Here is a 141050-nt window from a genome sequence, read left to right as displayed (position 1 = left end):
AACTGCTTTCCTCTTAGAGCATTGGCAACATTACAATAACAGGACCTATTAAAAAGTGAAGCAACCCCTTGAAGCTTTTCTGACTCGCACAAAAGTGGACATGCACATATCTTACAATCATTGGAGAGCACTGAGAGGCTCTCAACTTACAAAAGAGATCACATTTTTTGCTGAATTTGCCCATTCAGCACGTTTTTGCCTGAAGCATTAAGAGTAAGTAAGAAAGAAGCCTTTCATGCTCAACAAACCTACAATGGGGGAGAGAAATAAATGTGTGTATGTGTATTATACCTTTGGAGAGCATTTGAAGTGCATCCCCGGAACAGGAAGAGTGGTGATGTACATTGTAATACACCGGTACAGATAGAGTGTGCCCACAATGAAAAAGAATCGCCTGCCTACAATTGACCTGGAAAAAAAAACAAAAAAAAACAGATAACAAATTATTAATAGGACAATTTCACTTTGCTGCATTTTAAATGATAAACCAAAAATATATACACATAGATTCTACCTGTGCTTGAGTAGCATCCACTGTATCAGCCAGAGTCCCACCAGCAGCATGCCATTAATCTCACAAATGGAGAAGGCCCACTCCACCCTGTTAAACAGGTCGAAGAACTTATCAGGTAGCGGTGGGGTGTGCTCCTTTGGTGGTACTCTCTCATGAACCACTGAAATGACAACGGTGGTGGTAACAAAGCACACCACCGCATAAGCGAACGCTATGCCCGTCTTGCCCCACTCGACAGGGAACGAGGTGCGCATAGTTTCTACTGTAGGGATGGGGATGTGGACCATCTCCATCATGGTCTTCATCCCCAACGTGCCATTCCTTTGAGGCTTGCATGTCCCGTTAGGTAGCCCACCGGCATGCCCGTTTGCATGGCCATTTTTGTGAGCCTCGATGTGAGTCTCTATCCGCAGCGTCTCCAGTCGCTCCAACAGCTGCTGCCCGCCATCAGACGACACAAGCGAGATGGGAGGCATCTGGAAATCTGCCTCGTTGAGCCTGAGCAAAGCTGGGCCGTCGGTCTGACGGAGGGCGTCTATGTACTCCGGCATCCCCTCTTTGCTCAGCCAGTCAGAGACGTCCTCCGACGACCATGCTGCCACCTTCTTCATCTTGGCCAGTGGGCAAAGTGTAGAATTAGGGTCCACAGACTCGGTAAAGTTTACAAGAAGTTTGGCAGTCTATGGGGCAGTGGCAAGTCCTCTCCAGTTTTGGCACATGGTGTGTCTTGCACCCAGAGGGAGCCCAGTCTCCTCTTGAAGTGATGGTGGGGGGGGGGGGAGAAAGTAGGCAGCAGGGTCTCGGGTGTCGTCACAATGGCCTCCTTTGGCCCTCTTCACCTCATCAGCTCTTTTCCACTTGCACTGCACCCCTGTTTAAAGAAAAAAATGTGACTCAGAATACAGTGAAGACTGCCATATCCACTCACACAACTGGACTGGGTGTAGTCATGGAACAAATGCCTGGAAACTAGGAAGTAGTCTTCGAATGACAAAGCAGCATGATGCACAGGTTGTTTGGTCAACTTTGAGGAACTGACAATAACAGATGAAAATATCTTATGATCCATTTCACAGAAACGAAACATTACATTTCTTTTTAACATCATTCACAACAGCCAAAGCATGAGGCCTCTTATCTGTCAGTAGGTTTCCTCTCTCTGACTCTCACAAAGGGGACATTTTGTCATATCCTGAGTGGGTCAGCTTTTATTTAGACATGACCCCTTTTCTGTTGTGAACACAAGAACTGTATGCAGTAGTACTGGTGAGCTACCCACGTGAATGGGTTCTGGTTTAAAGACGATAATATCAGGAATCTGTGCTGTTTGAAAGGAATACACAAGAAATAAATAGATGGGAAGATAATGGAAAACACAGAGGCATTGATTAATCATTTACTTGATAAGCAGAACGGAGACACAGCTAATCACTAGTTTGAATGTGTATCAAAGTCAAATGACCATGTAACTTGGGTTACTTAATCTGTTTAATTGACTAAACTGTCGATAGAAAATACTATCTAACCAGTTCTTTCACAGATTAATTCTTAACTTGATTTAGTTTTCCATCCAGGCTTCAGGCAACAGTCAAGGTTTAACATTAACAAGGGGATGAACTCACATCTGCTGCATATCATGTGTTTGTTTATAGACCGTGATGTCAGTGGCGGACACAGGGTGGCCCAGCTTGTGTTCGGGAGAGTGGGAGGTACAACTGGAGGCTAGTCCTGATCAACTGCATGGATACAAGGGAAGGAGGGAGGATGGGAGGGGAAACAGAACGCAAGAAGGAACTCATAAATCAGAATGAAGGTCAGCGCCAAGCCCTGAGACAACCCCACCCCTGTTAAGAGGGCAATCAGCCAGCAGTCAAGCCACGGCACAGCCAGCTCAGGCCAAAGGCAGCTAAATACACTGGCAGGCTGGCTGGTTGGCTGGACAACAAACTGCACATCAGTACCTCATCTCACCTCAGAGGCCCGTTCATTTGGGTCAGCAAGACAGCGCCAAATAAAAGGGCTATAAAATGGATCTTTTACAACTCTGACAACACCTAGAATCAGATTTATTCTTGCTGACGACAATTTGACCAATCACCATAATTCTAACTTCACGTACAAAGACAAGAAAGCAAGTGTAAAAATAAACATATGGATCGCTTTCAAACAGCACAGCAGGAGAGTCCTTATGCAACAGCTTAGCTACGTGACTTCCCAGCTGTGTACCTTAACATCGGGTGGGAAGTGCAAAGGAGAGCAGCAGTGGAAAAAAAAGGAGAAACATAGACAAAGCACTAGCATCAGTTCGCTAACAGTATAGGATTGAGACAGATCAGAGATTAGCTGTCACTGAGTCAGCTGTGTGAGGAGGACCTTTGGTCAATGAATCAGCTTATAGCGTGCTCAGTGAGGAAATAATCTCTCTAAACTGTACTGGGAACAGAAAACACAAACTAATCCTAAAACTAATAAAATGACCCGTATTTACCCATGTGTTTTAATGCTGTGTTCTCCAAGAAATCTTGGATATGAGAGTTAAAATATATATGATACGTTTTGTAATAGCTATGCTAAAATAGCATGAGAATATGCATTTCCATTTTGGTAGTGGACATTCATATTCAAGTACCAAGTTATTCAAGTAGTATTCAAGACTTTGAGACAATTCAAGTATCTGGAAAACATAAGTATGCACTGAATTTAATTTCAATGACCGTAAACTGACACTGCAGGAACCCAGATAACCTGTAGTAACACAAGGTCGTGGAACAAACAGACTTCTCACAAGCAAATTTTTGTGTGTTAAGGTTAACCAACACCTGAAGAGCACAAAGCAGGCTTTGATAAAACACGTTTGTACTGGGAGCAAAACAGATGGAAATCTTCAGAACACTATTGTTTGAGGGCAGAGGACTGCAGAAACAAAGGAAATTCTGCTCATGCTTCAGCCTTAAGATGTTGTGAATTTTGATACAAGATAAGAGAAAACATTGAAGGTACTCCCTAAATATTTTGACTATGAAAGCCTTTCATTTCCCTTCAAAACTTTTGTAACTATAACCACACCAGAGAAGAAGTGCCATGTTCAGACGCCTCTGTAAATATGAAATGATGGTGGTGATGAAATAATTTGTTCACTTAAACAAATCTTCTACTTTGTCACAATTCTCAGTTTTGTTTGAAGATCACGACAGGGCTTGCTCAAGGACACCGGTCGTGGAAATAGTGGTGGAGCAAACCTCTTTTAAAAAGAGGCCCTGTAGAGTTTTCTTGGAAACAAACTCATAACATATTAGCAGATTTGTTTATTAGCTTACTGTACTCCTTTGCCATGTCCATGCTAACCCAAAGTAGCACGTTGGCATGTTACCACCACCTGTAATCAGTGGAATAGTGGGAACCGGCGTGCATGTGCGTCCATGTGTGCGTGCATGAGATAGACAAACTGGGAATAGGTCAAAAACTACATAGGGAAACCTTCAATAGCTTCAGAAACCCCACTCCTCACACATCACCGGCATTTGACTGTGTGTGAGTGCGTCTGTGTGAAAGTAAAACATTAGAGAATTTGAAAAAGAGCTTCAGTGGGTGTCATGTCACCACTTCCTCCTACTTTCACATCTCTTTGTGTACACACCTTCGTCAAGCGAAATTGCCCCCGATTTAAAAGCAGAGCAAGACGGCTAGATTAACTGTGCTGACAAAAAAAAAAGAAGTCATAAACCTGGTTTATACTCTAAACACAAACTTCGTTTTTCCTTCATGTGGCAATTCTTCCATCACAGACTGTTTGGTGGAACGAAGCGGGAGGGGGGTTGGGTGGTTTCACACAAGGCAGTACATGTGACATCGGCAGAAAGGATCCGACCCAGCTAGGAACGACAATATGTCAAGCAGACAAACATAAACACATCATCGGTAGCCCATCTTTAGGACACCAAGAGTGGTATGACTAAATCACAATGGCTGTGAACGACCTTACAGAGAAGAGAAGAGTTGAGTGCGATTGGCTCCAACAACTAGCAAGACCAAAGACAAACATTAAAACTTCCTTTGCTGCAACAAGCTTTCTAAAGACATGCAATAAGTAAAGGTTGACTTGTGTCAATAGCAGCCTGGATGTAGTCTGCAGAGTGTGTTTGTCTAAAGAAACCTGTTGGTCTACAACTGAAGTTTTTTAATATGCCTGATCTGAAGTACCCGGTACTACCCGTGATGTGCAACTTAGTGATTTCTGTTTTGGACCCTACAACACACTACAAATTGTGACAATGGAAATCTCCCTGTGAAATAAATGGCCTTTGCCAAAATTGGCAGAAGTACAGACATATGAATGAGATGCAAGAACAGGTATACAGTACACACAACGAACACAAACCTGAGGCTATAATGAAGTTGGCTTTACCAGTTTTACGTCAACTGTATAATGTGGTTTATTTCTGACGATACAGTATGCTTCTTAGGTAAGAATAAGACAGTCATAATAACGGCTTTTCACAAGAACAGCATGTCTTTGCTTGAGCTGGATGTCCACCAAGGAACCCTCAAGAGAGCGCTGGGGTATGACTAGATGAGAAATACAGCCATCTTAAAAACAAACATATGTACTTCTGCATGACCAGCAGTGCATACGTCTGATCCTCAAAAGAATTCAATGCAGAAATTTGGAAGAACAAAAAAAAATTAAAAAGAAAAAAAAAGGAGTAAAAAAATGAAATTAAAACAAAACAAAAAATATGCTGAAAGCATGAAGATAAGAATAGTATTCATTTTGTCACGCTGGCGACAATCTAACAAATACATTGACCGGGTCAATCACTCTGTTTGTTTTTAGCAAGATATGTTTGACATGATATGAGAGTTGGGGGTCAACCATAGTATCAGATGACAGTGAATTGAAAACTCACTGTGCGGTTGAACATTTATTTACAATTGTTTAATGGACACAATTAATTGAGAAAATAATCTGAAGAATTATTAATTGTATCCCAGAAACAGTCCTGTATGAAATTTAACTGAATATTCACAAATTTGACAACTCATGTTGTGTTTCACTAGAGATGCACAATTGATCGGCTGTCAATCGAAACGGTTTTCAGCTGAGTGCCATGAGCAGTTTAATATTTACAAGTTTTGGGCACGATCGCTTTAGCAATAGTTTCACAGCCTCGGTTATACTCCCAAAATCGGTGCACATGGACACGGAGTAGTTCTGCAAGTCCAAAATAAAACGTAGAGGAAAAACCTCAAAATCATTAGCATTCTGCTCGAAGTAATCGCATCTTGTAAAATGTAGTTTTGGCAGGAAACATAAATGGATAAAGTCATTTGAAGATGATGTTCACACAACATTATAAAATAGATCTAAGAGAAGAAATAATAACCACTTTAACATCTTAACAGTAGCTCTAAGTAGCTTAGTACACCCAAGTAATGCCAATAATTTTGTCTTCTTAGATAGAACATTGGAATTGGTCAAACTCAGGCAGGTCAGGCTTTAAAATGTTTTATTTTAAGTTAAAATCCAGAAAGAAAATAGCAATCTGTCCATTCAAACGTGATAGATGCATGTGATTCTCTAACACAAAAGAAATAAATGTTTAAACAGAGCCGATATGACATTGCACAAAAGTCAGTCACAAAAGACAAACAAAGATGATATTTTTAAATAAATGGAATATGTTTGCTCTCTCCCTGCCTTGTCCCAAAGGGTGTTGTCCTTTAGTTTTGTATGCAGCTTTTGAAAGTATCTCTTTACTGGGTTTACGTGTAAAGAAAACTGACGCGGGTTGAACAATACACCCTCACCTGTATCTATTTACACCTACAGTGTACAAAGGGCCTCCAGGTAGAGAATGCAAGGCCAATATTTACACAACTGGACATACCCCATTACAGTGATTATGGTTAAAAATTAACTATGCATGGTTTGTACAGTAGTAGTAGTTTTATTTTTTAAAAACAAATAATTGACTTCAGCCAATTTTTATACAGAATGGTGCTGTGGATCCTGCTAAACTACTTTCTAGACTATACTTTACAACTGCGGTGAAAATCACTCACTGTAAATTTGGTAATGCACTTCTACGATGCTCAGCAACTAGCAGTACGTATCACTTATCTTCTTTGTTTCATTTAGTATGTCTTTCCCAAATATTTCAGTGTTTGGCTTCAGTGAACACCAGAGGAGATAAATAACACGCTTGGAATGTGCAGTATTTGAGAGAGTAAACGGTCAACTCTTCTAAAATCACACACAAAAATCATATCCACTTAACCACTATGTAGATAGTTTCAGTTTTTTGTGCCACGGTTTTGACCAAAAAAATAAATGTTATCAGTTGACCAGATTTCTATCAGGACCTCGAGCAATGACAGAATAAAAGAAAAAGAAGAAACAAAAACATGTTTTCCATTTACAAAGTCTTACTTACTAAAAACAAAACCTATGGTTCTGTTACCAACTCCTATGTGTGTCTAGTTTCCAGCGGGCACTAAATATAATCAAATCCCATCACATGATTGCATCAACTGTATGATTATGATGTTGTGTTTATATAAGAAAACTGCAGATTGAAAAAAATCATCATTAGAGAAGTCTTGCAGTGCAAAATGGCCTTACAAGTAGATTAGATTTAGCACAGACATCAATGTTACATTTTTAAACTACACCTACACTGTTTTTAGTCTTAGTTTTCCAGTTAAGAAATAGTGTGTATATACACTCTACACAGCTTCCTTGAGCTACAGATAAATCAACTCAAACAGTGACCTTCAGCAATTAATCAATATGGCAGGTCGCCAGGTACACAACAAGCATTAAAGTGTTTCTGGAGACAACACCAAGCTTCTCCTGATTGCACATACGTAGCCCAATGTTAAATAAAAAACATTCCATTTCCAAGAAGATTAGGAAGGGAAAACACCAAGGTCTGATGACAGCCTCGACTTAATATAGTTATTGAGAAGTAGGACATGAGCAACAAGTTCTAATATTAATTTGTGTTCGGGAATCATCAATCTACTAGCCATAACAGCTGACACCAAAAGCAGCTGACAACCGAAACCTGCATCACATAACATCTTCCCACGACTGTTTAGGAATATTAATTTATAACTTAGTCAGAAAACTAGACTACAGCTGTAGTGGGAGGTGGAAAACTGAAGGTATTAAGTATTATTATTTAAATGTTGACTGGGTTAATTTATAGCATTTATATTTTTATACAAAAATTAAACGACATGTCCACAGTGTGGCAGTTTTTTGTTTGTTTACTGAATGGAATAATATTTGTAGTAATATTTGCCATTTTGAATCCAGTCGGCTTTTACATTTCAAACAAGTAAATAAATACCTGGATTCCCTCATCATTCAACTCTAAAGAAATTAAGTTAAAGTAGATCAAATATTGCAACATGTTCCTGTACTATCATGTTAGGAAACCACTATGCTGATCTGTCCATACATATTACTATGAGGAAAAGGCAGATAAGAAAAGTCTACCATGCCAAATAAGTCTTTGTAATGTGGTTTATCATGAAGACGATAGAAACTCTGCTATTACAGAACATTATGTCCTATCAGTTGGTTAATTATCAGAGCTAAGGATGAGACAGGCCATAAAGTATCTTGGATAAGTCTTGGGGGAACTAAGCTCAATGGGTACAACAACCAATGTACTAGTAGGTGACATCTGCTAATGAGAAAACCACCTGTGGCTTTAGGAGTCACTGATTAGGACGCCGGGCCTCGACAAGCCCAGAGGACTAACGCAACTTGTGTTCAACTCCATGTGGTGCAGACACATCAGAAATGATATATAGAAGAGCACTAAAGGGATGTATTGTCAACAGGGAGTAATTAGTGTTCAGCGCAGCATTTAGCCCATCTTTTCATAGATCAACGTAAAGGGTCTGTCAACAACACTAACAGCTTCAAACTTGGAATGACTTTGCATGTTTGAGCAGAAAGATGCAATTTACTAACCATATTTCTGTATGGCTGACAAAAGAAATTGTGCTCCTTCATTAAACAGTTGAAAAATCTTTTAAAACAGCAACAAGGGCTCGATTATTAAGGTGCTAAACTCAGCAGATTGAGGGATTGCCTCCACATGGTGAGACTGACTGGACGGCTAGAAGCTAACAGCATGAACAGTGCAAACAACAACAGTGACCACAGAATAAACAGCGCAAACAAAAACGACAATAACAGTGCTAAGAGCTAACAGTGTTTATCTAAGAGGGTCAAATAGAGTATGGGCTTTATAAGGGTGGCACTATCATAGGTAACCGCCGTATGACCCCAGTGCAGAGCACCTATTAGCATGCCAATAGGTGAACTCTCATGCACTAACATGCAGCCTGGCACTACATAAACAAAGCCCAGAAATGAGGGCTCCCTATACGAGCCTGTGTGTTGGGATTTTTCATATAACTGATGTGGCAAGCCAAGAGCAATACCTCACACAACAAACTAGATGTCTGCGTTTCCTGTGCCATTTCCCATGAAGATGTCATTCATCATACCTCTTTAAAGAAAAAAAATCCATGGCACTAAGAAAAATCAACAGTCTCAAACAACAAAAGAAAATGCCAAACTCATTCACATCCACACTTTGAATATACAGTTCTGTGCAAAAAATGACACTGGCTAAATTCACACCAGCTATCCTCATTATAGCATCATGTTGCTTTTGAAATGGGCCAAAACATGCACAAATTAGGGCAGGAAGAGGTCTAAAGCTTCCTGGGTATTTACTGGTGAGATATAGTCACACTGGTGTACCGTTATTGATACCAAACACCCTGAGAAACTTGATTAACATAAGAGGAATGCAGGGGGACATATGAAACAAGTCAAGGCAGGGAGATACCCAGCTCAGGTGTAAGCAAGCTAGACAATGGCACAAAACAGAAAGGGGCAGCTTGCACTACTTAACATTCCTTACTAATACTCCTACTCGACACCCATGCCTTATCCGCATGCATCGGTCATGTATACCTAGATTATATAGTGTAATATTAAATACACATCGTTTCAAATTGTCAAATGGTTCAAAGTCTGTTTGACTTCATTTATTCAAACAAAGCCCAGCAAAGCTAGAGGGTATTCTACCACTAAAACACTGCCTTTCTGTCCTGCAACTACAATTAAAATTGCATATGATATTGCAAGATGATTTATTTTCTGAAATACACAAAATAGGTTACATCGAAGTCCTACTAGCCTAGATTTCCAAAACGCAGTTGTAGGCCAAAGGAAACTGGGACATCATGTGAGGAGAAGTGAAACTTCATGCTTTTCTAATTATGGCAGAAACCAGATTAAACCCAGAACAGTTTCTCTGGAGGCAAAACTACGATGGAAATCTAATGATCAATGAATGCCTATTGTCCAGCACTCACGTTGTAGTATCTTTCACTAGAACAACAATCAGGCCAAGGCCATCAGCTAATACCATTACACCCAAGCTGCGGTCTGAGTAGACTCTACTTAGTAGAGGCACACGTATGCTGGAGTAAAAAAAGACCTTCTCCAATATGTACTTGATGCCAAACTCATAGATGATGCCACAAAATACTTGTTGGGATAATTTTACCAAGGATCTACACACTTTATCATTACCAACCAACAGCTTAAATTGATGGGGAAAAGTTTTGAAACTAAAGATTTGTTCAGGCTTTGCCAGCTAAACAGAGATAGTAACACTGCCAGGGAAATGCAAACGCTGTATTGTATATTTTGCCTCTACTTAAAATGTACCCAGAAACTGAATAGAGGTGGTTATATTACAGTTTGGAGAGAATATTATGTTCACTTGGCACTGCCATAGAGGTGTTAATTATATTACATGTTGAAGTGTTAAGGTCATAGTTATAATGGAGGTGTCTCCGATACCCCATCTCTTTATTTAATGTTGTCCAGTAAAACAACATATTCAATTGTGACCTTGTAATGAACATATAATTTAAAACAAAGTCAACAGAAATTGAATATTATAAACTTTATAAAGATAGCCGTTTTGGCACTGATGTTGTGGTAGATAGCATAAGCTTTAAACTGTTGAGAATAAAACATTAAAATATCCTCTTCTCCATTAGAATGCAAGATTTGTAATTGAGAATCTTATATTGATACATTGTTGACAGTTTGTCTCCATAATATTAATTTAATAAGTTGATGGTGAGTTATTATAATCAGACAGAAGCTGACACTAAGATGGGTAACTGATAAATGCAAAAATCCCTAAGAAGGATGATAATACTAGTTAGTTATGGAATGTAATATCTGAAGCTCTGACTAACACATCCATCAGTTCCAGATTAAAACTGAAAACGTTATGAAAAAGACAAAATAGTATGCCTATTTACTAAAGAAAGAAGTAATTTAAAAACCCTTTTTTCCCAGAGGAAGTTGGTGATCTAAGCTAATGTTGCCCAATACGTTCGACATGAGTGTAGACAGTTTTCCAAGGATGATTCATCGCTTTGCCTACAGAAAACTCATTGTTTCCACTTGTTGATAGTCTGACATGCTTTGGCAATGAGGCTTCCTCGGCAACTAGGCTGGATGCATTGGGTAACAATAACCCCATTGACTCACTTTTACATTTTGCCCCCTTGACACTCACTGCAGTCATACTGTTTACGTCTGTGAAACGTTGCTTTCTCACCAAATCCGCTACACAGACATCCCTCTGTGTAGTTCAGTCAATGTCTCTGTTGGCTTATCCATCTGTCCGGGCAGTTTTCCTGTGGGCTGAGTGAATCTTAGCAGTCATACCTCGCCATTTGTCGTCCGTTTTTTCCCCCAACGACGCAACTGTTCAAACATATGTGATCACGTTTCCTCCATAACGAGTCAAGGGGGAGGTGTGAATGAGACTTTGTGGGGGGAAAGCAAGACACACGTTCCGCCCTTTTCTAAGGCAACTAATGTCACACGAGTCAAAACCCACCTCGAGCGGTGACCATGTCGAGAGGGGCACAAACAAACACATGTTTGATTCCCATCAATACTCGAGGTTAACACGTACAGAGACCGCAGCTGAGAAAATACATCAGCCGATTCGTTGCCACTGTAACGTTAGTAGGCACAGCTGCGAGATAGTGTCACGTCAAAATCATGGATGACACAGGTGGCTTTTTAAACGTGCTGAAAACACTGATTCACTTCATTCACACTGGTAGTGTACCACTGTACCGTGTGGCTTAAGAGAGCTTAGTCTGACCACCTAAAAATAGATGGGCAAGCTGGCGTCTTCAGTGTTTCAGGGAGCTAGCTCGTCAGCTAAAACACAGCCGGGCTCCTCGATTCCTAGCGCGATATTTGGGGGGGTAACGGTGAGCTAACGTACGCGATGGTGGATTACAAGCCTGGTATTGTAACCTGAATATTAACCAACACAACAATTAGATCCGGTTTGGAAAAGGGGAGAGAAGAAGGAAAAAAAAAAGAAAAAGAAAAAAATCAACGTACCGCGAGCTGAGCTCCTCTGCCAATCACGTTGGATTACCGATAACGGGAGACGGTGTCTCGCCAACTAATACAATGTTTCAACACAAGGCCAATGAGCAGCGTTAGTTAACATTACATTTGGTCACTTACACCTCGTTGAGAACCGGTTTATCGAACAACGCATTTTGGTAAAAAAAAATACACAATATACCCGGCGTTGAACTCGGTTGGTGATGCAGCATACTAACATGAACTGTCGCGGTTTCCCTTACCGCGATAGTGTTGACTCACCTAACTGGCTCACACAGGTCGGAGAGAGCTCAGCGGATAGATAGGTCCGCTTTCAACTAAAGAGTCGCATCCATTTGTTTAGTGTTATTACCTGGCCGTCGAAATGTTTCAGGACTTTCTCTTCATATGGTGGTGGTTATCGCAGCACTCTGGTGTAAAATCCCTCTGTGGTTTTATCCTGTGTTTTCATGGGTAGGCGGTTTGGGACTCGAGAAGCTGGGAGTTCCCTTCCTACCGTCACCCGTGCTGCCTTCAAGACCATCAGAAATGTGGCGTGATGCTTAGTGTCCAAAAGTTGGCGTAATGTGTGATGGGTCGCAACAACACACTAAATAACACCATTATCAACAATACATCTCATAGGATATTTCTTTGTCTTTATTTTGGCAAAGAAAGAGCCAAAGAACATATTTAGACATGCAGGCTTTGAAGTCGTCGCAGACGAGGAGCATTTGAATGCAGCAACAGTAACAACTAGGAAGAAAATGCAGCGTTGGAAGAGCGCGAGCCCTCCCCACTCACTCATGTGAAGCCATCTATTGGTGAAGGTCTGAGCACACACACTATTTTAATATAATGTATACTCTGAAAATAAAGCTATAATCGGACAATAAAACATGGAGAGATTACTATTCTGAAACCAGAAGCATATTCCAATCATACCCATTAGTTATTTATATATCAGAATAATACACTGTCTATTTTTCTTGTAAGGGCTTTACCAAAGTTCAGGAGAAATAAGAGAAAAATGTGTCATGCAATGGGTCGAGCAGCAATATTACAAAAAAAGCTCCCCTCCTTCAAAAACAGTGTTAAAGAGCCAACTGGTGCACACCTGAATGTCGACAAGCAGGATTTCACTATAAGGTCAAGAATATAGTACAACAACATAGAAACTAACCACTGATCGGCCTATAACGTATGATAGGACAGAAGAATTGAGTTGGCCTATCTCTTTTCTTTTGTTTGGTCTGGCATTTACTGTTGAGGTAACTTGACATCATCTTCAGCCTTAACTGATAAGTGATTTCTTCATGGATCAACAATGGATCTCTTTTACATGTTTAATTTAGCAATTCTTTCTGTGGAAAGCATAACTGCTTGACTGCCATTAGACTGGAATACACAATAAAAGACACTTGAGTAGTAATGAATGAGTCATAATAACTACAATTGGATGGAATAATTGTTAAACCACAGAAGTGATTAACAAAATGTTGACAGTTATACATAATACATTGAGAGATATTTAAAATTTCCAGTTTGCATTTAAGATTAGTTCATTATCATTTATAATCTACAGATGAGGTTGTTTGTACTTTAGAGCTCCTTCTGTATACATTTCTTAATGTCAGTTTGACATTTTGTAACATGCATATGACAAAATATATACAACTGAAGTGCCATAGGGTCTAAGTATTGAAATTATAAACGTCTAAACATTAAATGAGTCTAAGGCTGGAATAGCAAAAATGAAATGCAGACTAAAGTGAAATGCACCTGTAAGACTGAATTTCTGCTAAATAGCCTGGTTGAACTCCAACCATCAGTAAAGTGAGATAATAAATAAGCTTCCTAGTGGAGTCATCCCATCAATAATTTAATGAGGACAACAAAACAAAAGCCCATGAACCTTCACAACACTGCACTATGTTGTGCATTAGGACACTTCGCTCAGATGTCCATGCGGCATCTTGATTGGTTCTCAGACTGCAATCTCTGTGGTTAATGTGCTACTTTCCTCTGAAAGTGGAGTGACACGATAGCAACTGTGATCAAGTGTTGCATACGAGACGGTTGTGAAACCCGGAAGTTGTGCGAAGAAAGTACAACCAAAGTTGCAACAACACCTATTCCCTATAACTTAACAGTGACCCTTTAAGATATTAAGCATTATAAACAACAGGACATATGTGAAAGTAGAGACAATATTATGATGCACACAAGGAAACATTTAGGAACTGGAAACTCAAGATACCTTGATAAACTGAGTTCTGATGTATTTTTCTTTTTACTGTTTAACTATTTTTTTGAGGTTATCAATCAATGGCTCTTGTGTAATAATGTGTTTTCATTTTAGCACATGATTGGAGGGAATAGGGTAAACAACCTGGACTGGACTCTGCTCAGTCACATTTTTGATACCGTTACACGGAGGTTTCGGGTTTGGAAAAGTTTTGGATACAGCTGCTTTTAGAACCACTTTTTGTGTGCAGCATGTTTCTTTGGAAATGCGCAGTCTTTTCTTTCCTCATCTCCTGCTGTTTACTTAAAGATGTGAATCCTGAGGAAAATCCGGATATACCAGTAATCTCTAAATATTTCAACACAAAAGGTAAGTATGAGGAAGTGAACCCATACCTCATACAGGACATACTCGCTGTAAACAGATCCGTCCTGCAGCCTCCATCTGCACAATGTCGCCAAATCCATCTGACCGCCATGATAAGACACGGCACGAGGTACCCGACGAGCAAAAACGTCAAGAAGATGCAGAAGCTCTACGAGTTGGTCAAGAGCAGCGCCTCTGGCAAAGAGAGCTGGCTGCGTGAAATCCAGACCCAGTGGACGATGTGGCACACTGAGGACATGGACGGCCGACTCGCCCAGAAAGGTGTGAACGACCACAAACATCTGGCCGTCAGGCTGTCAAAGCTGTTCCCCTCACTGGTTTCAGAGGAGAAGCTCAGAGGGGGATTCATCAAATTCATAACCAGCTCCAAGCACAGGTGTGTCAACAGCACACTGTCCTTCAAGGCAGGACTGACAGAGCTGTGGTCTATTACAGGTATCACCACGATCAGCTGCAATATATGTGATGATCTACAACTTGTATGCATTGTTAATGTGACCTGTCGCCTTTTCTCGACCCAGATCAGGAGTTTGACCACGCGGTGAATGATGCTCTCATGAGGTTTTTTGACCAGTGCACCAGGTTTGTGCAGGAAGTGGACAACAACCCTGCAGCTCTGTCAGAAGTGGACAAGTTCAGGCAGGGACTAGAGATGAGGAGAGTCACAGAGAAGATCGCAGACCGACTCGGTGTCCCCTACAGTGACATCACACAAGGTGATATCAAGAGAAGCACGTCCTTTTTCCGCTGTTCAGTGTGTGTTGTGTCTTGATGTATTCAAGCCTTTATCATAACTCCGAAGGATTCCAGCTCCGAGTGGTCCAATACACTGGGTTTCTTAAATGACTGATTAAGACTGTATATGTTCTTTAAATGGGTCCCAGGTCTATTACAGGTGTATGAAATCAGTAATTTTTTCAGCATTTTGCCTTTAATCCAAGTAAATGTACGAAATGTAATCTGTGATTCAAGCAGTGACAGATAATTGTAAAGTATGTTCAGCGTTAGGGAGGAAAATATGCAGAACATCTCAGCGATCATGGTTCACACTATAGGAGCTAAGTGTTGAGACCTCTGCCCCAGGTTGTAGCGAGTCTTGTCGTTCATAAAAGTAAAGATGCAATATTTAAGAGTCTATATCTAGGTGCTTCATTTTTTAAGATGAAGACCAGCTACTTTCTGATCAACTACTGTTCTTGTCGCGTACTTCTTTGGTCTCGTATCACAGATCTTTAAATGACTGCATTCCGTGCCTTTTTTAACGACTAAACATTTGATACCGATGTCTCTCCTGCAGATATGACCGAGGCAGCATTCTATCTATGTGCTTATGAATTTGCAATTAAGGCAGTGAACTCCCCCTGGTGTCAACTCTTCGATGAGGATGATGCAAAGGTAGGAGTAAATAATGTTCAACTATATGTTGATTTAATGGAGCACCAGCAACTGGTTTGTTTCAAGTTAATTTATGATTGAGTCATTTTAACAGAGGGAATAATTGTGATGTTCTCCTGCACAATAGGCCTTTTTTCACAGGCTTTTTTTTCATAGTCACAAAAGCACAGGTGTTACTAATGACATTAATGATGGCTCTGATCTATTGAAGTGTTCCAATAAGACATGACAGGGTGCAGGATTCTGAGATTGAAGCAGTTAAAATCAACTCAGCCGTACAGAAATTTTCTGTACTCGTACATTTTGGCAGCAAATGTATGTAGTCTGCTGATTCACTACCACAAATCTATTTACTCACAGAGCTCTTCATCACATAGAACAAAATGTTTCCCCAGCAAATACAGATTTAATGTATCACGATCAAGTCCCCTGACCTTATGAAAGAAAAAGAAACACAAAGGCTAGAAGAAGGGAAGGGTTACCTAGGTTCAAAAGAAAATGGCAGAGATGCACTCCAGCTGATCAGGTGGGCACTTTAAGCCGATCAGGAGAGCACTTACAAGTCAACCCGGGGCACAAACGATTCAGTGACTATTGAAGCCAACATGAAAGCAAACAAACAGCCATGTCTAATCTATGGACCTACACAGCACCCTCAACAGGATTACATACAATCTGGCACGGTTAATTAAAATGGTAACGATAATGTTTTTAACTGCACGTAGTCCTTTTTGGAATGAAATATGAATAAAAGAAAAACATTAGACAAACAACGTAGATGTCCTATTGCTTCTTTCTAAGGAGTATACAATCAAAAAGAAAAGTGACAATGCATTAGCCACACCACTGATTCAGTGAGAACCCTTATACATATTAGAAATTGTGTTTTGTGTCTTGTGTTACCAGCTGACTTAACACTCACGCAGCTGGAAATGTTATTTCACAGAACGCAAAAATTGCTATTTTGTGAAATTCTTTAGACAAACTCTTTGCATAAAGGCCACCCACACACAGGCTACATGTGAACTATCTGCACCAACAGGTCATGGATTATGCAAGTGACCTCAGGGAATTCTGGACAAGGGCCTACGGTTATGATATTAACAGAAAGTCGAGCTGCATTCTCTTCCATGATGTGTTTAATCGACTGAACGAGGCAGCCAACCAGAGCAAGTAAGTGAGCTTGAAATTGTTTCCACCGTCCGTAGAACTGTGGGTTATACTTGTCAAAGACTTTTGTGAAAGCCTTCAGTGGAATAGATGAAATAGCGCCGTTTTTTTTTTTTTTATACTTGTCTCCTAATTTTGATTGTTTGGCTTTTGTCAAATTTTAGGTACTAGTCTAAACTATACTAGTCTGTGTTCTTTCATTCAGTTACAATTATGGAGGTTTAAAATGTGTATTTACGCAGCTACAGACTGGAAAATAACTGTGATATAAACACTTTTCCAAAAACACGGACATTTCTTAGTACAAATTGCATATTATCTGCTTTGTAGCAAGTGTTTTTGTCTTCTCCTGTAATTTTTATATGTACACATAAATGAAACAAGCTATGTTAAATTATGAACCCCATCTGGTGTATGCCAGGGCTGGGCAGCAGGTGACCGAGGCTGTGACAGTGCAGGTCGGCCATGCAGACACCCTCCTGCCACTGCTCACCCTCCTGGGCTTCTTCAAGGACAGCGAGGCCCTGACCTCCACCAACTACGCCACACAGGCCCAGCGCTCCTTCCGCACCAGCCACATGTTACCCTATGCAGCTAACTTACTCCTGGTGCTGTACGACTGTGGGGGAGGCGACCTGAGACTGCAACCGCTGCTCAACGAGAAGCCGGTGACCTTCCCCGGTTTGACGAGCCAGCAGGCCTCCATGTCGAGCTATCAAGACGTCAAAGATCACTACAGCGAGCTGCTCCAAGGCTGTGACTTTGAGACTGAGTGTCAGCTGTTCAAGAGTCCTGCTTAAGTCTCAGCAGCTCGATCCTGGAAAAGAGGCATTGCAGTGGCTTTAGTCGCTCTCTTTTTTTGCTAAACAGAACAAATATAATGCTCCGATCATAAAGATGATACTGGTAGAATTTGCTTTTTTCTAAATTTCCTGCTTTTGAAAATGTAAATATGAATGTCGTAACCAAACATTTTTAGGAGGCCCTTTTTGTGTTTTTTGAAACACTGAATTAAAAATGAAGAAATGATTAATTTTTTTCTGACATATGTCATTCTTTCCTTCAATAAAAATAAATGCAATAAAGGAAATGAATCACCAGCTTACAATAACACCTTTCTTATAAAGAAAACATTTGTCATTGGCTTTTCAACAATATCTTCTTTTTCAGTTTTGATATGGAATATGTTTGAGTTTTTACCAGCGGGTCTACTTGTAATATTTAAATTGATTGAATCACTGGAGGACAGAAAGGTTGGGCATGAACTGTTTTGTATTTAAAACATACAGTACTAGGCAGCTAGGGTAATCTTTATACCAACAGAGTAGTTCAGACTAGCTCAACCTCTTCCAACTATAATAGTAAAAATGCTGCTTACATTTGGATAAGTATTTCTGGCACACTGCTGTACAATAGTTCCTAATTATATAATGTATAGATACATATAGTAATTAATGGCTACAGTGTTAATCACAGATCTGTTAGTTGTTGTTTTTTTACGTCGTAAAAACCCATTTAAAACTAAGCACAGCACCAGTTGTTGTCACATCTATTCAAGTATTGTATGTAAGTACACTTTTGAGGTATTTACAGACATAATTTCCATGTCCTTCTCGCTAATATTTCTACTCCACTAAAAAAAGATACACTGTACTTTTTACCACTGTTTGACCCCTTATATTGCATATTACGTTTAGTAAAACTAAATATAATAAAACATTTTAAAAAGTTTAATTATGAATGGAGACTTTATTGATCGCTTGGTGAACTTCACAAACAAAGAAACTATGTTACCAGCTGCAACCTCAAAGTAGTGTACATAATAATGCATCAATATTTCAAATTCATAACTTCATAATATAATATGTATTATTCTTATATGGGCCATGCTGCATAATGAGCAGGCTCCTTTGTATTTTTGTAGAAATAAAGAGGAACTTTTACTAATGTACGGTATAATGACACACTGTGTTGTTGCTATGTGTCCACCACTGGGTAAAGTACAGTGCTGTCATGTGATTAAATGGAGCAATGTCCATTATGACAAAGGTTGCAGTTTATTATGTAAAGTCTGTTTTTGTTTGAGGACAGGCTCCGTGTTGTGGATTGGTTGGCCCGGCCCACGTGGACGACGTCACTCGGTTTTGTTTCTGGTATGTGGGGGTGCAGCCGGCCATACTAACAAGCGACGTGTTTACACCATGCCGATCGCATTTGGGAAAATCCTTTTTGTTAATTTCACCATCTTAACTTGCCTTAGCTGCTGTCTTCGTAACCCCGAGGAGGACCCAAACATACCAGCGATCGCCAAATACTTCACCACGAAAGGTAGGTATGAGGAAGTGAACCCGTACCTCATCCAGGACATACTCGCTGTAAACAGATCCGTCCTGCAGCCTCCATCTGCACAATGTCGCCAAATCCATCTGACCGCCATGATAAGACACGGCACGAGGTACCCGACGAGCAAAAACGTCAAGAAGATGCAGAAGCTCTACGAGTTGGTCAAGAGCAGCGCCTCTGGCAAAGAGAGCTGGCTGCGTGAAATCCAGACCCAGTGGACGATGTGGTACACTGAGGACATGGACGGCCGACTCGTCCAGAAAGGTGTGAACGACCACAAGCATCTGGCCGTCAGGCTGTCAAAGCTGTTCCCCTCACTGGTTTCGGAGGAGAAGCTCAGAGGGGGATTCATCAAATTCATAACCAGCTCCAAGCACAGGTGTGTCAACAGCACACTGTCCTTCAAGGCAGGACTGTCAGAGCTGTGGTCTATTACAGGTATCACCACGATCAGCTGCAATATATGTGATGATCTACAACTTGTATGCATTGTTAATGTGACCTGTCGCCTTTTCTCGACCCAGATCAGGAGTTTGACCACGCGGTGAATGATGCTCTCATGAGGTTTTTTGACCAGTGCACCAAGTTTGTGCAGGAAGTGGACAACAACCCTGCAGCTCTGTCAGAGGTGGACAAGTTCAGGCAGGGACTAGAGATGAGGAGAGTCACAGAGAAGATCGCAGACCGACTCGGTGTCCCCTACAGGGACATCAATGATGGTCAGTGGCTGAGAAAGTATTCACATCCTTTATTTCATAATAAATGGTTTATAACTACAAGATTATAAAACAAATATTCCTTTACATGTAAAAGCCCTAAAATTCAGAAAACTAAAGTACATATGTTTGTTCCACCAAGTGTATGCACTTAAAGTATCTAGAGTAAACGGTTGTATGTCAACTAGTATTTGGTGATTTCATGAGACACATCTTTATTTAAGAAAATGCACCACGTGAGCACAAGACAAAGTAAAATAATAATGATGTAACAACTTGATTTAGACACTGGGAAACAATATTAAATTAAATGCATTTTCTTAAATTTGTCAAGTAATGAAATCAACAAATATACAACAAAAAAATGGCACTCAATGAAGCTTGGACTTTTGGGGGCCTCAGAGTAGTTGCCTGCTTTGCTCAGTTGGTAATCCAGCCATGATGCCATGTAATTCTAATTAATTTTATAGGACTTGTGATTGTGTAAAATAGCATTTACTCTTTCCAATTTACTGTAATTGCCTGATGTTCAAAGTAACTACAGCTGTCAAATATATGTACTAGTCCAATGGTTCTCAACTGGTGGGTCGCGACCCACTAGTGGGTCCAGCCCGACTATGTTCTGTGCTTCACAGAACACGTTAAATTGACTCTAAACCCTAAAGTTTAGGAATCATTGACTGACTTTTATACTACTCATCGCAATCTGTATTCACACTCATGCTTTAGATGTTTCTTGCAGGTTTTGAGAGCTTTTTTGGCGATTTTAGGACATTCTGCCTTGATTTAGTCGAGAACACCGGCGCTCCGGCAGACTTGAAATGTCACCGGCGCTCCGGCAGACTTGAAATGTACATTTAAGTTTCATTTTTTGGGCAATGTTCTCACATAGCCTCTTAACATGTGTCAAGAGTAAGAGGCTCAGACACACAGACGGATGTATTCGGTCATTTTTCAAAATAAAACCGGCCTTCTTTTTTTTTTCATTCTTTCTGTGCGACCCGACACCGAGGGAATGTTGCGTCACTCGCTTACAGACGAAGAAGTTTTTGAGAGTGATTCAACAGGGTGGCACCAAAATGTAAATCCTTTAATGGAGTATACTGATATTGTTTTTTATTCCCACGTGACTATTATGCACCTGGGCTGCAGAGTTAGTTTAGGTTCTGTTGCTTATCTTATTGTTTTGTTATGCATCTTCAACACCCCTACACACACAATCACACACCCAGTTTGTAACCCTGCTGTCTCCATACTATCTCAGGTTTAACCTGCACCATCTTTCCATTAAATACATTGGAGATGTTGAGAATGTTCCTCAATTTGGGTCGCGGCTTGTCATTAAGGATGATGGTGGGTCCTGGAGCCAGACCAGTTGAGAACCACTGTACTAGTGGACTAGAAGTGGGGAGTAGCAATGGAAATCCCGATGTAAAGTATCCATATATCAAGCCTTTACATGAGAATATAGCATCAAGTAAATGCGCTACTTAATTATATTCCACCACTGGGAATGGTCAGATTTGTGATGATCTTTTCTTATACTTTGCTGTTGAGTGTGTGATTTTCTGGTGAAATACTGTAATTTAGTACGAATTATAGGGGAAATAGAGATTACCATTTTGACTATTTAAGATTACACACAGTTGCTCAGTATTGTCCCATTTCAAAGAATTCATTATTCATTTATTATTGAAACCATATCACCAATAATCACCTTCTATGCATCTAATGCCATTGAATAGCACAACTAGCAGTCCCTAAAGTAGTAGTAGAGGTAAAGTCATCAGATATGAGATTGTGTTCTGAACATCCCGTACATATTTAACAGAGGGTGTGTGTACAGTAGATTGAGCTGTTTTCTAATTTGAAAGTATTTAAGCTCCACTAGACTGAGCTGGAGCCAATATTGACTTCATTAGTGGCATTGAAGAAGTACCACAGGCCTCAAAGCAATACACACGGATAAATCAGGTCACGCGCTAGTGCTTTTGATTGTGTGTGTTTTCTTACTGCCCAGCTTGTTTAATTTTGCTACATATTTACATTTTATTATTGCAACCCTTCTCTTGCAGATATGGCCGAAGCTGCATTTTATTTGTGTGCCTATGAGTTTGCCATCAAGACTGTGAACTCCCCCTGGTGTCGAGTTTTTGATAAAGTTGACGCACAGGTACGGCTCTCCTCTACTTTAAGTTTGTCGATCATTAAATGTGCCAACCATGCAGGCCAGGTTCCTTCATGAAGGCCGGAGGAGGTGTTCTGGGTCATGAACCTGATGTGCTTGCTTAACTGTTACTCTTTGTGCTTTATCTCTATGGGTAAGACTAGGGGGGGTCAAACTCTTTTTCACCCTGGGCCACATCAGTATTATGGTTGCTTTCAAAGAGCTAGTTGCAACTGCAACACTGTATAAACTACTCCCTAACATATTGTTAAATAACATTTGATTATTGTTTATTCAAGTGTACAAACATTGTACATGCATTTATATAGATATAAAAATATAAGTAAGCAAATGTCTCTGTTATTACAACATTTAGGTTTAAGATCGCGGGCTTTGAGTTTGATACCAGTGGATGAGACATCTGAAGTTCATTCATTCACAGGCCCTCTAATCATGTTAGACGTACCTCGCACCATCAGTCTTAGACTGGTCATGCGGGGATCAGAGTTATCAAATATTTGCAATGCTCTATCTATTTGTTTGAACCCACATTTAAAAGTCCTCGAAAAATGAACTTTAGCAAGACACCATATGTACCTTCTGTTGCATTACTTCCTTTCTATTTCATCTGTATTTGTTTGTCTGTAAAAGAAGGACACATTTGGAAGGTCAAGTTACATTAAGATTTGCCTTAACTACTTTTTTTTTCTTCAACAAAGTTTGTAAAAAAAACAGTAGGTAATGGTTTTTCTGCTTTCTTTCTTCTGCTTCACCACAATATTCCTTCAATGAGAAACCTTGGCAGTATTCATGTCACAAAGAGTACTTCATGTCTTGTGTTACAAGACATAACAAAAGACTAACAGATTGGAGTTTTTCTTGTCTTCCCTAAAATCCCACAACTTTCTTTGATCTGGCAACAGGTTATGGAGTATGCAAATGACCTCAAACAATTCTGGAAAAGAGCTTATGGTCACGATATCAACAGCAAGTCGAGCTGCATTCTCTTCCATGATGCATTTAGTCGACTGGACAAAGCAGCCAGCGAGAGCAAGTGAGTAAACCACGTCATTTAATAAGTAAAAATGTTTATAGTTTACAAATCCAATAATAAAGAAACAACAGTCCATCCCTCAATTCTCACTCTGCCTTCAGCTCTTGGCCCCAATACCATTCATGACCACTAGAGACGCTATGTAGTCTATGGTCACTGTACACTGTAAAGCACCATAGACTTTAATTTTAAGATGATCATATGCCTCTCCAAGCTGTCATGGGTCACATAAAATGACGCGGCGGGCAAGATTTGACCCGCAGGCCTTGAGTTTGACACCAAGTGCTTTACACTTTTGACAGAGCTCATTGTGTTGGACCTGAAACTGATGTTGTATAATCTTTATGCCAGGGCTGGGCAGCAGGTGACCGAGGCTGTGACAGTCCAGGTCGGCCATGCAGAGACCCTCCTGCCACTGCTCACCCTCCTGGGTTTCTTCAAGGACAGCGAGGCCCTGACCTCCACCAACTACGCCACACAGGCTCAGCGCTCCTTCCGCACCAGCTACATGTTACCCTATGCAGCTAACTTACTCCTGGTGCTGTACGACTGTGGGGGAGGCGACTTGAGACTGCAACCGCTGCTCAATGAGAAGCCGGTGACCTTCCCCGGTTTGACGAGCCAGCAGGCCTCCATGCCGCGCTATCAAGACGTCAAAGATCACTACAGCGAGCTGCTCCAAGGCTGTGACTTCGAGACAGAGTGTCAGCTGTTCAAAAGTCCCGCTTAAGTCTCAGCAGACAGGCTTGATCTTGGAAAAGAGGCATAGCAGTGGCTTTTTTGGAGTGTATTATTTGTCTTCCGACTAAGAAAAGTCACATTTGGTGTCTGTGAAATTAATCACTGCTTAGCAGTTGTATTTCAATTTCACCTGTATTATTGCAGTACTACTTCAACTATATTGCTTATTTTTTGCAAGGTTTCATTCCAGAAATTAAAGAATTTATTTTTGCAGTGTATACATATTGTATTGCTTTGAGGAAAGTCACCTACTCTAGGTTTGAAGTAGCACAAGATTGTGTGGTCAGTATGGATGAGATAAGAGATAATCGGTGCTGTTCACTATACATTACACATACGTTAAAAGTAATTTGAACTTTCTTGTAAAATATGGTTAGCAGGGTGGTTTCTGACCATTTAGGTGGAAATTAGTTATATTTTAACTCAATTTAAGTGTATTTCCCTTCACTCTACATCTGGTTATGTAATAAAAGGCACAAAGTAACTTTTACCAGACTTAGTCCTTATGTATTAATCATAAGGACTCTGAAAATGGTAATAATTTCCATAGAGATAATGTTAATTTGTTCTATCTGGGTTCTCTGGCTTCATCCCACTGTCCAAAGACATGCAGCTAATTGGAGACTCTAAAATTGCCTCTATGTGTGAATGTGAGTGTGAATGGTTGTCTGTCTCTATGTGCCCTGCAATCAACTGGCGATCCCTGTTGAATCCTGTCCATGCCAAATGTCAGCTGGGATCGGGTCCAGCACCAGGAATGGGAAAAATGATTTAAGGTTAATGTAGCTGTAGACAAAGCGCTTCAAGTGTGCAGTATATAAGTGAATGAGAAAAAAAATACTGCTCAGATCTTTATTGAAGTAAAAGTAGCAACACCAAAGAGCAGAACCGTCATGTAAAAGTCGTACAATCAAAACTTTACTTAAAAGTAAAAAAGTAATAGCATTCAAATACTCGTAAAGATAAAAAAAAAAAAAAAAAAAAAGTAAGAGTAGCTACAGTTTTGAATCATATACAGTTAGGCAGCCGGTCAAACTGGGACCAGTTTGAACTTTCTTTGTATCCTATTAGGTGGAAGTCAATTCATAAAGATTCATCCTCCTGTATTAGTAGCTCATACTTTATATTTTAATATTGAGAATATGACAGCAAAATAGCTATACGTAAATAAAACAAAAAATCTATGGAGCGGAGTGAAAAGTCCGTTAGTCTCCAAACTGTAGTGGTGTAGAAGTATCCGAGATACGTTAGCGAGCAATACTCAAGCAAAGTCCATGTACCACAAAGAAAAACACAGTAACATGTCCTATTACATTGGTTAACTTTTATTATCAGGTAGTTATATTTTAATGTGAACTTTGTAACGTTTGCGGACGAACTAACGTCACAGGACCTAAACGTGACGTCACCGTGCTCCCGGTAAAGGGAGTCTACCGCGAGCGTGTTTCACGTTAGTTCATTCGCCAGTTAGTTAATTTAACGGCAGAGAGTACGGTACAGTATGTGTGCTTTCTCAACAGGTCTGCTTCAACAATGTAGTTGTGTAAACCTGAGACATTCTCCCTCTCTCAGAAATAATACGAGCAGCACCAAAGTGTCTCGCCGCTCGGAGATAGTTAGTGTTCGTGTCGTTGAATGAAGCGTCCTCACAGTAATGCGAGGAACTGGTGTCCAACCTAAAAAGTCCAACCTCTGTCCCACTTCTGCCGGTAGATGCTCGGCCCCGTCGTGTCGTTTTGCTTGAGTATTGGCTGAAGGACAGAACATTATGCAGATTATTCTCGTCGTCGGCGGAGGAGGGCCCGAGGCTGGGCCAGCGGACTGCTACGTGTCTTGGAAGAGACCCCTTTAAAAACCCTCCTCGTCTTCTTCGATACCCAACATTTTGTTGGAAGGTTAAAAACTCGTCTCCCTCATCATCCAGACCCGTGCATGCGTGTGTGAAGAGTCTCCGGGTCCCGGTATTAGCGACAGTCGCGCAAAATGTCCGTGGTGAAAAAGCTTCGTACGGTGAGTGGACGTGGAGATACCGATAAGAAAGAAACTATTGAAATGCAAGCTGTCATCAGGGCAGCCCTGAAATGTTTGTCAAAAGTTCTACATGTGTGTGTGTTTGTGTGTGTCTGTGTGTGTGTGTGTGTGTGCGAGCCGCCAGCGCCCGACTCGGGTAAGTATTTACCGCTACGTCCTATTCATTGGCGAATAACATGCACTCTCCTCGGTGACCGTACTCAGAAACAACTGTGAAAAGTAGTGCCATTAGTTGAGGACTTTTCCCTTCAAGTCAACCCCGGCACTGGAGCTCATTTTCGGCGACGACTTCACTTTGTGTCTGCGTGCGTGCGTACGCGCACGTGTGTGTGTGTGTGTGTGTGTGTGTGTGTGTGTGTGTGTGTGTGTGTGTGTGTGTGTGTGTGTGTGTGTGTGTGTCTGCCTCTTAACTGTAACTGAGGCTGCTGCCAGGTGTGATGGTCACCGTGACTCTGAATAGGCCGGTTGTTGGAGTAATGGATCCGTGTCAATGTTGGCCCATTCATAGTGCAGCGAGGCGGAGAAAGAGGCCACTGTGAGACGGCGGTCTGCTGCTGCTGCATCGGAATGCTGCTAACTCGGAAAACGTATGCGGAGAGATGTCCTGAGAATGAGAGCGGCGAGAGTTACCGGCACAAAAACTCAAAAATATCCATTTCGTGTCTTTGTGCACACTTGCAGACGAGACGACTCTGATATTGAACGATCTGAGTCACTTTTGAACAACTGATGAGATACAGTACATTATCTCATTACACATTACATTAGTGTGTAAATTATTATTAATTAGGTTTTAGACATAACGATCCATTCAGATATATAAACATGGGCATTTTATTTATTTATTTATTACCATTTTTTATTTCTAAACAATTAATTGAGACGATGACAGATGATGATATCAATAACCATTAAAGCTTTAATGCACCCATAGTACTGCTATTACTTGAGAAAAGGCCCTTACTAATTCCTCATATGCCTCCAGACTGCTTTATTATCAAAGTCTATCGTTTGTAATTTCCTGAGAAAGAGCATGCAAGCTGCACTGGGAACCAGAGGAAAATATTTGCATAAGGTGTTCCAAATTGATAATAACAAGAGTTATAGCACATTTCTTACAAACAAATGCAGTACAAAGTGTTTGATGAAAGGACTGTTAAATTCAAATGCATATATCTTGAAAATTAAATCTTAGCAAACAACAAAACATGTAATGTTTAAAGACTCATCCAGAATAAACACACAGCATCTGCTGATAAGGATCAAGCTGCAGATGAGTGAAGAAGAGTGATTCCTCAACTGCTGCAGCAAACTGAACAATGTAAATATACTTTCATGAAGTGGATCAAGTCTCCAAACTCAACTACTGCTGTTAGTTCGGTGGCAGCTTGTGAGATAGTGAGGTTTCCGCTAGTAAAAACGTATCCGTCTTCCGTTTATGGTGCTCTAAAAGTCTGGCACAGTAAGGACGCTCAGTGTAAACGTAGCAAAAAGATATGCATTTTAAAATGTAAGGCCCGTGTGGGGATCAAACCTGCTATCTTGCAGATCAAGTACTACTACTCAAACACTCTACCACATTAGCCATAAATATTGATAGGAATTAATATCCACATAGTTGTGTCTACTTTCATAGTTGACACAGGACACTATTGATAGTGTGATAGTTAACAAAACAGGTAAAATAGCAATACAATGTAAATAATTGTCTTTATTCTTGTTCTATGATTTCATAAATACAACAAACTATAGTTTTTGTATCTATGATATGTCTATGTATATACAACTTTGGGTGGAAAAAAGAGCAAACATGTCTCTTTGGGTAGGAAAGGTTGCTGACCCCTGAGCGGGACCATCAGTGCTTCAGGTGATTGATTCTATGTTGAGGTGTATTATCATGGCTGACAGTGTAAACACCGTCTGCCTGTTTTAAGAGAATAATTGTTCAAACATAATAATAGTAATAATGTTCAAACATGAATTTATCATAATACCTGCAGACTAGGCTAAGTTTTGTTTGCTTTTAGGAAACAGTCAAATTAAGCCACAGTAACTGTCAAGGAAGTTAGTGTAGCAGTGTCCTGACAAGGGGAGTGAACCATACTAACCTTTTCCCAAATTCATCCAAGTACAGCAACTATATATAGTTATATATATATATATATATATATATATATATATATATATATATATATATATATATATATATATATATATATATATATATATATTTATACTGTTATGTTTAATTCAGTTCTAAGTTACACAACCGTTAAAGTTTGTCTGTTTACCATACTATCAACAAAGTTTTTTTAATATCTAGGGGAGTCCCTACCAATGCTGAGACCAAACCTACGCCCTTGTGATGAAATCATCCTTTGAATGGAGGGAAGATATTGAAGAATAATTATGTTGGTCTAAGGCGGTGTACCCAAACTGTTGGCTTATCCGTGTCCTTTGTTCATGAGATAATGCTCATAATTAGAGAATGTTAAGTAAGCATGCGAAACGAAAAGCCATAGGATGAATGTAGGTTTGATGGGAACGTGAGTGCAGAAGGCGAACGTGTGGGCACGAGCACTGCCACATCATCGCTGGGCTGCATGCAGCACACTGCACACATTGTCCAGTCAGCCCTCTCCCCCTCCTTCCATGCTTCAATGCTTCCCTCATCCTCCCCTCCCTTCTTGAAGTCAATACAGCCCCATTTATCCACAGTCCACTCCCCTACGCATGTTCAGCAGCACAAGTAAAACCAGTCATGTTATGCTAAACTGAGTAAAAACCACTGTTGTTAAGTGCCAAGTCGCGCTAGTATGACAAGTTGTTTGGTGTCAAATAGTGTCAGGCAAGGTGGTTGCCTTATTGCAACCAGTCCTGTCCTGGTTCTTTATTTTCTGCATTCTGTAACTCTCTCAGAACCGCTACAGCTCGCCTCTGTTTAATCATGCGTTCTTCTATTTCAGGATCTCAACAGGTCGACCAATGTGGTGTATCAGGCCCACCACGTCAGCCGCAGCAAGAGGGGGCAGGTCGTGGGGACCAGGGGAGGCTTCAGGGGCTGCACCATATGGCTGACAGGTAAATGTCTACAGTCGTATAATGATGTTCATCTAAAAGTCATCCCTCTGCCACATAGCAGTCAAACTAATCTGGTCTAAGAATACTGTCGTCATGCTGTTATCTCTTGTCACATTTTCTATCTAGGTTTGTCAGGTGCCGGAAAGACTACCATCGGTTTTGCCCTGGAAGAGTTTCTCGTGTCCCAAGCTATTCCCTGCTACTCACTGGATGGAGACAACATTCGCCAGGGCCTGAACAAGAATCTGGGCTTCTCCCCCGTAGACCGCGAGGAGAACATCCGCCGTATTGCAGAGGTGGCCAGACTGTTTGCAGACGCTGGGCTGGTGTGCGTCACCAGTTTCATTTCACCTTTCAGCAAGGTCAGAAAACACCAGCAGTTAAAGTCATGTGCGACTGATGCTTATCTTGTCTAGACAAATATCTGAAGACATCTATTCAAGGCTTTGATGAAAAATACACTGCAACATATACATTAGATGTTTTGTGCTGTATTTTTCCACAGGATCGTGATAAGGCGAGGAAGATCCATGCAACTGCCGGGCTACCATTTTTTGAGGTGTTTATCCACGCCCCTCTTGAGGTGTGCGAGAGCAGGGACGTAAAAGGACTTTACAAGAAAGCTCGCGCTGGAGAGATCAAAGGTCTGTGTGTGTGACAGTGATCACCTTAGCAAAACGTCTCCCGATGTTGTATGTGCTAGTTTATCTGAGACAAGTAAAGCCAAGCTCACTCTTGTCCTTATTTAAATAAAAATGGAATATGAATGTTGCTGCGGTCTGGATTACATTTTTCTTTCAATGGTTTTTACATTTGTTGCCAGGTTTCACTGGGATCGACTCCGATTACGAGCGTCCAGAGGCACCAGATCTGGTGCTCAAAACTGGAGAGCTCTCAGTGAACGAGTGCCTGAACCAGGTGTTGGAGCTGCTCAGGGAGCAGGTGGGTGTAACATAACATATAGTGCTACACATGCCTGTCAGTCACTTTACATCTCTGTATATCTTACATCTTTTTTCTTTGTACAAAAAAAACGTTAAACCCCACCGGGCACTGGGTAACGAAATGTTGGAAAATATGTATATCACTGATGCTATATCCCTATTTAAACAATTAGTTGGCAGGGTCAATATTAGCAGGGCTGAACTATACTAGCTTTCTTCTCTTAAACAAACATTAGATTGAAAAGGCAATTGATAATAGAGTGGTGACGGGATGACGCATAACGTTGGCCAACTGGGAAATTAGCATGACACTGGTTCATAAACAGTTTTGGCATCTAACCAAACACTTGTTGATTTTGAGATGAGGGAACCTGAAATGCAAAAACTCTAACATCTCCAAATGAAGACAAAACACACTCAAGCAAAAACACAAAATAAATAGAAAAAACGTGTTTCATATTCTTGAATTTAATGCTTTTCTTTTTCCATATATGACAGTAAATGACCTATTTTGTAATATTTATTATCTTTTTATTATGAGAAGGTTGTGACAGCCAATTTGATCATTTCACACACCAACAATTAATTGATAGGTCTGGGAAATAATCGTTAGTTGCTGACCTACATTAGCAACCAGATCCAACTACATGATAATAATATTCTCCTTTTCTCCTTGTTTATAGAACATAGTACCAAGTGAGATCATGGAGGAGGTGAATGAACTCTTTGTTACGGAGAACAAGCTGAATCTTGCTGTTGTTGATGCAAACACGCTTCCTACAATCAGCATCACAGAGGTAACTATCGTTCGATCATTCAGGCTTTTTTTTTTATTTACCACAAAGCAAATGGACAGGGTCAATATTGGGACCTGGCAGAGAGCAGCTCATGATGAGCCTATAAATGTTCCCCACTGTAAGGAGCCTGTGTACTGATGATCTGCTCTAACGTCCCTAGGTCCTAATAAAGACCCAAAAAAAAGCTTACCAGGCACACAGCAGTGTGGATATTTAGATAAATATATAAGGACAGCACTTCAAGCTTATCAACATACAAGTAAATTGAAGTGAACTGTCTTTCTAATTGCATCTTCTTCTGGATGGGCTTTGTCAGCTATTTCCCTCTTTATTTGTGTAATTGAAAGAAGGAGGAAATAAAACATAATACTTCTATCTGTAGTCAAGTTTCAGCCAAGAATGTATGCAGCATAATATCTTAAACCATCTTGTTACAACGTAGTGCAAAGAAGTGATGCTATGATAATAAATGCATTAGCAGCATTCAATGATGCTTTAGAATGGAGAGTAACTCTTAACCATAAACTATTCTTACTTCCATACAAAATTGTTGGTTTGGACTAGAATAATCAACATTTACAGGTGCAGTTAAGTCCACAGGTTAAATGTCTTTCGTGCTGTTTAAAATTCGAAGTTATTCCTTGTCCACAGTTGGATCTACAGTGGGTGCAGGTCTTGTCAGAAGGCTGGGCGAGCCCTCTGAAGGGCTTCATGAGGGAGAGAGAGTTCCTGCAGGTCTTACACTTTGGCAACCTGCTGGATGGTAAGCGACATATAAACTGTTCTTATAAACATGTTAGGACATTTTATTGGGCGTGCAAATTAGTCACTTTTCTATGATTTTTTGTTCTTACTTGGAAATATAACATCAGTACTGTACAACAGAAAAGGTTGCAGCCTATTTCCAAACAACAAGACAACTCAGTCTCACCTATTCAACAGTGCAGTGCAGTGATTTGTATTTGTTTTGTAGTACTTATTGTGTATTACAACATTTTTTGGAATAATATTTTCTTTGGTTCACTGGTTGAGATCACTGCATCCTCTTCCATCACAGGCGGGGCCATCAACTTGTCTGTTCCCATTGTCCTGCCTGTTAGCGCCGAGGTCAAGCAAGAGCTGGATGGCTGTGCGGCTGTAGCTCTGGAGTACCAGGGTTCACGTGTGGCTATTCTCAGGAACCCAGAGTTCTACCAACATCGCAAGGAGGAACGCTGTGCCAGACAGTGGGGCACCACTTGTCCACAGCACCCTTATATTAAGGTGATAAGACATTCATCAAACATCTTCGACACGAACAGTTGTAATTTTAATGGCTGCTTTTCCCAGATTCGATCGTTCTTAAGGACTTAAGAAGGCTCGAAAGAAGGGTTCGCTAAGAAGGAGCGCTAAGATACGAGTGTTTCCCAGATGCGTTCTTAACTGCCTTCTTAAGATCTCGCCAAAGAAGCTTCCTAAGACGCTCTTAGTGGGAGCTGTTCACCGCCGTGGTGATGAAACTAAATCAATCGATGCCAGGTTAATTGATCACCCACCACTTTATCAGCGCATAAATCACGCACAACACCCTGTGGTCCCCACACACAGGTGCAATCACGGTAAGCGCGCGTGTGTGAGCGGGTTGGGCTCTGGATGTGTGGTGACACTAGTGTGACGAGGCGTTGGATCCCCACACGTGGAAGCCAGTACTTCGACTGGACAGCCCGGTCCGACAGCACAGGGCCACGCTGTTGGTTCGCAGCGAGATTCTGCTGTATTGCAGCCGTGGTGTCTCTCACGCGTGGACTTCAGCAACGCGTTTATACGTGGAGCCTCTCTTGATGAGGTTCAGCAGAGTTCAGTTACACCTTTCAGTTTCCCTGATATCCACGGTATACCACAGGGTTGTTGATGTTTTTATAACTAACGTAAACTCACATGCAGATGCCGAATGTGTGTGAAAACGCAATGAGTGATAGTAATGCTGATTCATTTTATTTATGTAGCTACAGGAACACAGGGGAAATTCTGGGATTTTTTGAAAAACAAAACACCAATCAAGCCCCAGAAAATAAATAAATAATTAACCCTTAATGCTAATATGTTTGCTTGAATATCAGTACTACAGTTAAATGTTTGCGTCCTCAAATATAATTATGTTTATCTCCTTCTACAGATGGTTATGGAGGGAGGTGATTGGCTGGTAGGTGGTGACCTAGAGGTGATGGATCGAGTCAAATGGAATGATGGACTTGACCAGTACCGCCTTACTCCTCAGGAGCTCAAGCAGAAGTTCAAAGACATGAAAGCAGGTTTGAAAATCTAAATAAAACTACCATAACGATCAGGGAACACACAATGGCATACAATATGTTGAACTACTGATGTGACCCTTTTTTATACTATTACGGAAATAAAATATCCATCGCAGCTGGTAAAAAAAAAATAGACATAAACATGGAACCAATGTATTTAGCAGTGCACCATTTGTCTTTCAGAAGAAGTTGACAAAGGACCAGATGAAAAATAAAATGGTAAATGTAAAGCTGCATGGGGATGTTTGTGCTATGTGTTCAATGATCAATGGAGACATGCAGTGTCTTTCTAACAAAGTAAAGAACAAAGGAATGCGATCACCGGTTTTTACTCTCCCTAGCTTACTTGATGTGAATGCTGTGTTCAGGATTGAGTTCATTTATCTGCAACACACTGCAGTATGTATTTTGTTATGTCTTGTTTTCAGTATTCTTTGCTGCTCTCTTGAGTTGTGTCTCTGGTCCGAGCATGTTGTGATGTGCACTCAACAGATTAGGTTTACAATATTTGATTTCCTTTTTGTTAACAAACCCCATGAAAAGACCAAAACTAAAAAATCCTTTAGTCCATCTCTCAATACTTTATTTATGGCTCTCAAGCTTAAATCTGTTTCTTCCTGCTAAAGAAGCAAACCTTTTGAAAAAGTTCCGAAATATATACTCAATTACAAAAAAGCTAAATCCTTTCCTAAAATAGACAATCCTTACTCAAACAGAAGGCTGTAGTGCATTTGTTTTGGATTATTTTCTGCTGCAGATTCGTTATGCTAGTGAGTATTTAGGATGGTACATTTGGAATCGACACAAAACAAACAACCCTGCTCCTGTTCATGGCAATAATGCCAGCCAACGCAAAAGAATAAGCTATATTAGGTTTAGCAACGTTACACAGCAAATACTTTTCAATTCATTGTTGATTTTGCTCTTTTCGTGAAGTTTGTTGACAATAAGAAAAATATAGATAAATATATATATATATTTTTTCTATGAAAATGTATGAAACAAAGATATATGTGAATGGTATTTGAGCATGTTTACTGTGACTACTAAAATGCACAATATTCTTTACATATTTTTGGACTGCACAGACATGAAGCTCAACACCTCCATTGTGCCGTACTGCTGCTGTTATGTTATTACACTGTAATAACGGCTACTATTGTTGTGACGTGAACTCTATTTTGTGCCCCTCCATGTTGTCCTCTTTAGATGCGGTGTTTGCTTTCCAGCTGCGTAACCCGGTCCATAACGGTCACGCCCTACTGATGCAGGACACCAAGCGCCGTCTGCTGGAGCGAGGCTACAGGAATCCAGTCCTCCTGCTGCACCCCCTCGGTGGATGGACCAAAGACGACGATGTGCCTCTGGACTGGCGGATGAAGCAGCATGCTGCTGTCCTGGAAGAGGGCGTCCTGGACCCAGCAAGCACCATCGTTGCCATCTTCCCCTCTCCTATGATGTACGCTGGACCCACAGAGGTGAGAAGTAGTGGTGGCTTCTCGTTTAGTCAGTCTGGCTTCCTACTGTTGAACCATTTACCTTAAATATGTATGTGTGACTGAATATCAATGTGCATGTCTTCCAATGACTCATCAGGTTCAGTGGCACTGTAGAGCCAGAATGATCGCCGGAGCAAACTTCTACATTGTCGGCAGGGACCCTGCAGGCATGCCTCACCCGGAGACGAAGCAGGACCTGTATGAGCCCACCCATGGAAGCAAAGTCCTGACCATGGCCCCGGGCCTCACCTCTGTGGAGATCATCCCCTTCAGGGTCGCTGCCTACAACAAGACAAAGAAGACCATGGACTTTTATGACAAAGAGCGGTAAGTGAAGAAAAGAAGGACATTCACAGATTTGTCTTATATGTCTTGTTTTCTACTACATATAGATTTGTTGTAATTGTTATATTAAATAACAATTTAATTAGTTTAATTACATGGTTGTCCTTGTGTCTAAGTGCAATACGACTGGAGTAAAGTTTTTTTTTCAGACTTGCTGTGAAATCTGATTTGTAGGCCCAAATCTTTCAAGCCAAAACATTTTATGGAAATGTGAACCATCTGTGACCCAGAAACTTATCTTGTAGTACACATCTTTAGACAACTACCTAAATTCTGACGATGTAAATTATGAGGCTCACTCTTCTAGATTCATTTTAACCTTTCTTTGCAGGTGTAATTATGGCCTCATTATTTGATCTGTAAATATTATAACAACATTTCTAATAACCTGTCCTGCCCACTCTCTCCACAATGCCCTTCCTCACTCTCTCAGACATGCTGAGTTTGAGTTTATCTCTGGAACCAAGATGAGGAACATGGCTCGGAGTGGAGAAAACCCTCCAGAGGGTTTCATGGCCCCCAAGGCCTGGAAGGTTTTGGTCGAGTACTACACCTCTCTGCAGAAGGACAAGTAATCAACACAGCGCTTAGATCACCAGGGAAAACCATCGGGTCTTAAAGGAGGGTAAAAATATAACCATCCCTAGAGGACTATTTAGATATATTCTTGTTTTATCTTATCCAAAAATACTTATTTAGATTGTAATAAATAATCAGTCTTTGCTATAAATAATTAGTGACAGGGTGACTGTTTCTTCATCATATAGAAATCACTTGTCTTTAACTGTTAAAGCGTTAAATGTTTACATTCCTGTAAAACATATAGATTCATTGTAAATGCATATTAATTTAAACTGTGTATCTGAATAAATTAAAGGTAGTTTGAGATTATTATTATTTAAACATTTTTATTTAGGAGCGCATCTAATGAACGGGAAATCATTTGTGATATGTTCATGAAATAGCGGAAATAGCAGATGCATTGCATTTTATGGCAATTGTATCACTGTCTGTTGAGTTATGTATGAGCTGGATGAAAGTTACTTGCAGTTGTATCACTATCGAGCTATCTATCTTGCCTTTTTTGTTTTATACCTGGCCTATAGTTGTTCATTAACTCATCTTGTTAATGTTTCACAGCATTGCGAAATGCAAGTTTTTTTTAATAAGGGGAAAGTGCCTTGCTCTCAAATTGTTAAAATAATTCTTGCGGGCACTTGTCCTAAAATGCCTTGTGTGATTTTTATGAAGTGCAATTATGTAATAAAGACATGCAGTTTTAGTGTGACAAATGCAGAAATGAAGACACTCTTTTCGTAGTATGAATTGCTGGTGACTGTTTGATCATGGGATATTGTGTACTATCATCGAAACAAGATGCATTTTAATGTCATAGATTCCATTTAGTCTCTATTCGCTTACCCCTCTGTTCTGATTTATCTTAGTGACACATTGGTTTTTTTGTTACGACGTGCCCTATTTAAAGTATGTCTGTACAAGGTGCATGCAATTAAAGGTTGAAGTCTTGTCCAGTGTGGCATTCTGGGGTTGCAAAGCCAAAAGTGCAGTGCTGCCACCTGCTGGCACAAAATGGTACTGGAAAACACTGAAATAACTAAAGTGTTTAAAATGCATGCAAAAGGGACAGTCACTGGGCTTTATGACTGAACTCATCATGATCACTTCTCTCACTGACACCAAACCCAAAGATAGTCCTGTGTTTAAAAAACAGTCTAGCTGGTTAAATAGAGTCTGTTAGCAGTTTGAATCAGCGACAGCGACGGGCGGCAGCAGTCTCAAAGGAGATGTTCTCATCTTCAAGCACATATTGTAAATCACTGGTGAATGGTTCTAGATTGGCATTGACAGACAGATCTTTTATAACAGATTAAAAAGATCCTGAGACGCTTTCACATTATACTTAAGAGATAGAGTGAACTTGAAGTACTGATTAATTTTGCCATTCTGTCATTAAGCTGTAAGGGCTTACATTACGAGATGAGTGTTCTTCTTTGACGAGAACCAGTATCCCCCGTAAGAAGCAGATTCCCAATTAGCCTCACATTGGATCAGATCATTTAATCTGGGATGTTCCAGGTAACCCCATTTAAATCTGCTGAATTGCACCCTCAAGTACTTTATAAAATCTCTAACTACTGTACATGCAACATGTCATGTCCCCGTCAAATGACCAGGATGGCCACTTGGGTGAATATCTTGTGTCCTATAGACTCAATATTTCTATATGTAGGATAACCTTTTTTTTTACACCCCAAACTGTATTAATGGCATGATGGTTGATGTATGAGGCATGCAACCTTATTTATATCTGAAAATGTCAGTTAGTGATCAAATATTTGATCTGGAATAGTTTGATTTAGTAGGGCCTCCTCAGATGTAGAATTAGGTTCACACAAAGTTCATTACATGGAGATTATGAAAGGGACCTCATATTGTCACTGGTGATGTTTAGTTTTTTTTAACAGGCCTTTTGTATTCGTGTCAAAGTCAAAGTCAGCTTTAATGTCAATTTCAATTCGTGCAAACATACAGAAGATTGACATAATATATAAATTCAGCCTATGGCTGTATTTGTCATTAAAATAACAGACTAGTCAATGCAATTAATAACATTAGTACAATGTAGGATTATTTTGAGGAGATTGTATGAAGAAGACCATGTAGAACCTGCAAATTATACTAATTTTCAACTATAAAAATAAAACATGTATACTGGATTAATAGGTTACGTGGATATATTTTCTACGGCCTGAAATTACAGTTCAAACCGCGAAAAGTGATATTATGTTGGAAACTTCCCTAATTACAGTCACACGTGATCACTTTGACAGAAGGGAGCGTCGCATGCCGACTCACTTTATCCTTCCGCCTGAAGCACGAAATTACTCGATTGTCGCGTGATTCGAGGTTGAAAACAATTACTTTTGAGAGCAGTTTTTCACCGGCATCAAAAAGCCACTGTCTACACACAAAGAGTCAACGCTGCATTTGCCGGTTTCATTTAAACCGTGGGACTATAAAGAGTAGGCGGAGGGATATTTGTTCTAAAATCCTAGCCTGCTCTACCTTCTTTTTTTCCTTCGGTGGAGGCCATGATGGGAGCCTGAGAGTTCAGCAGGAGCGAGAGGAGCAAGAAAAGAAGATGATTCCCCGGGACGGAACTGTCATACCAATCTCTGCAAATCTATGAGCTTTGTATAGTTTATATACATTTAAGGTGGAGCCTGTCACTTTTCTTCAGATGTGTTCTTGGCAATCAGTCGATGACGATGTTGAATCGTTAGGACGCTATCGGATCGAAGCAAGAGGCAGCGTTAGCTATTGTTGCTAGCTGCTAGCTAGCTAGCTCGTTAGCTAGCGGGCTGACTGGATCCGGGTTTCGGTGAGAACCGGTGAGTCCTCTTGTGCTCGCGCTGTCGACCGCGGGGGGCTGCGATTGAAACCCTCCGCTCGGACCTGCGTCTGGCATCCGAAGGACAACTGCATATGTATTTTATTCGGGAGTGTTTTGCGAGACGAGTTGCAGGGTTTGGCAAAGTCGGGCCTGCGCGGAGAAGCGGAGCGAGGAGGCCCGACTTTATGATCCAGGGGAAGAGCCTTTCTAATCCCACCGACATACACCGACAGCTCGACTGTTTCACACGGACCCGTGAGGACCCGCGAAACGCAGAGAGCTGCCAGCGACCGAGAGAAGACCTGCGGACTGCGACACGAACAACTATAGCCCCGATCGCAGACCTGTTTCCATCCTTTAGCCCGTAAAGACTCCTGTCACCTGCTACAATGGCTGCGATTATAAAAGAAATGGTCAGCCGGAACAAAAGGAGATATCAAGAGGACGGCTTTGACCTGGACTTAACATGTATCCTTCCCTATGTGTTTGTTTAATCTCCACAGCTCTCAGATCAATTCACAGTAATGTGTAACGTTCTCAATGAAGCGGCAGAAGTGGGACCAGAAACGTGAAGTAACGTGAGGCGGTTAGCTTCACTGCTAGCCAGCTAGCTGGCTGGCTGGTCAGACAGCGCAGCTTCGCTGTCAGCCAGCGTGTTTGAAAGATGGTGGATCTGTCAAACCAGCACGCAGACATGTCACAGTCGTGTTAACGCAATGTTCAACTGGATGTTGGCGTGTGTTTGTTTTAATAAAGCGGTATTTTAGTGACCGTGACAGCAGTAGACCAGCGGTGGAGCGAGCTCGAGGATGTAAAATTGTTAGTGGCATTAGGTCAGGTTTTACATTTTTTTTTTATCAGATTGTTGGAAGACAGGTAGGTTAGCTGGGGTCTAGTATTTTTTCTCTATATGTATATTTACATTTATTTATTTTTTACATCGAGATAGATGCATGCCATTTAATTGTATGGTAAGGTTTTGTTTTATGATGCAAATGGATGAAAGGACTAACATTCCTGCTGTAAGATCACTCTTACATTTCCTTTATCTCGGCCGTGTCCTCTATGGGTGAGTATTCATTGATGGATTTTGACAAATCTTTGAAAAATCTAATTAACATTTCTCTTTTTTTATGGATAGTCATTTCCAGCTTTAAGAATTTCTATTTCAGGCCCATCCGCAGGACTCATTTCTCATCTATTACCACTGATAATAGTTGACCTGGTTCCCCGGTGCAGTATCTGGAGTTGGTACTTTTTGTGTTTTGGCTGGTCATGAACTAGATTAGCCACTGATTTAGTTGTTCATGGGCAACTAAATGCTAAAGCTAATGTCTGACGGTACTGAGATTGTGCCAAGTTGGATGTGCACTTTGTTTCCAAATGTATGCCTTTTTGGCATTTTGAGGCCTTAGTTTGATATTTTTGAATGTAGAGTTATAACCAGTGGAGAAATCAAAGATGAGTTCATTTTGAGACGTTTTTAACGCAAGAATTGTCTCTGTCTGGCATCTCAAATGTGAACATTTGCTGGTGTTCTTAGACATATATAAGAATAAATTGAATATCTTCTTTTTGGACTACTGGTCGGTCAATACAAGACATTTGCAGGTGTCCGTTTTGGGTTCTAGAAATTTGTGCTATTTTCTTTACACTTCATGGACCAAATAATTAATTGACTGACTGAGATTACAGTAAGGCACAAAAGTATTTTGCAGATTATTTGATAATCAAAATGATTATAAGATGTAGCCCCGAGTCTGTATGGCATGTCAATTTAAACATGCCTTAGTATTTGTGCATTTTACTTTCTCTGGTTATCATTAGTATTATTGTATTAACTTGAAAGCATTTTTTCTCTTTTATAGACAAATGTAAAGTATAGTTTAGTTCCCTCGACTCACTGCTATAGATACCATTAAACTCAATTGTCTACTGGGATGTTTGTGTGACAGCAGATGATGTAATGTGTGCATCTCAACATTTGAGCAGATGTTTCTCACCTGTTTTTTAATGTGGTAAAACTTGTGGCAACACTCGAGCTTCATTTGGAGATTTGTGCAGGTGTGACAGGGGCATGCCACTCAAAAGTGGCATCTTTCTTTTGGCTTGAAGTCTCTTGTTCAGATGTGGGCCTTTTCTAACCATGCCTTTTATGATTTTTGGCATGGCATCTAAAAACAATATGGGCTCTCTGCAGTTATGTAATGCAGTATCACAGTTCTGGGAATTGCCCTTAAAATAGAGTTGCCAGTGATCTTGTATCAGCGTTGCTGTCTGAGTGCTCTCTCCCTCTCTTACCCTCTCAACCCACCACCTCTCCTTTGCTCCTTTTCCTTACTACTCCCACTCTAATTCTCCCTCCCTCTGCTTTGCCCCCTTTCCTCTGCTCTCCTCCTTTCCTGTCCTCCCCACCCCCTCCTCACTCGGCGCTAGCCGGTTCCCACTCTCCCTTTTCCCCCCTTTCTCTTGCTCTCAGTTGTGGATTTGGCGTATGCGTAGAGCCGAGGCTGGGCTGGCTTTAAAGAAAAGGCGTGCCTGAAACGGCAGATTTTCTTTTTTTTTTTCCCCTCCTACTTGAAGCTTCCGTCGGGGGTCCCGTATGTGCGTTTCCTTCCAGCTGCAGAGACCAAGCCCCCCATGCCTTGGGCTGAGGCTCTCCTGGGAGCTTTGGTGCTTTTTAAAAACACTTAGAATAGACTGACTGGGATCTTTTTGCCAGTAGGTCCAAGGGTTAGATAGCCCATCAAATAGCACAGAAAAGCTGTGTTTGGCCCCTAATTAGGTCTGTGAGGCCTTAATGGACTGGATTATGGCACAGAATGTACACAGTACATTGTGTATTCCTGTAGCTCTTATTGTGAGCCGCAGGTCAGTAGCTTGGCAGTATGCAAGTACAAACATACATTTGCTATTGGGCTTGTTGAATTCGTGCATGAAGGCCTGTGTTGAGCATACCTCATTTGCACTACCTTGGGGCACTAAATGTGTTCCTCTCCCATTTTTTTTTCTTCCTGCAAAAATTGTTGCAATTGCATTAATCTTTGGATGTGTGTGTATTTGTTCTGGGTTCCAATATTTTTAGAAGGTCTTCTATGTGTGCACACCAGCTAAGCCGGAGTTAGTCAGATGCCTGTGTAAAATCTTTCTGACCAGTTAAAAAGTGATTTGGCTCTGAGAAAATAAGGTCTGCTTCAAATGAAACACACATCCAATAAGAAATATTTAGCGTTTCTATTGTTTGACACCGTGACACAGGAAGTGTAAGTAAAGGTTGCCCTTTAGTCTGTGGTCTAGTGTGAAATCCTACAGCTTATGGTGACATGCAGACTTCAGTTACAGGTAGGCGTTGTAGGCCTCAAAGGCACGCGTGCCAACTCAATTATTCTTTTATCTACAACATGACACTGATGGGTGCCTTTTACATTTTTTTTATGTATGTCACTGTATAATTGTCCACAACATTTTCCATCCCTATTTCATGCTGAAATACGGAGCCTTTTTTGATGGTATAAGGCAACTTTAAAAAACACATGTAGCACAAGTTGGTGCAAAGGGCTGCTTCCCACTTGGGTCTTGCTCACAGCTGCCTTCCGCTGCAAGTCAAAACGGCAATGGGTTTTTTGTTAGACGAAATGTTAGCTTCTTTTTTTTTTAGCCGTGTGTCTTCACGCCGTTGCCTGCGTTCGATCTCAATGGATATTCAAATTGCAAATTGTTCCGTTTCAGCTCGAAAGAGAGATAAGCCGAACATTTGCGATGATCCCAATATAACTTTGGGCTCTAAAAATAAATGCAGGTCAGAGAGCGGAGACTCCTCGTGCAGCTACATGTGGGCCTGGCTCGTACAGGAGCGCTGTTACTCCCGTCCTCTCGGCCTGCGTCTCACTGTCAAAGCCATCTGTCACAACACACACACATAAACACACACAGATCTGTGCCCCTCCTCTGTGCTCCCATCTATCCATACCTACAGTGACACCCTTGTATTGTTGCTGGCTGTTACTTTCTAATTCTCTGCTGCCCCTCTCTGCATTGTTGTCATTGTGCTCTAATGGGAAATTCTTAGCTCATAATAGAAATGGATTGGAACTTCTGTTAAACATAAAATATGTATTTCTTTTTTTACTCTTATTACATGGTTGTTAAAGGCAGTTGAACGATGTCTCGGTAATGCTGCCTTCATGCCTTATTTTTTGAAAGGGCTTGAATTTCACAGTCATGCACAATGTACATTTCCTTGACTCCAAGCCTGAACAGATATCTACCCAAACATCATTGCTATGGGCTTTCCAGCGGAGAGACTCGAAGGCGTGTACAGAAACAATATAGACGATGTAGTTCGGTGAGTTGTGTTGCTTCTGTTTTGTCATCCTAGAAAAGTGGAGTATTGGGGCAATTTATCACAGAATATTTCTGTCCATTTTGATCCGGCCGTTGATCTAATAAATGTATAATATTCTTTCTTGAAAACAGGTTTTTGGATTCAAAGCATAAAAACCACTACAAAATCTACAACCTGTAAGTGTTTCACATTGTTTGTACCTGAACTTTGCTTTGTTCACTTAAGAACTTCCTCTCTAACTGGATTTTGTACTTCCCATTTTAGCTGCGCAGAAAGACACTACGATACTGCCAAATTTAACTGCAGAGGTAGGCTGTTTTATATGTTTTATAGATGCTTTCCCTCTTAAAAAACAGACCTAAATGCTGGATGACACATGGTTGATAAAATCCCATAAGATGTCTACTGTGACTTGTCTCCTTTGACCTGTCTGCTCTGTGTCCACATTTCTTTTCCTCTCTGGTTCCAATATTCCGTGGGCCTGCATCTCGCCACGCATCAGTTGCACAGTACCCCTTCGAAGACCACAACCCTCCTCAGCTGGAGCTCATTAAGCCGTTTTGTGAAGACCTGGACCAGTGGCTCAGCGAAGATGACAATCACGTGGCTGCCATCCACTGTAAGGCGGGGAAGGGCCGCACTGGAGTCATGATCTGCGCCTATCTCCTCCATCGAGGCAAATTCCAGAAGGCCCAAGAAGCGCTCGACTTTTACGGAGAAGTCAGGACAAGGGACAAGAAGGTGGGATATTATTCTGAGGCCAACATGTCTTCAAACAGCTGTTTTTATGCTTCAGATAAATTGTTGCAAATGGGACTGAAGCTTATATATATATATATATATATATATATATATATATATATATATATATATATATATATATATATTCAGTTAGTCTGCTACAGCCACCTACTGAATGTCTGTTAACATTAAAACTGAAGCAATTTTAATGTCAATAGACATTTTTTTACAAAATCAACATTTAATTTACCGTGATATAGGGCAGAAAATACTATTTGCTTTTTTTTGCTATAAAACGGACTCTAATGATAATCCAAATAGTTGTCTAGTTGTCCTTTTTTAGTTTCAGCTCTAGTTGCAAACATTTGAACCCACGCAGCAAATAGAGCATCATTTTCTACGTTCTGGAAACATTGTCACTGTTGTTGCAGGGAGTAACGATCCCGAGCCAGCGCCGCTACGTCTACTACTACAGCCACCTACTGAAGCACCAGCTCGACTACAAGCCGGTGGCGCTCCTCTTCCACAAAATGGTGTTCGAGACTCTCCCTATGTTCAGCGGGGGCACCTGCAGTGAGTCACGTTTATGTTCAACTTTAACTCCAAACTAGGGCGTAGGCATGCACACCGCTGTTCAAACGGAACGACAGCCTTGGATGTGTTTTGCGCTGTAGGGCTCACCCACACTGCAGCTTTGCACTGTGGAACAGAACGGGTCATCTCCGGTGGAGTTTAGTCGTCCTGCGCCGTAGTATGGCTGAATTAGCTGGAGTATATTTCTTAGGAAGTCCTCTTACAACAAGGCCAGCTCATTCTTTGCCCTCTTAAATCACGTTTTCGATCAGATCGCCTCTGTTTGTCATCATGAGCAATGTACAATTCTTAACACTGAAACTCGTGCAAAGTTGAGCATTTTAGCCATCTTAAAAAATATATTTTTAGCTTCCTCATGAGAATTGGCTTTAAAGAAGCCAAGTTCTGCTTTCATTTGTCAATTTTTTGCTGTGCAATAGTTTTCTTGTGCACTATATTCAAAGGAATTGCATTATTCACTGTTTAAACAGTCGTGCAGTTGGAGCCCAACATGATGGTAGTAAACGGTGCACGCACACCCAACATTACAGATACAGATTTTATGTGCTTTACTCGCACAAAACCAGGAAGTTACTAAAAGTCAGCAAAAGAATTAAATATTTTGGTCAGTGTTCATAAGTCACCGTTGGTTTTTAGTCTCTCTTGTGAGTATTTGCATATCACTGCATGTTTGCTCTGAGCTTAAGTGCTATGATTTTGTTGTAAAATGGTGTGTATGCAAACACTGACTCTTGTTGTCCGATGTGTTCAATGGCAGATTGACACAGACCAAAACAATAAAGTTGGGCTAGGAATTTGCTTTATTTAAGAAGTTTGTTGGAACCAAAACTTTCCACATCATCTGACTTATAATTCAACTGAAGTCTTTCCCACAGAGACATTTGTGAGACCTTTGGGCAAAATTTCTAAGCAGATAGGACACTTTTCAACTTTCAGCAGAAATACATTTTTTATTGTGCATGTCCATATTTTCTCAACATGTTAATGCTGTGTATTACTTTTTAATAGGTGTAATGTCCCTAGAAGGGGACAATGTGTCCAAGTCCCTTAATGTTGTGCCTCTCTGTATCTGAATTTCTCCCCTTTTTTAGCTGTCCGTCACAGAAAGCGCATCCTTCCTTAATTTCTGTGACTTTTCCACCTGTAACACCTGACTGTGCTGAACATCCCCTGACTGCATTGATCTTTCCTCTTAACACTCCTTTTTTTTTTTTTCTTTTTTTTTTAAAAGGCCCTATTCTGAGGTTGACGTCTTTATCAGAACACACAAATCAACCTTTTATAGCCCCAGGTTCGAGCTCACCACAGCAGTAGAAGATGCACAGTTAGTTTAAAAATGATGTTATCACTCCATTTTACATATTTTCTGTTTTGTTAAATTCATGTTTTGTGGTGGTCAGGGATCTCAAGTTCCCCTTTTCATCCTTCCCCTTTGTGTTTCTCACAACGCGTCGAGTCAAATGTGTGACGATGCACACGTCCGCCTTGTAGCCATATACTGTATGTTTTAAAGATAAACCATGTAGATGCACATATCTGTAAATATTTGTGTCGAGCGCTCGTGTTTGTCACTGCTGTGTTGTCAGGCCCCTGACGGTCCAGCCAAATCCTGTTTGTAATAATCTCCTTCTTTCTCTCTAAGGGGACAGTACCGTTAAAAACAGGAGCGAGCCGATCCCTCAGGGCTTCAGGAAAGGGAATTGGCATTGGGGTAAATGAGCCTTTCATCCATTATTATCATTTCACTCATTTGTTTTTATATGGCCCCAGAGATCCACCAGGCAGGAGCAGTCTGAGGTAGTCATGTTGCCTGGCAGAATAGGATTAGTTTATATGACACCACCATCACCCTGACATGAAGTAGGCAGAGTTGAATTCTTCTATATGCAGCGTGTTGCGCCGGTACAAGACCAAACCGTGACTGTTTAGCAGAATAGGGTTGTATGGGTCTGGTTCTGGGTCTCTTTGGGTGTGACATATTGTCTTTCCCCTCCTTAATTCTAGCATGTTTTGCACTAAGGGCAGAGGTGGTGGTGTGCTGTTTCTTTTTTGTCAAACTCATGCAATAACACTGGTGTCTTGTCTTGCCCTCTTGGCACACTCCCTGCTCCTCCCGTCACTCACTCTTCCTGTGTTTTCTGTCTCTTTTCCTCACAAATCTCACAATCTTGCCCTCCTTCGGTGCAACGTTGACTCTTATTTTTGCAGATCCCCAGTTTGTGGTGTACCAGCTGAAGGTTAAGATTCACACGTCTAACCCCGCTCACACACGTCGCGAGGACAAGCACATGTTTTTTGAATTCCCCCAGCCGCTGCCAGTTTGCGGAGACATCAAAGTGGAGTTCTTCCATAAACAGAATAAAATGATGAAAAAGGTTAGTTTTCTTAATGTAACGTGTTTCTGTCATTAAGAGCTTATTTCAGGGTGCCAACAATATTATTTTTATCGTCAACAATTTCCATCAAAATAAAAATAACATTTATTAGTATTCATCTGTTCAATTAGCCAAACTATTTACACTGGTTTTCACTGGTTCCATTGTTACCAAAAGCAGTGTATATTATTTAGAGTCAACCTGTCCTGCTGCCATACATTCTGTATTAAACCACTGTTGAAAATAACAAATGCTTTATTTACTTTTGTTTGAGTAACAATTGCTAAAAAACAACGGTGGCTGAAAGCTCAGTAATAAATATTACTATTGCTACTAGCAAGATTAGCCTATTCAGTAGAAACGAGTAGTCAAATGGCAGAGCTGCAGATTTAGTGAAGTTTAAAATGATTTAGAGGTGGACCATACAGTCTTAGTTTAGATTTTACTTTGACATTTGTAGACGATAAGAAGAATATAGAACAAAGCCAGCTGTAACAAAAAGTTCCTTTTTTGTATTCTCTGCTCAATTTCTCATGACATCTCCTCTTGTCACTTTTGCCCTGTAGGATAAAATGTTTCACTTCTGGGTGAACACCTTCTTCATCCCTGGACCAGAGGAAAGCGGGGACAAGATGGAGAACGGGGCTGTGAACAACGCAGACAGCCAGCAGGGCGTACCGGCGCCGGGCCAGGGCCAGCCGCAGAGCGCCGAGTCCAGGGACGGCAGCAGGGAAAGCGACAGGGATTACCTCATCCTGACGCTCACGAAGAATGACTTGGACAAGGCCAACAAAGACAAAGCTAACCGCTACTTCTCGCCAAACTTCAAGGTAAAGATTTTAATTTGGATACATGCTCAGATAAGTCTGTCAAATCGGCCAAAGAGCAATGATAAGATTTGATTTATTATTACTATTGCACAGACTGAAGTTAGTTTCTGATTTGCAATTCCAGGTGAATTTGTATTTTACAAAAACCGTGGAGGAGCCTTCGAATTCTGAGGCAAGCACTTCGACATCCGTCACCCCGGACGTTAGCGACAATGAGCCAGACCATTATCGATACTCTGACACCACTGACTCTGATCCGGAAAATGAACCTTTTGATGAAGAGCAGCACACGCAAATCACAAAAGTGTGAACTCTTTTTAAACAGGAAAAGAAGAAATTATACACCAGAAAAAAAGGAGAAAACTTGAATATAAACTCAAAAGAAGAACCTTTGTCCCTTCCCTCCCCCAGACGGCAATAGAATATCATCATGTCAAATGCCAATTTTAGGGAAAAAAAGATAAATATCCTGACCAATATATTGTTTTATTATTTTTCTTTTTTTCTTTGGCACGGCCATGTACCATGTGCAAGGTATTGACACTGTTGCCCCATGGGAAAAGGTGCTGTAGCGATAAACATGTGTGTTTATATATATCTATATACATATGTATATGTATATACATATATACATGCATATATAAAACTTTTTTTGTGTCAAAGACAATGGAAACCACAATCAGGAGATGGGAGTTGAAGTGTGGGAGGAGAATGATATACTAGGACTATGCTGCTCCTTCTCCTGTCTAAACCAAGGCCAGTGCTGCAGTCACTTTGTTTCACTCCCTCTCTTCTCCTCCCCCCTTCCTTCTCATCTTTTACTCTCCCTCCCCTCCATCTTATCCTCCTTCCTATCCTCCTTTACTGTGAATGCTTCTTGTGCTCTTTGCAGGCTGTCTCACGTGACTTTTGGTCTTTGTGCAGTGCAAACTGCATGCGGGCAGTGGGTTTGGGGTGGGCAGGGTTATGAAGAGGCTGTGATGATGTCTAAAGCATTGCCATTCCTGTCCCCACTGTGTATACGTTAAATTATGCAGAACAAGGCATCCCATGTAATTGTTAATGTTTTTTTTTATCCTAAGATAATAAAAATATAATACACAAAACAGCAGGGAGATAAGTGTTTGCAATAATGTCAACACTACATATAAAGGACAATGGTGATTTGCATGTATTGGAATTGGCGTCCATCCCTAATAAATGTATGCAATGTTGTCTTTTCTTAAAGAAACCAGCTTTGAGATGTGTCTTCTGCGTGGGGTTCCCCAGTGCTTTGAGTCATACTCATACAATTACATCAGAGGTTTATGTAATATTTCCCCTTCATGAAAATCATGCAGAAGAAAAAACATATTTTGCAAGAAGCAGTTGTCATCCAATAGCGAAGCCGATGCACTCTTTACCTAGACACCATTGCTGTCACCTGAAGTCAGGATTTTAAGCGACTGCGCCCCCAAACCTAAATTTGAGCGTGTAATAGGTGGAGGAAAATGTGCACAAGTGCTGCACTTGATAAGAAAAATGCTGTAAAGCGGGTTGTCGTTGCAGCTGCTGGAGCTGTGTTCACAGTAACTTCCTGCTTTAAAGGTCAGCGCTGCAAATAGCGGGTGGGGACTTGAGGTGGGGAAGTGATGGAAGGATTATTATTAAAAGCTCACTTCAAACAAATAATTGACCCAACTAGGGAGCCGAGCATCTACAGTAAAGTCAGTCTATTGATGTGTTGATTGTCATAGCAACAGGTTGCTCGCTGAAGTTGTACGGTGAACCTCGGTCTCGCTAGTTCTGCAAAATATTTCCATTTCCTGAATTGCTTTCAAAGCAACGCTGACCTCTGACATAAACATTAATGAGCTAAAAGCGGCCTGACCTCATACCGAACCGCTAGTGTTGTAAGCAGAGTGGCTGCTGCTAGTTAATCGAGGCGTTCTCCGCATGAAATGAGCAGAGGAAGGGAAAGGCTTCCAGCCCAGGAGGGAGGAGCGCGGGGCCTCGGGTAGACGGAGCCTGCGCCGCTCGCGGGCTCCCCAAATGAAAGAGTAACCGGATTAACGACCATGTCACTGTGATAGCAGAGCAGAGAGGGGTGAGATCCTGGCTAAAGCAGAGCCCAAAGTCTCCTGATAATAAAATAAAGTATGAATTAAACATACATATATTTATATATATATATATATATATATATAAGATGTTCAACCCCTAGAGGCAGACAGTCACATAATCCCCTTCTGCTCTATTAAGACTCGGTCCTCGGCTCCTTCGCGTTGATAGAGACATCAAAGCCAAACCAGTGCAGCGTCAAATGAGACAGGCAGCAGTCGCAGGGGCCCGACTGTAATTGGCTGAGCTGAGGAGGAGGGAGAGACTCTGGTAGATTAATAATGAATGTGCTGTGCTGGGCTGAGAGAGACGTCTCAGCTCTCCACAGGCAGGCGAGACCGAAGAGGGCCGACTTCAGTGGATCTCAGGCTTGAGAATCCACATCTTTTAGCCTTTGATTGCCCTCCTCGTCGCACAAACACATACGCGGCAGCATCCGAAATATTACTCTAATCAATATCCTGCTTCATTTGTATGTGTTGAGCGCTGGCTCCTCTAAAAGTTTTTGTTTGTTTTTTTTATGTGTCAACCAAATGGATCAATTAGATTTCTAGTGGTGGAATATTTACTTTATGTGGGTCAGATATTGCCCACCATATAGCCAAATAAACACATGACAGGATACTCTATTTCAGGGTAAGACATAAAAAGAAAAAACAGAGCCGAATATTAGGAAATTATATTTGTCTGTTGGTCTACTTCTCCCACCAAGCCTATCCTATCCGGACGCCCATTTCAATAAAGAAACAAAGATACAAATTTGGACATGATATAAATGTTTCATTCTACATTCACTGAAATTATAAAACAAAGTATGTCTTGTATACAGTACCATTGACTTTTATTAAACCTTCCTCTGACAGATCGTGAACGGCTCAACAAAGGATGGAATAAGATTGCTGTTCTGACGCCTCGACTACTATTCTTTCTGAAAACGCTGTTCAGCAGGTGCTTGGTTTGGAGTCAGTGGTGCTTCTTTTGAACGGACTCTGTAAACGTTTTGCCCAGTTGGCGACGACACTTTATTTTCCCTCTTCAATTACAGTTGCATTGAACAAAATTGTGTACAGTGGTGAACAAAAATGTCAGAGGCGAGAAACCAGATCAGAAGAGAGAATCTCCAGCAGCTACTGCGACCTGGTTGGGTTAGCAAGTTAGCATTTAGCTTTCTACAGCAGTTCACCAACCAGCTCATGGCCACAATGTTTCAAGAACCATCTATTTTGCCAAAACGTACAGATTCATTTCATCGTTCCTCTGTCCGGTAGGTGGTGGTTTGGTTCTGGCTTAGCGTCGCATAATATTGTTTTACCATTAGCATTTATCACGGATAACTTTTCGCCTTTTTTTTCCTTGCAGCTACAGCCTTCCATCATGGTCCAAGCATCACACTACAGTGAAAAGAAGAAGGGAAAAAAGCACACCACACTATTGAGATTTAAGTATCGTGTTATGACCAAATGAAGGGGTGGGGGAGTGTGTGTATGTGTGTGTAAGTGTGTGTATGTGTACGTGTGTGTGTGTGTGTGGAGGGGGTCAGTCTGGCCTACAAAGACAAGATAAGCCCAAGCTGGTAACCCCATTTCCCTTCCATCTGTTGGTAGCAGTTGTAGAGCATGGCTGCAGTCACCCGGACCTGGCAACCCATCCCCCAAGCCCTCTTTCTCTGGCTGACTGCACAGCTGTGTTGCGTTTGGATTAGGCCAAGAATAAAACAGGAAGTAGAAATTAAACAAAAGCTTAAACACACACACACACACACACACAGAGAAACACACTCACACACAGGCCGTGTAAGTTACCAAAGACTCAGCAGCAGCAGCACGAGTGACAGCCAGTGGAAAAAAGTGCACACACCCACACGCGCAGACCATCGCACATACACAAATATACTACAGCATGAACAAAGTCATATTCTGCCTCCCACAGACTCACATAAGCCCGGGCACGACCACAGGCATATCATTTCTCTGTGCCCACACTTGTGTGCTCACACATATGGTCTTTTTACATGCTAAGTGCCTCTCTGCCTCGCCTCCCCTTCTTCACGGTGGTCTGAGGAAAACTAGCAAACACGCTCAAACGGTCTTGGAGGGAGCGGGCCGGTGTAACGTTGCAGATATGGGAGTATGAAATGCAAACCTTATATTCATAAATCCAATGTCTGTGAATGAGAAAAAGAAACTCTGATGACTTCTGCATTCACTCTGATTACCGTGCCATCGGAGTCGTACTCTATTTCTTGCCGTTTCTTATTTTTTTATTAGTCCACTACATCAAAGCTGGAATCCCATCCAGCGTTTCTCTGAAGACGATGAAGACGAATATTAAAACAATCACTACTTTCATCAGCACGTTATTAAACACATATTGTAGTTTGAATGTCTTCTTGAGTCATCTCTTTTTGGTCAAACTTCATGAATAACTTATGGTCAAAAGCAGCAGGAGACTCATTGTGGATCACATACAAAATCATAATGGGTCAATGAAAGTACCATCCAGCCAACATAGATCTCAGTAAAACTCTAAAAATAATATATCAGGAAGGTGTTGGATATTACCACTCTGCTGTCCTTGTGTAACCTTTTAGCTTTTCAAAGTAGCATTATCTCATCTGCTGTGAACTTGCTTCAACTTTTAGCGAAACCTCTGTGTGTTTTACACCGGGCCTACGGTGACTGAGGAAGTGGAACTGGTAAGAAGAAAGACATGTTTGGAAGCACGTAGTTCTAGCCGTACGTACGCGTAACAGTTTAGCTGGCAAGGTGCAATTTATTGGAAATATATTAAAGTGCTTCTCGTTGAACCAACTGTTAATGAATTTACAGTAAATGTTTCCAGATGTTATTTTTACTGTCAAGACCTGAGTCAACTAATGAGTCACACCAGCTCTGTTTTTTCAGTATGTGTGTGTGTGTGTGTGTGTGTGTGTTTTGTTGACATGGATATGCTAGCATGCTTGTCAGTATGTGTGTTTATGTGCGTCTTCATGAATAAGAGAAGCACATGGAACCATTTACTGTATTGCTATTGCTGCTGACCCCACCCCATCCTCAATAGACGTATACATGCACACACACACACACACACACACACACACACACACACACACACACACACACACACACACACACACACACACACACACACACAGTGGATGTTTTCTCTGTGTGATCAATGCAGAGCACATGTGTCCATTGTACTGAATAACACTCAACATGCAGAGCCAGAGGCAAAAAACATGGACAGAAGTGTATCAGCTCTACCGACAAGCCCTACATACACACAACACACACACACACACACACACACTTTTACAACAGGAACTTGCATTGTGTTTGGGAAACCCAGTAGTGAAAAGTGCTTTTGCTGCAGGGCTTTTATGTACATCTGTGTGCGAAAATGTAAGTTCATACAAACTTATGCGTCAGTGTGTTCATAAGGCTATATTTTGACAGGCTTTGTTCTCCACCTGACTTTTACCCTGAAATCTTAGAGCTGGCATAATCCTTCCCCTGAGCCTCCTCCTACTCCTCCTCGCTCTCTTCCCTCTCTCCATCTAGTGTCACTGTGAGGGTAATATGAGGCATATGGCTGCTGATGACAGTCCCTAATCCTCACGCCTATGACTGATAGTTACCCGTGCTCTCCTCATCCCCGTCTCATCCTTATACACCAAGAACAAGGGAGGGAGACACTGGCGTGTCGGCTGATACTCGGCTCAGCCGCCAAGTCCCTCCGCTCTCATTCTCTCCCAGTTGAGAGTCATTATCTGAAATGACTGATGCGAGAGCGGCTGATGGACAAGACTGATATTAGTGTTTGGACTGGAGAGTGAAAGTATGAAATGGTACTGAAGACTTTCAGAGTTTCAGAGAAGATGAATGGCTTCAGGGTGTTACAGCTCTTGTAGCGCTGGTTCATTTGTATTTGTTACCATCCTAGTGACTCTCGATTGTTCACATTTAGCCATTAATGCATGAAGAGACCTTTCTGCATCTTTCTATAATTTAGGTATTCCCGTTAGGTTAAAGTTATCCCATAACTTTGTTAAATGTGTTTCCATCCGGCAACAGGACTGATTCTGTTTAACCTTTGGACAAAGCAAAGCTAGCTTTATGCTAAGCTAACACACATATTTCCCAAGTCTCAAACTATTCCTTTAAACATGTCGATAGGTGGTCGACACACTGCACCGCCAAAGATACAGTTGCCCAGATAGTACGCCAGTTTCCTCTTAAATAAAAATATCCAAATTTGTGAATTTTGTGGAAGCCTTTTCGTTTAATCTATTTCACAGGACGGTATGAAGAAGCCATGGAAATTTCTGGAGTGTGTATGTTCACAAACAAGTGACATACTTTCTGGTGGCCGAGTGGATGTCAGTCACAGGAGAGGGTAAGCGCTGTCCATCCTCTCATTTAGATCCTGCCAGTCAGCCAGCCACTCAACCAGCCCTGGAACCAGCCAGCCAGAGCTTTTTAAAGGGCCTGTGATTTGACTGAATCCCTTGGGGGGGGAAGGGATTAGGATTAGCAGCTGTTTCCCCTCAAACGCTGGAGAAGATACGCTACAGCTACACCCCGCTGATGGCAAATTAATAGATGAATAGAACATGCGTGCGTTGTCTCAGATAATGTGCTAAAGCTCCCCGTTTCATAAATTGTGGGGAAGGTGTCCTTTTCTTGAACTCGAATGTGTGGATCTGCTGTCACACACATACTGAGTAGCAGGGAGGGAAGCAAAGGCATATTGCGGCCGTGAGAAAGGTTTAAAACATCATCACTTTAATCTGGGTGCACAAAGCCAGCTACAGATTATACTTCTGCCTCTCAAGCGATTCTGCTGCAGATCCGGTTTAGATGACCCCCGCTAACACCCTCAGAGACAGGGGCTTTTAACCCCAAACAAACACTGATAGCAAGCAGCCATCAAATCAGAACACACAGCGAGCACACACACACACACACACACACACACACACACACACAACGATATGCACATCCATGCACCACATCATCCCAAAACACATGCACAGAGAACACCCATAGCACATGCTCACAATAACAGATAAACACACAGGCTTATGTCGGTTCCACTAGCATCCATTTAAACAAGACCCGAAAAGGCCAGACTGTTGTGTAGCTAACAGGTTTTAAGGTAAAAATGACACAATTGCTGGTGTGAAGAGACAGCACACAATGTGGCCATCCTGGAGACTGTCACGGAGACCACCTGAAGGAAGGATGGCACAGACAGTGATGCTGTCAACATATAAAAGGACATAAATGCCTGTGTGAATTATTGAAAAATGGATCACAGGATCACAGAAAATAAGTTCAGAAGGTGCTAAACATGTGTACTGTAGTGATGGCGCTAAAGCATCATGACGTAGAGACCTTTGCTTGTTTAAACTGCAGCACCAACCACACAATTAGCTCCCTGTGAGTTAATGACTAGTCTTTTCTATCGCTTATAAAAACCCAAAGGCCACATTGAATGCAGCGAGAACCCAATCCAACCCCTGTCTGGCATTTCTGTCGAAATATTATATAAACTATTCTAACTCGCAAGATTGACCCACTCTGTGTAATTTACAATATTTTCTTTTAAAAAAAAAGAAGATATTTCATTTATATTTAATTAGATATGTGCATTATTTAAAGCTATCTACATTGCACTGGAACTTAACCTTTACTAACGAGAGACAGAACGGAAATGGAAAAAGGGAGAAAAAGGATATTAAAATTGAGCGGATTCGGTGGCGGTTCACCACAATACACTCGAGACCTGAAGGATGAGTCAGAGAGGAGATGGCCGTATCAAAGAAAATTGTGAAAGCAAAAGACAAAAGAGGAAAGGGTTCAAGCTCAAGTAGCATTCTGGTTGAACTTAGCTCATGGTTTTGAACACAGAGAATAACACTTTAACAATGTCATTACATCTCAATCAGCCTCAGGAGCACAAAAGCTCATGGAAAAGTTGTTCTATGCCGTGACAACGCTGTGTTTTTTTTTTCTGTCGCAAGTTGTTTCCAACATTTCAATGAGCCTCAATCTAATTGGTCTCACCCCCACTCCACTTAAGCCATTTGTGTCTTTACGTTGAGCAGATGTGGCAGATTTATTTTCTCTTTCACACTTTTACAATTGCAATGCCTAACCACTCAAACCGCATGGAAAATGTCCCCACACCCTTAAATAACGGCTACGTGAGTGAGTGAGTGTGTGTGTGTGTGTGTGTGTGTGTGTGTGTGTGTGTGTGTGTGTGTGTGTGTGTGTGTGTGAAAGAGAGAGAGTGAGAGAAAGAGGTAAAGAGGGTGAGAGCACACCCTGATGTTTATTGTCTCCAAATAAAGACTGATGGCATGTGTGCAAGAATACAGTATGTGTGTGTGTTTGGATACCTACATTCTAGGGGTGCAACTTTCTATTTTTGACATCTTAGACATGACACGAAAAGGCGCAATCAGCTCTTGCATTTGAGATGTTAACAACGGACCTATCTGAATAAATATCAGTAGATACATATGGGACGCACACTCAAACGCACACTCACACGCACACGCACACTCACACACGTCACCTGCGACATTGCCACTCCATTCTGCGTTAGCTCAAGCACAAGTCCGATAAATCACACCAAGAGGCTGTGCCTTAAAGCCACAGTGTGTTCATTTCAACAAAGCCAGGTGTGATAAGATTAGATACAAAGCACCGCACAAACACGTCGAGATAGTGCACATTATCACGTCCCATCTCCATGATGCCTCACATGTCCAGGAGACGTAAACCCGCTATTTCACATCATCACAGTTAACCCAACATGACGCTCTATCTGCAGGATCGTGACGGAGACCTCTATCAGATAGAAAACTGTACTGAAAAAAAAAGTACTGAGGTTTCATGTCTGTTCACTTCCTCTGTGATTTCTAGAGAGAGAGAGAGAAATAGTGTGTGTGTGTGTGTGTGTGTGTGTGTGTGTGTGTGTGTGTGTGTGTGTGTGTGTGTGTGTGTGTGTGTGTGTGTGTGTGTGTGTGTGTGATAGAGTGAGAAAGAAAGGCCCTATCTATACTTGAACACTCACCACCACCACAAAAAAGTAAGTGTGAATCATCACTTCCTTCCTATGAAGCATGAACAGTGCAAGAGCAGAGGGTGTCAACCAAACATTACAGTTCAGAGCGCCGCGCCCCTCTGCACGGTTGCACTACGTGCACTCTGCACCTGCACGCCTCCATTACATACAACCGGGTTATTTTTTTTTACTTGATAGAAAACACATTTAGTATGTAGTCAATCAGATGTTTTAATCATTTAAGTGTTAATATGTGTGAGGCTTTTCTGTGTGTGTGTTTGTGTACGTGCAGTATGTGGTGTGTATGACAGGGCCTCCAAAAAGTTCTGCTTTCGACCTCTGGTGCCATCTGCCAGTGACAGGGCAGAAATGCAAATCAGATGCAGTCAGATAATACGCCACGCTCGCTCCCTTCATTAGAGCAGCCTACAGAAATAAACTAGGTCAGACGGACCAGCAGCCAGCTGTGTGTGTGTGTGTGTGTGTGTGTGTGTGTGTGTAATAAGGCACATGCGCCTCTCTTTGTGTGGGGAGTCAGCTATACGTGTGTGTGTGCATGTGTGTGTGTGTGTGTGTGGGATGGGGGGGGATGGGTTTCCAGTTAGCAGTGAGGGTTCATAATATCCTTACTTGTGATAATGCACACTGAGCAGTCACCAGAAACATATAGAACAAACAGAGGCTCATCCAGTCAGCACTCCTTCAAAGATTCCAGACAGAGGAGGCACTTCTAGGCTCTGTGACAGGGCGAAGGAGCTGGGTGACAAATAAAGGCTCTTATCTGAGGCTGAAATTAGCCACAGCCAGAGCACAACTGATAGGGAGAGCGTATTAAACTCTTGAAAACGAACCACCCGGGAGGGTGATGCAACTCAGAGGCAACGCCGGCATAATGCAGACAGATGCGTCCTCCTCTCTCATAACGCTGCGACGCCTCTGAATTATGAATGAGGCCCTGTGCAGCTCTTCAATGCAGAAGCCCTCTCCTCTTCATGCTCACAATGTACTGTTTGTTTTCGTTAATGTCTTGCACTCAAACGCAGCCTCCCGTCGTCATTGTTGGTTGTTGTAAAAGTCTTAAATGAAGGTTAACAGGGTATTTAAACCACCTTTGTGTGGGACAAACAGTGCACAAAGCAGATAGGCAGAGAGGTGCTGATCTAAGACAATTAGATTGCTTGATATTGCGTTTGAGGTGCTAAACTGATTTATGATTTACAGGGAAACAGCTCATTTTTTGCAAATACCGTTTTTGATCTAGCTAAAGCTTCAGTTATGAGTCCTTTATGTGGTTGCATCCGGATGCTGCAGGATATTCCGTAAGTTTGTATTATATTAAAAGATCATACTGCAGAAAAACACGTATAAATAAGAATGTATTTCCCAAAAAGACTTTGTATGTCTTTCATAAATTCATCACACATTTTAAATCTGGTATTGTCTGAAGAATGTATGGAGATTCCAAACTTGTCAGGTTTCTAAGTTTCTTTGACTCATTATATGTGATAAACATTGAGCAATATGAGCTGAATAATAAATGACTGCGTGCCTTTCTGAATCCTTTCAAACGTGGTCCTTCTATTTATAGACACTCAAACATTTCCTTCTCCAGCTTTCTGTTTTCTCTCTTCCTCCAACTGATTTCAGGCACAGATTGTAAATTTAGTCAGAAGGGAGGGTCAATAATTCTCGTTTCCTGCAGTTTGGTCCTCTTTAACCAAGTGAGTCTCCACTCCCTGAATTCTCTGAAGTGCCTCTGCGATATCTGCAGCCGCTTGTGTGCGTGTGTATGAAGCGGTGGCTGCTCACGCCCGTTCATAATGTGCATGTGTGTGCACTGTGGCATGCGTCTGGAGGCATGTGAGTGTGATGCATGTTAGATGAAAAGGTGATATGAGATGAAAAGGTTAATATTTTCCAGCCTGGTGGGTGGGAGGTGATAGCTATGCGTGTTCATGTGTGTAAATGCTGTGTGTGTGTGTGTGTGTGTGTGTGTGTGTGATTACACATTTCTGTGTATTTTCTGTGTGGGTGAAATAGAAAAGTTTCATGTCTTCAGAAAAGTGAATTCATCTCACTGAAGTGGATGTGCTACACGATTGGTTGTGTTTTTTTCCCTTTGTTTTCATAAGTTGTTGAACGTTTCACCTCCACGCTCATGAACTTTTGCACTTGAGAAGAAATCTGTGTGTATCTTTTCATTGTTTATTCCTTTCTTTCGATTCTAATCCAGATGCAACATTTTTCCACATTTGCTGTTGAAGGATAACAAAGTGAGAAGATTGTGCAGGCCTGCAAAGCTGTGCACCCACTGAAAGTCACATGATATCAATCAGCATTTCCTAACCTCTTCTGTCATGTAGCACCACGGTTCTGTACGGATTAACTCAACTACACCGCCTTCGACATCGCCTATTATGTTCCAAATGTTACACTTGACATAAACATATTCTGGACAAGTGTGCATTTGTAATACTATTATTATTCAGGAGAACCAATGTATCCATTACTTTCAGCTTTTCATACCTTCAATAATTACCTTTAGCCACCAATTTCAACTGTGTACTTACGAACTATTGATTCAACCATTTCAACTTCTCTGCTTGCTCGTGAACCCCTTGTTAATTTTCACACATTCTCATTTGTGTGTAGCGTTACAGTTTAATCAATATTGTCGATGTTTTTTCTTTTTTTTTCAACAAATAGCACTACCACATACTCCCTAAATAGATCAGATGTACCCCTGATGTAAATCACAGTTCATGCTAGGTTGAGGGAATGAAAGATCACAGACATAGAAAGCGTTCCCTTTTTCTGCACAAGAGCGAATCCAGAAATATTAGAGGGGTTGTCATCGATGTCAGACACCCTTTCATGTTATGGTTTAACGAAACAATAAATGACTGGAGGGTTGGACTCAGTTGGTCCTGGCCTCCAGGCTCAGCTCAGTCTCTCCCTGCTGCTGCTCTGTTTTCATTAAGTCCCTAACTGGATTTTCAAATATCAATAGTCCCAATAAGTCCATCTCTATGGGACACGCAACGACATTATTCTTGTCTTTGCTCTGTGCTGGGGAAAAGCGCTCAGCACAGTTCAGAACAGGACATCCAATCTGCACTCCTCGCCATTGTCTTCTCCACCAGACAGCCCAGAGAATGAATGCTCTCGGCCAAATCCCCCTTCCATGCGCAGACGCTGACTCCCTTACCCACAGATGCGCTCGACTCTAATTAGGCAGACCGCTGGACGTGTTGTGGGGGGGTAAAATCTCTCTGCACAGATATATCATCTCGTGGCAGCTTTACAGATTTATGTCTTTTCATCTAGTTTGTCTGAAGACAGGGGGATCTTGTAGTTGCTGTTAACGACTTAGTGATGAACACAACCCTTACTTTGAATGTATGGCACAAAGCTGCACTCAAAGAAACATGTGACTATCAGAAGAGTGTGTGTGTGTGTGTGTGTGTGTGTGTGTGTGTCTCAGTGCTGCAACATGTTGCACGGCTTTGCACAGCCTCGCCGCTCGTGCAGTTAGAGTGAACAGTATGCTTCAGATCTACAGAACTTGCTGAGCATTCCCCTGAGACATGCGTCATCAGCACAGAGGTTATTTCCTGTAGTTGAAGAGCAGCATGAGTCTCTTCCTGTTCTGTAAGTGAAGAAGCATCGGGTTTTCTATACTGGTCACATTACAAGGCAGACAAGCGGTTTGCAGGAGGCATTTTGTCTTATTTCGTCTTTTCTACTCATCAAGCATTCAAGATATCCATAATAGAGATATACCAGTCTGAATCATCCAATACCACACTTTCAGCTTGTGAACAGGAGCACTGCATACTGCCAGTTTCATCAGTCTGGTTCTTTTTAAGGTGAATGTTTCAAATATTCACTTTGAGGCAGAAAAAAAGTGAAAACTGTCAAGGTGCTTATGTTTAAATGTCAAGTCGTGGCAGCTACTCTGAAGTGAACGAGCAAAGCCTATCTTTGGGAACATAGTTTTCATCATTACTCTCGGCGCATTCATGGATTATGATTATTACCTGTAGGCCTAAAAGCGTTGGCTCTATAAAAGAATATGTGTCACTTATTTATGGAACAGATGCATAGTATACATTCGGGCTGGGTATTTCAACGCGCCACTGACGTGCATGCAGTAACATTTCTATAAAAAAGGTGCTGCTTTGCTGGTTCTTTAGCGTTTCAGGTTAACACTGTGGTGACCCAATTTCCCTAAAAAGACCCAGTGCATCGTGATTATAGTCAACTAAATCCATGAAACTGACTATAATGCAATACAGCATTAATGAACTTAAGCAAGCAGAAGCAATCACAACCGTTGAAGTCTTCTGTCTTTCCGTCTGGTGCTTCTTTTACCCAAACAGTGGAGCCGTTACCTTCCGCTTCCTCGACTCATCTCCTCCCTCTTCTTCTGTGTCCCCAGGGAGGCTCTGAAACACGGTCCCTTCCAGCAGCTTTCTCCTAACAACAAAAACATTGTCTTATTCTATTTTATTTTTCCTCCCCTCCATCTCAGTGGAGCTATTACTTTGCCTTATTCTGCATATGAGCTGGAGGCGATGGGAGGCGGAACACATTGGCCGTGTATGATTGTGTCTTTCCGCCGAGCTGAAATCTACAAGCTGCACTTTTCTGCTGGTGGTTTTGCAGCTATTTGGTTTTGTTGCAGTTCAGCAGAGTAGAGGAGAGCCGTGCTCTCATTGTTGGCATATTGGTAACAGTTGTATATGCTGTTGTTACATTAAGCCCACTCAAAACAGAGAATGAGCACTAAATACATGAGTTTCTGCCAAGAAGACCATGTTCAACTCACCCACTTATTTACCCTCGAGGAGGCCATCAGGTTTACTTCTTACATTTGAATCGCATTATGTTTCCATCCATCAAGAGATGTGTTTTTCTTCCTCTTTTTGTGGCCCATATTGTAAACAGTTACTTCTGTTGATAAAAGAATGAAAGATGTTTGTTGAAGAAAAGAGAGACAGACAGAAAATATGGACTTAAGTGTCCATTGTATGACTTGCATCTGTCCTTTTAAGAACTAAATATATATATATATATATATATATATATATATATATATATATATATATATATATATATATATATATTGCAAAAAAAGAGCGAGAACAATGAATGATAGTGAAAGAGCTGCAGAACCAATTGCTAGATCAATCCAGCGTGGTCTACTTATTTTATTTTTTTCAGATTTAACTATGCAACACATGGTTTACCATTTGAACTCTGCAGATATATGGAAATAAATTCAAAAATTGAAGACTCTCCACCCACTCTGGTACAGTGGTGCTTTGAGCTAATGTCAGCCTGCTGACATTCTCACGATGACAATATTAACAAACTGATTGAGCAGGTATATAAAGTATATGATGTCCAGAATTCAGTTGAGATAGATGAGAATGTCATAAGCTTTGCACAGATTTGTTCATCAACTTTGAGAAAGAAAGATTTGACCACAAGCTGAAAAGTCCTGTTCGTCCAACAGTCGTGGAAACACTTCACTCAAAGAAAAGAAAAGTCAGGGAATAACCATATTCATTGGTCCTCAGCCTCTGGGGCTCACACATAACTGTAATAATTTCCTTGGTTGTCCACGCAATAGCTGTTGAGATATTTAAGTCTCGATCAAAAAGGTAGCCTGCATGGCAAAAGACCAAACCGGCATTGCCACACCCAGTCTCATGCTGCTTGGGTGGCTAAAACTATGAATTCATGATTTTCTAAAAACACCTGCGTGTGCGTGTTAATTTTGCTCTGTAAGTGGGCCAAATGAGCAGGCAGCAGAGTGGTACAAATCCGACACTGGGACTCCCTGGGACTACAAAGGCCTGAAATTTGATACACTTGCAAAAACAACCAAATCCCAAAGGAGTTCTCCTTCAAGTTAAGTTCTTATTCCCCAGCCAAATACTTTTTTCCTTCACTTTTGTTCAAAGATAAGATTTGCTGTTAACTACATTTGGCAGAGATCAAACAAATATGGCATTTTTTAGGCATATGGGGCGGGTGTGAGGCATTAATTTCTTAGTGGCACAGACATAAAGCATTTCCTGCGACAGAAAGGGCTTGTACAGCACATTAAGAGCATCATTAATTCATTCCACAATAACTTTATAAATCAAAGAGTGAGATTATATTGATTCATGTATTATTATGGCACCGGGTTGGCCGATATCCAGCTGTGCAGTGCGTTGCTTCCCCACATAACCTTTCGTTATATCTGTATTTTGCTGATTCCCTCTTTAGGAACAGTAATGAGTCAGTAAGTGGTCGTGCCGATCTGGTGAACATGCAAGTTTTAAACTTCACTTTCACAAATCACATTCCAACTGGGTGCTGATAACACAATTCATGTAGAGCCATGATTTAAAAGGAGTGCATTACACATTATTTAGGCAGGCAAGCAAGATAGTTTAGGTCCAGGCGGTTTTTGTTGTTTAGAAAATCTGCTGTTCATATTGAATCTTTTAAACAATCTTTAGTTTGAATATATGTGACAATGAATTAGATTTGAGCAAACGCCTCCAGCCATCTTACCTTACAAAGAGCAATGACACCTCCTAGTGGCACAAATGAGACACAATCTTCAAAATGTCATGGCTTCCTATTCTTTGTACTGTAAATTATTCCATAGAGAGAGTGTGAGTCCTATTAAGCAGATCTGTTGCTCCCATTGTTTACACCCTGAGAGTAGAAACTCAACCCTGGTGGGTGTTTTGGTGTTCATACTTGGATTTTTTTAGGCTTAAAAATATTGTAAAAACATGCCCGGGCATATCCCTAGCATCATGGAGAGGGCTTTGAAACACAATGTAGAGTAGACCTTCATGTTGCTAAATAAAATGTACAGCCAGTACAAATGAACGGCTAACTGTGAGGCCGTGCTTAGAGTTGATTGATTCGGGATGTCCTATTATATTTTGACAATGACGACAACCAAATCACATCAACTTTGTTGTATCCCGACGTACAGTTGGAAACATATGAATACAACTATTTATTTTTGATACACAGGCTTCGTTATAAGCAGACATACTGGAGTCTCCTCGTGTCAGAAACTGAGAAAGTGATGCACGTAAGAAAAAGAAGAAAAAAAATCCCCCCTTAAGTCGCCGCCTCCACCCCCAGGCTGTGATCTGTATCCTACTGACTGGAGCACCATTTCATCACGTACAGCAGCGTGATGGCAGCCGTTTCGAGCAGGCTTCCTGTGTGGTGTATCTTCGGTGTGTTGGCCTCCTTCCTCGCGCACGTGTAAGTACAGTCACACAAACCGCAGTTATGACGTTTGCGATGTATGTTAGAGATGTCATGGGGACTTTATATTAGTTCACGGGGTTGTGGCGGTAATGCTCGGGTGGGATTCAAGGGAATTTACGCGCCGATGACACAACACCTGAGTTCAGGTATCCATGGAAAGTCAGGAAAGCGTCGAGTAACTACCACGACAGCAATACACGTTAGGCGATTGAAACAAATACAAAAAAAAGGCGTAATTATCGGGTATTTCTTCTCGCTAATAGAGATTACAAAACTTCACTTTCACTTTCGTTTTTGTCGCTGCCTCTTCAGCGCCACTTCGTCCGCGGAGGGGAGGAACGACAGCCTTCCGTGTGTCGACGGCGTGTACGAGCACGACGGAAGGACCTGCTGTCTGTGTGCCGCCGGTGGGTAGAGGTCCCCACCGTGGAGGCTGTGTGTGTGTGTATGTGTGTGGTCTCTAAGCCAGAATACAACTTGCACTGCTCTTTGGCTGGCAAAAACTGTATAGTCATGTTATAAGTCCCACATTTAAAAGCAATTGTACTCCACAGACTTAACATATATTCCAAGTGTTACTTTTTTACTTAGAAATATGTATCTGTTTTGTTATTCTCGTGAAGAAGCTGAGGCTCAGCATCTCCCAGGCGTCTACGTTTTTGCGATAGTGCAATAATATACACCATGAAAGCAGAATATTAACTTAAAATGCTCAAACAACGTTTTGATACAGGGCCCTTTGACAAGACAGTGCCTCAAAAAAAGTGCAAAAATACCTACTAACACCTAACATTTCAGTTTTTATTGTGCAATACATTAACCAGAAAGTAACTGATGCCTATGTCATGGTCTTTTGAGCCCTTGTGGACTGGGGCCCCTGGGTAGTATCTCTTGACATAATACATCCCAGCCTCTTTACTTGTAGGCTCATCCTGTGAGCTAGGTCTACATCATACATATGTTGTTGGGACACCCAACTGTTAGTGGTGGTCTTACTGGCTAGAATACATTTCTGTGTGGCTCTCTGTGTGGCTGTGTAAATTATGGCCTGGCGCAAACTGATTCATTTGCTTTTTTCTGCCTATGGCTCCTGTGTGTGTCCCCATGCTATAGGTCAGTACCTGAAGGCGCACTGCACTACGAGTAAACAATATGGGGACTGCAAGCACTGCGCCCAGGACACTTACAGAAGTCAGCCTAATAGCTTGGAGTCTTGTGAGCCCTGCACATCTTGCTCACAACCTAATGGTATACACACAATGGGACATCACTGTTTGTTTTTTTTTGAAAGGAAGAATACGGTTCAAATCAGTGTGAAGTTCGGTCTGCCCCTCTAATGTCAGTTGTGTGGTTTTACGGTTCTTTTAGCCAATCGAGAGGTGAAGCAATCCTGTACCTCTGCAAGTGACACTAAGTGCCAATGTAAAAAGGATCACTACTGCAGCGGTGGAACAGAAACATGTATAATCTGCAATCCTTGTAAAGAGTAAGTTATGTTCTGTCTAATGTGCCTAAACTAGAAGATGTATGTACAGCTTCTTAAATAAATGTCTTCAAACAGGTTTCACAGCATGTTTATTGGCCCGTCCTCATAGACTGCCAGCAGTATAACATAAAACAAATTGTATTCTTCTTTTTCCTTTTGTTTGAAGGTGTCCAGAGGGCATCAAAGTAGCCTGTACATCCAACAATAACACAGTCTGCAATGAAAAAGTTGAAGGTATGGTTAAGCATTATTTCATCATGATGGCTTCAGTGTATTCATAATTAGAAGTGTCATCATTTCGTTTGTGATCAACTATAATGTGTCTTTGTGTTTCAGGGGTACATAATATTGGAATAATAATTGGCATTGTCGTATTCGTAGTAGTCCTACTTGCTCTTCTTGCATTCTTTTGTATCAGGAAACGCCGCCGTAAGTAATTCTCATCTAAATTTTCTGAGACCATTAGAGAGCACTAGAACCTCACATGTTTCTCAGTAAAACTAGGAAAGTGCAGTGATATTGCCAGTGGTTCTGCTCACGTTCAATTCAAACGTTTTTATCACTACTTAATAATATGTTTCTTTTTCCTAATTCATCTGATAAGGGGCGAGACAGCAGATCCAAAAGCCACCGGAGGCTGATGTGGTGAGTTATCCTCCAGTTATCTCTTTAAGCCCATTTATAACTCTCTGACCACCTGTGAGGAAGTTTGGTCGTTTTCATGTTTTTATCTCTCCTCTTTTGTCACACATATACACGTGTGCATGTATGATAAACACTGTTCTGTCTCTCCTCTAATGTTGGTATAGCTGCCCCTTTCTAGAGGAGGTGCAGGTTAGTTGTCTGAAACCTTTGATGTCCATGTCAGTGTGCTTGCTCTGTGTCTGTTCCACTGTGCTGTGACATCTTTGTAAAGCCTGTGGAAGCAGTGTGTTACTTTATCACTGTGGACTTGTAATTTGTTATAAATTAACGGTCATGCTTCTTCTGTTTCTCAGGAGATGCAGTCTCTTTCAGGTAAGAAAATACCTAGAATGCTTTTTTGTATTGATGCAATATCAGAGCTTTAATCGCCTTTTCTATATATTTTGAGCACGTTAGATTAAATACCGGATTAATTGCTAATCAGACTGAATTGACATTTCATTTTAGGTCAATAATCAGTCTTATATTGTGCGTATGTTTGATGATTTCTGTTTGGGAGGATTGTATTTTATTTAGTGTTGTCCTTACCAGTAGTGAGTAACATTATGTTTCTCACTACTTATTTCTAACTCAATAGCACAACACCAGACCTAAATGAATCCCTGAACACATGAAAGATGTGAGCAGCAGTCTTAAAACAGGCCAGATTGGTGTTTTGTGTCCATTGGAATGCCTCTTCAAGAACAATAAAGATGTGATATTATGTTGTTTGCTTCATCACATTAATCCGCACTTTTCCTGTCTTTCCCGTAGCTCCACTTGTTGATCTCGAGCCTCACCTGACTGACATTGCAGAAATGATTGGATGGAAGGATATGCGCGCTATAGCATTGCGCAGCGGCATATCAAATGCTATGATTGACTCTTGTCAACTGGACCACCCTAACAATAGTCAGGAACAGACATTTCAACTACTACAGATCTGGGTGGAGAGGCATGGAAAGGAAGCCTCAAGGAACTTGATCCAAATCCTTCAACGTATGGACAAAAAGGGCAAAGCAGGGAAGGTGTTAAATATAGTGTCTCCTCCTTGAATGTGTCAATTGTGAGCACTTTTTAAATATTTGCGGTGTTGTCTGTATGAATTAGTATTTTGAATGAGATGTCTCTGTCTTTACTTGAACTTTGTTACAGCTGAATTTTAATGTTAGATTTTAAATGACTTGTGTGATGTAAAATGTAAAAGATTTTTTCGCTTCCACTTGAAAAAAAAGATAAGATTCTTGTATAGATAAAACGATGCTGGTCAAAAGCTGAACAAAGTCCATATGTGCCATGGCTTGTGTATTATGTATTAAACCTCATTAAATGTATTTTTGGGGAATATATCACTTTGTGTTCCTAATGTGTTGTGAGTGGCCTAGTTTTTTATTGCCTATTTCTCAAAGACAGATTTTTCTGATCAGCCATCCTTCCCTAATCTTAAAACCAGAATACAACCTTAAAAACTATTTAAACTTCTACTGCCCTTTAGCTTGTTGCAATAACTGTATTTAGTAATTTAATAAGTCCCACATTTAAAAGCATTTTTTAGGCCAAGTGTTACTTCTTTATATTCACTCAAAAAATATGTATCTGTATTGTTATTGCTATTTTACGCTCTTATTTTGTAATAGTAACATTATTACACCTCCTAATTGTTTTATTCTCGCAAACAAGCTGACGCTCAGTATCTCTTAGGCCCCTTATGTTTTCTGTCGCCGGGAGAAGTTGGCCGTGTAGAGGTGGTGCTCCTTGTGGAAGAAGTGAGAGAGCCAGTGCACTTTATGATGTTGTAGCTGTCGCCGACGCCACAAAACGTACCGCATGTCGAACAGGAGGAGGCAGGCCGGCACGTCCTGGACAGCGGTCAGCATCTTCGGTGCCAGTGCTGGAGAAATCCCGTGCCTCCAGAACCTGTGCACAACAGAAACGCAGAAAATGAAACCGCAGAGTTGAGGAGAATTTTGCGCAAGCACCTCCAAGCCTTCGCCCATGTCGTCTCGTTTTGAGGCTGGCTCTTGGAACAGTGCACCCTGGTCAAAAGATGGCGCTCTGATGAAGCCCCTACACATCTGCAGGAGCCTCTCTGTGCCCTCTGAGGTCGTCATTTCTGCATTGTTTGACAAGTTAACTGTACTGACGGCTTTATACTTCGTGATGGGAGGTGTTGATGACGTAAGACACAAGCATTTCCTGAGGGGTTTTACATTGTAGACACAGCTAAACAGGGCATTTACAGAGGCACTGCTATAATCCATCACTTTGAATAGTATGCAATTGTATTTGTTTGTTTGAGGTTGACACCGACATAAGATTCCCAGTGTTGATGCAACATTGTCTAATAATGAAGAACGGCATTTTGATGTGTTTCATGCCTGGACGTCAGCGTTTAAAGGCCAACGTTTGGGTCGTTGCGGTTAATCCTGAATAAACCCTGTTCGATTTGTCTCTTGCCTTCTCTACTTTCAGACCAATTTGCTTATGCATGAAGCGCCACCCTGTGGATGCACACTATTTGTTATTTCTCTAAAATCATAATGATTACATACTTTCACATAACATTTTCAGTGCAGGGACTTACTTAATGGAGTAGTTTTACAGTGTAGTAGTACTTTTATTTAAGTAAATATTCTGATAATTTTTAATAATTATTACTTATAGTTCAGTTCATAGTAAATTATGCAACAGATAGTTCATGGTTTGTTAATAGTGAGTTAATATTTTTATCAATAGCAGTTAATAACATCACACAATTTCACATGTTTCACATCACATGTGACATTTACTTTCTGCATATGTGAAGTTAAAAAGATCTCTTTAATCACATGTGAATCTTAAGATGGCAGTCATTTAAAAACTGGCCATTTGGTTTCGGCATGTATGAAATTCCAACATCTGTCACGTGGCTCATTTCACACCAAACCTTTAATTAAACAACTCTCAAAGAATCCCTGGGGGAAAGGGCCCTGACAGTTAACTGTTGCTGAATGCAAATATTGCTATTTAGACTGATTTAAAATTCAATCAGATTAATGGACACAACATTTTGAAAGTGAATGTGCCCACCGTGTATGTATGATATGCACTTATCCATGCTCGTCACAGCCACTGAGAAGTCCCAGCTTGCCTCTTTTGGTTGAAGACGAGGAGAACTGGGCGGTGTCTCTGTGTCTGGGTGGAGCGCACAGGCAGGAAATAAGAAAAGAGGCTGTGAAATAGTTTCCCTCGTTGTTCACATGAGTTGGATGAGGCTGCTTTCACCGGAGTGCCATCAACACAAGTGTATCACCATGACATTAGACCGAGAAGAGCTCAAAGGTAGGCTCACTATGTTTGATGATGCGTGTTGCTTATATTTGCTGAAAGCTAAACGTCTTGATTGTTTCTTTTTTTTTTTTTTTTTGCTTCAATGCTTCACACAGCTACGGTGAAGCCCCGTTTATTAGCTGCGAAGTGACTCATGTGTCTGAAATTATGTATTTCTTCCGCGACATTTCCATGATGAGCGGATTACTATTTTGACAACCGAGGTGGTAACCGTTGGCCATGTGTGTGTAAGACATGACGTCATAGTGGGTGTTGAAAGACTTCTCCTTTTTAAGCTGAAGTGCTTCCAATAAGTGCAAAAGTATCTGTTACTCAAATAAAAGTAGCGATATTACGCTTTAGAAGTAATATAGTTGGTATAGACCTGCATTCAAAATGACTAGCCTACAAAAGTATTGTCATTAAAATAAACTTGCAGTATCAAAAGTACTCATTATGAATCGTGATCTGTCTCTGATTAATTTATGTTCTTTTTTTTTGGATTTTACTTACTGATGCAACACTGCATCACTTTAATGTTATACATACTATAATATTACTTCACAATGTAATAGTTGATACATTACTTGAGTAATTCCATTTCCGTGTACTCTTTACAACCATACATTTATTTTACGAGGAATAGTATGCTTCTTACTCCAATACATTTATTTGACAGCTGTCGTTACTGGCTACATTACAGATTAAGAGGTTTCATATAAAAAATATCCTAAATGAAGCATAGCAAGAGCAAGTGATATTTAAAGTCTCCTCCAAACTTGACCGGCTGCACAACATGTGTGTATCCTAGTAGTTTTACTTTTAACCGAGTATTTTTGGAGTCTAAGGATTCTGGCCTAGTTTATTTGGACTACATGTTCGACATGCACAGACCTCCTTCTGTCAGGCCGATGTTTGTTTGGATGGACTGAACCATGTAAGTGTTGGAAAACAGCCCAGCGAGTAAGTCATGGGAAGTTTCCCTGGCTCTGTGGCTGCACACACTCTGCCATTACTGCTGTCATTTTATAGCTGACGTCTGACAGAACTGCTCATCCTCTCGTGATGTCGCAGTGAGCTCATAATGTACTTCTCATTTTTCGGTCACTTATTTGACGAAGGAAAGAAGCCTTGTTTGAAAGGCATTATTATTCCTTTAAATATTATAATCATGTTATCTAGATTCAGTCACCAGTGCAGTGTGCAGTTGTCTCTTTAACTTCTACTAAAAGCAAGAGACTTCTGTAATTTCCTCTTCTGTGCAATAGATTGCATGACATGTCGGTTATCTGACGTCCAGGAAAGAAGATAATAACATCAGTTTAAGCGTTTCCCGCATTGTTTCACTGACAAGCTGAATTTCATTGTATATAATCTCATTTTTGGGACATTTTCCAAAAAGGGCGGTGTTATTCATTTTGTTTTGGACAAAATGGTAACAGGATGTTAACAGGCACAATGTTAGTAACTAAAGAGGTTATCAGAAAAGGGGCGGGCAAAGGGACCAATCTTCCTTCCTCCCATGTTCCACAGTCTGATAAGTGCGTCACTCTCTGTCACTTAGCATTGCCTCTATATTTAGAGGTACAATCTGTGCTTCCCCCTTGGGTGGAGTGCTTTATTAAACAGTAAACTAGATTCAAAAATATATATATATACATATATATATATATATACATATATATATATTAACTTTATGATTTTGTTTCAGGTTCTGAGCTGCAGCTGCCTGGACACCTGCGCTGTGCTTAAATGTGCATGTTGGAAACAAGCTGAAGATGCAGGGGGCCATTGCACGAGTGTGTATGGTGGTGGCCGCCGCCATATTAAACCACCCCTTGCTCTTTCCTCAAGAGAACACCACGCTCCCGGACCAGGACGAGGAGCTGATGGCTCGTATGCGGGAGCATGAGGAGCGGCTGAAAATGGAGCAGGCAAGGCTTGAAGAAGAGCTTTCACAGCTGGAGGAAGAGCCGGAAGAAACCAGCTCGGAGGAAGGGTCTAGTCGGTACTTTTGGAGCACTGTGTCTTTCCTTATCTTCTTCGCTATTGAAGTGTGCAGGTTGCAGGGTGGTGCTGACACAGAAATTCAACCAGTTGAGGATGAAGACGTCTTTTCAGAGGGCGGATTCATCACCCCCAAGACGGTGGTGCTAGATAAGAATATCCTGAGCAACTTCTGCGACAACTGCGCCTCCACTTCAGCCCATGAAAACTGGAGGGTGAGGGGCTTTGTCGAAGGTTTTGCAGATGACTTGCTGGAATCGCTCAGGAGCGTGTGTGACAGGCAGGCGGACATGGAAGTCGGGGACTTTGTCGGGATCGGAAGTATGTTCGAGTCGTGGAAGGTGTGCAAGCCACTAATGTGCGACCTTCTCGTACCGTTCTGGCCTCCAGAGCCGTACTCCTTCCAGTTCCACCTCTGGTGCAGCCCCTCCAGTGACATGCCTCCGGACATGCAGGGCTGCGGCAGGATAAAGCTGACCAGGTTTGGAGAGAACGAGGAGGACTGTCTCTGTGGCTCTGCAGACCTAGGAGAGGACATGCTTTGTCTGTTGCACAGCAAGGTTGATGCACTCAAAGTGGGCCGCAGTCCCGATGAACTGCTGTGCTCCAGGAACACACGTTTCTTAGCCAAAGATCAAGTCATGAAGTGGTTTCAGATCTCGGTCACCAAAGCGTGGGGACGCATCTCTTACAAATACGACTTTGAGCTCAATTTTCGCGACCTTGATGCCGCCGGCGCTCTGAAAATCAGATTCCGCTCGGGGAAAGTGGTCGTAATGAACATCATACCGGTGGTTCAGCTGGAAGAGACGGATGCTTATTTTGTCTCACACTTCCCGTCAGATTGTGACAACGCTCCTGACCCATGCTGGCAGCTCTCGTTTGCTGTCTACGAGAGGAATTTGCTGAAACATTTCTCGAAACGCCTGCCACAAAATTCCTGTCATTTGCACTGCCTTCAGATTGTTACTTTCCTCCACCGGAAGCAGACAGAGCTCACAGGAAAAAGTGCCCTCACTAACTACCACGTGAAGACTGCTCTGTTGCACTTGTTGCTGACTGGAAGGCCCTCTGCATGGAGCATTGAGAGTACGGAGCACAGGCTTCGGGATGTGCTCAGCTTTTTGCAGAAGAGCCTACACGAGAAGAGCCTTCATCACGTTCTGATTGGGAACAGTAAAGTGCCACAGGAAGTCCAGGTTCCTGAGATATTTCGCAAAGCAGAGCCTGTCAACCTGTTCCGGTCTCTGGTGTTGCAGAGGGAGCTTTATGCGGCAACGGTCGGCCATTTCCACGAGATGTTGAGAAATGCGAATGTGCTCATACAAGAATACACGCCGCACGTATCCAACCGTGCTTTGCACCGCAGGCCGGATGCAAGCTTGTGAGTTTTGGCCATATTTCTTATCGTGACTTTAAGTGCGGGCAGATCTTTAAATATCTTTCACTGTTACAATTAGTCGCACGTGATGCACAATTACTCATGAAGAAGGTGCACTGTTATTTTAGTTACAGCTTGACATGAAGTTGTTTTTCTCGCTGCTGCTTTCACACTTGACAGGTAACCAGTGTGACTAAGGGGCTCCATACAATATATGAGCATAATTCAAACAGTGGGTTCATTTGTAAACAGATATGATGGGTATTTTGAAGTGATTATCAAATCTGTCATATTGCTTCTTTTATCAGGTAACCTGCTGGGGAGATTTTCCCAATAGATATTTGTCTATCATTAAGGGAAGCATGAAAATGATAATTTTAGAAATGCATTCCACCTTTTACCTTTTCAAAGAAAACACGATGCACTTTTGTCAGTTGGTAAATCATTTTAACAGAAATACCTCTCGTTTAATGCCGGTCTAAACAATATAGCAGTGCTTTTGTTTTCATTCATAGTGTTGCAGATCTGATGGGCAGCTATAAATCATGCAATGTTTTGTATTGCTTATCAAAAAGCCTTTGTTTTGCCGGTTACATTTTTGCTGTGTGGTCTTCATTTTATTAAATTAGATCACCCTGCATAGTCGGGGGGTGGGGTTATCATTTATTATAACAAACAGAAAATTCAGGCGAGAGTCATTACATCCAGTTTTTATTAAGTGAACCCATTAAGTCAAATTTACTTCACTGAACCTCATTTCCATTATTTTTTTCATTATTCCCCTCAATCATCACAAGATAAATGGCCATTAAATATCATCATAGTATTTGCTACAATATATTTTCTTAGTTCATACAAGTTAGAAAAAGAGACATGACCGCAGAGTAACATAACCAAAAGATGGATATTAATAATAAATGGGACGGTTCAAGGTTTTGAGCCTTTCTTTTCTACAGGCCATAGTCGTAGTCAGGATTGCCCTCCGCGTAGGTCTTCTTGAAGACATTGTGGCTCTCCACACTGTACATTGTGGCTTTGACAGCCTTGTCCTCAAACATTAGCTCTGTCCAGTTCTTCAGCTCGGGTGTGCCGTCAAGGCATCTGAAAAGACAACGGGAATCAACTCATTCGCCTAATTACAACACAGGAACATAAAGCGGCACTGTTTAATGTGACCTATTGGACGTCATGACGGAAGAAGACTAGTTTCGCTCTGTTCTGATGAGATTCCCTGCTCTTCTTGTATGTCTTACTTTTGTACTGTACCTCAGATTTGTATTTTTTTTATCCTCTATGGTGACCTTGAGTTAAATGCTTCCATAAATAAAATGTATTTATTTGTAAGTGTCTTGAGAAAGTATCACTTACTGTTTTAGTTCAAAGGTCTCCAGCCTCTCAAACCATGGCCATATCATGTAGTCGATCATCGTGACGGAATCCCCACCGAAGAACTTGGTCTTCTTGTTAACCAGGTCCTGGAAAGTAAACAAACGTTCATTAGCCTTGTATTAAACACGGTAAACTATCCAGGTTCAGTCGATAAAGACTGACACATGGCTGAGCTCACTTACCTCATTTTCATGGACCACTTATAACCGTAGACACACATTAACCGTTGTGCTCGCTCTCATTTTAGGGGAAAAGTTTGACTCACAATCTACTGAAATCAGGCGAACGTGTGAAGAATCCTGAGCACTTGACTTTGCAACCTACCTCATTTAGTTTGGAAAACTTATTTTTCAGTTCAGCTTCCTGTTCGGAGACATCCGCACCGCTCTTTCTCATCATTGCAATCTTGTAAAAGAGTGGTATGATCTGAAATAAACAGTAGCATGAATATGATTATTTGATAGTAACAGTAGAAAGTATACAACAACAAAAAAGATACAAGACTTCATGGAGGATACCTTGGAATAATTCTCCAGCATCATCTTCTGCTGAGCTTTACCGAAAGGAGAGGAAGGAAGCAGCTTCTTCTCTGGGTAAACTTCATCCAGGTAGTCACAGACAATGGGAGACTCGTATATCAGCTCACCAGCAAGTGTCTCCATTGTTGGAACAAGTCCAAGAGGATTCTTCTCAAGGAACCACTCAGGCTTGTCTTTCAGGTTGATGTTGATAATATCATGTCTGAAAGACAAAAGCAGGTTGTATAATCCAAAAGCACACGTTTTTCAAGTTTGGGGAGTAGTAAACTTAATAATACATAATGTACAATTAAAGTGTATTTACTTGATCCCTTTGGCACTCAGCACTAATCTGGCCCTCTGGGCGAACGGGCAGAATCTCATGCTGTAAAGTCTGATGTGGCCATTGGGGATGGGACCGGGTGCAGCACTTCCTGAAAGAAAAATATTATAATTGCCATAAATGCCCAAGTGCAACTGTAGAGTATGATGATTTATGTTTGTTACCAATCATGCCTGAATGCAAGTGTCACCTCTGTTACTGTTCTGTACTTGCGCTTTAAAATCACAACCAATGCAGACTATAAATCCAAGCACATAAGAGTAAGAATAATATTTAGGCAAGTGATCAACTTGAGCACTTTTTGCAAAACTTAACACTTTTCATTTCATGCTACTTTTATACTTAAACCTCAAATCATTTCAGTGGAACAAATGTGCTTCATACCAATTTATCTTATAGCTACAGTAATGTGTTTCTTTGTACAGTTGATGTATGATCTATACATGCCAAACCTATAAACATTTGGAATGTATAATTCATTTTTACAGATTAAACTATCCGTATATACATATAGAATGAAATCCTTAAATATTGGCCCCACCTCGAGTGTGGCGGATCTGCCGACCTGAGGCCGGATCAGCCCCAGAAGCTTCATCCACGGTGATACGTGCATCCATGACAAATTAACACAGTAATGCAATACATAAAATAACAATGTTAATGTATTCATTCTGCGGTATGAATACATTAACTTGTATTAGATTGCAATAACATTATCTGATAATACCCTTACCCCTGCTCTTTTTAAATGCAGGAATTGTAATAGTAGCAAAGTACAAACATTACAACCTTCACTGAAGTAATGCATTTTATAAATGTACTTATTTCATTATTCCACGTTAAAGCAGTCTGTTTGAACTTCATCCTTTCACTTTTTTTACAGTCAGACCACGTCTTCTTCTACGTTTACAAAGAGCACAATGAAATCAAATGTACGTCTTTTGAGGTAAGAAAAAAAGTCACTCAGGTAGTCAGTATGCAGTCAAACATCTGGACGCATGTAGATTCTTACCTTTGCTGAAACACTTTTCTGTCGACATGTTTATACTTGAGGTGGTGAACGTCAAGTCCGGGCACAAAAAGGGACAAGTCACAGTTTCTCCTTCTCTAAATTTGACCGGCGGATCGCAAACAATAGTGACAGTTTACCGTGATACCAGCTATATATTTGCTAAGTGTATGTTACGCCTACTTCCGCTAAGGGCGTGTTATAGCAACAACCAATAGCGTGAGAGGTTAGTTGTCTGGTTATGCTCATGGGTGAGGAAGCACAGGTTAGGGTATATATAATATAATAGGATATATATAATATAATAATATATTATATAATATAATACTATGTTATATTATATAATATGTACCGCTAAATAGTATATACATGATGGAAATGCAGGGATATGGCAAAAGGGTGTTTGATAAAGGCTAGAGTGTAAAACACGAAGCAATATAGGTGAAATATATGTTAATATTGTATTGTTTTTTATTATTTGTATTTATTTATTTATTTTTTTAGTTTTAGTTTTGTGGGAAAGACTGTAATTCTACTGTCTGCTCCCCACTCTCAGGCAGAAGGTGGCGGTAATGCGCCAATAAGCTGGATGTCAACCACCGTAAAACTAGACAGAGAAGAAGAAGTATTCCTGGTTGCCAGGGATACGCAACGACTTGACCGTTTGTTAGTCTGTTGTGTTGATGAAAAAAAAAAGTTAACTTTCACTGCGTGTCATTTTATTCTTGGCATAAAATGGATGACATTGAAAGTTTTGATATCAGGTATGTTGCTGCTACACATCTATCGTTTGTCCGTTTGATCTCAACCCCATTTTGTATATCCTCTGTTTTACCACGAGAGGCACTACCCGTGGTGAGCTCATCATTTAACTAATGTTTTACTCCATCTAGGTGGACACGAGGTTTTACAAATAAGAGCATCGAGTTTGTCGACAATAAAACAGTGTGCTACACAAGTGGGAACAACATCGGTTTCCTCAACCTGGAGACCAAGCAGCAACATGCGCTTCAGAGTCCTGGAAGAGGAGTCGGTGCATTGACAGCCAATGGCAACAATGGGACTTTAGCTTTCTCCGAGGAAAAGATATCCCCATCTATATTTGTGTACATTTTCCCTGAGTTACAGTTGAAGAATGAACTAAAAGGTAAGATATTTTCTCCCAGCAGAGATCATCAGCTAAATCTATGCAAAGGACATAGTATTCAAACTGTGATGTTTTTATTCATGATGTAACTGTATGTTCTTTCCCAATATGTCTTGCATTCTTAATATTTGTTTATATTATTTCATCCATCCTAAATTTAGGCTATCTTCTCTCTGCCAAATACTAGTTTCCGTTTACTTTTGTTCTAGGTGCAGCACAACTGGACTACACATCTCTTACATTAAGTACTGATGGTCCTTATTTGGGCTGTTGTTCATCTCTGCCAGATTACACCATAACCGTGTGGTAAGCCATTGAAAGCAGAACATCACTTTATATTTCATGTATGTTTATTTAGGCTGAGCGGCTCTATTACTGTAATGACGACTGTGTGATGCAGGAACTGGGAAAATGCTGAGCCAATTTGTACACAACCACACGCTGGGCAGGATGTCATTTCTTTGGCCTTCAACCCTCTGAATTGGCTCCAGCTCTGTGCTTTGGGCAATACATCCCTCACTGTCTGGAATATTGAGAAGAGTGCCAGCTTATATGTCCTGAAACCAAGGTAAAGCATACATTACATGCATTTATTGCTTTATGTGCAATAAGTAAATGTTATGGAGACTGATAATACAAATGTGTATGTCATATTTGTTGCATTGCAGTGTTATAGAGCTTCCAGCAACTGATGGTTCCTATGTTAAGAGATTGGAGTCCTACTCTCATACTGTCAGCAACAAACTGCCCTATTTCGATCTTGAGATGCCTCTATCAGCCATCTCAGGGCTCAAAGGAGACATAGCGGAAAGCATTGTGGTATTGTCCTCCTGTCATTTATACACTAATACTCAACACCGATATACTTTCACCACTTTTTTAATGTTTGTTTTTGTGATACAACTGATTTCTTTGAATGTATTTGTTGGAAGAACATATTTGTTTTCAGACACACAAACAAAGACAACATGTAAACTGTTACACAATTCCACTTGTGTTTATGCAGACTAAACTCTTCAGCAAAGCCAGACTAACTCCGAGTTGCATCTGCTGGACACCCACATCACAGCTTTATCTGGGCTGTGTAGAAGGCTTTCTGCTCCTTGTTGACCCGGAGAGATGCTCTGTCTCAGTCATCTTCAACCCAAGAAGTAAACAAACACACACACTGGGACATGGCAGAAATGTAATAGTCATTGTGACTATTGTTGTTACGGTTTACGTCTGATTTGTGTTTCACTTTTGTTCAGCTGGCGATTACATTCCTGAACTCAGACGAAGCAACTTTCAAGGTTTCACCCTTAAACATAATAGTTTGATCATTGTCGGAAAGGTACTGGCCCTTGCACCCTTTAACATGTACTTGGCTTACTGAGTATGGCACATTCACATTTTCATGAAATATAATACATTAATTATTCTGCCAATCTGTGATATGATTTGCAATTTCAGCTATCAGGAAATTCTCAGTTTTCCACATGTAAAAGCACTTTTGAATGCACGTTTCACAGGAAAATATGGTACACTGTCTGCAAATCAAAACAACTCAGATCAACGTCACACAAACGTGGCAATTAGAAGAACCCGTCGCAACTGCAACATACTCCCCTGACTATGAAACTCTACTTTTTTTGTCTAAGACAGTAAGTAGTCAAATGTACCTCTGTGTGGCCTATTGTACATAAAGTCACATTGTGTTCAATTAAATAATGTTTCTTGTTCATCAGGGTCAAATCTATGTGTATGACCCAAACCAGTCTGACAAAATTGTGAAGGTCCTGGACACTCTCAGCGGCAACTTTGTGGCAGCCGCTTTGTCACACACTGACATCTGTGTGGTAAAACACTTGTCCTACGCAAGAATTACAGTGTCTCATGATGGCATGTGTAATTTGGGTAAATGTCTCTTAAGTGAGTGGTGATGTTTGTGTGTTTTGCTGATTGCAGTCAGCGAGGGATTCTGGAGTACTGCAGCTGTGGTCTGCAGATGGCATTTGTCTTGCTTCCCTGTTTCTTCAAACTGAGGTCAGATTCACAACATATGAACATCCAGAACAAATCAGCGGTGCCACAATAATACATTTGTTCTGAAAATGTAAGAGGGAAATTAAACAGAGTAGAAGTTGTGTTAAAGCTTGTAATTTGTGTCTGTTTAGGTGACATGTCTGGCCTGTTGTCCTATTGCACAATACGCAGCTGTTGGAACAGCTTCAGGAAATGTCCTCTTCATTGACCTCAACGTGGAGCAGCAGCCGCGCCTGGTGCATCAGGTTAATCTCTACCACATGCCTGTGGATCACCTGGTGTAAGTATTTGCTATCCCTGTGATGCCACAAAGTTTCAGTTTAACACGACACTAACAAAGTGTTATATGCGTCATACATTTACAAAGTAGGGGCATGAGTTATCTCTCCCCATAAAACCCTGAGAGGACAACTGCTCCTCCAGTTCTGGTCAGGAAAGCAAATTCCAATGGCATAATAAATGGTTGCAAACCTTCTATATTTGTGTTTTTATACTGTATGTCTGTGTTTGTTTGTGTGTGTGTGTGTTTGTGCTTTTACAGATTTGATCAAGAGGGGCACTACCTTCTCACAGGTTCCTCAGATTCATATATCTACGTACTAAACGCAAAGCCATCGAAGAACTTTTCAGTCATAGGATACACAGGTACATCGTCTTTATTTTATTCTTTAGACATGCTACTACTGTCCTGTACACTGCAAAACAGTGTACATATCAATGTAAAGGTCATTTTAGCTTATAATGTGTGTATAACTATATAGAAAATACTTCACCTATTATTGTAACACTTTAACTAAAAGCATGATCAAGCTCATCCTTTTGTCATTTGATATTCCAGTTGTTCCCGGAGCCATTTTGTCGTTTTCCACTCAGTGCATCAGGGACAGTAAGCAGGTGAAAGTTCTTGCACTGTGCATTGGACAGGAGCTCACAGTGCTTTCTTTGCCTATCAGGACATTTTTAGGTACAGCAATGATATATATATATATATATATATATATATATATATAGTATTCATTCACTACTGATTCTCTCGATTGTTTTTTAATTAAGGGCATTTTGTATATTGGTCAGATGTTGTTTTTTAAGTCAGCACTGGTTGACCCTCATAAGATAATGTGGTACAAAAGAGAGAGAGAGAGAGAGAGAGAGAGAGAGAGAGAGAGAGAGAGAGAGAGAGAGAGAGAGTGAGAACTAATACTATTGCCTCTCTGAACAGTCAGGTTGGGACAGTATCAAATATGCCGGATAGGGGTGGGGATGGAACATTGAATACGAGATAATAATATACTTGAGGAGAGCTTCAGTAAATAATGATGTTGCAGTTTACCATACTTTCACTTGCCTGTTGCTCTTATTGTTTTAAGGCTGGGATTCTCATGATTCATCTATGAGAATGCTCTGACACGGGACTTCAGTTTGTTTCCAAAGAGACTACCGTAGCCAAAAATATTAACATAACCGATTAATAGCACTCAAATGTTGTCACTAGCACTTTTAAAAAAGTGAGAAAAACGACTAAGCAGTTCACAGAAACACACCCATAGTTTATCCAGCTTGTTAAACTATGTTGAGCAAGAAAAACCATGAGACACACGGGTGTTCGGAGTAAAGTGCAAACATGAGGTCTAACGTGTGGCTGCTGAAGAGCATTGTGACAGCCACATTAGTTACATCTGAGTCATAGAACTAAACAAATGGCTGCAGTGTATTTTATGGTACTGTCTCCATGGAAATCACTAATGACAATGACTTTGGTAAAAATCAACTGAGGACAAAAGCTCTTGAAAAATGTATTTAACAACAATGTATAAAGAGTCACATGCTTAAGATGATACAGAACTTCTGTGCCAAGACCAACTTGTGGGTGTGTTGATGCAGCCTTTCTGTAGTACTGTAGGACAGGAATTTCAACTGAACATAAAAAGGGAGTCATTATTTTTTAATACATTAATGATTAATGCCTTTGCTGACCTGCAGGTCCAGATTGTGTAGACCGACATGGTTGTCTGTCTACCCAGATCTTCAAAGTGTCCAGATACAAAGTGCCTTATCCACTTGAATCCTGTGTTCTGGGAGTCAATGAGATCTTTGCTTACTGCCAAAAGAGGAAAACTCTTCAGCGATTTGCGCTTCCCCAGGTTTACTGCTGCCGAATGTGACAGATTATTATGATCTAAAATCTCTGTCTTCATCCATCTGAAATAGCATTGATACAATTATAAACTAGTCATTAGCACATTATCCCAATCTCAAATTGTTTTGCCCAGGACACAGATGACCTTCCCAGCCAAGAGGTGGTCCAGCTCAAACTAGAGCAGGAAGTGAGGGGTCACCCTCTGGGTCCCGCCTCTCTCGTTCTGTCTCCTCATCAGTTATGGCTGGCTTCTGTGGGGCGAGATGGCCTCCTACTTATCCGAGAAACTGCTTCCATGGTAGGAGCTCATTTTATCCAGTGTTATTATTTCTTTTAAACTTTTTCTAATTGTTTTTATTATCTGGGGAGTGTATTACATTGCTGTTGCTGCACCTACAGGATCACTACATTAAAGTGCAATGTCATTCATGCCGTCTGGGTGGAGTTCGAAGCGTGTCCTTTTCTGCAGACAGCCAGACACTCCTCTCTGCTGGCTTTAACGATGGCTCTCTTGTGTGCACCGATCTCAGGTAAACCAGCTCGCAGTTTGTCTTATTCTTACATAATGCACAGCTGTGAACAGTAGAGGGAACTGTTGCTCACAGTAGGGATGTCGCTCTTGTGCAGTTTGATACTGTGTATATTAGACAGTATTTTTCCTTTCTTAGTGTTGGCCTTGAGGAAAGTAAAATAAATACAACTGAAGTGGCCGGTCAAGGGGGATCCTGATCACCCTCTGTGGGAAAACAAAGATCCAATAAATTTCCCAGTTAACACTCACCACTGAATAAGATCACATTTCACATCTGTCTCCTACGCTTGCCTCTGCACGCTTTTGTTTTGAAGCTTAAATATCTTTTCCTTTTTTCATTCATTTTCTACTTTCAATTTTTTTTCTTCCCCCATCTGTTGTTAAAAACTGTTTATTTTTCAAAAGTTTCTAAAGATGTACGTCTTCAGTAGAAACAAATGGGCTTGGTGCGCAGTGTCACAGACGAGGGAGGGAAGTCAGAAATTATAGAAAGAGAATCTAATCTTACTGGGACACACCTAAAAAGTTTTACGTTGGACATTTCGTGGGATTTTTAGAATATTCTCAACCTTAGCCTTTAACGTTATTATACTCTTACACATGCTCATTCATGGTTATACTCTATTATAAACACAAAATACTTAATGGGAAATTATTTTACAATAAGGCCTTGAACTTTACAATTCACTTTATTTATATTTATAGACAACATGATTTGTTTTAGAATTCTAAATTTATTTGGATTTATGGATCAAATGGCCATCATGAGACCTCCATAGCCAATATATTGATATATCTGCTATATTATTGTGTATACCTTGTGTTTTCCTTGGCTCCATACAGAATGAAAGGTGTGAATGCTGGTAAAGTGAACAAAGCTACTAAGTACAGTCAGTCTATGAAAAATTTCTTGAAGAAAATGTTCAATACTGAGAATCCCATCCTCATTGATTTACTGGAGTGGGGCCAAGAGTCTCCTGCTGGCACAGTAAAACCAGGGGAAAGTGAGGTAAATTATATTTTATTCTGTTTCAGCAGTAAACGAGTAAGATTTTGACTATAATGATGTTCGTTTGTTTGATGTTTGAAACTCTAAACAGTACACTGCGATTGCAGAATATACTCTTCATGAAGAGTATGGTGTTCAGTTATACTGAAGACTTAAAAAAAAAGTGGCTCACTGTTATAAATGTGTTGACATCTCTGAATACAAGACAACACAAACTACAACCTATGAAATTGATTCGATGGCTCTCTAAAACAGTTCCAACAAGTACATAATATTACAGACTTTTCAAGGCAGCAGATTATATTGGTGTTGGAGGTGATAAAGGTGTGAGGCATACCAGTACATTTAAAGACTATAATGATACATGTTAATTGTTTGTGGTGAAACAATTTTCTGCGATAAAACAGCTCAGCACTTTGTAGTTTTAATAGTAGTAGTTTTTTCTTTTTTACATGCAAAGCCCTCGTTCATTCACTAGATTAAAGGGTTGAAATGTGTGAAAGCGAATGTGTTGATCTGTATCATTGCATTATTTGTATGCGTGTTGACACTCTGTAGGTCGGTGGTGCGGCAGGTACTCTGGATGTGACTGAGCAGGATGAGAGTCATGACACCGTGCTGTCTGCACCACCTTGCCCCCCCACCTGGCTGGAAAGCAGGAGAGAGGCGGTCAGTGACTTATCATGCCGTCATATTTGTGGTTGTGGCATAAGATGTTGATAATGTTAACTATGTTAAAGTACTTCACTGATACAGGTGAAAGATTTTTAAAAAAGGTTCCATTGCACCTCTTTGTGACATTTAAACTGTATTACTTTTGGCACAGTTTCTCTGTGTTCATCGAAGTAGGAATCAAGTGGTATGGAGCTGTAAAGTAGATACGCATTTGTAAACAAATATTCAGCACTTTGTCACCTGATGAAGCTTTTTGATAACAATGAGTTGATACTGAAGGTGTGGCAGGCTTTGAATTGTTATTTACACATCGTCGACGATCACACAAAGGCAATTTCAAACCTGCTTTTATGCTCCAACATGCTCTCTAATCTAACTTGCGTTTTTGGGGCAATATGATTCATATATTTTTCCCTGTGTTGTAAAATGTATTATAATTAACATGCTGTTTGTTTGCAGGTTTACTTACTGTAGGAAGATAGGGATGTGTTGTGAGTCTCGTCAAGGTGACATGTACGCACTTGTAATAACACACTTAGTTTCGATCTACATATTTCCAACAGATAATAAAAGAAGACAATAAGCAATATTCTGAGACAAAGAAAAACCTGAGGAAAACCATCAAAACGTTTCGTGACAATGTAAGTGAGATTTATTACATATTTGTTTATTTAAATCGTCACCTAAGATGAATCCCATAGGTTCTTGAGCAGGAAACATGCCATAACACACATTAAATAACATCTCAGAGTCCCTGTTTGCATGAATACTATATCATTATAGACATGTTTGATAAGTGCTTTTGAATTCAATGAAAACATCCCTGTAATTACACGCTGCAGCTCAACGCCAGGGCAACACAGTAAATGAAAGAGGAAAAAACAAAAACAACACAAAGCTAAAGCAATCATGAGCTAAAGAATACAAACTGTATGTGGAATTCTGTTAATAAATACATGAATGAATAAATACTGAACTAATGAATAATACATGCAAAATAATGTCTGATGTCTCAAGAACATTTTACCTATTTTGAATGATTTAACATTTCCATTTTAATTGTTTTTAGGACATAAAAATACTGTATGCTTCATGCAACAAACAAGTTATATTTGTAGTAATGTACTCGACAGTCCAGTCCAATACTTATACTAAACATAGTTGCACAATTACGAAACAATTCACTGACAAATGTTTTAATGTTTTTCTAAAATAACAATATGATGACTAAACCGTTATTCCATATTGCAGATCCAGGAGATGATGCGCGAAAATGAGAACCTCCCAGATATTGAGTGTCTAGAACAACAAGAGTTCAATCTGGATGTTCACGAGCAGAAGAGACTGGAGGCCATGGTGGAGCAGGAAGTTACTCGGGTAATGCGTCCACACACACACACACACACACACACACACACACACATACACACATACACACATACACACATACACACACACATGAACTAAATGACACCAGTGATCTCAAGTGATTTTTACTGAAGACACATTGTAGGTGAGAAATGAAGTTGAATGGGAGATTACAGCAAAACGTTACCTCAGTGATGTCCTCAGAAGAGAATGCTGGGATTCATTGAAGGTCAAAGGCAAGGCCATTAAGGTAAGATAGCGAAGGAACGAGCACAGAGAAGTGTTGCGTTTCTTAATTATCACAGAATTGTATGATCTGGACTAAGAAATCTAAATCACTTCTGGCTGTCTATCACAGGCCTTTCACTCAGAACAACAGGTGAAGAACTACCCTCTGAAAGAACGAACAGACAAAGAGATGGAGGACCTTCGCAGGGTTCAGAACATCAGGAAAATTGAAAAGGCTGCCTTCACCGTACGTTTAACTGGACCACAGGCCGGAGCATTCTGTGGTTTAGATTCTTGTTAACGTGGCGTCGTTTTAAGAAGCGCGTGTGATGAGTTAAAATGGATTAGATTATATGTTTACTGTTTGTAATGTGAAACAGAAGACAGCGTGCAATCATTTCATAAAAGCTGTGATAGTGCAACCTCCTCAGTATGGAGGTTTTAACTCTATGGAAATACATTTTATTGAAAAAGATTCCAGTTAAAACAGGTTTACATCTGGAAAATAATTTGATGCTTTGAATCACAGTCCTACATCTGACCTTTCACTGTTATAACTTTTTGAAATGCTTGAATACATGCCCGTGCACAAGTGTTGAAACTCTTCCAGATTTATATCTGTGTCTCAGATATATGAGGATAGCTTCCTTCACTGCAATATTCTTAAGATGAAGTTTATAATCTTGTGGCCACAGATTCTTTCCTCAACATTTATTTCTGCACTCTCACTCAAAGTGTTTGTCCCCACCTTTCAACTAAAGAAAAATACGGTAAAGAAAGGTTCCACCACAAGTGTGAAGGAGGAAGAGCAGGAGGAGGAAAGCCACGTCGCAAAGAGTGCTGCTGTAACGGAAAGTTGCTCCGCTCTGTTAGGATATTCAGATCCTTACCTTTATGACCAGTTTTGTCTGCAAACCACAGAACAGAGAATCAACCAGACAATTCTGCTACAGGTAGGAACAAAAGTGTGATAATCCTGCTTTTTATATTGTAAAATACTTTTCCAAAACACACCAAAAAATAATAGAAGTAGAAAGTTAAATAAAGCGCATATAAATCTGGGTGGTTTATAACAACTGACTGATTTAGTCATATGTTATTATCATCATAATCAAAATAACAAATTAGTTTTTCTTTGCTGAATTTCACAACTCCGAATGCAGGATGTGATTTATCGGATCAAGACAGTTTTCAACACTGAGTTTGAGGCTGTGTACAAGCAAAAGGTGCAGGAGCTGAACCGTCTGAAGGACAGGAACAGACACATCCGTGAGATCATGCTGGAGCTGGGCGTGAAGGAGACACTGTGGGAGCCCGGCCTGAGCATCAGTGAGCAGCCAGAGAGGCAGCTCACTGTGGACGACTCCGAGGTTACTGACCTCCTCAAGATCTACACAGCTCACACATTGTTTAACAAACAAATAGTGCATGTTGAGCCACGTTGTGGTTTGTTTGTTTTTCCTACCGAAAAGTGAAATAGTATTGTGTGGTCATCATCATACGAGATGCTTTTTTAAAGAGATAAATGCACCTTTGTACTACTCCAGATAAAAGCAGAAAAGTACCTCACCCCAGAACAGAAGGAGGAGGAGGAGAACAGGAAGAAGTTGGAAGAGCAAAGACGTTTGGCTGCCAAAGTATGCAGCCATGATAAATGTGTTTTTAAACACAACATAAACTCTTGTTTGTCGCTATTTACAAATTATTGAAATACTTCCATGTTTGGAAAGTGCTTTTATCATTATTATCAACAACATTAGGAGTAAATTTAACAGAGCTTTACTTTTTTTCTAAAAAATAAATTAAAGATATGAATATTATATGTCTATGTGGTGTACAGTATTACACAGAAAGCCATAAATAGTTCCTTCATATTGATTGCTCTTCCTATTGCAGAGGGATAATATCAGTGACAGAGCTCTTGGTGACATGATGGATGGAGTGCTTCAAGTGAAAAAAGAGGACATCTTGAAAATGGTGGGTCAAAATATTCAAATTGTTGTTTAGGCATTCATGATGTAACAGATTGAGCTCATTTATATTATTTCATATACAATATTAAACAAATTGTAGACATTTAGTCTTTTGAGCATAGTCAATTGGCTGATAATAGGCAACTATTTTTATCATCAATTAATTGTTTTTTGTAATTTTTAAAGCAAGAATGGCAAACATTCTCTGTTTTCAGATTCTTTTCTCGGACGATTTCATGTTTTTGATTTCTTTGTCATACATGATATGAACATTAGACTATAAGATTATAAAACTATTGGTTTCATTGCTGCAATATAACAATACAGCCTTTTGTTTTGCTGTTTTCTGACATTTGATAGAATACACAATTAATCTAGATATTTATAAAGCTCGCTGTTCGTAGCTACCCTAATTTAAAGTGAGTTTCTTATATTTGTATTTAATTATTAGATGATTATTTATTTAATAAATAAATCACAGAGTGTGCAAGAGTGAACCGAAAACATGCTGTATGGGAGAGGAGGAGTAGAATAAAGCTTCCCAACCTCCTGCAGTCATTTCTTATGACATACACTAAACACTACAGCTCACTGCATCCAAAATAAAATATTTAATATTTACCAGTACTTAGGTATTCTCGCCCTTTAGGCAAATTGTGTTTTAAGTTTATGTCTTTTCAGGCAGTGTTAGTGGGATTTGATGAATCAGCATTAAGTGCACATAGTTTCTATTCAATTAACTCCACAGGAAATACCTCCGCCTGAGTTTGCTTTAACCAAACCTAGCATCCAGTGGAGCGAGGAGGATAAAAAAGTCTATAAAGAGTATGAAAAGAAAGCCAACGACCTCAGTGAGGAGAAGGAGAAATACAGAAAGGTATGACAGTAGAAACAATCACAATTCTGTTTTTCTACGAACAGAAATATAATAATCATCTGATCAGTGATAATTACGAATCACCTGTGAACTCTGTAATTGCAGTCAATGGAAGCTGAAATTAAAAAACAACAGGAATTCACCAGGGATGCAACCGAAAGATTTGATGAAACTTTGACAACGTTGTTTGAGAAGAAAGTGAAATGTGAAATGGTTATTTATCAGGTGAGCTTACTACTCATGCCGTACATGTATGTGACACATGTATTCATAACACAGAAACATGAAGTCAATGTGAATCTCATGACTTCATTTTGTTTCGTTTTTCTCAGTCTTCACAGTATGAAGAGCCCTCTGTTCTTCTTGTGGTTCCCTCCTTAAGATAATTATGATATGTGACACCTTTAAAGAATCCTCCTTATGTGGTTGTTGATGTATTTTACAGAAAGAGCTGAAGATTACTTATCTTGTACATTCAGTCCTCGTAGAAGACGAGATGAGAAATCAAGAGCTGGGGTTCAAGCTCAAACTTGAAAAAACTTTGGCATACGAGGTCAGTAAACTCGTACACAGTAATACTGAAGGAATTTATGACTACCAGATTGAGTTTCTGTTATTTGTCAGATACCTGAGTGAATGGCAGGGATGTTCTTCTAGTATAATATATTTCTATCAGTCAGGTGTGATCTGCAAGAGCTAACTTGTGCTGCACACTCACTTCAAGACTGTCAGACACTATTGTCCTTAATTTCTGCTCTCGTGTTATTGAGTTGTATTTTTCTGACAGGAGGAAATGAGGGAGGAGGTCATGAGACAGGAAGAAGAACTCAAATTGTGTCACGAGTCCTATGACAACACTGTAGCTGAGGACAAAGTAAGCTAGCTGATAAAATACTGAAATCTTTTTGTAAGTGATGGTGCACATAACATAATGTAATACCCATCCTAAAATCTATCCCAAGGTTCTTGACAAAGAATTCAGGAAGGAGTTCGGTGATGTGCGAAGCCATGTGGTTGATCAACTTTATAAGTTATTTAAGTGTAGACCCAGGTTTGTAATACTTGCTTACCTTGATATCCACATTGTACATTTTAAATTAGCTACTGACTTGCTGCACACTGTCTTTTCTGCTTCAGGGTTCAAAAGATGAGAACCCAGATTGACAACAGCTCCAACCTGTTGAAAGATCAGCATCTGTGCGGTTCTGTGGCTCCCGATACACTCGTCAAAATGCTGAAGGCTATGGACGAGCTGGATGCTCTGGAGAATATACCAGAAGGCGTAAGCCCTCAAATCTGGGAGAAGTTTTGTCTTGTCCGCAGAGCAAAAGTAGAGAGTGAGCAAAAGGTAATTTTAGGACATAGACGGGTTGAATATAGGAAACACAGACAAGCGTTGCTCGTACACTAAAATACATACTGAGGTTTTTCCCCACTACAAACATGCCATTAGCGTAACATTTCAGTCTTTATTTTTTTTCAACGACTGAAATTGTTTTAATTGTACTTATGAATGGATCTTATCAATATCATGTTTAGGAAACTTTCCCAAATTACTGTGTGTCTTGTGTGACTGTCCACTCACTGTTTGACACGTCCTTTTCAGGTAAAAGTTAAAACTTTGACTTTAGCTGAGATGAACGCGTTCCTTCAGAAGAGGAAAGAGGAGGACAGCGCCACTCAACAGGAAATTCAAAATCTCTCTGACGGACTTGAAAGGTATCTCTATGATGCTGTAACTCCTTCTGATCATAAGCAGTTGTGAATGAAAACATGAAACATTTTTATTCATCACTCATTAGCTAGAAGTTGTAAATTTGAGAATGTGTCTTATTCTCTGTAACCTGCAACAATACTACGTATATATATATATATATATATATATATATATATATATATATATATATATATATATATACGTATATATATATATGTGTATATATATATATATATATATATATTTATATATATATATATATATATATATATATATATATATATATATATATTTAAAGTAAATATGATTTGTTCTATGTCTCTTATTGTCATCCTGCTCCTTTCTAGTCTGCATGAGGAGAAGAACCTTTTCTTAAAGGACATCATGGTCCATGTCCTGCTCAAACAGGGCCAGGTGGAGGTGTTTACCGCAGACCTGACTGCTGACTACACTGACTCTGTACTTACCGACAGGAGTGAGGTGGAGAACCTCAACACAACCATCAGGGTCAGCCTATACTGCCAGACACACAGACACTCTTATTGCGAACCAAGGATATGCAATGAATACTCTTTTACAATAGATATGCATACACACAAATGCACAAAAGGGTCATAATTTGATATGTATGCGTTTTACTTTATTACAATACATAAATACAAGACTAACAAAGTATTTTCTGTTTGATAAAAGTTGCCAAAATCAGCCAAATTCAGGTGTTGGTCAGATACATTCATTATAAATGTGATTGAGTATGATCTATATGTTCAGACACTGGGAGAGCAGAAGATAGCATCCATGGTGAAGTGCAAAGACTTCCGTAAGGGCATCACCCAGCTGCTGTGGGAGCACAAGATGATGGCGATGCGGATAGAAAACCTCAAGACCAAGGCGAGGGACATCCAGATGTTACGACTCTCTGAGGAGCAACAGGATGTGAGTGTAATCAGGATACTGAAAAATTGTGAAACAGCACTCTTTGTTAAGCTTTTCTCAAGGACCGGTATTATAAGTATCTTTTATTCTGTCAAATACTGTCTTTGCCTCAATAAGGAAATACGCACTAAATATCCCTTCATGCTACTGGATAGATTTGACATTGCACATAATTCATGGCAGTTATATGTCAAGTGTTTTCAACAAGTTCAGTATCTGCTCAAAATGGCAATGATGTATCTGCATTTCTGGCAACACTTTATAACCCTGTTAGCATTTTTGGCTAAGCCTCAGTGGTTGATATCAAAGCAGGTATGTTGGTTTTGGCAGCATCAGATGTTATGAGCGGAAAATTCTTCCCATCCTCGAGTACAGATGGATGGTGTTTTTTTCGACACAGGCTCACCATATTCAAGTTCCCCACCCTGTTTTTTTTTTAACCCAAAAGGTGGAGACAGATTGAATATACAACACTTTGTTTTTCATTCCTGCTTGCTGCTTTAATCTCGGATGTGTTTTTGCAAAAAATATCAATTAGGAAAACTGCTTCACTTCGCAGCAAATGTGACTAAGAAGTTAACAGGCAACAAAAACTGCCAGAAAGACACTTTGTTCCCTATCACAATTAACCTGTTCATACATTATAAAGCACAAGTTGTTTCATGAGTTTGTTATATAACAAAATAATAGGTAGGTGGTGGTTGTGCAATGAAAAAAGATACATAAAATTCAAATGAGTCATCCATCATCTTTTTTTCAACAAGCCGATAAGCATTACACCAAACATGTTTCCAGGCCCGAATGCCAGTTTCCTCTGGCTAAAGTTTCAGGTGGCTCTACAGTTTGCCGCTTCCTATCATTGTTAAAGCCCCCTGAAACCTTGAGAAGAAAATACTTCTAAATCCATCCTGAAGGAGCCATAACACGTTATTATAAACCATTTAGCCACCATTGTTTAGAAAATCCCAATGCTGCCCTTTTTGCTTTTTCAGTCACTTTATTCAATTCCGTTACTCTTTTTTTTCCAAGTACCTCAACAAGACAGATCGACACAAGCGTGTGTCCAAGCAAGTTTCCGTTCTGGAGAAAACTATAGCTTTTCAGAAAAAGGTAACAATTTGATCTTATCAAGCCGCTCTGTAGCGTGTAGTTTCCATAACTGACTGTTAAATTAATAAACACATTATGTTCTCCTTTTAGACTCATCTACAAAGTGTGGCGCAGCGCATGAAAAAGATTGAACTGCTAAACAAACAGGCAGCAGAGAAGGCTGAGAAGAGCGCAACTGTAGAACAGCAGCTGCCTGATATTCAGGTGACTGTGGCAGAGATGACTCATGTCTATGAAGGAACAGGTAATATAACAAGAACTTTAGCTCATTGCAAAGGGAGATTTTAAAACCTCTTCTGACTGATAATGTGACCCGTTTGGTGTCTAGCTTCAGGGGGAAATCAGGCAGCTAAAACAGAGGAGCGCTACCAGGAAATCCTCCAGAGGAAGAACTTGGAGGACCTGGCCAGCGCGCAAGTGGATGAAATGGCTTTCCTCTGGGCCGAAGTGGAGCGTCTGAGAATGAGGAACTTCCCTTCACTGGATGAGCTGAAACACAACTGAGCGAGGCCTTCTCTCCAACAGATAACACTTATTTACACTCCTCTTACGAAGTAAACTTAACATTGTATTTACAATTTAGCTGTGAATCAGAATGGCATAGCAGCATAAATAAAAACAGTGAACTTAAGATATTTGTTGTGTGATGGTTTTGAAGCATTTTTAGGTAGTGAAGTCCTCCTCTGTGCGGTCAAAGTGCAGAATGCCGTCATTCAGACCAAAGAGGTCAATGAGCTCCGACAGGCCGGCCTTTCGTCCTTCAAGGGGGACATCTGACTGGAGCTCATACAGCGCAGCCTGAGCACAACTCCTCCACTTGTTAATCAAGATGTGGAGCTGTGTCAAATCATTCTAGGGAGGGAGACAGAGAATGTGTCATATAAAACAACCACTTTCAAGTTAAGTTACACAAAATAAATCTAAACTTTCCAAGATCAGCTGGTACCTTGCTCCTGTACATTTTAACCATCTTGAGCCTGCGCAGAGTCTCCATCTTGTCTTTAACCTCCTTCTTCAGCCGGTCTCGTCGTTGTGTAAAGTCTTCGGAAGGAGGAGGATGTGTCGGTTCGGGAATGGGTCCAGGAAACCTTTCACTCACTGACTTATCTTCATTTCTGTTGACATCAACATTGCGTACGATCAGTGGAGGGTTATTAACTGTCTCCCGGGAATCTGCAGAAACTTGTTGGCCATTCCTCTCATCCTCTTCTTTCTCATCAACACAAAGGCGTTTGGCTACAGAGAAGGGCGAGGTGAAGGAGCGCCTTGATCTCTTCAGCCTCTCCTTCAGTGAGGAGCTCAGCTTCTGGTGATGCTGCGGAGATGTCAATGAATAAATGAATGAATGACACAGTGGTGTTAGATTGCGTTCCATCACTTTAAATTCAGCACAACGTGTATTGAGCCAGCTCACATGAACGTTGCCCTTCCACCTACCTTTTCCTCTTTGTATTCACAGGGGCTCGACTCCGCTGAACTCAGAGGTGAATAATACACACATTTTGATTTGTCTGCTTTGGGAGTGACCTCCATCGCTGAAACGGTGGACAACGTAGTCACGTTGGTGGTGACGTTACGGAGTTGGCCTCGTAAACATTGCGTCTCAACCACAAATGTTAACAAACAAAACTAACACGGATACTCAACCTCAAGTGTTGTTGTAAGCGTTCGCAATAAGTCGAGAGAAACCGAGCGACTTTTCACAAAACGCCAACTGAGACACACAACAAGTCAACGCGATGTGAGTTCTTCCTGTTTTCCTTATTTTTTGCGGCTCAAGAAAACCTCCAAAGTCAGCGATTGGGCAGAATTTGATGACGCGTTACCGAAAAGGATCTTGGGAGCTGGAGTTATTGGTGATTGGACATGTTACAGTACAAATTCACAACTTTCAATTAAACCCGTATTCCAATGTTGTTTTAAACCTAAAAAAAAGAGAGGAAGTTATACATGCAACATGCCTTAAGTGTCTGCTGATGTGATGGGAGAATACTTTTTATTTATTTTTTAAATAAATAAAAAGTAAAAAATAATGTTTGTTTTTTTTTAAGATGAGTGTTAGTTGGATTAAATCCACTGAACTGTTTCTCAAAGGAAAGGCTTTTGGGAGTGGTTCAAACAAAGCAGTGTTACTTGGTTACTCCTTGTTTCTAGGGTCGACTCATATTGTGATTCAGCTCTTCTCAGTTGATTCATCTCTCTTAAAGGATTTATTTAACTCCTATGCAGGCGGATGTATCCATGGAGTGTTGAATATGGTTTTGAGACGTGTCCAGATATCTTACTTTTTTTTTAAATTTTTTTTTCTGTAGCCGTAAGGAGAAAGGTGTGAATTAAAACAGGATCTTGCCTAGACTTGAAAATCACCGCCTTGCAGTTTGATATCACACCCTCCAGGGAATGGGAATTTTGTACATTTTATATGGGTGAATCTTGCATGGTTGAAGATAATTACTGTGTTAGTCACGAGACTGTTTTGTGTACTGCTGAACTTGTGAATAGTTGACATGAACATATTTGTGCGTGCTCCTCTGAAACTGTAGCAATGGTCTGGGTTTATAGAATCTAGAGGCTACGTGAGACACTGAGTGAGGATGCCAGATATTTCACTGGATACAGGTGTGTATGCTGAGCACTCATAAATAAAGCCACATGTTATGTTTGTGTAGGCTATTTATTCCGCTCATGATGCCCATCAGCAGTAAGATAGTATCGCTCCATTTACATCCACGGTTATACTGTATGTTTCTGTCCAGTTGAGGAATATATTGTGAGGAAGAGGCACTGGTTATCTTAAATTCAATATCAAACAGCTTTTCTCTCCTTTCTAATGTCCCAATGGAGGAGGAGGAGACGTGATTGTCCCGTGGGGTTTCACTTGATTTCATTTAGCTGAAAGGGTGCTTTGTATTCCGGGTTAGTAGATTATTTATTAATAAATTGGGAATCTGCTGTCTTTGTTTAAATTTTCCTTCTACGTAGTACTAATACCTCGTCAGCAAACACTTATTATGACAAGTTTGACACAGGGTTTGTCTACAAGGCACGACCACAAAGTGATCTGATGATGCAGGATCTTGTAGTTGATGTTGTCTTTCAGTGATGAAAATTCTTAACAAATGTGGAAGTTATCGACTTGATAAAACCAATTGATGTTCAGTGAACATGGGACTTTTTAGGCCCCATGTGCTCTATTTCACAGCAGGCATTTTGAGTAATAACTTGGCAATGTTATATTCAAAAGACCCAGTAAATGTTTGAAGTGTGACTGTTTGCACAAGAAGCCTGCCACCGGAGCAGCTAAGTGCAATTCAGCCATAAATTTCTGGATTTACACCTATGTTTTTCCTGCTGTTACTTGTCAAAATGTCTTAAATTAAAAAAAAAGACAATGACTAAAACTATTAAAATGCTTTCCAAATGTCAGTTTCACTTCTACTTTCTGAAACCGCCTTAGTGAGAGATGTGTTTTCTTGAAGTAATTATAAAATAATATGTTGACCACATAAATTGTCTTTCCATTTTATAAATTACGTCTTACACTTTGTCAGTGAGTACAAGGTGCTTCCCTCTGTGCCCGATATGCTCTCAGTCCATTCATATTTGTGTTATTTTCTCTATACAATGGAATAAAGAAACTAATGGGAGCGCTAACAACAATTATTTTTCACTATCAATTAATCTCCAGATTAAAAAAGCAGAAAATCCTCACAATTTAGAGCTGACATTATAGGAATATTTGGAATATAACAAAAATACTATAATGATTGAGAGATGATTAAAATAATTGCTGATTATACTTTTCTGTCAATCAAGAGAATCAAATGATTTCACATCAAATTGAGTAACCGGTTTGAGGAGTGAGAAAATCAACTGAAAATAACTTATATAATAAATTGTGATATGCTCTCTTCAAAAATGTCTCTATGTCATTTTAAGCCAAATATTTCATACTTTCTCTTGTATAGTTAAATGTTCTTTGGTGTTGCTGCTCTTGTTGTTGTTGTTGTTGTTGTTGTTGTTGTTGTTGTTGTTGTTGTTGTTGTTGTTGTGTTGTGATGCACCTTCCGCCAGGACAAATTCCTCACGTGGCAATAAAAAAGTTTCTGATCTTTCTGATCTGATCTTCTAAATATGAAATATCTAAATATGGAGAAAAAAAATCCAGGTAAATAAATCCAGATCCAATGCAGTGAGGAGTCAGGCTGCCTTTCCTCAGACCACACACAAAGACTGCTCCCCTGGAGCTTATTAAATGCTGTTGTTTCTTTTTGCTGGAGAGATTTTCCTCGAGACGTTTACCAGCCTAACTGAGAACAAAGTGGGACATTCATTAAACAAACCTCAGCTTTGTCTTTTTACAAATATCAACATCCAAAATACCTGTTCAATGTCAAGCCAGCCGGTTGAGTTTTCCTAAATTATATTTTATAGTTAACGATAAACAAATGCAGAGACGATACTCCTGCTGGCGGGTTCAGCAGACTGTGATCAAGCTTAGCACACTGATTCCTTTATAAACAACAGTCATGAAGAAAAAACAATACAAGATATCTATTCATCAGCTCCTGTAATGAGTGATGTTTGCTGGTTCATCTGAGGTGAACTGTTGGTTTCTTTACAACACTCTCACATTGAATCATAGATGTGTGTCACATTATCTTGATGAGCCTTAAAAGAACCCTCCTTTGCCGTGCAACGCACTCCCCGTGAACCGAATTTGGGCACCTTTACAGCTGCCGAGGCCTTATGTGGTCAAGCTATTACCCTCAACACAAACACTGAGTGCATGTGTTTGAACACAAAAGGGCTGCACAAACCAGTCAACTCCTTTTTTTCTCTCTCCACCCTCCTGGAATCTGTTGTTTAAAACCAGACCCTTTCCGTTAGATTTGGCATCATTCAAGCTCGCACATCGATGTGAGGGGAGCAGCTCCTTCTCCGTTACACTGTCCTTGGGGCCATTTGTTTTCCATCATTTGAGCAGATTGGAGTCATGCTCGCTGTGAGTCATGCATGGTGGGTGGATGTCTACACTGGGTGTGGTGGGTCAGGGATCTTACTGGCGCTTGTGGCTGCTAGCAGAGGAATGAAGCATCCAATTTGGCTCAAAATGGCATGAATGCAAATGAATGGATAGGGAACTTTTATGACCATTGAGAGTTAAAAACAATGCTTATGGGTGTGTGATTTCTACAGTAAGCAGCAAAACTGATCATTCAACAGCTGCACAAACATGCTGATCAGCCTTTTGAACAAAGAAAAAAAAATACTTTTATAGTATTTTTAGTTTTGCATGAGGCTTTTTCACAGAAAGTGTGTGGGAAGAAAAAGTGTGTGTTTACACAATGCCTCAAAACATACAGTCTAACTGTTCGGTTTCGACTCCACATGTGCGCACCAGATTTGTTCCAGCTGCAAGCGAATGCTGCACACAATAGATCCGCATGAACATGAGATGGTTGCACGCCCGCAAATCCATGAAAAGAAGAAAAAAAACAACTCCCAAATCACTCCTTCCCATCCCACCTCCTCACAAAACTTTGCCACTTTGGAAGAGTGCATGGCGACTCAAGCTGCAGCAGTAGCAGCAGGAGGAGTTCACCACTTTTCTTTTTCACAGTCGACTAGCTGTCTCTGCAGAGGTGAGTCAAGATAATTGGTTCCCTCAGGCGCTGTTTTTTTTCTTTTTTAAATTCAGCTTTTCGTGCCGTCTGCTACACCTGCTTGCCAAGCTCCAGCCTTGATGGGCGCGGCTAGGACCTGAGCCCAACTCTCTGTTTTGACTCGCCTGGGAAAGTTAAGTAAAAAAAAAAAAAAAAGGAACAAAAGGACCGTGGACTTTAAGAACATCCCACCACGGCGCGTCAACTTCATACACACACATTATCTCTCCAGTGGACGGGATCAGTCGGGCCATCTTGACAGGAATCGGGATTTGATTGTTTGTTGTTCGAGCTGGCTGAAGGTATGGATTTAACAACATAAAGTACACTAGAATAACCTGGGGACGTTTATATATATATATTTATATATATAAAAAGTTGTGTATTCCTCATGGTGCGGGTGTTTTTTCCTCTAGCTGGCTGTTGCATCTCCGCACTAACTAATTGCACCCTGGGAGTTTGGTGATGGGCTGTCAACGTCTTTTTGTGGGCTTTCTAGTTATGGGCTTTGTAGTATGGAATTCCGCAAAGTCCTCTATATTCCCATTAAAACAACTGCTTGTCTGGGATGTCTCGGAGGGAGTTTTGAGATCCGTTTTCTTCCGGTGGTATCTATAGAAATACTCTGTTATAGTGATCTCAGGATAGTTTTACATGTATTTTTGCCGTGCTATTTGCATCCTTCTAAATATATTACCTGACCTAGCTGTAGCAGCAGCTTGTGATAACTACCTTGTGTATTTGCTGAGCAGATGAGTTGCGGGTTGTAATAGTTAGTCACAAGCTTTGATGAAACGAAGCAGTATAGATGTGTTCAGAAATGTGGTTTAAGAGACTTTCACTAAAGTTGTACTTTTCTCAGAGCTGAAAGAAACTTTCACTTCCATGAATAATGCACTGGACAGGCTAGGTTTTGGTTTTAGTGGCCCAGGCTATGAGGAAAAGTGGAAAATGCCATTCTCTTGAGTCTTTCTGCCTTTTTATTTTCTTAATGTGATATGAAAGTGTGCAGTCAATGCAGCACATGCTCTTAAATGACCTTAGCTGGAAGGGTGTGGTGAGAGGATTCAGAGTTGCTCTTTTGTTCTTTTGTTAGTCTTTACGGACACTACGTGAATACAACGTCTATTGAAATCTATAAATGATGCTTTATGAGCTCTGGGCCCTTTCGTGTGGTTTCCATTGTTCATGTGACATTTGAACATCCAGACAAAGTTGTTCATTTTTAAATACAGTAGAGGTGATGTCTTATAGCTAATATGCCATGGGCCTAATGGACAGTGTCCGTATTCATCAAGATCAGTGAAAGCAGGATGTTTAAGGGAAATTGAAACCACTGAAATATTAGATTATGTTTTTTTTAAAATGTCAATCATGTGACTGATGACATTGTTTGGTGTTCAGTGGCATGACATCTCAAGTTGATGCAGTAAACATCAGATTCACACGGGCTCGTCTTCAACCCAAATAATTACTGGAGTATTAGAACTGGCATTTGTGCCCTTTTTCCTATCAAATGTTTGCTAAAGTGTTATTTAAACCAAGTCAAGGAATAAAGAGACGTTGAACAACAGTTGGCCCAGTATACATGACTGTGGTCAACGTTTTATCATCATCATCATCATCATCTCACCAGATATAATGGGATGGACGAGTTAACGAGACAGATGGACTTCTCAGGAGGCTTGTCAGAAGAAAAGGGTGAGATTTCAGAATTTGTTCATGATGTTTTTTAAAAGGAATTTCCCATGTAAACACGAGTTATAAATACCTTTTCACACTTGTAGCTGTACAAATGCAGATCACGTGGGTTTTATATGCAGAGTTTTTGCGATACACACCACTGAAATGTCTCTGGCCACACAAACATAATGGAAACATTTTCCAAAAACAATGCAGACCTCTTTGTGGTAAGTTATATGCAAATATGACTTCTCATTTGAAAGCTTAAAGACAGATTGGAATAGTAGAACGGACTCTTAAACCATACTACACACTTATTTTCTTGGGTGATGCTTTTGTCTCTCGGGGGCTTCCTATCTCTAACCTCATGGCATGCCTTCACTGGTGTCGGGTTCCATTTCTGTTCCTCGCTATCAGGGTGAAGTCATCCTCCAGGTTTTCCTCCATGTAGTCATAACTGAATGTAGGAGGGACGCTCATCTTGCCCTAATGACTTTTGACACGGAGAAGGACGACGAAGCCAAGGAACGCCTGATTATATGTTTGTACTAACTGAGAGGAACATATAATCAGCCACCCCGTTGTCCTCATGTTTTTCTCTTTTTTTGTATGTCACTTTAAAATAAAACGTTTTGTTTGCATCACTTTCACTCAAAACAAGTTATTTACAGAAGAGTGAAAGGAAAAGAGATGAACAAGATAATGTGGGTTTGGACACAAAAGCGTATATGCAATTGGAAGATTAAAAAAAAAAAGTCGAAATAAGTTTTAAGATGATTTTCATGCTAATTTGGCTTCTCCTGGACTTTGTTGGAGGTTGTTTCAAAGTCAAGGAGCAACGGCATCCATCAACATGACCGCCTTTAGTTTTGAACCTCGACTCTGAAACACACAAAAGTCCCAAAAATAGTGGGAAATGAGGAGGACGACAGGAGCGAGCAGGCAGCGTGGAACTGAAATGGAATTTATATTATCTGTAACTGTTTAACTTCTGCAGGCTGCGGCTGGAGAACAAGATGCCTCCTAGTGGAGGAAAGGTGTTATAGTATTAATTATAAACGCAACATATTATTACATATATATGCTATTTACAAACTATATTTAAAGAATTGCCAACCCTTTCTTGATAATTAGCAAAGAGTTTAACTGCCGAGTATTATGAGACTATAAAGGCCAGACACACACACACACGTATACGTTCACAGCGTGCAACACCAAGTTTGGGTTGAAGGTTCATTATTGCCTATAGTAGTAGTAACAGTAACAGTAGTTTAACAAAAAAAAGACAGAGAACCACTTCATGGAGATGATTTAGTTATTATTTAATACTTCATCTCACAATAACAATTAAACAATCTCAATGACAACCGGGCAAACTATCTGCAGATAAAGGCCGTTAGATCTGGCTGAAAGAAACAAGTGTGTCTGTAAAAACCACAGCTGTGTCACTCCCAGAAAAGACTGACATGTAAGATATATGTTTGTGTTTTTTAGTTGTTTTTAAATTTGACAATAATTTATTACGTCGTCTGAAAAAACCTTAACTAAAATGACTTACACATTTAGACATGATTAGTCTCAACATTTAGACATGTTGGAAGCACTTTCTCATAGGCGTTTGTTATAAAGAGTTTATGAGCTGCATCTAAGGCTTCATATAGTTAGCGCATTAATTATGATATTGTGTTATTAAACAGGCCTTTGATGACAAGAACAACGTGTAAGTGTGCAGGTTGTAGAGAATCTCTCTGGCTATGGAATCATTAATAGTCAAGTAATTACTGAAAAGTTATGGATTTTTAACGTGCTAATACACCATTAAGTCTACAGTTATACCTGTTTGTAAGCCAATGGAAGGCACGTTTATTTGTTTAGCACATTTCAACAACAAGGTGATTTTTTATGCTTCACATAAAAAACAGTCAAAAAGAAAAATACAGTAGTGAGTTGCAGTGCTGTTTAACTAATAAAATACAGGAGTGAGTTGCAGTGCCGTTTAACTAATAAAATACAGTAGTGAGATGCAGGAATTGATAATAATCATTGAAACTGGTTCAATTAAAGGCAACAGCAGATCATGTAAGTCATTCATTATTATTAATAAAGAGACTGCCGTCTGATAAGAGTTCTTATAATGATGAGAATATTAATTCACTCATAGCATATACTTTTAACCTGGCAACCTAAAACATATAAACATCGCCTATATTACAAATTGCTACCGAAAGTTGTGTGACAGTGTCACACTGACGACAAATCCATCAACACTGCATCAATCAAAGTCACATTATTTCAACTCTGGAAGCGTGAACATCATCAGCGCGCCGGTCACTCAACACTCAGAACGTTTAGGTAACTCTCAGGATAATGCAGTAATCATCTCGTCTTTGTTTTCCGTGTGCTCAGTTGTGCGAGAAACTGTAATCTCCACGTCCAGACTGACTTCTCTACCACCAAGTGAGTGTCTCTTTCTTCTAGTCATGCTGACTTCAATTATAAACTAAACTCATAATACAATAATTATAGCCGAGGAGTCCTGAAGGAAGTTCCCGATGAGTAACAGCTCCTTCTTGTTTGGCCGTGTGTCTTCTCGTTGCTAGAGGGAACCAGCGGATCAAATCACAGGAATATGTCCAGCAGTGCTGGTGGGCTGGGCTTGGAGAAGAATGTCTTAACCCAGAACAGCGGTGGAACTTATTTTTCTTCATGTGAGAGCAAATTTCCACTCGTGATCCAAAATTGGGAAGTTGTGGGTTCGTCTTCGGACATGTTTTGAGATGTTGTATTTTGAACCTCCAGGAGAAGGAAAGAGAAGTACTGATTTAGATTCTGTTTCACATCACTTGCAGTTTTTAAGAACTTCAAGTTCTTCTCTATATTTATTAGACTGCATTCATTTTCTTCTTGTATGAAGAGGTTATACATTATAATGCTTTGTTAAGGATTAAACTACCCAACAATATACCTGTGCACAATTAAAGGTGACACAATTTACTGCACAGTTAAATAATCCAATCTAAATAATTTGAGCATAATTAGGAGTGTTGTGATGATCAGCTTTTTTTTTTTTTTTTTTTTTTAAAGACCAGCCTGTCAAATGTGAGGATTTATATATTTTTCCTTTCTATTATTATCATTAAAAAAAAATCCATCCATCAATCAATCAGTCAATTAATTGAGGAAATAATAATAATGAAAACCATCATTAGCTGAGGCCTGATAGTATCTGAACACTGCCTCGACCAGAGCTTCCCGTGATTTCCTTGAGAGGAACTGCTGTGTTTTTTGGCACTCATCAAAAGAAACATGGACACAATATTGAATCGGCACACACAATAACCTATAGTCTTATAGTCAGAGCAGGTCAGCTGAACATGCAACATGTTAAACTGTTTCTACAGGTGAACATTAAGTTCAACGTATATGGTGAGTCAAGTTCCAAATAATTAATAAACATTTACTTGGGTGTCAAGGGATTAGTGTTTACAGTGATTAATATTGTTCCCTCATGGAAATTCCTCTGCAAATCAATGACTCACAAACCTAACACAACTAATTAATCGGAAGTAACTGTTTCCTTAAGTTTGTAGATGCGTGCACGAAATTCATACAAAATTATAAACGAATAATGGGATTTTTAAAATACAGCGTTACTATTAATATATAAACGTATTGGGTAGTTTAATGCACGATACCTCATACTCTCATCATATGTCTTGTTTTGTATGAAGATCATGATAAAGTAACTGCAGCTGTCTGTGAACATAGTGCAGTAAAAGCAGCAGAAAAGTAGTATAGTGGAAGTAAGTAAAAAGAAGTGAGTAATAATAGCTTCAAATTGGCATACTGTCAATTACGAGTGAGTAAAATTATTTCCACGACACTTTAATGTGACTCAGGCATATTCCTGTTTGTGTGGACATGATCCGGTTGCAGGAAATCAAAAATAACCTGCATGCATCATCCCCCCAGCTTCTGTAGGTGTGAACACCAGCAGCTTCAGCTCCTCCTCAGGAGTTTACCTCGGTGGCGACTCCTCAGGAGGCGATGGAGGGGGGATCTTCATTGACGGAGGGGGGTATGGAAGTGCAGGAGGAGGAGGCGGGGGAGGAGGCGGAGGAGGTGGAGGCGGAGGTGGTGGAGGAGGAGGAGGCGGCGGAGGAGGAGGAGGAGGAGGCGGCAGAGGGGGCGGCAGTTATCTCGTGAGCTCGGTGTCAAAGGTCAGGTCCAGCTCGTCGGGTGGTGCCAGGAGAGCGCAGACTGCTGGCTCAGCAGGAGGTCTGTCTCCAGTCTTCCGGGAGAGGAAGAACATATCCAGCCGCTCAGGAGGTTATGACGGTGAGAACAAAAACAGAAGCTTGAAAAGTTAAGGAAACGGTTATTCATGAGGGTGCCGTTGATAATCTCTGTTGCCATTGTGTTTTCTTTTCTAGGAAGTTCAAGTGGCAATTCCTCTCCAGAGTTCACGCGCAAAGATTATGGAATCTATTGTAAGTGAGATTATCAGCTGTCTGTGATTATATACTTTATGATCACACAGTATTTTTTTTAGGTTTATCCTCACATGTCTGTGTGTGTGATTATTTTTTTTCCTCGTCTGTTTTTCTTTTTCCAGGCACCAGCGGCACAAGAGGGAGGAGCGAAAGCAGAGGTATTTAATAACTGCCCCCCCCCACCCACACACACACACACACACACACACACACACACACACACACCCTCTTCTCTTTATTATTTCTGCACAATCTGACTCTGAATTGTCTACGCTTACTTTCTTATTAAATTTAGGATTCTTTTTTGCAATTGTGTGTGTGTGATTTTCTTTCCAGAGAGCCAGATCAGAGCCAGATTGCAAAGTGCCTCTCCTTCTGCCAGCAGATGTAAGACCACTTGAAACACATTCATTCATCTGCTGTTATGTCATTCCTCACGAAGCAACAAAGCATCTTTATTTGAGTGTGTTCATTCGAAGTACCACATGGAAAGTGAAAGTTTTTTTCTTCTGCAGGGTCACTTCAGAGCAGAATGTTTTTTTGAATTCGGATGCTTTCAGATGCTTTGGCTCAGCAGAGGACATTCCTCCTCTTCCACCTCTGACATGGATGTTTATGTCCATGCATTCTCAATTAGGAACACATGTGCAGTTCCCCCAGACCGAAAGTGTCCAGTACATCAGCACAAAGCAAAGCGTGAGACTCAAACTCTGAGTATCATTGGTTTGTTTGCATTGTGATCATGTGGGGGAAGAAGTGAATGGCCAGATTTGTGGTGGCAACAATGGCACACATGAGTCACTGTTTGCAGCACCACCCTTTTAAAGCAAAGCAGTTGATAGAGTTTTACAGACGCTGATCGCTCCCCCTGCTGACGGAAGTGCATAACTGCAATCACACAATTTGCATTTTTTAACAGTGAGTCATTCTGTGCCACCTCAACCTACCTCAACACAGCCGGGTCTCAGATTGCTATCGTGCAGATTATGCAGTGGTGGAAGAAGTATTTATTACATTTACTTTAGTAGAAATAGCAATCTAAGAGCATGGAATGGAATTGGTACTGAAGGTCGACCCAAGTACACTTTTGAGGAACTTTTACTTTACATTTTATGCTACTTCAGACTAAATTCACTACATTTCAGGGGAAAATGTTGTTTTTGTTTCACATCAAACTGCCCAGTAGTAGGCTAAAGTGGTTAAAAAAAGGTTGTCCCACCTCCACCAGATACAATAAAAGGTAATAAAACACTGACTGCAGCAGTCTTGACATGTGGGAGCAATCTGAGTGAACCCAAATAAAGAAACTCACAAAACTGAGGTAGACTGAGAGCTGGTGCAAACTGAGTATTACCAACACTTAAATGTAAAAAGAGGGCAGAGATTCTACTGGTAAAAAGCGTATACGCCTTCACAAAAAAGATAATCTACAAACTGGAGAGACTGATGGGGTGAAAGCCCAGAGTTTATTGAAAATGATTAAGCAGCTTGCCACCAGACCCCGCAACTGAGCCCAGTCCTGTAATCCAGCACAGCCACCCAGACTTTCAAAGAGAGAGCGGACTAGTAACTTTATCCACAGCACAACCAAACAACATAGGAGTAGAAAATACTCCATTACACGTCAAAGTCCTCAGATAAAACTTTGTAGCTAGTCAAGTAAATAGAGGTTAGCTATAACTGCACATATATACTGTAAGTATTGAAGGTAAAATCCAGATTATGAATGAACACTTTTAAGAGTAATATATTCTCATATATTGAGATTTTAGACTATATTATTATATTAATGCACTCTCTTGCCACTGAGAGTAAGCTAACTCTACAGCTAAGTACGCTAGCTTGTAAGATAGTGGCTAGCCTTCGCTCAAACTAAAGCGCGGTTTATGTATTGATTTAGTTAGTTCATCGACATAACTATGAATGAAACAGTAATCGTGAAAAGTAAATCGTGATTGAGTAAAATTAACCTAGTTTAAACTGTGCTAAAGCTAACTAGCTTAGCAGATCTCAGCAACTTCCATAAAAGCTTTGGACTCTTACTTATATATACTGTCTATACATATATTATATATGTATTACATGTATTATAATAAAGCCACCAAGTGCAGCAGAGTTACATCTAATTTATATATGGACTGTAAATGATCAAAATAAAGTTTATTTTTTAATGGAAGAAAATGAAAGAACATATTTTGTTTGTATACTTTTTTCCCCCAGAAGATTAGCCAAAGGCAGAGTGCAGTAGGCAATCTGTATTTCTATGTAGGCCCTATTGAAATGAAAGCATTACAAACTTTGTCACCTGGTTTGCTCTCAAGCCTGAAAAAATCCTTTTTTCTCAACGTCAGGGACGGAGTTGGATGACGTGAAGAAGCTGCTGAAGGGACGCTCCTGCAGCGTCAGCCCCACTCGCTCCTCCAGTGCCTCCACCACCCTGCCTGTCCCTAAAAAGGCCAGCGTGGAAACCAAGACTGTCTCCGTGGCCTCCCAGTCGGGTATATACCCTTACCAGAGCACATGCACATACTCTACATGCACAGACGCGTTGTCTCCTACAGATGTGCGGTTTAAAATAGCCTCTCATGTATTACCATTACATCTGAGTGAATCCTAAAATACTTCCCCGCTGCACAAATAAAAAATAAAATACTCATTTTGGACAACACATAAAGGATATATCAACATGTTTTCATGAATAAAGGTTAAACACACTATACATTGTGTTGATTTGTGTCTTTTCTTTCCTGCAGGTTCCACTTCATTTGGCTCTGGTGTGAGATCAGCTGGGTTCCAAACCATTGACACATCGGGCCTTTATGATACCGGCCTGACATCTGGGCTGTTTGATAGTGGTGTAAAATCAGGCCATTATGATATCACTCTGAAATCAAGCCAATATGATACTGGTGTCAAATCAGGCCAGTACGATGTTGGTCTGAAATCAGGCCAGTATGACACTGGTGTACGATCAGTCCAGTACGACACTGGTGTACGATCAGCCCAGTACGACACTGGTGTACGATCAGCCCAGTACGACACTGGTGTAAGATCAGCCCAGTACGACACTGGTGTAAGATCCGCCCAGTACGATACAGCTGTGAGATCAGGTCAGTATGACACGCTGGATGCTACACTTCCTACTTTCTCTTGGTCCACCTCGACCCTGCCCTCCGCCTCCACCACGGTGATCGCTGGCAACACCAGCAGCTACGCGTCCCAGCCCGGCAACAACAACATGTCGGGGGGAACGTCGCCGCTCGGCCTCACCTCCCCCTCGTCCCTGTCAGGTGAGACCAAGCGTCCCTTAAAAATAAACATTACCAGTTACCTACAGGTGAAATGTCTTCTTATTTGTAATAAAGTAGTAAAGGAATGTTTTAGTGACTATATTATCTGCTATTATATATATATATATATATATATATATATATATATATATATATATATATATATATATATATATATATATATATATATATATATATTTATATATATATATATATATACAAATGAGCAAACACTTATTTCTGTTTGTTTTTTTTTTTTTATTCATTTTTACTTTACTTTATTTGTGTCCCTGTATTGGTTTTCTTCTTTTTTTCTTGTTTTGTGAATATTCATGTGCAACAACCTGTGTGTGTGTGATATTGTATGTTATTTAATCAAATTAAACCTTGCATTTTTGTTTACAGTTTACGGCTTCCAGAATAATCTGGCTCCCACTTCTCCCACTGTGCTCACCACGAGTGGAGGCAACGTAAACTCTTCCGTTGGAGGTACGGCAGCACGTTCTGTAAATTCCTACTATATCTAACATCCTACATATTTTGCATTCAAAAGCTTCTTTCCTTATTAAGTGTTTAACTTGGCGTGTTTATATTGTACAGGTTATGGCGTCCAGAAGAACTCGTCAAATGGTGGGGGTTTCATCGGCACTGGAGTCTCTTCAAGTAAGTTCCCAATATTTTTAATATAATTTGAAATATTTGTACTGCCGTCAAAGACAATTCTCAAACTTAAACGATTCCTTTTGTTGTTTTCAGCCACTCGATCCCAAAGTGATGATTCATATAAGAAAGACTACAAGTTCTTGATCTCTGAAAAGGAGAACGTTCCAGCCAAGAGGGATGCAGAAATGCTAATTATGGCTAAAGACAGCGGGAAGCAGTTCTCCAGCAGCAGCGTTCAGATGGGAGGTGAGTCAGCTACTTACTGGCCCCTATTGGAGGAACACTGAACTCTTTCACATTTGTATGGGTTTCTCAACTTTTTGTTGACCAATTTCTCCACATCAACATCTACAGTGTACAATTATTCTGTTTTAAATAACAGTATACCATGCCACCTTGATATTGATCACTTGGAGGCTGTTAGACAGACCTGATCCCGTTGTGTCTCACCATCAAGCCAACAATACTGTTTCTTAAAGAAGAACAACAACCTCATGTGAATTTTAATTAACCTTCACAAGTGTTTCTAATGGTTAGATTGTATAGATAATTTAAACTCAGAATAGGATCTAAAGTACTATTATCAATATGCATTTGTTGCGTTAGGGACAGATTTTAACACAAGTACTATTTATTCTCTTCTGTCTTTCTTCCTCTTCTCTTTAAATTGAAGATATTTTCTTGAATACATACTTACTTATTTTTATTCTATTTACTCTCTCCGTGTTGTGACTACTTGTATTGTATCACAATGTTTATTAATATTGTATGTTCTCTCGTCTTTGCTCGATTTGTTTTTGGTTCTGCATTTAAACACAATAAATACAATACAAGTAGTACTATATACAATAGCGTGTGTATATATGTCTACTTTTACAGGGTCTATATCAGGAGATTCAATGAAGAAAGAGAAGCTCATTTCAAGCTACACTGAGACAATGCCACTGAAGTCAGAGACAGGCAACTCTTACTGTGAGTAGAATTTCTTTTTTAAATGCTTTGATTGTAGAAATAGATAAGTGATGTTTTTTTCCTGCTCCTTTTTCTTCATCAGATGGATCATCTGGAGTTGTAATGAAAGACAAAGCCACCTATGCAGGTATTTATTTATATTTAGGTTATTATTCACATTAACAATGATTATTTTAGTGTTTGAAAATGAGGATTTCACACTCTCTACTCTCCGTCTTCAGAGATTCACAAAGAAAGCGACATCTTCGGAGGAGGTGGAGGCCTGTGCTGCTGCTCCGACGCTTGTTGCTCTTGGTGGAAATGGCTGCTGGGTCTTCTCCTCCTCTCCCTGCTCCTGCTTGGACTCTTGTTCGGGCTCATTGCACTGGGTGAGGCTTACTTTCACAACACAATGTCGTTCAATAGGGAACAATAAAAAATCTCCCCAAAGATAAGACCTTAGGAGTCATGGGATACTCTCTGAAACTACTTTGCAAAGACCCGCCTGGGAGGGACTGCTTTTGTTAGTTTGTAAACGATAAAATGTGTGTTTCAGCTTTTACAAGCTGGTAAGCACTATTTCACAGTGCTGCTAAGAGCTGTGGGAGAGTAAATGTAATCCCCTCCCTGGAAATTTGATCTGTGGGTACTGTCCCACTGCCATAAAGTCGGTCTGGCATTCATCGTCAGTGGAGCAGCTCCAGAAATGGTCATCAGAGACTACAGTTTGTTTTCCTGCAGCTGGACACTTGTTGATGTGAATTTATCCTGATAGAAGTATGAGAAAATAACCATTTGCAACCTCTGATTTGAGTTATACTTGTACTTGTGTGTAAGCTTGTACATGCCCAAACCTGTTTAGTGGGTACTGAGGAACATCTCTACTAAAGTGATCACATGAGGTTGATCCTGCACAGTAGCCTACAGACAGTAGACTACTGTGTGTAGTTCCTGACAGAAATACAAAACTGTCAACAGTCAAGCAACAATTTTAAGAAGTCGAAGCGAGACAAAGCTTCTACCGAGGATACGTTCATAACCTGTGGAAAACACTATAGTTTATTTATTGCAGATTGATGGTCTTGTCTTATCACTGCCTCCTTGTATGTTTATCTTCCCAAATGTCGACGTCTCTTTCTCAGCCGAAGACGTGAGAAAGCTGAAGAATCGAGTGGCTACGCTGGAGGCCGAGTCCTCGGTGGCTTCTTCTCATACCAGCCGGCTGTCAGGTTCTTCCAATGACCTCAATTTCTATGGGGCCGCTGGAGCTGGAGGAGGAACTGGTGCTGGAGCTGTAGCTGGAGCTGGAGCTGGAACTGGTGCTGTAGCTGGAGTTGGAGGTGGAGGTGGAACTGGAGCTAGAGCTGGAGCTGGAGCTGGAGTTGGAGGTACCGCTCACACTGACAACACGCTGCACCTTGGCGTTGGAGGTGGTGGTGGTGGAGGCTCGAGCTCCAAAACACGACACGGGGTTGCAGCCGGTGCTGGCGGCAGCGGCGGAGCTGGAAATGGAGTTGACATCATCGTTGGCGACAGTGGGCCTATAGCAACCGGGTCCGGTGCTGGTGGAGGAGCCGGTACCAGCCTCAGCGGCACCGCCGGCAGTACCGGTACTAGTTCAAGTGGCAGTGTCGGCAGAAGAGTCAGTACTGGTACCGTTTTAAGTGGCAGCGCTGGTGGCTCCAGTGGTGACACTGGCTTCGGGACCGGAGTGAGCGGAGGACAAATAGACGTTGCTTCTCTCCAGACAACGATCCAGCGGATGTTAAGAACTGAAATGCAGTCACAGTCATACAGAGGTACTGCACATATATACCGACTACATGAATACACGCACACACACACACACACACACACACACACACACACACACACACACACACACACACACACACCCTGCTTTAAGTTCATCGAATTGTTGTTTTCTATTTCAGCTTTTCTAGTATCGTCAGTGCAGGGCGAGAGAGGACTGCCTGGACCTAAAGGTGAAATTAAAATATGTATTTTACGAAATCTAAATACTGAAAAAAAAAGAATTTAATTAACATAAGCGTATTTGTTATTTGTTTTAGGGGACTCTGGAACTAAAGGTCAGGAAGAAAATCCCTCATTGTAACTGTAATTCTGTTGGTCTGTTGCGTTCTCTCTGTCAGCTACTGTGCTACTGTCATCATAATCATATCTATGTTTTACTTATCACAGGAGATTCTGGTTTCCCTGGACTTCCAGGTGAGCAAAAATGACGAATATTTTCATTTAGTCATTATTAGTATTGCTAATTGCTATTTCTTTTGACTTTTGTGTGGCATCGTATTGTAATTCTTACTGATTGTGACCTTTGACCTCAGGTGCAATGGGACATCCAGGCCCTGAAGGTCAAAAAGGACAGAAAGGAAACCTAGGTACAGAAAGCACTTCAGTTTAACAAAATCATGCAAGTACACTGCTTAGCTTGAATGAATAATGAGGCATGTTATCTATGTGTAAAATGTCTGATCAGGTGATCACGGGGTGGATGGTGCACCAGGCATCAGGGGCCGCGAGGGCCCGTCTGGCCCCAGAGGTGAGGCAGGACCTTCAGGCTTTGCATCGAAAGGTGAAAAGGGTAAGATTCAGATTCCCCGCAGCAACAGAGCTTTTGTGCTTATTAGTGAGAGTAATTACATTTAGAGTATCTTGACTGTGTCACTGTAGAATCTCATGTTTGTTTCATGCAGGTGCCACTGGGGACGCTGGCCCGGCTGGTGAGATCACTAAACAGTTTTTATTGTGACAAAACATCTAATTGTGTGTGACATTATTTTTTTTTGTTGCTTTATTTTCATTCTCAATTAATCATATAATCCTGTCCATCAGGATCAAATTTAATGCACATTCATGCACACACACCGATGGCACAGCTTCCGCAAGAAATTATGGGTTTAGTTTCTTGCCCAAGGACACTTTGACTTGTCGGAGGGACGACCCGCTGTACTTCTGAGGCACAGCCGCACACAGTTTTGTTATAATTGCATAATAATGTTGGAATTAGTGAAACACCGATAGCAAAGGAAATAGAAAAATAAGTTAGGGTAGAAAAAATATTTTAAATATGTTAAATAAATAATAATGATAAATTAGAAGAAAAATAAGAAACTAACAAATTGGATCATGTCAAATAAAATGACTACACATCCACATATACATCTATTGTCTCGTGGTTAGAGGAATAAGTAAGTACAATAATAAGTAAGTACGAAAAAAATCGAAATAATTTTGAATACATTTTGTGTTTTTTCGTTACTTGCAGACAATTTTTTTTCCTTTTTGTTTTGTCTCATTGTGTATGAGCGCCACTCGGCACCAGGTGGCAGCATAGAGCCATCTTGTGAATAATGCCTCCATATTGTTTTGTGAAAAAATCAACAAGATCTCCCTTGAGGTGGAAACATACAGTAATTAAGAATGAAAATGCCTCAAATGATGAATCCTGGTTTTAAATCTTTATTCACTGTATTACAAATATTCATTTTGTTGATGGAGTTCTCACAACACCACAATTAACTGTGTGTGTGTGTGTGTGTGTGTGTATATATATATATATATATATATATATATATATATATATATATATATATATATATATATAATCAATTCCTTTAAGTAATGTAGATAAAGTATTTAAAAAATTAAAAGTTGTAATTTCTTTGCACTTTTTAGTGCCCTAATTCCAATGTTAGTTCCACATTAGTTAATTCATGTTCTTGTTCCTCATGTTTTCATTTCTAATGATTATTAATCCATGATATAGGTGCACCTGGAATTCCCGGACTTTCTGGAGCACCAGGTCAGTTTAATGTCCGCTGACTTTTATCAAATTTACCGATTTACGCCCTGCCATTTGACATAAACTGTTTTATGAAACATTAACTAGGTCTTCAGGGTTTCCGTGGCGAGGCAGGGATACCTGGGCCTAAAGGTAGGTCACGAGCACTTTGTTCAGCTGAAAAATACGCTGAAATTCATTGTTACTTCATTTTACATACTCCAATGTTACTCACAGTCACTCTTGTCACTCAGGCGACAGAGGGCTGGGTGGAATCAATGGACTTAAAGGTTTGTTGTCACTACATCCGTTTTTCATAGCACATGTTGGGTCAGTGAATCTTTCTAACTGTATTTTAATGAATGTTTATGTCAGGTGAACATGGTGACACAGGTCTCAAAGGTGCGAAAGGTGATTCTGGTCTACCAGGGCTGCAGGGGTCAGCAGGAGAGAGAGGACCTAAAGGGTCAATGGGTGAGTCACAGCTCCAGATAATTAATAATGATAATTAATTCTCAGACACTCAGATTATGTAATTTGCTTAGTTTAACAGAAATACTGGGAGCAGGGGGAACCGCTAGCCTGGCTCTGTTCAAACACAATTCACACACCAGCAACTCTCAATCTCACGAATTGACACGTCAAAGCTTCTTTTGTTAGTCCGAACAATAATAAAAAACAATATGTTAACATGGCAATACGTTTTTACGCCGGGTTGTGTGCCGGACTATTTCTATGCTGGAAGCAGAAACTTCCTGGAGTCTCCGCTGATTGCCTGGAAACTGCTCAAAATGTTGAACTATTACTTATATTACTTGAATTTAGTGTGTATCATCACAAAAATATTCACCCTTCCACAACAATAGATAAAGAGCGTACATATAAATGTATAAAATAATTACATAGTAGAAAACCTCTTTTACTCTTAATTTTAATAGACACAGTGACGAATAGATTGACATTGAATATCATTATTTTCTTTCCTTTTCATGTTGTCAGGATTGTCTGGAGTTGATGGATTGAAAGGATCAAGAGGTAAATAAGTCACTATACAAGCATTACAGATACTTCTATTTAAATATTACTTTGATATGCTCAAGTCGTTAACAGTTGAAACATCACTCAAAGGTGTCACTTTTGACCCTCAGGTGACCAGGGATCTGCTGGGCCACCTGGACTCAGAGGTCCTCCTGGAGATTATGCTGTTTCAGGTAAACTGAGCCTGATGCCACTCTCATGAAACTGGGTCTTCAGCTATTTAAACATTATCAATAGCAAATGATATGATACGATACATTCATGACATCTCTCCCTCCCTGTAGGAACCCATGGGCTTCAAGGACCACCAGGTATGACTCCACTATTCATCACAAATTGTAGATTTCTTATTGATTATGTGGCACTATTATTTTGACGCTCTCAACACTAAACATGTACTTGTGTCTTTCTTTTAGGAATACCAGGGAATCCAGGAAGACCCGGCGCTAAAGGTACAGTGTTAGCTTCTGCTTAGTCGAGGGCCGTCTGCTGCTGTCTAAATACCACGGGTGCTATTGATCTGCGTGTCTGATGCTCCATGTTTCTTTGTCTGTTTTAGGTGACACAGGTGAACCAGGAAGAATCATCAACGCAGGTAAAAGATCATGATAGAACATTATATATTAACATATCATTGATTAGATTATAATTCGAGGATATCTAACTATCACTTTATTCTATTTTCCAGGTGGCTCCTCATCTTTCGCCATCCCAGGACCACCCGGGCCTTCTGGTCCTCCCGGTTCTGCAGGTCCTCCAGGATTATCAGGTCTGACCCTTGACATATGGGAAATCAACCAGATGGTGTCCTTTGCATTCTGGGTATCTTGTATTTTAGCCCTGTTATACAACATCAGGAGTAAGAATACTTTGTGACTTACCTCCTCAGGTCCCATTGGTCCTGCTGGTCTGCCTGGACAACCTGGTAGGTCATTGCAGATTTGGCACGTAAAGGAAGGTTTTTAGATCCGATATGAAGCCATCAGAGTCTCATGAACGCTGCATTGTTTGTTTTCATAGGCGTTAAAGGCGACAGAGGGTATAGAGGTGAGCAGGGAGAACCAGGAATAACAGTGAGAACATCTGAAAGTCTCAGCTCAAGTGAGTACCTTTTTTATTTGGATGGTGTCCTTAACGCCATGTGTCCTCTGTGGCCATCTGCGGCGTCACATTATCTGCTGAATACAATAAATGGGACAACTATGTAACCGCTGAAAAAAAAATAAGTAAATAATAAATATAAATAATTTTCACCAAAGTTTAAATATTTCAACTCTGGTGAAAAGGCGAATAAAGCGAAAGTGCAAAAAAAAAGAGAAGAAAAACAACGAAAAAAGCGAATATTCGCAACGCTTTTTCGCGTCATTTTTTACTTTTCACTTTACATATTCACATTTATTATTAACCTGTAGTTGTAACCTGTGACCACAAGGTGCGCTTTTCAGCAGAAGTTACAACGAGTCCCTTTTTAATGTCTTTTTTTTACATTTATTGCCAGGTTTGTCTCTCTCCACAATATTACAGTTCATTAGTTAAACGTGTGTGTGTGTGTGTGTGGTTCTGCTTCAGGGCAGTTCAGTTCCAGTGCCAGTGGAGGTTCAGGACAACCCGGCCCACCTGGCCCACCGGGTCAACCTGGACGTCCAGGTAAATAAAGCCCCACATGCTTTGTTGCAGTATTGTCAAAGAGGACTTCTTTAATGCTTGATGAATGACCCGCGGCGCTCGTGTCACATTCTGACTGTTTTAATAATGTTTCCATTAGGAGATTCAAGACAAGGACCTCCAGGGCCATCTGGGCCTCCAGGTCCTCCAGGCAAGTATTCAAGCTACTCAAACCTAAAGTTTCTAACATAGACGCTAGGTCATACCGTTGTGATTGCTATTATGTGAATATAATATTCATATCAAACTTTATTCATGTTTTTGTGAAGGTTATGGAAGACCAGGACCGAAAGGAGACAGAGGAGACGCAGGCTTTGCATCCAGCTCTGGTACGATGCTAAATCTTAGCTTGTGCTTAACGTGGGTTTGACTCTTTAGCAGGAACAGAATACTTTTTCAACACCGCTCTTCTTACAGGATCTCTCTATCCCGGACCACCGGGACCGCCGGGACCAGCTGGGCCTTTTGGGCCCAAAGGATCAGCAGGTGATCAGCTTTTGTGAAGACCTCATGCTGTTAGCTTCATTTAAAGAAACATATCCTGGTTTAGTTTCAGTGTAGCATCCCCAGCTGAATTATAGTCTGGAGTCTGTAACTGATGGTTCTTAAATGTTTATTGTACTCACCGTAAGAACTAAAAAGAAAAAATGGAAATAGCAGTCGGTTAGCTTAAGCTCTGACACAAACAAAAAACTATTTAAAACAATATATTCTCAAAAATGAACTTTAAACAGATGCTAACCTCGTGCCCACATCGGCCAGGTGCTAAAACAAACACATCCGTAGCCTTTTAATAACTATTACCGTCGTTAAAGGAACTTTTAATTTTGTCCCGTTTATCACTTTCAACTTCCGGTTTTGTACCATCAAAATAAAAGCGCAACCGGAAATGCACCGACTGCTGTAACATGAAATTAATTAAAAAAGGGAACAAACTATTAAAAATACTTTAAACTCTCAGAGGTCCTTTACATTCAGCGATACATAATCATAACATCTCCATCGTCATTTCAGGTGCTCCCGGACCAAGAGGTTACCAAGGTAACTGTCTCACTTATTTGTTTTATAGTGCTTCTGACTGAAGTAACGACACAGATGCTTTTAGCCGCACTGTGGTCAAAGACTTCCCATTGAATCATTTGCTGAAACAATAGTAACACAGTGGTATCACGTGTGTCTCAGGTGAACCAGGCCAGCCAGGTGTGCCGGGTACCCCAGGACGAGGAAGCTCCGAGAGAGGTCAACAACACCCAAACACAAAATCACACAAAATCACATTAGAATGACGAGAGCCACACTTTACGGGTGGGACGCACAAGTGTGGTAACTGTGTATTTATTTTGTCTTTACAGTGTCGTCTTACGCCGTTGGAAACGCCATCCCTGGACCGCCGGGTCCACCGGGAGTCCCTGGACTTCGTGGACCCCAAGGTTATAAAGGTACGAGCACGTCGACACCTGTAAAAGCTGTCAATGTTTATTATCCGTATTTCGGAGTGAATACTGTGTGCGTCACCGTCACGTGACAAAAAAATGCTTTTGTTGTTTCTATTTCTCAGGGGACACTGGAGCTCCTGGTGTTTCTGGCTCTTCAGGAGGTAGAGGAAGTCATGATGACAATCATTTCACAATAACACATAAAGTGTTTTAGTCTTGTAAATGAATGAACGGCTCCCAGTGGCTTTCCATGTGTATATTTGCTTCAGGGTTTTTATCATCTTCTTTGTCCTTCAGGCTCCATCTCTGTCACCTCGGGCCCTCCAGGCCCTGCAGGTCCTCCTGGCCCTCAAGGCCTGCCGGGCTCCTTCGCTTCTTCCAGTGAGATGCGTCAATACATCAATGACTATCTAAGTAAGAGTTTCTCTAAAGCAAGGTCCCACCACTCACAGGCTGTCAGGAGGAGGGGGGGGGGGGGCAGAACCCAGTATGAACCCAGTATGAACAGGTGCTATTGGTTCTGTGCAGGTAGAAGCAGACACTCTAATGCCCCCGGACCGCCAGGTCCACCTGGGCTCCCAGGACTCCCCGGAACCTTCTCGGGCTCTATCGATGACATCGCCACTCGTGTCATTGCATACCTGCAACGTAAGCCTGCTCTTCTCTTCGGGATGTATGTTACTAAAAGGCAGTTGGAGGGATAATTATAGCAGATTATGGGCCACCAGTAACTGTGTTCTGTGATTTCAGGTTCTGGCTCAGGCTTCAGCATTGGTGTTCAGGGTCCACCAGGACCACCTGGTCCACCTGGCTCTGGCTCTGGCTCTGGGTCCTTGACAGTCAGCGGTCTCATCATTATGCTTCAGAGTAAGTACAATACTGAGTCAAGGGGTATCAGATCCATATATTCTCTCAACAGCACTCTACTGTCTCTGTACCCCCTTCATCTTATTTGACTGTGAAGAGAGAAACGTTTTGAGAACTAAACTATATCTCTCCGCTGTGATTTGTCTAGGAGAAGATGTGAGGAGGTATTTGACAGGACCACCAGGGCCACAAGGGCCACAGGGACCACCAGGCCTATCAGGCGGGCTTTCAGGCAGTTACAGTGTTGAGGAGATCGCCACATACGTCTTCAAAACCATGAATGGTGAGCACAGGAAAACAATAACCCTGAAAGTGATATCGAATGAATCCATTAGTCAGTCAATTGCTTTTAATGTCATTTTCAGACAGAGGGATCGCGAGAGGTCCGCCCGGCCCACCTGGTCCTGCTGGGCCTTCTGGTGCGGGAGGTTCTGGCTTCACTACCGCTACGATTGACTATTCTGCACTGATGAGAAGTAAGTCATTGTGATTTCCGTTGGCAAACCGTGCAAAAGTTCGTCACTTGCTCGTCATCCATTTTTAAAAAGCTAAACCTTTTAAACCAGTAGTGGGCAAACTACAGCCGGCGGGCCATATATACGACCCGTTGGGCGTTTTAATCTGGCCCGTCGAGTATTATAATTATTCCAATTCTGATAATTAAAATAAAGTTTTTAATTTTTGAAAAATTATTATTAACATGAGACGTGGCACTATTGGCAGGCCTTGCAGACAGACCATTTAACCGGTGGCACATTGATAACTGTCTGCAGGCAGCAACATTTAATTTTCTCTGCAATAGCCCAAGACTTACTGAGCGGAGCTACTTAGCTCTCAGGGATAGGAACTTCAGTCAAGGTTTCACATTTACAAAATTATACCACAGAACTGCATGCTGGGAAGTCGTGTCAAACTCTGTCGCGGAGAGTACATAAATGAGTTCATAAATAAATAAATTAAATAAACAATAAATAATTGCCCACCCCTGTTTTAAACGTATTATATCTTCCTTGCCTTAGATACAGACTTCCGCTCTTGGATTAACTCGGCCGTACAACACGGTCCTCCTGGTCCTCCCGGTTCTCCCGGTGTCCCGGGGCAACCTGGTGCTCCTGGTCCTCAGGGGCCGAGAGGAGTCTCCACTGCCACTGTGTATGGGTCAGAAGGTCGTGGCTACAGCTTGGAGGATATTCAGCGTTACCTGCAGGGTGAGTCTCACAGAGTGAATGAACCAAACGTCTTAAATCTTGAGACAAAATGTTAAGGCTTAGATTCACAGAGCAAAGTAATTTACTGTTGTATCGTAACAATGAAAAGCATAACAGGTTGAATATGATCCATTATCTTAGAATGACAATGACGTCGACTTGAATCTTTCTCAGGTTCCAGTTTCAGAGGTCTTCCTGGCCCTCCTGGTCCTCAAGGTCCTCCGGGACTACAGGGTCCATCAGGCAGCTACAGAGAATCAATTTCCTACAATGGAAACTCCCATCAGGAGAGTATTCGCGCTGAAGTTCAACAATATCTATCCAGTAAGCTCCTAACGTCCCAAACAGACATATTCAAGACATGTGAACACAGATCAGTGCGGATATCACCAGTTGTATTTATCTTTAAGGTGACGGTGTTCGGCGCGCAATCATTGGACCCCCGGGGCCTGAGGGACCGAGGGGTCAAAAGGGAGATCGTGGAGAGCCGGGTTACATCCAGAGCTACGCGCAGAGCCAAAGCTACTCTCAGGGTGACTCTCGATACGGCTCAGAGCGCAGAGACATCGATATCAGCAAGCTCACCGAGTCATTGGACTACTCCAGCGTCGCCTCAAAGGTTACAGACTACATCAAGAGTGAGTCGACCCAAAATATTTATCTCCCTTATATTTATAGGGCAAATACATCTTGTCTGTACATCTTTGAGTAAAGTGCAAACCAGAGGAACTGCTCATAGCTAATTCTGCATATTTTTTATTGTGCTCATTTCACTAAATCTAACAAATGTCAGCTAAAAGCAGAGCTCAAATTCTTGCCCAAAGCTCTCAATTCTTTCCAAGGGGGTCGGACTTCTGATTCAAGTGAAAGATCAGAGTACATCTTCCTCCAATGATGAGCTTCATCTAAGTCCTCATCTACCCTCCTCTAGATCAAGGCCTGCTGCAGGAGTATCTGGTTGAGGGTCCTCAGAGGGCCAATGTGAGAGTGGTTCAAGGCCTCCCTGGTCCACCTGGCCCCGTCGGACCTGCTGGTCAGAGCCGCGTCATCGGTTCATATGGCAACGTCACAGCTGACCTCATGGAGTTCTTCAGAAGTGAGGATACAGAGTTGATGTTTTTCCACATATTCAGTTTAACCTTACAGCAATAAAAAAAAAAAACAGACTCATGTAAGTGTAGTTAAAAAATGTTACTTCATCACAACTGAATCTGCGCCTCTGCTCCTGTGCAGCGTACGGCACCATCCCTGGCCCTCCAGGAGGCCCTGGATCAAGGGGTGAGCAAGGGCACCCAGGACCCAGAGGAGAAAAGGGTACGTCCGATGAAACAAAACTTATTTACCAGAGTGCTGTTTTTAGTGAAGTGACTGAGACGAGCAAGTCTGAGATTTTCTTAATGCTCCGCAGGCGATCCCGGGCGCCCAGGTTTACCGGGAATACCCGGGTCCTACTCTGTCCAGATTCCACACAGAGTGCAGAAGAGGGATGCAGGTAACTTGTGTCAAAGCTTGTTAAATCACATTTAAAAAAAGATGCTAGTTTCCAACGTAACAGCATTTCTTTCTCCTCCACTGTAGGAGAAAAAGTTGTTGGTCGTCGCCATCGCCGTCACGCCCACGGTGGCTAAACATACTACTGGGTCGAGTCAGATTTATTTTTAGTCTTTTTTTTTTGGTTTTAAACTGTAGAAATGCAAGTAGTCAAAAAGCTTTTTTTTGTTGCCAGCTGTTGAACAATCACAGGACAATTTGAGAAAATAAAAGTGGCCAAAACCGCAATAGTTCCCTTTAAAACTGCTTCAGTAGAGGCATGGATTTAGCTGCTGGCCAGTGTCTTTGTCACACTGACTTGATTCTTTTTGACAACATGTGGGTGTATAATGTTTACTTTTCTAAGTTAGCTTGCAATCATTTTTTTTCCAGGGGCAGCATTGTGTAAAAGAATATATATTTTTAGGCATTAAGTAGCGGAGTAATGTTATAATGGCACTTTGCATCTTTTCAGCTTGAGTTACTGTTGTACTTTTATTGTGCTATAAGTTGTCTTTTGGGGATTATATTGTATGGCGGTATGGACTACACAAGTGTTAAATGATAAGGTCACCCTTCAATGTTTCATAAAATACTTCCAATATTGGCAAATTATCTACATAAATGTCACCAACCTCCAGCCTGTAAGTTATCCATGCACCACGAACAAATTACAAAACAATTTACATTTGTTAAATATATAAAGGAATGCATCATTACCAGTCAGAGTGAGGGTCATTTGTGAAGCAGGGAGGGGACTTTGGGGACAGTTAATGTTGCTGTAGTGAAGACTGATGATATACTTGAAAGGTTTGTTGGTAAATTAAATAAATAACATTGTTCGCATGGTTGAAAGACAGATAATCACTAAGAAATGACTGATTGGATTGTATATTTTTGTATGAGAGCGCACTGAAATTGATCTATTTTCTTTATACCATTAAGTGTTGAAAAGATTAAATTATAAAATGTTCCCAGATCATGTTTTGCGTAATGAACTTATTGACATTCAATTAATATATTTGAAGTCTTGATCTTCACTCCAGACATTTAAACAGTCAATATTTTTTATTTACAACTAAAGAAAAGTTAATTCATAAAGACACTTTAAATACATTTGATCTGACATCAAAAGGATATTCAATGTGGTAGAATGACAACTTATCGAAATGCTGTAATTCCAAAGCAAATAAAAAATATATTTGAAATCTATGGGGGCATTTGGTGTAATTCACAAGACAATCTCCAAATAACCCCAATAAAAACCCAGCATTCATGACAAAACACAAATCAATGTGAATGTCAGCATACAGAAATTATAACATGCAGTGATGATATGCAGCGACAAAATAAAATAATCAGGTGTCTTGAAATCTCTTTTTGTTAACCATCAATACTTTAGCTTCCAAAATACAGCGAAGAATGTCATCTCACACATTGAAACAGTTACAGCGGTTTACCTTTCACACAACACTGGTCTCAAGAGCAGCAAGCTCACAGAAAAGAGCAAATACAGCATCGATATTTCAAGAATACATGTTTAGAAAACTAGATGTGATCATAAAATACTAAAAAGGGCATATTTGAAAAAAGAGTAAATTAAGTAAAAAGTAACAAAAAAGACAATTCTGTTGATTTGAAGTTTGAATGGGTGAGGCAAAGGTGACTCACTGTCAAAATACATTGACTGTTTTCCTACTGCATATTTATTCTTTAGCTCATGTGGCAAAACAGTGCAAATAAACGGCTTTACATTCCTTTAGTTTTCATTTCAAGGTGATTTTGTTTTCATTTAGTATGTAATCCATCATTCTCCAGGACGTAACAGGTCACCTTTGTGTTTAACTACGTGGGAATAAGCTCTGAAATTAAAAATCGTAAGACCCTCATGGCAAGCACAGTATCTGATTAAACACCATACGTAGGTACACACGTAACATTTCACTCAGCGCATCATTTACAACACAGTACATTCCTTTTGATTTGAACTCACAGCCTTATGATCGCAACGCGTTGCTGTTTTTTTTACTCCGTCTTCAGAATATACAGCCATAATAACGTAGAACTGCTCCGTCCATCTCCCTTGAACCAGCTCTACCTTTCATGCAGCAACACAAGATCCCAGTCAGTTTAATCTCCCAACAGCTTGTGATTGTGGGTGGAAATGATATCCAGTTATTTAAGTGCAAGACATTCAGGGGGAAGCGTATTTACTGCAAAACACAGGCAGGGCCCTAGATGCAGATAAACAAGAACATATGGAGGCACTGGAGATCATTCATACTGAAGCAGGCTGTGCTTACAATAATCTGATTAATATGATTGGCCTTCGCTACCAACTGCAGGCTTTTAAAATTTGAACATGCTCAGAAAAGTGCATATCATTATCATTGGACACGTAGCTGAGAAAAAAATGGATTAGGTGAGGGAACGGTGTTTAGGCACGTCATGCTCACTAACGGTGGAATCAAAAGCGGTGAAGACATTTTATCAGTAACGGTCGGAGAAATCATGTCGCTCCACCAGGAAGAGTCTGAGCGCAGCCGAGTCCGATAGGAGTCTGTTGTGTAGCACAGACAGACATATAGACAGACAGACGCTATGAACCAGAGTTGTGCAGGTTTGGGATCGGGTAGAATTTGGATACCCGACTCTGGGTGGTGGGGTTAAGGCATTCGGATTCGCCGGTCATCTTGAAAAAGACCTCCTGCTCCTGGAGCTTCCGTGTGAACTCCTCCTCTAGCGCCTGCAGGGGGCAGCAGATACAAACAACTGAGTCGACCACTGAGAGGATTATATCACAAACAAATCTGAGAATCAGAGACATTCTTTATTCTTGACTGTAGGAGTGGAAACTCTGAAGTCAATGAGTAAATGGATGTTAAATGTACCTTCTTCCTGGGTCTTAGCTTCTCTCTCCACTCCCTTATCTCTTGGCTATGCTCCTCATCCAGCTCCTTCAGCTTTTGGGTCTCGTGTTCAATCAGAAGGTGGCATTTCTCATTCTGAAAGAAAATGTGGGTTAATAGATGTCGCTTCAGGGTAAATGGGCTGAGATCAGGATGCAAGTGCTATGCTTAAAATGTGGCTTAAAAAAACACATAAAGCATGTGTGTTTAAGTGTGTGTGTGTGTGTTTGTGCTGTGCGCTCACCTGTAGCTGCTGCAGCTCCCTGATGTTTGAGTCACACTGCAGCTGCAGATCCCTCATCTGGTTCTCGTGTTTCTGGTGTTGATGGAGTCGCTCGTTCTTCTGCCTCTTGTCTTCCTGAGAAGCAAACTGGACCAAGCCGGCAAAGGCACAACTGTTACGACACCTCAAAACCAAACAAAGCTATTCATTGATTTGTCTTTTCTGAAGAAAAGTTGTGTTTTTAAAAGGTTATCTGCTCGTGCCGCAGGCCGTGCGAGTACGTCTGACTGGTGATTATGCAGATGGACAAGTGAGGGACTCGGCCAGAGAGCGGTCGATTTCAAACATGTACTACACGGACTGCAAAGCCAAAAATCATATATTTTTATAACAACCTATTTTTACTATTTACTTATTGCAGCGGATAAGTTTTAGGATTCTTTTACTGGTCCCATCTGAACAAAACAGAGTTGAAACATTATTTTGAGGACGATGTAAAAGCTTGTGAAATGGTGACTTGAAAGTTGTAGACGGGCTGTGATGAATAACTTTGTTTTGTGCAGATCCTTAGTGCGCATGTTATGTAAAACGTCCACAGTGTCCGTTACCTGTTTTATCCGCTCTCTCTCCTGCTCCGGCGTGACAGCTGCCGTGGCGGTGATGCGGAGGCTCTTCTTGAACATTGCCATGCGGGTTTTGGCCTCGCTGCGCTGAATCTTGGGCAGACGAACCCTCTCTTGAGTCTGTTTGTTCTTCATCTCCTCTATCAATCGCTGGTTGTAGCGGTGCATCTGCTCCATCTCCTGTTAAACACATGTGCGCAGTTTTGAGTTCAGAAGCATTGTTTACAATAAGACATTACTCGGAGTAGTTTCTCTTGCAGCTCATACTTTATCATGCCTCTTCAGCAGCTGGTGTCTCTGCAGGAAGTACTGGTCTTTCAGCTGCTGCTTCAGCTGCTGGTGCTTCTCCTGCAGGTGGCGCTCCTCTAACTCCCACATGGCCGCCTCTCGAGCTACAAAACACACACGTGCAAATGCAAAAACAACACATGAGGCCACGTGAGTGTGAGAGACCGAACACGTACATACATGCTAGCTGGTGACAATTAAAGCGATGAAACCAAGACAGGCAGGAAACACTGTCAGCAAGTTGGACAATGCTGGAACATGTCTGCACGTCAGTCAGTATTCACACTCCGTTTGCCCCATTGGCACGTCGACTTTTGTGTCGAACCTTTCAGGCTGTTGCTTGGTTTACTTGGAAAGTCTGCTGATGTGTTGCCTTCAGAGGGAATCAGAACCAGAAGCGTCGTTGTGTTTCTCACCAGCACACAAACGACTATGTTGTGCTTCAAATCAACCCATGCTTTCTCTAGCTTTACTAGGCAACGATAAAAACACTGACAAACATTATAAGACACTGCGATATTCCCTACGAATAGTTGCATGTCTCTACAATCCTGATTTTCATGTCACACTGGAAATCACATAACTTGAAACAACTATGGCATGGTTTAAAAAGGTGTAAAGAAGTAATGTAAATATGTGCCGTTGCGGTAAAAGGGCTGATTTAATCTACCAAGTAGAACTTCCTCCATCTTCTACCTCTCATCAGCTGCTGCTTGTGGTTCAGGCAGTCTCTCTCAATAGTGGTGATTTCCAGTTTATGCTGCTGGATGATTTTCTTTAGAGCTCCGTCCAGCTCTTGCTGCTGCTTCTGGAGGAACTCTTGTTCCTGAGAATCCAGAGAGGAGAGGAGCAAGTGAGAGGAAGCCAAGATGATCATGCAGAGGGACAGCAAAGAGCAAGAAAGAGAGAGAGCACAATGTCTCCAGTATCAAAATGGCCTGAAACTAAAATGACATAATCAAGTCATCCACTTCAAGGTCAGAAAAAACACAGAGCACTAAGATGTCACATCATCAACTGGATCAGTAGAGGAGACACTCAGAGAGCATGGATGGCAATGATCCACAGTGGAGGTGAAGAGAGAGAGAAAGAAAAGTTTAACAGTTCAGTAAAGATACAGATTCACTGTTTGATGTGAGACAACATCAACATTGACGTGCACACACCGTCCAGAGCTTAGCCTACGCTGCGCATGACTCATTACATAAGCAGCCAGCATTATCTATTCATTTAATCTAAGTACAATACAAAAATAGAGATTTGATCTATGTAGCTGGTGCCACATTGTACATTATATACTGTTATTACTTATTACCATCATGAGCTGTAATTGATTTTGTTATTAAACACAATTAATTGAAGAAACCTACAATAGATAATAATATTATACTGCAGACACCAAATAAGGATGGTTAAAATGTTATACTGTGCACAAAGTGACTTTTACATCCATCTTGTAACATAGGCAGTCAATCTATATTTGGACTTCGGCTGACAGAGACAAACATGGATCCAGACAGAAGGAGATCAACGACTACAACACAGCTGGGAAAGAGCGCTGTTTACTCCCAGACTCAACGCAGCAGTGTAATGTAATACAATACAAATACCAGATAAAATACAGAGATGTTGAACATTTGTGAATTGTTGGAGGAAGAACACGGAGCAGGGGAGAAAGAGAGAACCACCGCACAAACACAGTGATGGTAACACTAAAAAAAAACAACGCCCATGCTTACATGTGTTGTTCTTAAAACTGAACCATCACAGACTATCCTGTCACTGCTCACATCTAAGTATGGGCCGGAGATGTATAGAAACAGGGCGTGGAGAAGGGGGGGCGGGGCAACTTACATCCTGCATCTGAGCGTTGAAGAGTGCGCATGAGGACAACTGAAAAGACTGTATCATAACCTGGGCCACTGCCTGTGGAGGAGAGCACAAGCGCACTCATCCTGATCAGGGACAGACAGCACACAGCAGGCTGAGGATGTCACACACACACACACACACACACACACACACACACACCTCTTACACACACACCCACACACACACACTCACTCACTAATTCCGAAGTTACGCAAGAGATTTTCCCCTTTGGGAATTTCGGTGAGTTTCAGGCGCACAGCACAGTTCTCGCTAAATGTTAGGGGAAAGTAAATTAATTAGTTATTAATAGTCTTCTGGTCTTCTCATGCTTGAAATGCGGCACTTGAGCTTCATCCAACTTGCATAAAAAACGAAAAGCAGTTTTCTTTCTGTCCATGCTCCTGGCTCATGGAGTGTCTACGTGTCACCTTTCAGAGAAAAGAAGGGCTTTGTCCACATGACTCGTGTTTGATTAGTAAACGATGGAAAGGGCTTTCAGTACAGATGTCTACTTTGGAAACAAAAGCAGAGTCTGCACTCACTCGCCTTCGCCTGTTCATTAATTCACTGCATGATAAACACTCAACGGTACTCTGTGGTAAATAGTAAATTCAGAACAGACACTTTTGTAGGACCATTGATGACTGAAAATGCCACATAAGCAATCTCAGGAGAAAAGGTGAAGCATTGTGTTTACTAGTAGCAGTATATACAAGCTCTGTATAGTACATTTCTCATTCTGTTTTTTTCATGTATGTAGGATCAAGTCTATGAATATTGTATTAGGGCTGCAACTAACAATTACTTTTATAATAGATCATTCATTTGGACGCTAAATATCCAAAATGATTCATCATTTATGTTTTGTGGGACCAACATAATATTTATTTGACTATTTAAAGTGGACTAAGAAAAACAGCAAATGTCAATATTTAAGAAGGTCAGAAGCAGATAATTTATCTTAGTTGTAAAACAGTGCTGCCCATTAATGTGACTCTTTCCGCATAACGGCTTAACAAAACCGCATACACACTCAGTTTAAATTATATACTAAACTGGGTTGACAGATTTGTATAGAGCCAAGATACGGAGCAATAACATGACAGTGTAATTTGTGTGTTCGTGTTCATGTAAATACTTTACAAGAAGGAATAGGATGAGGGAGAACTTGGGAAAAGGAGAAGGAGAGAAATCTTTCACAGAGTAAGAGACAGCAGGCGACGGTTTACCTCTGCGGTCTTAATGAACGATAGGTCCTCCTTTATGCGTTTCATGAGCTCTTTTCTCATATGTTTGGGTGTCTGTCCAACTTCCTGTTTGGCCTACAGTGTGTGTGCAGAAACTGGTTTATTCTGTGTAGTCTGAAAATCAGTAGAAGACATGCACTGCCCACTTTGAGAGGAGAAATACTGAACCCAGCCACCAACTGATTCAAAATCTGCATGCTTAATTATTTTCCTTTGAAATAGTCGTGAAGTCTTTTTTTGATTAGTAGCACGTCAGAACTGTAAGTTTGAACTGCATGAGTGCAGAAAGGAGGTTGCCAAAAGAAAAAGAAAAAAATTACTGGTACTTGGCAGATGTTAGTCTTGAACAGCTGGCCCTGTATTACTTTGCATTCAATCAAGTCCCTCAGTCATCAAGGTGATTCTTTTGCCTCCAGCGATTAAATAAGAGAAACTGACTTGGAATCATCGGTGATCACTACGTCCTGACTTGTGGACTGTTTTAACGCTTTTAACTGCATGTAGCTGAGACTTCACTGGTGCATCACACAAAGAACACTGATCATACCTGTAGCTGAGAAATCTTCCTTTAAGAAACTGTCCGTTGGAGCTTTTTGTAACATGTCTTGAAGCCGACAGTTCCCTTCAGTTTCCTTATTGACTCAATAGATGTCTGGATGATGCAGTTTCTTTTATGCTGTGCTCTGGCGTAGGTATTTTTTTTTCCATTCAAGAGGTTCTAAGACAGATGGGTGTGCATAGAGTCAGCATTTAAATGTGACTCTACTAGCGAATCTGGTGGCTAAACTAAACCAGCTAGTCCTGTGTGGTGTAATCTGTGTGTGCGTACATTAGGCCACACACCGTGAGAAAGGACTATCATGAGCTCAGGTGGGCCACAGGGTTGCTCAGTTTACTGCTTCACAGCGTATTTCCGTACTTGATTTTACTTTAACAGTCTGTGTTGCAGTGACAGTGGATTGTGTATACTACTTCCTTGAATTTATACTTAAAGATGATTCCATATCATTTACTCTGATGCGAGGCGGTTATCATTTCCCCAAATGAGCCCAACACCACTCAGATAACTCTTGAAATGTCGGCCATCCCATGACCAAAGCCACCACAACACACTCATACAAGATACATGGTTAGATAAACACACAACAACAGTACATCTTAAATACAGAGCACAACATTGCAAATTACAAACATCATAAATTATGTGCATTACCAACAGCCAATAACTTTTATTTTTAGCAAAACAACCACAACAAAGTACATAGCTGAGAAGCAACCCTTTAAGCTAACCTGCAATAATATCTTTAAGTACAATAAATTATCCTCCAAGTGGCTCAGACAGCAAATTGCGAGCAGCACAACCACCACAAGGCATCATAAATACACAATGGCTGCCAATCGGCACTGACGCCGTAAAAAAAGCTGCAAAAAGCAAAACACAAGAACGGCAAGCACCCAGAACCCTGAAGAAAGCATTTAAGGCAGCATGATAAGGTATATGTTTAAATAGTTCACTAAAGACTCAGTAGCGCAGTGCTCCTTAAGAGGCAACCAGAAGCCTCGGAGCAGATGAATAATGGATACAACAACATGGAGCTAGCAGCATCTAGGAAAAAGGCCGCACAGACTGTTGCTGTCATTTGCAGACATACAGTACAGGAACAGCAAGGCACACCGCTCCCTTAGGATTAATATGACACAGCCAATTATGCCACCGGCTTAGTTCTTAAACACATGCACCATTAAACAGCTTGGATCTATGACATGCAAATGCTTACAACCCCGAGCTACCCTAGTTAGGAGCTAATCAGCCTACTAAAAGGCGTCTCTATGCAGAAGCAGCCATGCACCACAGTACCTCTTTCTTCCGGTTCTTCAGCATGTTTTGGAACTTGGAGAGCTCCTTGTCTTGATCCGCTTTGATGCGCTTGGCTTCGTCTCGAAGTCGGCTGGTGTGATCCTGTTCCAGTCGCTCGATGGTCTGCTTCTGCTTCTTCTCGAGGTTCTCCACTTCTTGGTCATATTGGCGCTTCTTAGCCTGCACGGACAGATTCAGCAGAAACTGGCATCAGCCGGAGAACATCACAAAGTGTTTATATGTGATCCCATATCATAAGATAAATACATGTATTGTAAAAGACATCTGTGTGGTTTCATTTCAACTTGCCTTTCAAACAATAGGGGAGAATCAAGTTTAAGTTTTAAATATTGTGATCATCACTGATTAAAGGGGAATTGGCCCACAATAGACACAATAAATTAATAAATTCTCCAATAAGTCGAGTAAGTAGAGGCTGACTGGTGTCTAAATACATCCTTTATGCTAGCACCTTCATCAGATTCATATTCGATAGATGTGCTTGCATGATCTGCATGATGTGAGATGAAGCAGCTTGTTACCTAGGAATTGGCCAAAAACAAAATAACACATCGCGCCACTGCGGTACAGACAAAGTGACTCACAGCAGTTTCCTGTTCAAAGCGGCGGTAGATCTGCTCTCTCTGCTGCTGCAGCTTGTTGCTGAGCTGCTGCTGGGCCCTCTGCTCCTCTTTCTGCAGGAGGCGCAGCTCTCTCAACTCCTGCCGCCTAAGAAAACAACACCGACATTGTGGTGAGGGGGCCACCATACTTACTCATCTCAAATGAGCACACATCATTGATATTATAGGATTTTGTTCCAAAAAACAAACAAACAATTTTTCAATTATTAACTAGGATTTTATGGTTTGTTTCGTTATCCCTTATCTTTTTTGAGTATGCAATTTAAGATTGATTACAATATGTGTATTTTAAATATTGAATAGCTGCTTTGGTGGTACATTTTTTAACTATTGGTTGTTAAATTGAGACATACCAACTCTGAATTACTGACAAAAGGTCATGAACCCAACGTCAAGTCCAGTCAGAGAGCATTTGTGTAAACATTCAGCACAGCATGTCTTTAAAAGGTAACATAGGAGATGACAGTAACATACTCCAACATTCATCACAGGAGATAACCCATCTGGCATTTGTAAAACTCTGTGGGAGTTGTAAAATAAACTATTTTAGGCAGACGTGTGAAATATGCCGTGCACATATTTAGAGCAACATTAGGGTAAGCAGGTTGGATACAGACGTACCTCAGGAACCTCATCTCTTCGCTCTTGGCGTCGTTATCCGTCACTATCTTTGATGTCGTCACACTGACCTCAACACCATCCACCATGAACTTACGCGTCTTCTTCAGAGTCTTCTTCTGACGTTTTGACTCCTACAAATAAAACGGGCAGGTTTTGGGGGCTCAAATGATCAGAAAAAGTGTTAATGATTTAAGAAGAAACAGAGATTGTAAATATTATATTACCTGCATAGACACAGAGCCCCCTTCTTTACTCTTTGACAGGAAGCTGGAGATGGATAGATTGAGGTCAAGGCTGTTGCTATCTGCAGCAGAGCTGCTTCCAGAGTCAGAGTCCTTCTCCAAATCTGGCTTGATCACAGCAGGGCTTCCATGCTCGATCTTGCTTTCTGAATCCGTTTCACTCTCTGGTACAGATACAGCATCTTGGGAAGTGCTCTCATCTGCACGGGGAGTTTTCTCCTCATCTTCCTTCACAGGGACATCTTTACATGGCACCGCTTGTTCTGAGTCCTCAGATGTGACTTTGGCTTCATCACTGACTGCATTTGTGGATTCAGTTGGGGCCTGTTCCTCCAGATCAACCTCCCCCTTGGTCTCGCTCTCTTGCTGCTCTGCCTCATCCTCAGGCTTGTCCTCTGACTGACTTTCTATATCCTCTTTCTCCAACACAACCACAGCAGAGGACTCATCCACGCTCAACGTTGTGTCTGTGTCTCCATTAATGTTTGTGCCCACTACATTTGATTCTATATTGTGCATGTGTATATTGACATCTATGCTATTAGCAGAGTCTTCTGTTAAGGTATGCTGAGGTGTCTCTTCTGGCTCTTTGCTTTCTTCTTCTGCCTGAGCCACTTCCCCTGATATGGATTCTGTTTTTTCTGGTGCTTCTTGGGATTCTGTGGATTCTCCTGTACCCACGTCTTTTTCTTCCTCTTTTTTCACCTCCTTAGGTTCTTCTTCTATAACTTGAGTAGGTTCATCCTCTGCTTTCTCTCCTTGCGTCTCTTTCTGTTCCTCCTCAAGTTCTTGTGTAACGGCTGTATGTTCAGGTTTTTCTGGCTGTGACACTGCAGGCACCGCAGCAATCTCTTCAGCTTGACTATCTTCTGGTCGAGTAAGCTCTGTAGGATCTTGTGAGAATAAGTCCTTGGTGGGCTCTATTAACCCAGAGGCCAGGTCTTCATTACTGGTATCAGACACCTCGTTGAGTTTCTCCTCCTCAGTCTTGTCTACCTCACTTGTTCCAAGTCCTTCATCAGATAGCTTGTCACTGATCCGGTCCTCAGCAGGCTCGGCCTCCGTCTTTTCTGTAACAGATTCCAATGTGGAGGAAGTTGGAGGGACTTTGTCATCCTCAGAGCTGGCCACACTGACATCTGATGGCGCTCGCTTGTGCCCAGGAGCCGCCTGAGCAAAGAGTCAGAAAAATAACAATAAGTCTTTCATGTAGATATTAACCACTCATACATCATTTAAAATATATTGTATTATCATGCTTGTTATATCCAAACACTGATAACGCTACAAACCACAGGTGTATCAGGCTCTTCCTCTTCTTCCTCCTCTTTGCTATCCTCAATCTCCTCTGTGACTTCAGCTTTAGCTTCAGCTATGAGCTCTCTGAGAGGTTTGCTGTCAGTTACACTGGTGACAAAAGGATGCTATACAGAGGGACAGGGACACAACAAATGTACATCTGAATCCAATATCAGAACAAACAGAAAATGACTTTTTAAGTGTGTATGTATTCTTTGGGCTGTATTGTAGGCCGAGTAGATGTTTGTGTAATGTGAGGTACCAGGAGGGAGTGACTGAAGTCAACCAGCTCACCTGTAGAAGCTGTAGCGTGCTCCACCTATTGTCCACATTCTTATCAAGCGCTCTCCGCAGGAAGTCATTAAATTGTGGTGACCTTTCAAGAATGAATAAAACAAAATCAGCACGTTGATGGAGCAAAGTAAGTATCCCTGGGTCCTGCTTTGCAAAATACAATTAATACCATTCTTCCCCCTGTGGGTATTCAGTTAAGCATTCACAATCCACTATGCGTTTACACATTTAACAGTCAACATATCCTTATCTCCAAACCGGAAACATTCCAGTGCCACTTCTCTAGTCATCACCAGCGCTCTGTCTCACCAGCGAGAGGGATGCATGAGTGTGGGTGGCTCGGACTTGGCTATTTTCAGCAGCACTCTCATTGGGTTCATCTCGTGGTTGGGTGGCTCAATCTGCGCCAGCTCTATAAGGGTGACGCCAAGGGACCAGATGTCGGCTTTGTAGTCGTACGGACGGTCCTTGGAGGTTTCGCACATTACCACCTCTGGGGCCATCCTGCAAAATCAGAAGTCACTGGGTTTGTAATTAACATGCAGTTAATTTTGGACTGCGAGTGAGTGTTTTTTTTTTTTTTTTTTTTAGAACTTCCTGACGGTCAATTATCTTCACTCTTCAATGGTAAAAAGACAATAAAATAGCATGCATGTACATTTCGGTCAGGGATTTGAAAGATAGGAATCCTATTTAGTATTTAAAGCTGATGTCATCTAACACCGTGCATCTAAAATGCTGAATGAGGCCTTTCCACATTCCATGACAGATTTTGTGCCATAGCAAAGACAAATCCCAGCTGTGAGACACGCTTTGATGGAAAAGGGGTAAAAGCTCTCGTGTATGCAGGATGAATGCCTCACCAATACGGAGTGCCGATGAAAGAATCTCTTCTCTGAAAAGTCTTGGTATTTTTAGCAGACACCCCAAAGTCAGCTGAAAGTAGAAATGAATAATGATTATTTTTTAACTGTTTAATACCTTGTGTTAAACAGTGAATCCATTGACAATACAAAATAACACATATGGCATTTCTACGAGTCACCCAGGTATTGCACAATTATTTTGTAACTAACCTGCTTCAATCTTTTACATATAAATCTCATAGGAAGAAAAATCTCAATCTCCCATTCTTATCACGACTCTCGGCACTTCTTTTACATGTGAAACAGTTCCAGGCTGCTCTCGTTCCCATCCATCACTTACAGTATGCACACATGAGAGGGAAAGAGAGCTCTATCATTAAGTCAGGTGACGGCTTGATAATTATTGTTTGCCAGACTCAGCCATGACCCTCTGCCTACAGAATATAAATTATCAGGGAGCCAGCAGCTACGGACATGAGCAGCAAAATGAATACTTTTACTTCTGGAATATATGATGTAATGAGTTCAATGTATGACCAACTCCAGTACATATGTGGTGTATACAAAATACAGTCATCTCCTTCGGGGCTACAGAAAACAGTTCCATATCACTTTGTTTTGTTCACTTGACACTGCATGAATGAGTCATTACAGTTTTATCGTTTGTAAACACAGTCCTGTGTACTATTATCCCAAAAGTCACATAGCTCAGCTGGTTGCCACAGCACTGATCCACAATTGACTTTGCTAATTAGCCTTTTAAGCTTATTAGTGTTGGTCCTGCAGGAAGATTTAGAGTGTCCATCAAGGACATCTGAGACAGAAATCAACAAATGAATCAGCGAATGTTCTGTGATGTATTCTGAAGCATGTACCTCATGGTGGGTTTAGTTGGAATATGAGTGAATAATCCCTTCATATTTAGAGAAATCATAAAACCATAGCAAAAGATGACAAGATTTTTACCCAGCTTCACTTCTCCGTTCAAAGAAAGGAGAATGTTTCCGGCTTTCAGGTCTCTGTGGATGACTTTGTTCTCGTGGAGGTAAGACAGGGCCTCCAAGGTCTGGCGACACACCACGCGGATCTGGGGCTCCGTCAAGGGCCTCTCGAGTTCTGTGGACAAACATGCACTCAATAAATTCATCAGTGATTATGATTGTGGTTAATATAGTTTTTGTGATCCGTTTTTACAAATACAGCCTGGCAATTTTGGATTTATTAACATGAAATGTGATGAAACCCCCCTCCCGTCAGCAGTCAGCATGTATGACTGAACCAATCTGGAGGAAAAGATCTGTTTGAGGTGAGTCAGACCACAGAGCCAAACGCGTCAACATCCAAGAGTGAAGTGAATTAACTGATATCCTCTTTGTAAATCTAATGTACGAGAAGTTGGAAAGGTGTTTCTTTAAGCTTTAAAATAAAAAAGGACAAACTGTAGGCGTTAGAAGTGGACTAACCACTCCTTGAAATCTGAGCTACAATAATTACACAGTTGGAATGGCCTTCGCAACTGTGGAGAGGGAAAAATCCCACAGAGTAGGTTTCTGGATGTAATAACAACACAAAAAAGAGTTGGCACTTGAAGATGGAGCAGAGAAAACACTCCAAACTTTATAGTGTTTTTCTGTTTCCTGCAATAAATGGAGGGACTTACCCAACATGATGGCATCCACTGCACCACCCGCACAGAACTCAATCAGAATCTGAAACAAATTGAAATAAAAAAGTCATGTTTACTATCACGCAATGGAGCCACAATTTAACTTATCTAATAGCACAAAATTTGCTTAAATGTGTGCAATCCAAGGTAGGTGAACAACATGACCTTTATAGTAGGGCTGGTTGATATGGACCTTCTGTCACCACATAGGTCATATCGAGATATATATATATATATATATATATATATATATATATATATATATATATATATATATATATATATATATATATATATATATATATGTGTATATATATATATGTGTATATATATATATGTGTATATATATATATGTGTATATATATATATATATATATATATATATATATATATATATATATATATATATATATATTACACATATATATAAATATATATATACACATACATACACACACACACATTATAGAATGTTCCCTAGGAGATCAATAAATGGTTCATATGAAATCACCACACGGTTAAGCATATTGTTGTATAATCCTGGGAATTAAACACATTACAGATGAGTATTTTCTTATTTTTATTAAGAACTTCAGTGCAAGTGAAATTGTAGAGGAAAAGAATATTAAAAATAAATATATTTTCAACTATGCACTGACTATATTTACACATATTCACACAAATAAAGAGTAACTAAATTAAGACAGTTTTATTTAACTGAGCTTGATCAGATTTCGTACAGACTTTAGTGCCATATGCTTATAATTATCAATGTCGACGACGTAACTGTGTATCAAGATATCCCGCTATATGAATCCATTAAAAGACACTAAATTATCATATTGAATTATTGTCTAGCCCTAATTTATGGGAAAGACATTGGAACCTCTTTTCTATGTTATTGATTACTCTGTCAAACATTCCAGGAAATAAATCGATCAGCCCCTACACAGTCATTCTGAGCTTTGTGAAATTACATATCTTTTCTTTTCCATTTCAGGAAAATCTTTATGTTTTAATGATCGCTGGTTCAAAATATCAGTAGAGTTTCTAGTTGCAAGCTGGAGACGAGGCCTGGGATCATCTCCTTATGGTTTCTATAAGATACACATCACAGTTTCTATGCAAAAGGTGTGTCGGGCAGCCAATTTTTAGAACACAAAGTCTAATTCTTGTGTGTGTGTGTGTGTGTTTCCATAGGACTCTCATCGCAGATATTTCCTCATCATTCTGATAAAAAATGATTTCCTCAATCACCTGGTGTTTAATAATAATAATAACTATGGATTAATCCGCCCACGGAGCACATTTTAGTAAACTCTTTGAAGCCGCAGTGCATTAGAGGAACATAACACCGTTCCCTTATACTGTTATTGAGATGTAAAACTCTTAGCTCCTGATCTCACTCATATAAGCAGATGTAATGTAACCGACAACCACTTCATATTTATTGGCACTTGCCAGTTAGTTGACAGCTCTTTGTATCAGATGTTAAAACAAAATCAATCAAAGCTACAACCGAGCACCGCTTTCTATTTTGGGACTCTAACAAAGAGGAGAAACCAAGTGGTTGTTCCTGTTTTGCATAACAATTATTGCTCCATGGAAATCTCACTTGTAGTTTACATAGATTCTGATCATCTTAATCTCAGGTTAAATTGCAAATCATGCATGTGAATAAATCCTCTTTTTTTTAAAAACATTTTTTTATGATGAACATTAACTTAACACATGTGCAAAGCAGAAGCAGGGACACATTCATCATGCTGCTTATAGACGGGGGGCCGGAGGGACAACCTGCATGCCGCTTTGAATTATTCAGGCACTTTCTCCAGCCACCAAAACCACTCCATTATCTTCCAATAGATGTGTCCAGTCCACAAGGGACGGTCACATGACACCACCTGCCAGGACCTAATTGCTCTGGGGCCTCTTACCGCACACAGAAAGAGAGCTACTGACCATGTATTAAAAGTGCTCTGTGACTCAACTCACACAGTAAAATAGCTTGATAAGGAAGCAGACACACGGCTCTTTAAAATATAAAAAACATTTTTTAACATATTTACTCTTTTGTCTCTTTAAAGAAACAATATTCACTGTTTAAGCCTTTGAGGAGGTAAAAACAAGGTCACAAAGGGGAGCGTGTCTTTGACCTCAGCATCGTCCTTGCTTCAGACTGTGCCACATGATTGGTTTTAAACTCTTTAAATGTAGGCAACAGGAAAAGGTTGCACTTCTATCATCCCTTTATTGAACGATAGAAGAGTCCTTTAAGAAGCAGCATAACGAATAGTGCCTTGTGATGAATTTGTGTGTCTCCATGCGTGACTGGTTCACTGCCTCTGTGTCTCCCTGGTCTCAAAATCAACAGCAAAACAGTTCCCCGAGTCGGGCACTCGCTTACTTACCCATAGTTTGCCTTCGAAATAGAAAGCATCCAGCAGTTTGACGATGTGATGATGGTCGCAGGAGGCCAGAATCTCGATCTCGACCATGTAATCTTCCAATTCATCCTCTGTCTTCGTGTCAATAACCTTGGCAGCAGCGAGGGTTTTATTCTGCTTGTTCTGCGCCTGAAAGCAACATTCATGACAAAGGCTTGTATAAATTTAGGGTGCTGTTAAATACATAGTTTCTGATCATGCTGGCTGGACTACAGAACGACCAGTTCAGCTTACTTTTTACTGTAACAGTGCTGTAGATGGCTATGGAGGAACATCCATCAATGCTAACCATTTCCTTTAAAACAATAGCAGTTTGGAGCGAGAGTGATGAACACGGCAACACTTTATGGCTTGTGTAGCACCTAGAGAGTCATAGCTCTATAAATACATTTCATAGAGACGATATAATAACATGTTGTGATACAGTATATTGGAAAGGGAAAATTACTGCAGAAAACCCACAGCAACAATTTAAAGTCAAAATATTTACAATGCACCACATCATTTTCTAACCTACTCTACCAAAAGCTAATATCCTGAGGCTTGCCAACTTCCTCCTCTTACTTTTCTTCCCTCTCTTCAATCAGTCCTTTCCCTTTGAAACACCCACTGTAAGGTCACAGTGGCAGTATTTTAGAGATTATACTACATAAATCTATGATTTAATAGCTTTAAAAAGGGGAATGGTTATTGCTGGTCTGGTAACACATGTCCCCAAACCTTCATTCCTGATTAGGTTGTACTCAAGTGACTAATAGGAAAAATGACCCCACACCCATGAAACAAGGAGCTGAGAGGTTATTTTAAAAAGGCCAGCTATGGGCTGAATGTTCATGAATACAGACGCAATCTTGGAGCGTTGAGGAAGAAGAAAAGGGAGTGAGTACTATGACCAACTGCTGCAGAGTGTGTCACACACTATTTTTACACAATTCTGACCTGACACACCCCCTGTCTCTTTCCCTTTGTACTGGCCGACGCCTGTTTAGCACAGGTGCACTAATGCACTAATACATCTGCACTCAATATCACTTTTGGATGAAGAGGCTTTTGAACGTTATTCAAAAGGTGCCTGTGGCCTTCAGTGATTATGTTGATGACGTGTACACTAAACGATGGATTAAATTAGAGTTTCTTTTCATAATAGCAAGTAAACCTATCTTGCACTTTTTGGAAATGATCTATTCAAACGAGCAAATAAATTGACCAGCCTAATGTGAATATTGTAATAAGGATCAATCTAACACCCTACTCCAGCTGTATAGTAGAGTCACGCTACTTTGCGAAAGGACAGAATTGTTGTCTCTCATATTATATGATAAAAATGTCACTGACTGATGTGAACTAACCGGCTTGGCTAAAGGGATAATGTGAGCACTTATTCCAGACAAATGGCACTCCTCTTCACAAATTAAAGGCACAATTGAACCTATGTTTATGTGCTGATGTGCTTAAGCGTTCTGGACTCTTCTCTCTTTACAAAACTGCTGATTCACACATTGTTGGCTACATTTGTCACCCCGCCCAAATGAGCCGGCCATCAAAACCCTGTGAAATAACTGGTGAAATACGTAGTCTGTGTTGAGCAATGTGACCGGATGAGGTCAAGTCCTTTCTCTGTGTGTGGGATAGTGAACAGGCAGTCAATACCTTGGCAAGTGAATTTGTCTACAACTTAAGTCGAAGGAGACATTAGAGTCTACTGGCTTTCATCACAGTTAGTTAATCAGCTAATAAGACTTACAATTGAAGATTGTCTAGAGACCATTAGCTGCATTAATTGATCGCAATTGTTCCAGGAAGGACCAATATAACTCACAGAGAGAGAGAGAGAGAGAGAGAGAGAGAGAGAGAGAGAGAGAGAGAGAGAGAGAGAGAGAGAGAGAGAGATTTAAGAGGGTTATGTCAGTAAAAGAGTCCTGAATTGATGAAGATATGGAGCTTCAAGTGAAACTAATTTCCACTAAACAGCCTATATTTGTCATCTATATGCATCAGTGTCCTTTATTTGAAGGTTGTTTCAAAGAGGCGTATTCAATTGAATGTTTAACCTCCATACAAATACAGGTATATGAATGGTATAACAGGTATATATGCATCTGAATTCCCTCCCTAGTCATTGATCTTTTCAAAGTGTTCCGGCCCAATCCTAGTTCACACACAGATAACCTGCAAAGGTGCGTCAAACTGAGATTACAGGTGGTGCTCGCTATGTAATCCAAATACAGCAATCTACAGCCTCAGAAATAACCACAGAAGAAATCAACCCCTCTCTGAAACTCTGACTCTCTCAAAAAATGAACGTTAAAAAAACTCCACAAGGGATATTTCATGACACAGCCTTACACTGTATTGGTGTTGCGGATATGGAGTTCACCTCATGTTTCATGTACACTATCGATAGTAACCTTAACTGACACAACTGTTGAGCCCTTCCCAAAACTTACATCTACACCTGTGCACCTGTCAGTGCATATAGCATAAACAAAAGTACTGGCGTGTTTGACTTTAATTGTTACTGTTTAACTGTGTCCTCTGACTGCTCACAGCAAACCTGAGACAATACCTTTTGGCATTTGTGTGGCCATGTTTATTCTGTGGCGGTGAACCACACCTTCAGACAGTTTAACTCAGGCCAAGTTCAACTCAATGACATGGCAAAGTCACATTTACAGCTGGACAACGCCACAAGGCCTGCCTCAACATGGGAACATACCATTGACCTACTTTGTAGTTGTCAAAGGTCACGTTTCTTTACGTCTCTTCAACAGAGAAGAAGGCACAGTAACGTTACACGAGTCATAGCTTGGCACTTGACACGCTCGGTTACAGAGGGTCTGCTGGTCCAGAGGATGATGCGTTCATGAGCTCATGACGATGTGAAACACAGCGGAAGCGAATGTCTCAAGACATCGGTTAGAAAACCCCTGAGGCGGATGTTAACGCGTTAGCTAACTTAAACGTTACCTTGTACACTTTCCCAAACGCTCCGTCTCCCAGCTCCCCGATGATGTCCCATATCTCCTCCGGGTTAACGTCTCTGTGCACGTGCTCGTACTGCTTCTTCTTCTTATCGGGTCCCAACTTGAATATCTTCCGAAAATTAAAGAAAGACATCTTTTTCGGATGCGCAGTGGTCTTCGGTTATTATGTAGCGGTTCCCCCTCCCCGACGTGGAGCTCAGACGCCCATCGAAATCACAGCATGCAGGCGTCAAATGAAAGCGGACAATGCGCTTGGTGTAGCCATTCAGCTCCGATAATGGCAATTAAAACTTCACCCGACGGCTGTTATTCATAATCACATCATAGCTAGCTGCGTTCACATGACGCTGACCGAGGGGATGAGGGACACACAGAAGGAGCTCGCTGTTACACACAGGCTCGCATTTCCGTTTTTTAAAATAATCGCATTCGAAGCGGCAGTTTTCATCGTTTAGCGGTCGCAAATAAAAAACGGAGAGTCAAAGGATCCCATACTTCGGTCGGCTGACCAGACTTAAGTTAGCGGACTGTCATCAAGCTAGCCAACGTAACGTATACTTGAATAGCTTTCCGTTAAAAAACATGTAAAAAATAAAACCGGTATTAACGATGTTAACGTTAGCTGTGACTTCATGCTATATTTGCAACCTATTTGTTATTTTGTTGAGTGTTTTAATTTAGTATTTTGTTGTGATTGTTTTTATTTTAATTGTATTGTGATAGTTGTTATCTCATTGTGAATTTTATTGTGAGTTTTATTTATTTCATTTGATCGTGAGGGTTTTTTTAACTTCATTTTTTACTTTATTTTGAGTGTTTTTATTTTATTATTAGTGTTTTTAT

General features: G+C 40.7%; 12 protein-coding genes across 19 annotated transcripts in view; 8 read left to right on the top strand and 4 right to left on the bottom strand.

Moving 5' to 3' along the window:
* The window catches only part of LOC137780169 (phosphatidylcholine:ceramide cholinephosphotransferase 1-like), a 17273-nt gene extending 4803 nt beyond the window's left edge, over window positions 1-12470 (bottom strand). Inside the window, exons 1-4 of one of the 4 annotated variants that reach the window (XM_068568556.1) lie at window positions 12358-12467; window positions 2137-2250; window positions 515-1385; window positions 292-409 (exon numbers count right to left, since the gene is read on the bottom strand). In XM_068568556.1, coding sequence (XP_068424657.1) covers window positions 292-409; window positions 515-1125 — 729 coding nt within the window. In that variant the 5' untranslated portion in view covers window positions 1126-1385; window positions 2137-2250; window positions 12358-12467. Of the gene's footprint in view, window positions 1-291; window positions 410-514; window positions 1386-2136; window positions 2251-11751; window positions 11831-11996; window positions 12084-12357 lie in introns of those variants that run through there. The other 3 variants (XM_068568558.1, XM_068568555.1, XM_068568559.1) reach the window with 3 other exon arrangements.
* A 2145-nt stretch (window positions 12471-14615) lies between these two features.
* Window positions 14616-17984, top strand: LOC137780067 (multiple inositol polyphosphate phosphatase 1-like). Its single transcript, XM_068568399.1, has 5 exons — window positions 14616-15054; window positions 15141-15335; window positions 15917-16014; window positions 17057-17187; window positions 17606-17984. The coding sequence occupies exons 1-5, from the start codon at window positions 14709-14711 to the stop codon at window positions 17982-17984; spliced, it is 1149 nt and encodes a 382-aa protein (XP_068424500.1). The 5' UTR covers window positions 14616-14708.
* A 1351-nt stretch (window positions 17985-19335) lies between these two features.
* Window positions 19336-24416, top strand: LOC137779903 (multiple inositol polyphosphate phosphatase 1-like). The gene is made up of 5 exons (XM_068568142.1): window positions 19336-19965; window positions 20052-20246; window positions 22319-22416; window positions 23334-23464; window positions 23816-24416. Exons 1-5 carry the CDS (start codon window positions 19386-19388, stop codon window positions 24192-24194), a joined length of 1383 nt encoding a protein of 460 aa, XP_068424243.1. The 5' UTR covers window positions 19336-19385; the 3' UTR covers window positions 24195-24416.
* Window positions 24417-25669: 1253 nt separating this feature from the next.
* LOC137779737 (bifunctional 3'-phosphoadenosine 5'-phosphosulfate synthase 2-like) lies at window positions 25670-36690 on the top strand. 2 transcript variants are annotated; one of them, XM_068567907.1, is made up of 12 exons: window positions 25670-26215; window positions 29203-29317; window positions 29444-29679; window positions 29823-29961; window positions 30141-30259; window positions 30945-31058; window positions 31710-31821; window positions 32116-32321; window positions 33214-33349; window positions 34562-34830; window positions 34949-35178; window positions 35630-36690. In XM_068567907.1, exons 1-12 carry the CDS (start codon window positions 26189-26191, stop codon window positions 35769-35771), a joined length of 1845 nt encoding a protein of 614 aa, XP_068424008.1. In that variant the 5' UTR covers window positions 25670-26188; the 3' UTR covers window positions 35772-36690. The 2 variants fall into 2 exon arrangements, with proteins under 2 accessions (XP_068424008.1, XP_068424007.1); XM_068567906.1 differs by lacking the exon at window positions 25670-26215 and adding an exon at window positions 26259-26372.
* Window positions 36691-38306: 1616 nt separating this feature from the next.
* Window positions 38307-48602, top strand: LOC137779725 (phosphatidylinositol 3,4,5-trisphosphate 3-phosphatase and dual-specificity protein phosphatase PTEN). 2 transcript variants are annotated; one of them, XM_068567886.1, is made up of 10 exons: window positions 38307-39079; window positions 42872-42956; window positions 43088-43132; window positions 43221-43264; window positions 43459-43697; window positions 44129-44270; window positions 45934-46002; window positions 46500-46666; window positions 47233-47496; window positions 47621-48602. In XM_068567886.1, the coding sequence occupies exons 1-10, from the start codon at window positions 39001-39003 to the stop codon at window positions 47804-47806; spliced, it is 1320 nt and encodes a 439-aa protein (XP_068423987.1). In that variant the 5' UTR covers window positions 38307-39000; the 3' UTR covers window positions 47807-48602. The 2 variants fall into 2 exon arrangements, with proteins under 2 accessions (XP_068423987.1, XP_068423988.1); XM_068567887.1 differs by lacking the exon at window positions 45934-46002.
* Window positions 48603-63845: 15243 nt separating this feature from the next.
* fas (Fas cell surface death receptor) lies at window positions 63846-67464 on the top strand. Of its 2 annotated transcripts, XM_068568268.1 has the most exons (10): window positions 63846-63963; window positions 64282-64376; window positions 65083-65217; window positions 65338-65455; window positions 65622-65689; window positions 65792-65884; window positions 66060-66100; window positions 66265-66289; window positions 66454-66472; window positions 66914-67066. In XM_068568268.1, exons 1-10 carry the CDS (start codon window positions 63893-63895, stop codon window positions 66924-66926), a joined length of 678 nt encoding a protein of 225 aa, XP_068424369.1. In that variant the 5' UTR covers window positions 63846-63892; the 3' UTR covers window positions 66927-67066. The 2 variants fall into 2 exon arrangements, with proteins under 2 accessions (XP_068424369.1, XP_068424368.1); XM_068568267.1 differs by lacking the exon at window positions 66265-66289 and having other exon boundaries at window positions 66914-67464.
* A 1918-nt stretch (window positions 67465-69382) lies between these two features.
* On the top strand, window positions 69383-74148 carry itprip (inositol 1,4,5-trisphosphate receptor interacting protein). The gene is made up of 2 exons (XM_068567787.1): window positions 69383-69460; window positions 71160-74148. The coding sequence occupies exon 2, from the start codon at window positions 71227-71229 to the stop codon at window positions 72841-72843; it is 1617 nt and encodes a 538-aa protein (XP_068423888.1). The 5' UTR covers window positions 69383-69460; window positions 71160-71226; the 3' UTR covers window positions 72844-74148.
* LOC137779671 (glutathione S-transferase omega-1-like) lies at window positions 73532-76277 on the bottom strand. Its single transcript, XM_068567788.1, has 6 exons — window positions 76099-76277; window positions 75069-75177; window positions 74744-74966; window positions 74550-74651; window positions 74205-74311; window positions 73532-73937 (listed from the first exon to the last, which is right to left on the bottom strand). The coding sequence occupies exons 1-6, from the start codon at window positions 76124-76126 to the stop codon at window positions 73787-73789; spliced, it is 720 nt and encodes a 239-aa protein (XP_068423889.1). The 5' UTR covers window positions 76127-76277; the 3' UTR covers window positions 73532-73786.
* Window positions 76278-76722: 445 nt separating this feature from the next.
* Window positions 76723-92460, top strand: cfap43 (cilia and flagella associated protein 43). Its single transcript, XM_068567877.1, has 38 exons — window positions 76723-76859; window positions 76989-77242; window positions 77452-77548; window positions 77643-77810; window positions 77911-78061; window positions 78249-78393; window positions 78493-78575; window positions 78754-78885; window positions 78970-79080; window positions 79190-79267; window positions 79399-79547; window positions 79809-79912; window positions 80106-80231; window positions 81248-81408; window positions 81538-81702; window positions 81804-81934; window positions 82780-82945; window positions 83504-83614; window positions 84184-84261; window positions 84872-84997; window positions 85134-85238; window positions 85347-85463; window positions 85978-86169; window positions 86380-86586; window positions 86764-86853; window positions 87113-87193; window positions 87938-88066; window positions 88172-88291; window positions 88512-88619; window positions 88854-88940; window positions 89029-89117; window positions 89204-89414; window positions 89673-89785; window positions 90131-90290; window positions 90555-90719; window positions 91749-91829; window positions 91920-92073; window positions 92158-92460. Exons 1-38 carry the CDS (start codon window positions 76831-76833, stop codon window positions 92331-92333), a joined length of 4950 nt encoding a protein of 1649 aa, XP_068423978.1. The 5' UTR covers window positions 76723-76830; the 3' UTR covers window positions 92334-92460.
* Window positions 90420-93593, bottom strand: sfr1 (SWI5-dependent homologous recombination repair protein 1). The gene is made up of 3 exons (XM_068567878.1): window positions 93267-93593; window positions 92776-93144; window positions 90420-92681 (listed from the first exon to the last, which is right to left on the bottom strand). The coding sequence occupies exons 1-3, from the start codon at window positions 93360-93362 to the stop codon at window positions 92493-92495; spliced, it is 654 nt and encodes a 217-aa protein (XP_068423979.1). The 5' UTR covers window positions 93363-93593; the 3' UTR covers window positions 90420-92492.
* Window positions 93594-97483: 3890 nt separating this feature from the next.
* col17a1b (collagen, type XVII, alpha 1b) lies at window positions 97484-120846 on the top strand. Its single transcript, XM_068568758.1, has 56 exons — window positions 97484-97797; window positions 99132-99196; window positions 101585-101635; window positions 101779-101886; window positions 103151-103315; window positions 103364-103516; window positions 103612-103668; window positions 103794-103829; window positions 104008-104058; window positions 106023-106169; window positions 106425-106961; window positions 107367-107450; window positions 107562-107624; window positions 107718-107870; window positions 108504-108596; window positions 108679-108723; window positions 108818-108964; window positions 109718-110374; window positions 110510-110560; window positions 110648-110665; window positions 110778-110804; window positions 110924-110977; window positions 111076-111180; window positions 111293-111319; window positions 112366-112401; window positions 112489-112533; window positions 112635-112670; window positions 112756-112854; window positions 113380-113415; window positions 113529-113591; window positions 113703-113729; window positions 113835-113870; window positions 113978-114013; window positions 114107-114187; window positions 114308-114343; window positions 114439-114519; window positions 114988-115065; window positions 115184-115234; window positions 115353-115412; window positions 115501-115569; window positions 116098-116124; window positions 116266-116322; window positions 116436-116522; window positions 116642-116680; window positions 116817-116933; window positions 117048-117167; window positions 117270-117386; window positions 117535-117669; window positions 117752-117862; window positions 118406-118594; window positions 118769-118918; window positions 119005-119232; window positions 119526-119690; window positions 119828-119908; window positions 120003-120086; window positions 120173-120846. The coding sequence occupies exons 2-56, from the start codon at window positions 99142-99144 to the stop codon at window positions 120220-120222; spliced, it is 5511 nt and encodes a 1836-aa protein (XP_068424859.1). The 5' UTR covers window positions 97484-97797; window positions 99132-99141; the 3' UTR covers window positions 120223-120846.
* Window positions 120847-121179: 333 nt separating this feature from the next.
* slka (STE20-like kinase a) lies at window positions 121180-140739 on the bottom strand. Of its 2 annotated transcripts, XM_068568756.1 has the most exons (19): window positions 140191-140739; window positions 137188-137352; window positions 134771-134819; window positions 134077-134226; window positions 133108-133180; window positions 132554-132748; window positions 132245-132326; window positions 131944-132075; window positions 130634-131821; window positions 130410-130540; window positions 129750-129873; window positions 129145-129324; window positions 126022-126093; window positions 124864-124993; window positions 124147-124271; window positions 123865-124059; window positions 123278-123403; window positions 123016-123129; window positions 121180-122870 (listed from the first exon to the last, which is right to left on the bottom strand). In XM_068568756.1, the coding sequence occupies exons 1-19, from the start codon at window positions 140338-140340 to the stop codon at window positions 122724-122726; spliced, it is 3528 nt and encodes a 1175-aa protein (XP_068424857.1). In that variant the 5' UTR covers window positions 140341-140739; the 3' UTR covers window positions 121180-122723. The 2 variants fall into 2 exon arrangements, with proteins under 2 accessions (XP_068424857.1, XP_068424858.1); XM_068568757.1 differs by lacking the exon at window positions 126022-126093.
* Between the last annotated feature and the right edge of the window lie 311 nt (window positions 140740-141050).

This window comes from Clinocottus analis, unplaced genomic scaffold (genome assembly GCF_023055335.1).
Source record: "Clinocottus analis isolate CAN_PGR_092001 unplaced genomic scaffold, fCliAna1.0.p SCAF_8, whole genome shotgun sequence".
NCBI classification, from domain to species: domain Eukaryota; kingdom Metazoa; phylum Chordata; class Actinopteri; order Perciformes; family Cottidae; genus Clinocottus; species Clinocottus analis.
Note: the sequence above shows the minus strand (reverse complement) of the source record. Positions and strands in the feature narration are given on the sequence as shown.

Coding starts and splice junctions, on each gene's coding strand:
- LOC137780067 (XM_068568399.1), top strand. CDS start 14,709: ATGATAAGACACGGCACGAGGTACCCGACGAGCAAAAACGTCAAGAAG. Junction 15,055..15,140: donor AGAGCTGTGGTCTATTACAG/GTATCACCACGA, acceptor TTCTCGACCCAG/ATCAGGAGTTTGACCACGCG. Junction 15,336..15,916: donor CTACAGTGACATCACACAAG/GTGATATCAAGA, acceptor TCTCTCCTGCAG/ATATGACCGAGGCAGCATTC.
- LOC137779903 (XM_068568142.1), top strand. CDS start 19,386: ATGCCGATCGCATTTGGGAAAATCCTTTTTGTTAATTTCACCATCTTA. Junction 20,247..22,318: donor CTACAGGGACATCAATGATG/GTCAGTGGCTGA, acceptor CTTCTCTTGCAG/ATATGGCCGAAGCTGCATTT. Junction 22,417..23,333: donor TTGATAAAGTTGACGCACAG/GTACGGCTCTCC, acceptor ATCTGGCAACAG/GTTATGGAGTATGCAAATGA.
- LOC137779737 (XM_068567906.1), top strand. CDS start 26,307: ATGTGTGTGTGTTTGTGTGTGTCTGTGTGTGTGTGTGTGTGTGCGAGC. Junction 26,373..29,202: donor GCCGCCAGCGCCCGACTCGG/GTAAGTATTTAC, acceptor CTTCTATTTCAG/GATCTCAACAGGTCGACCAA. Junction 34,831..34,948: donor TGTACGCTGGACCCACAGAG/GTGAGAAGTAGT, acceptor ATGACTCATCAG/GTTCAGTGGCACTGTAGAGC.
- LOC137779725 (XM_068567886.1), top strand. CDS start 39,001: ATGGCTGCGATTATAAAAGAAATGGTCAGCCGGAACAAAAGGAGATAT. Junction 43,133..43,220: donor CACTACAAAATCTACAACCT/GTAAGTGTTTCA, acceptor TTCCCATTTTAG/CTGCGCAGAAAGACACTACG. Junction 46,667..47,232: donor AGAATAAAATGATGAAAAAG/GTTAGTTTTCTT, acceptor TTTGCCCTGTAG/GATAAAATGTTTCACTTCTG.
- fas (XM_068568267.1), top strand. CDS start 63,893: ATGGCAGCCGTTTCGAGCAGGCTTCCTGTGTGGTGTATCTTCGGTGTG. Junction 63,964..64,281: donor GCCTCCTTCCTCGCGCACGT/GTAAGTACAGTC, acceptor CTGCCTCTTCAG/CGCCACTTCGTCCGCGGAGG. Junction 65,690..65,791: donor CTGCAATGAAAAAGTTGAAG/GTATGGTTAAGC, acceptor TTTGTGTTTCAG/GGGTACATAATATTGGAATA.
- itprip (XM_068567787.1), top strand. CDS start 71,227: ATGCAGGGGGCCATTGCACGAGTGTGTATGGTGGTGGCCGCCGCCATA.
- LOC137779671 (XM_068567788.1), bottom strand. CDS start 76,126: ATGTCGACAGAAAAGTGTTTCAGCAAAG. Junction 75,178..76,098: donor AGAAAAGTGTTTCAGCAAAG/GTAAGAATCTAC, acceptor TTTTTCTTTCAG/GAAGTGCTGCACCCGGTCCC. Junction 73,938..74,204: donor GAGACCTTTGAACTAAAACA/GTAAGTGATACT, acceptor TTGTCTTTTCAG/ATGCCTTGACGGCACACCCG.
- cfap43 (XM_068567877.1), top strand. CDS start 76,831: ATGGATGACATTGAAAGTTTTGATATCAG. Junction 80,232..81,247: donor GCCTATCAGGACATTTTTAG/GTACAGCAATGA, acceptor GCTGACCTGCAG/GTCCAGATTGTGTAGACCGA. Junction 89,118..89,203: donor TTATTTAAGTGTAGACCCAG/GTTTGTAATACT, acceptor TTTCTGCTTCAG/GGTTCAAAAGATGAGAACCC.
- sfr1 (XM_068567878.1), bottom strand. CDS start 93,362: ATGGAGGTCACTCCCAAAGCAGACAAATCAAAATGTGTGTATTATTCA. Junction 93,145..93,266: donor GTGAATACAAAGAGGAAAAG/GTAGGTGGAAGG, acceptor ACATCTCCGCAG/CATCACCAGAAGCTGAGCTC. Junction 92,682..92,775: donor TTAAAATGTACAGGAGCAAG/GTACCAGCTGAT, acceptor CTCCCTCCCTAG/AATGATTTGACACAGCTCCA.
- col17a1b (XM_068568758.1), top strand. CDS start 99,142: ATGGACGAGTTAACGAGACAGATGGACTTCTCAGGAGGCTTGTCAGAA. Junction 112,671..112,755: donor TGGAATCAATGGACTTAAAG/GTTTGTTGTCAC, acceptor TGTTTATGTCAG/GTGAACATGGTGACACAGGT. Junction 117,670..117,751: donor CGTCTTCAAAACCATGAATG/GTGAGCACAGGA, acceptor TGTCATTTTCAG/ACAGAGGGATCGCGAGAGGT.
- slka (XM_068568756.1), bottom strand. CDS start 140,340: ATGTCTTTCTTTAATTTTCGGAAGATATTCAAGTTGGGACCCGATAAG. Junction 124,060..124,146: donor TGCTGAAGAGGCATGATAAA/GTATGAGCTGCA, acceptor TGTGTTTAACAG/GAGATGGAGCAGATGCACCG. Junction 123,130..123,277: donor GGGAGCTGCAGCAGCTACAG/GTGAGCGCACAG, acceptor ATTTTCTTTCAG/AATGAGAAATGCCACCTTCT.